The sequence below is a fragment of the Pristiophorus japonicus genome, chromosome 10, assembly GCF_044704955.1.
Source record: "Pristiophorus japonicus isolate sPriJap1 chromosome 10, sPriJap1.hap1, whole genome shotgun sequence".
NCBI lineage: Eukaryota > Metazoa > Chordata > Chondrichthyes > Pristiophoridae > Pristiophorus > Pristiophorus japonicus.
Window position 1 is genome coordinate 184,428,229 of NC_091986.1, and position 144,179 is coordinate 184,572,407.

The 144,179-nt window shown below is 45.2% G+C and overlaps 1 protein-coding gene across 1 annotated transcript; it reads left to right on the forward strand.

Annotated features, from left to right (window-relative positions):
• Positions 1-4,993: 4,993 nt before the first annotated feature.
• Positions 4,994-99,875, forward strand: LOC139274653 (copper-transporting ATPase 2-like). The gene is made up of 22 exons (XM_070891332.1): positions 4,994-5,196; positions 12,233-12,281; positions 16,880-18,116; positions 20,597-20,839; positions 26,033-26,196; positions 28,256-28,417; positions 31,085-31,161; positions 31,252-31,426; positions 34,200-34,433; positions 35,428-35,519; positions 46,156-46,283; positions 49,091-49,245; positions 52,180-52,314; positions 57,070-57,264; positions 58,565-58,747; positions 60,961-61,087; positions 61,632-61,778; positions 72,698-72,840; positions 77,132-77,335; positions 77,477-77,594; positions 92,035-92,137; positions 96,574-99,875. Exons 1-22 carry the CDS (start codon positions 4,994-4,996, stop codon positions 96,842-96,844), a joined length of 4,545 nt encoding a protein of 1,514 aa, XP_070747433.1. The 3' UTR covers positions 96,845-99,875.
• The last annotated feature ends 44,304 nt before the right edge of the window (positions 99,876-144,179 follow it).

The window sequence follows — 144,179 nt, forward strand, 5'->3', positions numbered from 1 at the left end:
GCCGAAAACGGCACCTCTAACAACACAGCACTCCCTCAGTACTGTACTGAAGTAGCAGTCTTTATTATGTGCTCATGTCTCTAAAGTGGGGCTTGAACCCAAGACTTTGTGACTGAGTCAAGAATGGTACAACTGAGCCAAACTGATATATGAATATACTGTGTTCAGGAAAAAAGTAACTTAAATTTCCTGTGCTCCATGAGTAATTGTTGCTGTTCTAACATGAAAGCACAATAGAAATTCATGTTAAAGAACTCACCTAGTGTTACTAACTTACACTTTCAGTTGGTTAATAATCAATTTTCTTTCACAGTGCCACTTAAGATTGCACTTAAGTGTCTGCTTTAGTGACAACAAAAACTTGTATTTATATAGAGCTATTAACATAGTAAAACGTCCAAAGGCGCTTCACAGGAGAATTATAAGACAAAAAATTTGACACTGAGACACATAAAGAGAAATTAGGGCAGGTGACCAAAAGCTTGGTCACCTGCTCTAATTTCTTCTTATGTGGCTCGTGTCAAATTTTAAGGAGAGTCTTAAAGGAGGAAGGAGAGGTAGCGAGGTTCAGGCAGGGAATTCCAGAGCTTAAGGCATAGGCCGTTCTCCCCTGCCATCATGCCTCTTTTCATCTCTCCTCTCTCGAATACTCTATCCTCCCAAATCCCTACTCCAATCCTTCATTACTCTTCGACCTTCCTACTTTCCTACTGCCATCCTAGGCTTGACTCCCTCCTAGATAACTCTACAACTTCCCTCTGTGCCTCTCTTGGCATCCTACGAAGGGCCCATCGAGGCACTCGTCACCACCTCCTTACGAGCAGCAAACCCAACTGTGCCATCCTACTCTCTCGCCGCCCAGCGCGCCCACTGGGGGCTAATCTTGCCAATCTCTTCCCCATCCAATTCACCGCCCCTCCCCCCCCCCCCCAGCTCTGACCCTGTGGATGCAGGCAGTGAGGCAGCCATCACCGACCCTCTCCGCATCTCCCTCCAGAACCTCCATTTGCTTGCGAACAAGGCCCTCCCGTCCATGAGTTTATTGTGGATGATGGCATCGACATCATCGCCCTGACGGAAACCTGGTTGAGGCACGATGACACCTTACCATTAAATGAAGCCTTCCCGCCTGGCTGTACCTTCCACTACTTGCCCTGCTCAGACCACCATGGTAGCGGTGTGGCTCGCATCAGCAAATCACACCTTGGTCTATCCCCCTACTCCTTTGGCAATTTCTCCTCCTTTGAATATCACACCCTATCCCACCCCTCTCACCTCTCATTTAAGACTCTCGTTCTCCACCGCCCACCCAAGTACCATAAAAATATTACCGATATTTCTTCACTACTTTCCTCCCTTTGTTTCTGCATCCTTTTCAACCTCCATCTCAATTCATCATACTCTCTCTCCTCTGAGTTCACTAGCCTCCTATCCTCCATTAATCTCTCCCTCCATGTAAACTCACCAACCCATATTCATAGCCGCTCCCTTAAGCTTGCCATTTCTCATGGCCTTGCTACTCCCATCGTGTCAATCACAGATAAGGCCATCTCTGACCACTTCCTCGTATCGCGCTCCACCCACATCCCCCTTCCACCCCCCTCCCCACCCCCTCGCCACAACCCTACCTCCTGTGTCCGCCCCTGGAAAAAGCTTTATCCCGACTCTCTTACAACTGCACTTATCAACTCCCAACTGTCCAGCCTTTGGCCCTCCATTCACCATGACATTTCTCAGCTACTGATCTGCTCAATCACACCCTCACCACCACCTTTAATGCACTAGTCCCTGTTAAAACAATTACTCTCTCTCACCCTGGAAGTTCCCCATGGTTCAGCCCTGATCCCTTAAGTCCAAGGGATGAAGGCTTGAACGGATATGGCGGTGAAGAACTTTTAAGGGTCTTTTAACCAGACATATCAATAGACAGCAGTCAGTATGGTTTGTGCAATAGATTAGATTTATTAAGCTTACAACAATAGTATACTTAACAAAAAGTGACAGTTGACGAAAGCTCGCAGGCCCAGGTCACTGGAAACTTCCATGCACAGATCGATGTTGTCCTAAATCTGTACGTTGCTGTTCCAGCCATTTCTGTGCAAAGGTATTCTTTGAGTATCGATGTTTAACCAATTTCTTACCAAAAGTTCATTTGGCCAATGTCCATATATGGTCTTTAACAAAATCATCTTGTTGAATTGGTTCTAATGGTCAAAATACCATTGTCACTCAACCAGGTTTCCGTCAGGGCCACTCCTGTCTCCAGTAATTTTCCATTAATGCCTGCTTGTCCATGTTATCTTGTTTACAGATTTCTTCATTTCGGAATTCACCTTATTTATGCTACTGTATTCTAACTGTTATGTTTGATTAGACCGACTCCAATTTCTACTTTGTTATTATAATGTGACCTTGGCTTGTAGCTCGTGTTAGCTTGTTATTTTTGACTGCCTTCACATACATTTGAGGAGCTTCTAACATTCCCATGCTCACGGAGAATCATGGGTAAGATTAGTTTGGTCAATGACTACAAATTGAATATATATATGAATCTCTAATACCAGTCTTTCTTACAGCAGACAATTGGTTTAGTCATTCACCGCCAGATATGGCTGGAACACATAAAGCACTATTGGGTCCTGCTCTCGTCTGCCAAAATCGCTCATTATTCCAGAATCATTCTGTCGCCAGAAAATCATTCTGGAATGTAAAGATAAACCCTGGCTTCTATTCTCCACTACAAACCACCATTGTAAACCCCTCTCCCCAGTCTCCACCCTCACCTCTGACAATATGTATGAGGAGCTTATGGACGTCTTTGTCTCTAAGATGGAGACCATCCGTTCGGCCGCCTCTGTCTCTTCCCTTCCTTCCCCTAGCTCACCGGGCCAAACTTATTCTAAGGATCCCCCCTGCCCTAGCCCTGATCTCACATCTTTCTCCAGCTTCCCTCCGATTTCCCCTCATGACCTTTCCAAGCTCATTGTGTCCATGAGACCCGCTTCCTGCTTCCTTGACCCTATTCCCACAAAACTGTTGACCACCCAACTTCCTTTTCTCGCTCCCATGTTAGCTGACGTTGTTAACGGGTTCTCTCTCCTCAGGTACTGTCCCCCTCTCCCTCAAATCTGCTGTCATCACCCCTCTCCTCAAAAAAACAATCCTCAACCCCTCCATCCTTGCAAACTAACACCTTATCCAACCTCCCTTGCCTCTCCAAAGTCGTTGAACGTGTTGTCACCTCTCAAATCTGTGCACATCTTTCCCTCAGTTCCATGTTTGAATCCTTCCAATCCAGATTCTGCACCTGCCACAGTATCAACACGACTCTCATCAAAGTCACAAATGACATCCTCTGTGACTGTGACAAAGGCAAACTACCCCTCCTCATCCTTCTTGACTTGTCTGTAGCCTTTGTCACAACTTGACCACTCTATCCTTCTCCAACACCTCTCCACCGTCATCCAGCTGAGTGGGACTGCACTTACCTGGTTCCATTCTTACCTATCTAACCGTGGCCAGAGAATCACCTGTAACAGCTTCTCTTTCCGCCCCCGCATCATTACTTCTGGTGTCCCCCAAAGATCTATCCTTCGTACCCTCCTATTTCTCGTCTACGTGTTGTCCCTTGGTGATATCATCCGCAAACACAGCATCAGTTTCCACATGTACGCTGATGACACCCAGCTCTACCTCAATACCACTTCTCTCAACCCCTCCACGGTCTCTAAATTGTCAGACTGCTTGTCCGACATACAGTTCTGGATTAGCAGAAATGTTCTCCAATTGAATGTTGGGAAGACCAAAGCCATTGTTTTTAGTCCCCGCCACAAACTCCGTTCCCTAGCCACTGACTCCATCCATTTCTGCAACTTCTGTCTGAGGCTGAACCAGGCTGTTCGCAACCTTGGTGTCACATTTAACCCTGGAATGAGCTTTTGACCCCATATCTGCAGCATAACTAAGACCGCCTATTCCACCTCCATAACATTGCCCCTCTACGCCTTGGCTCAGCTCATCTGCTGCTGAAACCCTCATCCATGCCTTTGTTACCTCTAGACTTGACTATTCCAATGCACTCCTTAACGGCAGTCTTAATTATCCTGCGGATATGTGGTCGGAAGGTCAATTCAGAGTCAAATATGACACCAAGGTTGCGAACAGTGTGGTTCAGCCTCAGCCAGTTGTTAGGGAGAGTGCTGGAATCAGTGGCTAGGGAACGAAGTTTGTGGCGGGAATTAAAAACAATGGCTTAGGTCTTCCCAATATTTAATGGGAGAACATTTCAGCGCATTCAGAACAGTGACAAACATTTCAAAGTGAGTGTCGCTTTATATAATGCAAGATAAATGAAAAGCAGTTTTCTGCTGTTTTATGATACAAAATCTGTTGGTTAATTCAGTTGATTTTAATTTAGTTTGATGTTAATGCTTAACAGCATGGGTTAAAATTGAGCTACAAGTTTTAATTTGTAAAACAATCTATTAAAAACCACCATATCAGTACTAACAAAGGCCTGAAATTACTTCACAAGTTCATTGCAGTGTTTACATATAGCAACATTATGCACATTGCATCAGATGATACACAAACTGAGGCAACTTTGCACAAGACTTTCCCCGCATTTCTCATTCAGTAATAGATACAATAAACTGCTTTCAATTTGGCATGTCGTGTGCAAAAATTAATAGTGCTGAAGGCGGTACATTGAACAGAGAAGAGAGCAAAGAAGAAATTGTTAGCCAATGTTTGAAGTGGGTGTAGCACTGTGTGCAGATTGCTGTATTTGTTTAACCACTGAGAACTCAACCATTGTACTCCTGTTTACCTGGGCTTCGCAGCAAGGTCCAATCTTGTCAAATACCATTGTAATACTGAACATTTAGTGTGTCAGGACATTTTTGTGTCCCTGGACTGTTTTAGTTTACTGCTATGAAGGAATTTAAAAGAGAAACCTCATGGAGTGAAGTTCAAGATAAAGTAGAGGCAGATAATGCAGATTCTGATCCGAGTGGCCATGGGTTCTTACCCCTGGTTTCTGGAAGTGAAGGTCACCGCTCACCTGCCAGTGTATGTGCCCCATGGACTGTCAGTGATCATATGGAACATGAAAGAAATAAAAACTTTCTTCAGTGTGAAAAAGGCAAAGTTACACAGCAGTGTAATCCTGGCAAGAGGGAGACAAATGCAGATCAGGTTAGTACAATACAAAATTTCAGTCAGAACGTCCATTTAATGTGGATTAACCCGTAACAAAGAGTTCAGAAATGCCTGGAGCCATGCTAGGGGGGTTTTATCAGTGCGTTCCGAACTCGAGATGTGTCTGAAAATGCACTTCAATCCGTGTTAACCTTTACACAGAAAGAATTTCTTTAATCAGAGTAGTTCCATTTCAAATGCACGACGAGCTTCTACGATGGTAACACAGTTCAGCCGATGGTGCTGCGCCAAGTAGCTTAATCCACAGAGGAGTTTTAATAGTACCTGTAACACTGGACCTCTGAATCTTATTGTAAAGAAGAATCAATATAATTACTGTCGTAACTGCAGTAGTAGTCTGTCCACTGGGCTGAATACTTGCCGGACTTTTAAAAATTGACTTTTTTTTCAAATATGTATCTACCTGCTGTGTTTAAAATGGTTTAAGGTCATCCACTTATTAAAGGAAAATATTCTGTGCTATATTTGCTGTTACTTATTAGCGTCATTGCTGCATGTCCAAGGGGATCAAAACCAGTGGTCAAAAGTTCACTGACACTGGCACTGGTTACTGAAGGACAGGACATAGGAGTAACAGCTCACCCTCATACTGTATGTTTCTGTCAATTCCTAATTTGGTCAGAAATATAATAAATATCCTCTCAAACTTTGAAGGATCAAATTATGCCAGGGCCCATCAGTAGCAATTGCTGCTTGAAGATGTCAAAACAGGTGCAAATGACTTGCAAAGAGCATTGTTTTTTTTTGTTGGAAGGATTAAAGAGTGAGCATGATCAAAAGGGAACCTTTTAAAAATGAAACTGTATGAAGAATTCTGTTCTCTTGGGGGTAGCTACAAACAAAATAAATGAAACATAATAGATGGAAAGAAAAGTAAGGCTAGCTGACTCCGAATGGGTGGTTGGCTTGGAACCAGATGAGGGGCTGAATTAAACTATAGAGTTTAACTCTTCGGCTGCCGGAAGCTTGAGTCTCCCAGCTCCCACGATTCTTTTTTTTTGGTTTCGCACTCACAGTCTGAGGTGTTTTGATTCAAATCAACCCAGAATATACTAAAGAGAAGGATATCGGAGAGGGGCTGAATCCTAAAATGGCTGAGAGCGAGATACTATGATCAATAAAAAGATAATTTTAGATAAGTTAGGTAAGCTAAAGGAAGAAAAAGCACCATGATCTGACGGGATTCATCCTAGGATCCCGAGAGAGAGGAGGCCCCAGAATGTCAGCGCTTTATTGAGTGTGGACTGGTGAGCGGCCAATGTAGTACCCATTTTAAAAAGGGTGATAGAGCTAATCTGGATTATTACAAATGATAATTAGCTCATCTGTGACAGGGGTAATTTTAGTACTAATTAAGGATCAAATAACTTTATATTTAGAAAATAATATGGTCTGTTAAAGATGATGCTGGAAGTAGGATATGCTGCAAGGACCCTGTACCAGTTTGATTTGAGAGCTTTTTCCTACAAGAAATATTCAATAATTGTTATATTTTCATGTAAAAATTTGCCTGGTAATGCTTCAGTAACTTTAGAAGAGAGAAACTCAGCCCTAAGTGGGTGATTTTTGGCGGGCATTCAGAAGGGACAGAGATTCTTGGGGGAGAAACTTGCATCGTTTGCACCTCATGTTAGCGCCCCTGGGGAGCGCAACGCTTTCTCGCCCGTGGAGGAGGATTGGGGCGCTGTCGTCTCCCATGAAATTGTGCAGGAGTTAGTGGAGGTGCAACCTGGCAGTGCCCCGTTCCCGCCGGTAGCACCACAGACTGCTGCGCTGGCGACGACGACCTGTTTTCGCCCCGCAGCGGATTGTTACGGGTTAATCGCGGGTCGCGAACTGGGCCACACTCCGCTCGCGGGGCGCAAAGTAAAGAGGAGGTGCGTGGCGCCATTTTTTTTCCCCAGCCAACTTACTGGTCCAGCCATGTCTATTTCACAGCAATGGTGCAACCCGGCACTCTGCTTCTGTGCCAGGCTGCACCCATGGCACCCCATATCGCTGGTAGCCCAGTGGAGGCCCCTCGCCCCATTGCAGAGCTCACAGCATGTCCTCCCCTTTAACGGAGAGGCTGCACGGTGTTGGAAAATTTGCGCCCTTACCGCATGCCCTGGGCACAAAAAGTCCCGCATCGCCTCGGTTACTGCCCCCAAATGGGGCGATACCAAATTTCGTCCCCCATTGTGTTTTTAAAATCTTCTGAAAAGTTTTAGTTAATTGTCACAAAAGTGAGTTAGTGCTAAGATGCAGGTGAGCTGTAAAGGCATTCATGGCAAGAAATTGTCTTCTGAAAAGTGATGGGGATGCGAGAAAGTGCTGACATACTGGTTTGCAATGGGAATAACTTTGGCCAGCATTTTCCCATTAAAAAGTGGGTGAGTTTGGAATGTGGGGGTCAGTTAAATTGTTAAAAATGTGAATCCCGACCTGATCCCGCCTCCAACCCACCCACTTCCGGTTTCCCCAAGAGCGGGGCAAGGGGTGGGCAGCTACCTGTTCCCAGGGGGCGTTACCATAAGTTCAATATTGTAATGAGGATGGAAGCCTCTATTTTCCCCCTCTATTTTGAATTTAACTGCCTGTGGACGGGTTTCACACAATTTTTGAAACCCGGCAGTTAAACTGAGGTATGGACCATTCCATCCAGGAGGTAAATGGCTTTATACCCACCACCTGGATCCAGGATCGCCACCTAACCCACCCTCCATGATCGGAGATCCCCCCCACGAGGCCTGTGATTCTATTCCCAGGCCATCCCCCCACCCCTCCACAATGATGATGGCAGGCCCTCCTGCCAGGATCCTCAATCCCCACCCCCCCCGCGATCCCTGATTTCCCCCCCTCCACGATCCCCACTTTCCTGCCGATAACCGACCTCCCCAATCCCCGACTACTCCCCATCGTCTGCCGATCTTCTGCCAATCCTGCAACCCCTGATCCGTCCTCCCGATCCTCTTTTCCCCCTCTTGATCCTCTCTCCCTCCCTCCCAATCGCTGACCCTTCTCCCGCCAAAGTGACGCCCCTCCCGCTGATCGATGAATCCCCCCTCCCACTGATTCATGACCTCCCTCCTGCGATCACTTCCCCGGACCGACCCCTCGCAACTCAGGCCTACCCATCCGCAGCTAACCAGCCTCTCAAGCTGGCTGGCAGCGGGCGGCAATCTGAAGCCTCACATCCAAATTAGGCCCTGGCAAGACCTGCAGGAAACCCGGCCTCTTCGGAAGCCCCTCTCCGATACCAGCCCGCCTCCCTGAAAATATTCCAGCCTTTGTTCAGAACTCCCTTTAGAAATGTTTGAGGGACTCAGCTATTTAAAAAATAGTTCAACCTCCTGCATGAAAAAAGTTTGTATATTCACAGAACTCTTCAACACTGCATTGATAATTTTCTAACAACCGCAAAGTATTTTATTTCTCTTGACACAAAAAATAGATTTCACCCATTTAAATGCTATTAACTCTAAATCCGAGTATTGCACCCTTTACAGCATACAATTCACTTTAAGATCTTGTGAAAGCAGCAATGCATATTGAATAACATACAATTAAAGTATTGAACAACACTGCATGTTTAGATTAAATAATAATAGTTTCAGGGTTCTCCACACGGCAAAATCTCAGGGCAATGACATCATCGACAGTCCACATTTTGAACTAACCAGCCGCTACTGATTGAGTTTTTTGATGAGGTACAGAGAGGGTTGATGAGGACAATACCATTGACGTGGTGTACATGGACTTCCAAAAGGCGTTTGATAAAGTGCCATGAAATAGGCTTGCCAGCAACGTTGAAGCCCATGGAATAAAAGGGACAGTGGCAGCATGGATACAAAATTGGCTAAGTGACAGGAAACAGAGTAGTGGTGATCGGTTGTTTTTCGGACTGGAGGAAGGTATACAGTGGTGTTCCGCAGGGCCGGTACGAGGATCACTGTGTTGTGTATCTGCAAAGCATGCACTCCCATGTTCCGCCACCAGGGAGCGCATCCCTTGAAGTCCCAAGGGATCTCAGCATCCCTTGGGAGCACTGTATATAAGCCGGCCCCTAAGGCCTGTTCCTCACTCTGGAGTGTCTTAATAAAGACTGAGGTCACTGTTACTTTAACCTCCCTGTGTGCGGTCTCATCTGTGTTAGGAACACAATACACTGCTTTTCTTGATATATATTAATGACTGAGATTTGGGAGTACAGAGCACAATTTCAAAATTTGCAGGTCGAAAAACTTGGAAGTATAGTGAGGAGGATAGTGATAGACTTCAAGGAGACATAGACAGGCTGGTGGAATGGGTGGTCACGTGGCAGATGAAATTTAATGCAGACAAGTGCGAAGTGATACATTTTGGTAGGAACAACGAGGAGAAGCAATATAAACTAAAGGATACAATTCTAAAGGGGGTTCAGGAACAGAGAGACCTGAGGGTATATGTTCACAAATCATTGAAGGTGGTAAGGCAGGTTGAGAAAGCGGTTTAAAACAATATGGGATCCTGGGCTTCATAAATCAAGGCAGAGTCTAAAAGCAAGGAAGTTATGATGAACCTTTATAAAACACTGGTTCAGCCTCAACTGGTGTGTCCAATTTTGGGCACTGCACTTTAGGAAGGATGTGAAGGCCGTTGAAAAGGTGCAGAAAAGATTTACAAGAATAGTTCCAGGGATGAGGGACTTCAGTGTTGTGGATATACTGGAGAAGCTGGGGTTGTTCTCCTTAGAGCTGAGAAGGTTGAGATGAGATCTGATAGAGGTGTTCATTTAAATGAAGAGAGATTACAAAATGCTGCAGTGCAAAGGGACGTGAGGGTCCTTGTGCATAAAACACAAAAAGTTAGTATGCAGGTACAGCAAGAAATCAAGAAGGCAAATGGAATGTTGGCCTTTATTGCAAGGGGGATGGAGTATAAAAGCAGGGAAGTCCTGCTACAACTGTACAGGGTATTGGTGAGACCACACCTAGAGAACTGCGTACAGTTTTCGTCTCCTTATTTAAGGAGGGATATACTTGCATTGGAGGCAGTTCAGAGAAGGTAGTGCATTGTATAGAACTGCTGTCAGCATCCAAACGAATTGTATGGAATTGCTGACCGCAAGGTACTGAACTATTTTCCAATGTATTGTGAAAATTTTATATGAATAAAGTATATTTTTGGAAAAAAAAAGTTCAGAGAATGTTCACTAGGTTGATTCCTGAGATGAAGGGGTTGACTTATGAAGAAAGGTTGAGCAGATTGGGCCTATATTCATTGGAGTTTAGAAAATGAGAGATGATCTTATTGAAACATATAAGATACCGAGGGGGCTCAACAAGGTAGATGCAGAGAGTATGTTTCCACTCATGGGGGAATCTAGAACTAGGGGGCATAGTTTAAGAATAAGGGGTCGCCCATTTAGAACTGAGATGAGGAGGAATTTCTTCTCTCAGAAGGTTGTAAATCTATGGAATTCTCTGCCTCAGTGAGCTGTGGAGGGTGGGTCATTCAATATATTTCAGGTGGAGATAGATTTTTGAACGATAAGGGAGTGAAGGGTTATGGGGAGCGGGCAGGGAAGTGGAGTAGAGCCCAAGATCAGATCAGCCATGATCTTATTAAATGGCGGAGCAGGCTCGAGGGGACAAATAGCCTACACCTGCTCCTATTTCCTGTGTTCAAGATCATGAGGGGTCTGGACAGAGTAGATAGAGAGAAACTATTTGCATTGGCAGAATGGTCGAGAACCAGAGGACACATATTTAAGGTGATTGGCAGAAGAACCAAAGGCGACATGAGGAAAAGATTTTTTACACAGCAAGTGGTTAGGATCTGGAATTCACTGCTTGAAAGGGTGGTGGAGGAAGATTCAATTATAGCTTTCAAAAGGAAATTGGATAAGTACCTGAAGGAAATTTTTTTTTGCAGGGGATGGGGAAAGGGCTGGGTTGTGGGACTAGCTGAAGTACTCTTGCAGAGAGCCGGCACAGGCTCACCGGGCCGAATGACCTCCCTCTGTGCTGTAACCATCCTATGATTCTATACTGCACACCCTTTCCTGTATTTTCTTAATGAAAATAATACGTATCTTTGTTGTTTGGTTTTTGCTTTTGACTTTGTGTCCCAGTGGAGTTTCTATCCTTTTTTCCTCCTGTTCTTACACTTCTCTGACTTGACTCTCGTTCTCCTCACTCTCTAGCAGCTCACAGCATGGGGAATTTTCTGTGTGTGCACTAGCACCGGGAACCTCATCCACAACCCATATCAGTAAATCATGGTCGTATTACACATAATTTTTCGATTTGCCCTGGAGCTAGGCAAGGCCTAAGGGTAATGCATATTTGAAAAATTTAGGCCTACATCTGACACACATTGCACCTGATCTGAGAGAGTTTGATGCTTGCTGTGGGAAATGTTTTCTGTTCCCCATGAATGTCAACCCTTGTTTTGACTTAAACATTTCCTCTCTTCTGTGGGATGGAGTGGGTGGGACGTCAAGGCTATGTAATGAGAAGTTCAGTAGAGTGTATGTCCTTTTCAGTGATCCAAGAATCACAATATTGACCAATATTTAAAGAAAGTGGTTGCTTCAAGTGCCAACATTCACAACAGCCACATTTTTTTATCACAGATTCACTAGTCAAAAGCTTTGGACATTGAAGTGCAATTATATCTAGCAATTACTACATTATTTAAAGTATGCGTGTATTCTGCTGGTGACATAAATGGTTTTGAGACAAAATTGTGGTATACAGTACATTGATTGTACTGGTGTAATTTGATGCTCAAATCATGAGTCACATTAAACCTGTTAGAGTTGTCAAGCACGAACCTGTTAGAGTTGTCAAGGTTTAGGAATTGGGGGGAAGCTTGTCTTGGGGGTTACACTGTATGCAATCTGTGTCTCTTGAAATGAAGGCTTGGAAATGACAGAAGGCTAGGCTCTAGTATTCTATCCGTCACCACCTGGCTACCCGACTTTTACACTGCGTGCCTCCATTTTAAAAGATTTTTACTGTTAACTAATGTCGGCTGGGGTTTCCAGGTCTCGAGAATCCTGGCAGATAAAAGGTGAAGAGGGCTGGATCCATCAGGTAAGTGCATTTACACCATTGCTTGTGGGCCCGAATGAGCAGGAGTGTTTCCTCCAGTCCCAACGAGCTTACCTCTGTACCCCCACAATCTCCGACGTCCCCTGCGCGATCTCCAACCCCCATCCCACCCCTCCTGCTATCTCCATCTCCATCCCAATCTCCGACCCCCACAATCTCCAACACACTCACCACAATCTCTGACCCTCACCCTGATCTCTGACCCTCAACCCCCCCCTACCCCGCCGCGTTTTCCAACACCCCCCACGATCTCCAACATGCTCCACTTACCTGCCATCTGCTCCACGGCTGCTGAAGTCAAGGGAAATAAAAATAGGAAGAGCCTCACTATAATACATTTTGTACGATCGCACAAAGTCAAGATCTACCCCATTGTATGTACCAAACTGTGCCCTACCACTCTGCACATAGTGAGTTAGTATACAACAATCTCGACTGTCAGGCCATCAAAGCATTTCTTCTTTACATGTGGTATGGAATGTAACACGCTTCCACTTTGAGTATCCAGAGTCAGGCAATCGAATTCTGTGAATTAACTCTAACCTCAGCAGAGCACACTTAGTAATATGGGCTCTTAATAAGATAAAGGTTAACAAACAATAGGAACTAAGGCATGTTCTATAGTGGTTTTTAAAGGATAACTTGTGTTTCTTTCACCACCATCAACAAGGCCACAGGTTTGTAGTTTTCACTGAAAAACGGAACTGTGGAATAACAGATAATAAAAACAGAACTGACTTTTTCAGTGGTCCTTATCACAATGCACAGAATCACGGAAAGCAATCTCTAACGCATACTGGAAATCCAGTAATGCCATATAATAACATTGAAATTTGACTTATTAAAGTCACCATAACCCAGTAGTCCTGATGTTCAGTAATGTCATTGTACACAAAGCTTGAAAAAAATACATTACAGCTTAATTGCTTTATGTAAACGAGAACAGGTGAATGTATATTGTTTTAGAAGCCCTTGGTAGATCTGAATGACAACTCACTAGGGAAATTATAGTTCAGCTTTTGTTTGTAAACCAAAGGCACAAACCCCAGGGGATCTGAGAAAGCAGTACATCCAAATTACCCTTATTACATGCACAACAAAATATAATGATGTTAAGAAATTACAATTCTGATTTCCTTATTGATCTAACTTAACCACTTGAGAATTGTTGCTTTCGTTAAAATAATTTAAAAGTTCGTCTTACAGATGAGGTGTTAAACTGAGGCCCCGTCTGCCCTCTCAGGTGGACGTAAAATATCTCATGGCACTATTTCGAAGAAGAGCATTGTCCAGTCAATATTTAGCCCTCAATCAACATAACAAACACAGATTATCTGGTCATTATCACATTGCTGTTTGTGGGAGCATGCTGTGCGCAAGTTGGCTGCCACATTTCCCATATTACAACAGTGACTACAGTCCAAAAGTACTTCAATGGCTGTAAAGCACGTCCAGTGGTCGTGAAAGGCGCTATATGAATGCAAGTCTTTCTTTCTTTCTATGTGAACGTTGCTGGCATTTATTACCCAACCCTAGTTGCCCTGAGAAGGGGATGATGGGTCTTCTTGAACTACTGCAATGTAACAGTTTAATACACCGGATTGGCTTGCAAGACCACTTGAGAGAGCAGTTAAAAGTTAACCACATCAGTGTGAGACTGGAGCCACATTGAATGGCGGTGCAGGCTAGAAGGGCCGAATGGCCTACTCCTGCACCTATTTTCTATGTTTCTATGTTTCTATATATAGGCCAGACTGGGTTAATACAGCAGGTTTCATTCCCTAAAGGATATTACTTAACCAACAATCTGGCGGATTCATTGTCACTTTTACTAATACAAGTTTTTTTTATTTCCAGATTTTTTTAAACTGAATTCACATTCTCAAACTGCCATGGTGAGATTTGAACTCACATTCTCTAGATATTAGTTCTGGCCTTAGGATTACTAGACCTGTAACATAACTAGTACACTAACATACCCTCTGTGGTTCCATGCATTTTATTAATTCTAGTTTATTATATTCACTTCACCAAATATGCATTTTGTAGAGATAGTGGAAGAAATTCAGGTCTCTCAAAGGTTTTAGAGGCCCATTCATTTAAATCATTATTTAGTGTTCTAGTGTGAATTGAATCAGGAGAAATGAGTGTGCACGTAAAGCAAGATCATTTATTTTCAAACATTTCTGTACTTCTAGATTGAACGTATACCCACTTTGTGCTGTTCCTCTTTTAACTTTTATATGCATCAAAACTGAGAAGGAACAAAGCTATCAACACTAAGGAAACATTATACTGGAATGCAAGTATACTGGTAATTAGGGAAACCAGAATGTACCTATTCATGTGCTGTTAGTGTTAGCTTTAAGTGCCAGTCTGGTGCACTGGCAGCACTGAGTCAGCAAGTCATAGGTTCAAGTCCCACTCCAGGACTTGAGACATAATCAAGGCTGACACTTCAGTGCAGTGCTGAGGCAGTGTTGCATTGTCAAAGATGCTGCCTTTCGGGTGAGACATTAAACAGAGGCCCTGTCTGCCTGTTCAGGTGAATGTAAAATATCCCATGGCACTATTCAAAGAGGAGTTGGAGAATTCTTCCAGTTTCCCGACCAACATTTATCCTTCAATCAACATCACCAAAACAGATGACCTGGTCGTTTATCAGTTTAATATTTGAGGGACCTTGCTGTGCACAAATTACCTGCCGCATTTACTTACGTCAAAAAAAGCACTTTGTTGGCTGTGAAGTACTTTGGATGTCCTGAGCAATGTTTCCTCCAAGGTGCACACGTGCGAAGCTGCGCAGTAATCTACAAGGTACCGCGCAGGCCACTCACAAGCTTTTCCATTGCAAATACCGTACAGGCACAGAAATTTAAAGAGACAACGCATTGAAATAAACAGGCTGCGCCCAACGACGTGCAGCTTGGAGGGAACATTGGTCCTGAGGTTATGAAAGGCACAATATAATGCAAGCTCTTCCTTTGCTAGCACAAAGGAAACCAAAGTCTCCTTGGTTACATACATGTTGTCAGTGATCAATCAGCCACAGAGTATAGAGGTAGCGGGGCCAAAATTGCCCTCCGCTCCTTTTGGGGCGGATAATAAAAATTGTTTGGTGAATTACTGCCCCAATCGATGGGGCGGGGAATAGAGGGAAATTGTCCTCTTTTTTTTGTGAAAAATCCTGGGGGCGGTCTTTGGGGCGGCAGAGAGCACAGGGTGGAAAGTGGGTGGTGTCATCAGTGCCGCGTTGCGCTGACGCTTAGCTATGGCCCTGCCCTTCACTCAAAGGGGAGGTATGCTGCGAGGTTTACTTGTCACCCACTGGGCCTCCAGGGAGGGCTTCGGCCTGGCCAGTGGCCCGGCCCCCAAGAGGGGATGCCAAGCTGCCTGTTGGCGGCCTGGCCGAACCTGTGGCTGCCATTGTCGGGCTGATCGCAGAATCAGTCGACAATTAAAATAAAATGGCGGCCATGGCGGTGCACCCTCCCCTTTAAAGGCTGACGCGCCGCCCAGCCATTGGCAGGATCCCGCCGCGCAAAGCTGTCGGGGGCACCGACAAGCGGTGAAACGATTTTTTGAGGGCAATGTTGACTCTGGGTGTGGACCAGGTGGTGCGCGCTTTTATGATGTCACTACCGCCATTCGCACAGATTTTGCGTCTCAAAAAATCAAGAGGGCAATGGCCCGATCATCGAAGGAGGAACCAAGCCACTCAATTCAAATACAAATGTGCTGTGTGATTTGTTCAAATATCTATCTGATAAGCTGCCTTTAATGGGTGGGTTACAACTTGTAAATGATCTGTAATTCTGGTGTAAATCTTGAAGGTATGGTACTGGTACAATTCTCATAACAGAATCATTTTTAAGTAAATTTTAATCAATCACAATTTTAAAGGGAATATTTTAACGACCCCGAGGGAACAATGTGCGTGGGGGCGCGGTTAAGGTGGCTTGTGGCGATTGTTCCGTGCTCCCAGCGTGTTCCCGCCTCCCTGCTATTTTAACCGGCCAGAAATCAGGCACGGGAAAGCTGTCCACCCCAGAGGAGCGGAGCAAAGTCCTGTCCCGATGATATTGGGACGTGCACACTACTTTAAATGTGAGCCTAACTGAAGGTTACATGATCGTAAACCTGCCAGCGAAAGCATGTGGCAGCCAGGATCCTGGCTACAGAATACTCCGGTAATTTAAAAGTTTTTTTTTTTAAAGGTCCCTTGTGGGCATGGAGGAACAGAAGTGCTGCCCCCTCCCTCTCCCATCACAGACTTTCCTGATTCCCCATTTCTTACTTACCTTATCGGGGACTATTTCTGTGAATCCCTGATGGCGACCTGAACTCCCACGAATTTTGACGCCTGCCCACCGGCGGTGACGTTATTCCCGCTGGCTCCGGGTGGGAGTCGGTGTCTGGAATTGCTAATGAGCATCGGTCGTTAAAATCTCCTGGGGTCTCATGCTCCGAGGCCAGACACCTTCGCTGTCTACTGCCTCATTTGAGTTAAAATTGGAGCTTAAGTGAATTATTTTTTTAAGATTCTTCAAATTAACTTGGAATCATTTTATTTTTTTCAGGTGCCTTTAGAGAAACACAATGCTTCTCTTGTCTACAGTTCTGCAGAACAAAACTCTGAGTCCTTGCGGTATGCCATTGATAATGTTGGATTTGAAGCCTGCCTGAGTGAACTATTCCCTCTACCAGTGGATATCAGCACTGTGTGTATCAATATTGTGGGCATGACTTGTCAATCATGTGTGCAGTCAATAGAGGGCCAGATTACTAAAAGGAAAGGCATTGTTGGCATTAAGGTATCTCTCGAACATAGTAATGCTATGGTAAAGTATCTACCTACAATAATCAGCCCTCAGCAGATATGTGAGGCGATTGATGACATGGGCTTTGAAGCATCACTCACTAATCAAAATGCACCTTTGTTTGAGAAGAAAGTTCCCTCACCTGTTGAAGCTATGGTGAAGATGAAGGTGGGAGGTATGACATGCCACTCATGCGTTAGCACAATTGAAGGCAAAATTAGCAAATTGCAAGGCGTACAGCGAATTAAGGTCTCCCTTAGCAACCAGGAAGCAAAAATTGTATACCAGCCTCGTATGATTAAACCAGAAGAGCTCCGAAACCAAATTAATGACGCAGGTTTTCAAGCCACGATCAAGAGCAGACCATCTTCTCTGAAACTGAGCGTGATCAAATCTATTGACTCACAGGATAGAAAAAGAAATAAAACCTTGACATCCAAGAACAAAATGCCAAGCGCTACCCACAACCTCGTTAAAGTGATTCTCCGCATAGAGGGAATGCATTGCAAGTCTTGCGTTGCTAATATTGAAGGAAATATCAGAGAGCTCCCAGGTGTGCAGAGCATCCTGGTGTCTTTGGAGAACAAGAATGCTGTTGCGATGTATGATCCTATCTTGACTAATCCAGCATCATTAAAATTAGTGATTGAGGCTCTCTCACCAGGGAAATTTAAAGTCTATCTTCCAAATGGGATGGAAATGAGAAAGGAAACTTCATTATCAATTCCATTTACACCTTTACTACATCAGTCAAACTGTAATACCGAAAAGCACTCACGAACCACAACCTGCTCCACAGTCATTAGTATTGGAGGAATGACATGTAATTCTTGTGTGCAGTCTATAGAGAGTATGATCTCCCAAAGGAAAGGTGTAAACTTGATCAAAGTATCACTAGCCAAAGAGAAGGGAATGATCCACTACAATCCAGCACTTACAAACTCAGAGGAATTGAGAGCTGCCATAGATGAGATGGGATTTACTGCCTCTGTATCTGGTAGGATAACTACACTTTATGTTTTCCTCCTCTACGTTTTGAATGATAATCTCATTGGGAGGTATTTAGTGAAACATGTAAAATGAACAAACTTAAAAATAAATTAGACGCATTTCTGGAAAGAGAAGGGATTTATGGTGAGATTGAGTGGGACGATTTTAAAATGGAGCAGGTTTCGGGTGGGTGGGGGCGAGGCGAATGTGAAATCCACTCACTATTTTAACTCCCAGGCAGGCGGTCCTTGGCCGGCCACCATATTCTAGGTAAATGGTGGGAGGGAGGTTTGGGAGGATCTCACGGGAAGGAAAGGGGGAAGTTTAGGACAGTGGTGGTCGTGATTTGCCTTGTGGGGCCCAGAGTAGCACTCCTGCATCTCGGCCCCACAAAGCTAAGTGTTTCATCTACCTGGAGGGCCGCTTCGTCCTTCCCACCGGTGGCTTTCCCGCTCAGGCAAGCCTCAGTTAAAATACCATAGGGGTCCTACTGACATCATAGGATCCTGATGAGCATTTATGGACAAGGCTCCCGCTTGAGTCTGACGGCACCCCTTCCACTACCAAAACCAGCGGTGTTAAAATCAGAGATCGGTGGGAACGGAGTGGAAAATTGTAGCGCTCCCTTTTAATTGCTCGACCGCTCTGTCCCAGAAGGCAGAAGTAAAACTCCGCTCAGGGTTAATCTGCCAAATTGCTGTGGCCTTTTCTTGTTCCTGAAAATTCTTATAAATTGTTTGTTGTCATAAAAGTCTTTTGAGGGAAAGAGAAGTAATGTCACTCTTTGATCTTGGATATTTATTTCCGGACATGTTAGCTCTGATTGGGTCCCCTTGATCACAAGACCTGATTAGTCCCCTTGGAGGATAAGGCACACCCAGCAGTTTCTCTGGAATGTATAATTAGAACTGCCCTGTCTTTGCAAAGTGTAATTCGAACCATTCTGACTGCTGACTTCAGACAGAAGAGCTCACTTGGAACAGTCAGGGCTTACTCTCACTCCCCCAAACAAGGTCCTACCCCCATCTCCAAATTTGTGACCTCCCCCCAGCCCAAGTTCCTGACCTGGTCACCCCCAGCCTAAGTTCCCGCCCCCACTCCCCCAAGTTCCTGACCTTCTTCCCCCACTGCCCCCCCCCCCACTCCTTGGGTTCCTGACCTTCTCCCCCTGCTCACTTTCCTCTCCCACGGATTCGTAACCTTCTCCCCTCAACAAGTTCCTGACCTCCCCCACCCCCGCCATAGATGGGGCATTATGTGTGGGTTACGGATTTTTAACAGGTTCATTGGATGTGAGGTGAATAATGACCCCAACGCGCCCCCTCCCCCCCAACCCGAGGCTGTTTCTTTTTTTCTCCTTGTCTCTAATGGCAGCTATTCATTATATCACCATTCACATCCTATCTTGACTAATGTTTTTCTAACTCCTGGCATTACCATTTGAATTTGGGCCATCATCTTTTTGTCTCTCTAATCTCTCGTGCCTTCCACCCTTTCACAGCTCTTCCCTTTTGTTCTATTTTCCCCTCCCCCTTTAAGTGCTTGTTCAGAATGTGTTCTTTCCGAACATCCTCCAGTTCTGACGAAGGGTCGTCGACTCGAAACATTAATTCTGCTTTCACTCCACAGATGCTGCCTGATTCGCTGAGATTTCCAGCATTTTGTTTTTATTCCAGGTTCCAGCATCCACAGTATTTTGCTTTTGTATTAGTGCCAGTGTCGTGACTTCTGGATTTCATTCAGTCTTACCATCTGGGTCCCGTTCTCGCTCTCAACCCCCCCTTTAGACCTGGATCACATTCTTCCTTATCCCCACTGTGCTCTCCCTACTCTTTACCCCTCCGCCGAGTTCCTGACCTTCTCTCTCCCTCCCTCTCCTTCTCATCCTTACTTCCCCTTTCCTTTTCATTCCCTCCACCTCCCTCTCCCCCTCCCCCCATCCCATCCTTCCCCCATCCCATCCCCTCGTTCCCCACTCCCCCACATCCCATCTCCCCCTTCTCCCTCCCATCTCCCCTTTCCCCCAATCTTCCCCTCCCCCACATCCCATCTCCACTTTCCCCCAATCTCCCCCTCCCCCACATCCCATCTCCCCTTCCCCCACATCCCATCCCCCCCCATCCCATCTCCCCCTCCCATCTCCCCCTCCCCCACATCCCATCTCCCCTTACTCCAATCTCCTCCTCCCCTACATCCCACATCCCCTTCCCCCCAATCTCCCCCTCCCCCACATCCCACATCCCCTTCCCCCCAATCTCCCCCTCTCCCCTTACAATCTACTCGCGGGCCGTGACCCACGGAGCTGAACAAAAAGTTAATCGAGCGCGCGAACGGGAAAGGGGCGGGGCTGAGTGCGCGGGGGCGAGCGTGCGAACGGGAAAGGGGGCGGGGCCGAGCGCGCGCGTGTGCAAAAGAGTACCAAAATGTTCGTGGAGATAATCAGTGCGTTTATTTGATCCTGGAATATGGATGTTGGGAACATGAAAGGCTCCCCTTCAGGAATGCCAACCAAGTCCTCGAGTCACTCCACGCCGACCAAAAAAGAACTGTCCGCTGAAAGGAAGCATTCTTCCAGTGATTATATCCTTGAGGTTCTACCATTCAAGTCCAGCTCAGATGACCAAAATAATGAAGTACACGCAGCAACAAAAAAATGTTTCCTGCAGGTTACTGGCATGAATTGTGCCTCTTGTGTTGACAGTATTGAAAGAAAACTTCAAAAAGTAGAAGGTGAGTAATGTTTTTATGCTGCACCTTTATTTAGTGATGCATACTAGTCAGCCTAAAGTAGTTATGGACACTTTTGTTTTTGTAGCTGAAGAAAAAAATAACATGCTAGATTTTTTTAAAATCTCAGAATTTATGTTGTACCTTTCGTATTGTACTTTTGCCATAGGGTGCGTTTGGCACAGTTGGTAGAAACATAGAAACATAGAAAATAGGTGCAGGAGTAGGTCATTCGGCCCTGTGAGCCTGCACCACTATTCAATAAGATCATGGCTGATCATGCAACTTCAGTACCCCTTGCCTGCTTTCTCTCCATACCCCTTGATCCCTTTAGCCGTAAGGGACACATCTAACTCCCTCTTGAATATATCTAACGAACTGGCCTCAACAACTTTCTGTGGTAGAGGTTCACAATTCTCTGAGTGAAGAAGTTTCTCCTCATCACGATCCTAAATGGCTTACATAGCACATTCACTTCTGAGTCAGAAGGTCGTGGGTCAAGCTCCACTCCAAAATGTAAGTGCATAATCTAGGGTGATACTTAGGTGCAGTGCAGAGGGAGTGCAACATTGTCAGGTATGCTATCTTTTGGAAGAGATGTTAAATTGAGGCCCTGCCTGCAAGTTCAGGTGGACATATAGGCCCAGAAATTCCTCTCGAGGACTTCCCGCAGGCAAAGCACTGTAGAATAGAAATAAAATGCGCACTTACCTTAAGCTGTTGCACCCACTTGAGATCCCGGTCTGGAGTCCTCTCATGATTGCGTGTGCAGTGCATTCATGTTGGGATGTCTGCAAGAGTCACGTGGACCTGGACACCCAATCACAGGTAAGTATTTTCTCATTCATAGTAATAGGAGATTTGTAAGTTACGAATCTCGTATTACTATGAATGCGAAAAACCCCAAAACGCACAAACACTACATAAAACATTTTTTTAAAACTGCTCGCCTAATACACTAATAGAAATGAAAGTTGTTAAATGTTTTTTTAAAGAAAAAAAAATTGCCGATTTAAAAAAAAAAAGTTAGGGTTAGGGTTTAAAATAACATTACCTGATTGGCCAGGGTTTTAACATATGTTTTTTAAAATTTTATTTTAATCGTGTTTTTGATATATTTTTAAACTCTTACGCCTGTAAAAGTAGGCTATGCGCCTGCTTCTATCAGGCGCAAGAGTTTTGAGGTCATTTGCCAGGCAAGATATGCGTAAATCTCGCAATCTTGCCCGTACAAATGTCCTCGCTCCTGTGGATGATCTGTCGACAGATCGGAAAAGCAGGTTTTCAGCGCATGCGCATTGTGCGCTGAAAACCGGCTTTTCTGATGCCTTCCCAGGTCCGTAGAAATTTCGTACGGGCCCAGGATGTCGAAATTTCCACGCCATCATATCCTATAACTCTATTCAGAGAAGAGCAGGGAAGTTCTTCCAGAGTCTTGATCAACATTTATCCCTCAATAAGTGTCACCAAAACAGATTATCTGGTCCTTTATTTGATTGATGTTTGTTGGATATTGTGCAAATTAGTGGTTGTACTACCTGCAAAACCACATTTTTGCGGTCAGAGGCGAAGGAATGGCACTCACCGTTCACCTCGCTGACAGCTGCCCACATAGTTTATGCGGTCTTTAGAGCGGAGACTTGTCTAATCCGGTGCCTGATCCAGCGTGTCGCTCTCTGCAATGTATCTATGGCATCTGTGAGCGGGTCAAGAAACAGCGAGGCTCTTCAACCAATCAGAATCCTCACTGAGACATGCAGAGTCTGAACTAAGATGTATAAATTAGATTTAAATCATGTAGAGAAAGCTGAATAAAGATTGGGAAAGACAGATGTGATTTCAGAGAGAGATAAAAGAGACAGACAGAAAAAGTAAAAAAAAATGTTTTATTTTGTTTTAAATCTCTGATACTAATTAACCTCCTGAGGGCATGAGACTCCACACTTTTAAAATTAAATTTTCAGGGCCAGAGAGGATTTTTGACAATAATTATCAATTATCATGCCATTAAAAATTTGCTTACTCCTAAATGCACCAGCCCTAACTTTTTATAACGTCTTTAGTGGGGAACGAGTGGGAAAGTACCCCAAGTTTTCACCATTGCATCTCCTTCAATGCCATGTCTATTGGCTTGGACTGTTATAGCGCAACCTGTGGAGGAGCGGGGTATCTGACAGCAACTTCCGATTTCCACGTTTAACTGTGCATGTATGGATGCCAGAAGTTGCTGTCCGATTTACTCCATAATAACAGTGAGCGCTATTAGACTCACCATTATTATTAATACAAAATCTGGTACAACGACTACACTGCAAAAGAAAAAGCTCTTTGTTGGCTCTTGAGCGTGAAAGGTGGTGACTGATGTTTTTGGCAAAAAAGGTTCTCTGAAACCAACTGGAAGGAGAGGAGGTTGGTACAAATGTCAGCTGTGGCTCAGTGGGTAGCACACTCGCCTCTGAATCAAAAGATTGTGGGTTCATGTCCCACTCCAGCGACTTGAGCACATAAATCTAGGTTGACACTCGTGTGCAATCCTTCTTTCCTTCTCTTCTCTTCTTCTTACCTACCTACTCTGGACCTTTACTGACTCCATATGGCTGCCTTGGAAGCTGCAGTAATTGGAGCAGAAAGAAGGAAAATTCATCAGATCCTGGGTCCCAACTCCACCCCCCCCCCCCCCCCCCAACTGCCATGTGCATGTGGTAGGTGAGAAAGAATTAGTCGTCCTGGCAGGTGGATGTAAATCTTGGTTGGGATGATGAGGCGGCAGTAAGCCTCATCACATACATTTCTTGATATTCTCCATTGTACCATTGCTCGATTTTAGGTGCGGTTGTGGAGAAGGATTTCCCATATTATGTACTTCAGATTTTCTTAAATGCCTATATCATTTCCTGCCCCAAGTTCCTCCTTCTCGTTTGGTGCAATTTGGGCCTAGGAATTCTGCACCCTCTCCCTCTGGCGGAATGCCAGAGGCCTGTTACAGTGGGAGAAAGAGCGCAAAGCCTGTTTTTTCCATTTGCTACACCAGTTATTCTTGTAGCCTCCTTCAATCTGTCAATTTAGTATTCATTTATGTTACAGGCCCCTTCTTGTTGTGGACCTACACCGCCCACCCATTGAAGTCAATGGAAATAAAAATCGGGATTGATATCAAACCAGTTGCCGATTTTACATCATCTGCTTTAAACTTTTTAGGGATACGGTAGCATAGTGCTTATGTTACTGGACGAGTAATCCAGAGGCTTGGACTAATGGCAGCTGGGGAATTTAAATTCTGCTACTTAATTAAATAAATCTGGAATAAAAAGCTGGTATCAGGAATGGTGACTACGGGCTGGAAATTCCGCAACCTTCCGCTGAGTTTTTTGGCGGTATTTCAACGTTTTGGTTGGAAAACGGTGCGGCGGGAAATTCGCTGAAGTCTTGCACCGGTGATTTTGAAATATTGCTGGGGAGCGGACTGCCGGCGTGCAAGACTGGAACAAGTGCTTTCGCCCGATATTTGCCTCAGCGGTCACCCGTAGATGGGACCAAAAAAAATGCCGAGGAAAAACCTGTCGATGCAGCCCTTGGAATGGCGATAGGTATGAAACCCTGCAAAAAAGGTAAGTTAAAGTTTAAAAAAAAAAAATTATTTTGCAGCGATTTGCTCGAAAAAGGTCTTGTGACTGTTTTGTGATTTTGTTTTTTGTTTTTTGGAAAAAAAAGTGTTTTCCCCCCTCCCTAGGCCCAACTTATATCGGTCTGGGAGAAAAGTTGCAGAAAATTCGTGGTTTGTGCCGCGAATCTTCATGCAACGCCGATTTTTTTCCGCCGGGTGCTATTTTTCCCCTTTTTTCCTGAATGTTCAGCCTTGAAATCATAGCGGAGTCAGAGCGGTATTTTTTGCAGAAAAAAAACACTATGACCCAAAACCGAATTTCTAGCCCCATCATGAAACTACCGGATTGTCATTTAAAAAGCATTTAGGGCTAGAAGTTCAGATTTTGCCCCTATCGGGATTTTTCCATTATTTTACGGCAAAGATACCACTAAAAACAGCCATTATTTAAGGGGGTAAAATTGGCAAAAAATTCTGTCCCAACGGTAAAAATCGGCATTGCACGAGGATTCAAGGTGGAAACCGCAGTCCTCGCTAACTTTAGCCCGAGGCCTATCACCGCCAAAAATACAGGCCCTGGGAGGGGAGAAAACACACAAAAAAACCCCAGCAAAAATCAAAAAATAATCAGAAAACTGAAAAAGAATTAAAAAAATAAAAACGTCAACTTTTTTTGTAGGTCTTCATACCTTTGTTGTTTCTGGGGCTTCAACGCAGGCTTTTCTTAGGCGTTTTTTTTCCACCCTGAGTACGGGTTCGCTGAACGGCCAATTTTAAGCGGTGCGTTTTTGGGGGCGTTGCATGTGGTCAATCGCTTTTCGGCGATATTTCAAAACTGCCATTTGTTACCTTTGGCCAATTTAGGCAAGTACTTTTTACCGGCAAAAAGGTGAACTCTCGCTGAAAATAACGTGCATAAGGCTGGCCAATTTCTCCCCCCTAATGTTCTTCAGGGAAGGAAATCTGGCGTGCTTACCCGGTCTGATCTATATGTGACTCCAGACCCACAGCAATGTGGTTGACTCTTAACTGCCCTCTGAAATGGCCTAGCAAGCCACTCAGTTGTATATTACCTTCTCTAGGGCAATTAGAACATAAAAAATAGGAGCAGGAAGGAGTAGGCCATTTGGCCCCTCGAGCCTGCTCCGCATTCAATAAGATCATGGTTGATCTGATCTTGGCCTCAATTCCACTTCCCTGCCCGCTCCCCATAACCCTTGACTCCCTTATTGTTCAGAAATATGTATAAGAGATAGGAGCAAGAACATAAGAAATAGGAACATTAGGGATGGTCAATAAATGCTGACCTAGACAGCGACGCCCACATCTCGTTAATGAATAAAATAAAACTAGTGCACAAAGTCAAAATCTACCCCATTCACTTAGAATCAGCTATGATCTTGAGCTGAATTGCAATCCAAGTCTGAACAACAAGGACCTTATTTCACACATTATGCAAGCTTTTTCTATTGTCATATATTGCTTTCATAAATATAAACAGCTTACCAGATTTTTTTTTGTTTTTGTTTATTTTACAACTGTGTTTCTACTAAATCTGAAATAATATTTCAAATGTAACTTGTATCTTTTAGGTATACATTCAGTTCTGGTAGCTCTAATGGCAGGAAAAGCAGAAGTCAAGTATAATCCAGACATCATCCAGCCTACTGACATTGCAGGATTCATCCAAGATCTGGGTTTTGGAGCTACGGTTATAGAAGACAATGTTAGTTCGGCTGAAAAGTTGGAACTTATTGTAAGTATGTTTCATGTTATGTAACATGATTAATGTTACTGAGTTCAGTCATTATGTCAAACCATTATGAGCAATGGTTATTTAAATCTCTTACGGGGTGAAATTGCCTCCTTGGCATAAAACTAGTGTTGCAATTACTGATCTTAGTGAATAGGCACAGGAATTTAATATCTTGTACCATTGACTGGAGTCAATCGCTTTATTACTGAAATATTTATAATGTTTAACAGTTAAGAATGGTGACCCTATTATGAAAGAAAATGTTTTAAAAATAAGTTGCTTATAATTCATAATACTGTACCTTCTTTGTAATTAGTTTAAATGGATCAGTTGAAGTCACTTACTCTATGCCTGAGCGTGGCAGTACAATCCTTTTGAGGGAGATATGAGAGTGCGCAAACAACAACAACTTGTATTTATATAGCGCCTTTAACGTTGTAAAATGTCCCAAGGCTCTTCACAGGAGTATTATGAGATTTAAAAAAAATTATACCAAGCCATAAAAGGAGAAATTAGGGCAGATGACCAAAAGCTTGGTCAAAAAAGTAGGTTTTAAGGAGCATCTTAAAGGAGGAAAGAGAGGTAGAGAGGCGGACAGGTTTAGGCAGGGAGTTCCAGAGCTTAGGGCCGAGGCAACTGAAGGCACTGCCACCAATGGTTGAGTGATTATAATCAGGAATGCTCAAGAGGGCAGAATTAGAGGAGCGCAGACATAATCTCGGGGATTTGTGGGGCTGGAGGAGATTAGAGATAGGGAGGGGCGACGCCAAGGAAGGATTTGAAAACAAGGAGGAGAATTTTGAAATCAAGGCGTTGCTCAACTGGGAGCCACTGTAGGTTAGCGAGCATAGGGGTGATGGGTGAACGGGACTTGGTGTGAGTTAACACACTGACAACCGAGTTTTGGATGACCTCAAGTTTATGTAGGTTAGAATGTGGGAAGCCAACTTGGAGTGCATTGGAATAGTCAAATCTAGAGGTAACAAAGGATGAGGGTTTTAGCAACGGATGAGCTGAGGCAAGGGCAGAGATGGACGATGTTACGGAGTTTATATAGGTTCATTCCTGTAGACAATCTACAAACATTAACATAAATGGGATTTGTTGGTCTGGGGATATCTCTGAATAAATTGCACGTGCTGTCTGAATGAGGTCACAATATTGGTGCTTTCATTCGTATATATTTATAAAAAACTTGCCAGATAGTTGGAGATTGTGCAGAGAATTCAATTTTCAGCATGATTTTGAGCTGTTTTTTTTGGTCTTATAACACTCCTGTGAAGCATCTTAGCACATTTTACTACGTTAAAGGCGCTATATAAATACAAGTTATTGTTATTGCAGCATGTGGCAGCCCGGCCCGGAAATCGGCGCAGTCCCGGCCTGCAAGACCATCAGCAGGCTGGGGCCATTGGAGGGAGCAGCGCGTGCTGCTGCAGGAGGGCGATGGCTGCGAAGCCAGGCCGCTGATTGCAGTGCGGACAGGCACAGCAGGAGGGACGAAGGAGCGGCAAGAGTTTGTAGATGGAAGTGACCATGGCCCAGGAGAGGCGTGAGTTTGGGGCTCAGAAGAGGCGAGGGCCAAGGGGCAGCACGGGCCAGCTCGCACTGTGATATATATGCGTGCTAGATCCGGGCAGCAGAGCTGGTCTCCAGTCATCTTGGGTAATCCTTACCACTGGACCAAGACCTAGCTCTGTCAAGCCCGTGTGGTGGCTGGTGTGCAACGGCCACCACACGTTAACAAAATCCACACACAGGCATCTTCCACCCTTCAAGATGCAGTTCCAGATCTGGAATATTAGTTCGGGATCTGGAACATTGTAACACGTGTGAACTCATCCCTTTTTGGCGTGGAAGCAAGTCATCCTCGCTTCGAGGGACTGCCTATGATGATAATGATTGTTATTGTTAGGCAAATTATCTTAATGATTTGATTCTCTTGCTTTTCCAATTGTATTTAGCCCTGAATAATCCTGAACATTTAATTAACAATATTAGTATTGTCTTTCTCATACAAGATATTCCTTTTTCTTATAACATAACTTGGTTTCTTTAGATTACCGGAATTAATTGTGCCTCTTGTGTTCACAATATTGAATCAACGTTGATAAAAGTTAAAGGCATTTTGTATGTATCGGTAGCCCTCGCCACCAGCAAAGCACACTTTAAACTGGATCCAGAATTACTGGGCCCGCGTGATGTCATCAGAATGGTTGAGGTATGTCCAATCCTGTATTATGTACCACTCTGAATGGTTGAAAGTAATCCTGTGATTATCCTTGATGATTATAGCCAGTACAATTGATTGCATTTTTGAATCTGTAAAACTCATTATATAGTATAAGTTTGTCTAACTCATAGTGATGTGAAAATGCATTGAACTGCAATGAAGTCATATTTAGAACAGCCTATGAACTCACCCCTACTCTTCTTTTCACAATGATGACAAGGTCCCACTTGCCCTTGCCGACCCCCCCCCCCCCCCCCCCCCCCCGCCAAACTCTGCATTTACTGTATAATCTTTTGCTTTTCCACTACCTACAACATGATCCCAATACCTACCACACCATCCCCTCTTCACTCTTCTACCAGCTCCACTTTCAGCTGTCCTGCTTCAGCACCTTCCTGTACAACTTTAGTATCAGCCACAGCTCAGTGGGTAGTACTCTTGCCTCCGAGTCAGAAGATTGTGGGTTCAAGTTCCACTCCAGTGACTTGAGCACAAAATCTAGGCTGACACTCCAGTGCAGTACTGAGGGAGTGCTGCATTGTCGGAGGTGTCCTCTTTTGAATGAGACATTAAACCAAGGACCATCTACCCTCTCGGGTGGATCCATGGCACTATTTTGAAGGCATACCAACATCCCCAGCATCGAGATATTGCTCACGCTCGGGTAGCTCCGATGGACGGGTCACGTTGTCCGCCTGCCTGATACAAGACTCCCGAAGCAAGCACTCTATTCCAAGCTCTCATGGCAAGCGAGTCCCAGGAGGGCAGAGAAAATGCTTCAAAGACACCCTCAAAGCTCATCCCCACCGACTCTTGGGAATCCCTGGCCCAAGACCGCTCAAGGTGGAGGAAAAGCATTCGAAAAGGCGCCGAACACTTTGAGTCTCTACTTCGGGAGCACGAGGAAGCCAAGTACAAACAGTGAAAGGAGCGTACGACAAATCAAGCACCCCACACACCCGTCCCTTCAACCACCACCTACCCACCTGTGACAGAGTCTGTAGATCCCGCATCGGACTCATTAGTCACCTTAGAGCTCATATTAGTGTGGAAGCAAGACATCCTCGACTCCGGGGAACTGTATAAGAAGATTTTGAAGAAGAACAGGGGACTTCTCCCCAGTTCAATAACTATCCGTCAGCCAACATTACTAAAACAGATTATCTGGTCATTAACACATTGCTGATTGTGGAATACGCGCAAGTTGCTTGCCACGTTTCTTGCATTATAACACATTGGCTGTAAAGCGCATTGGGACATTTTGAGGTCATGAAAGGCGTTCTACCCATAGCAGATGCAACACCTGTTCATTCACCTTCTCCCACATCATTGTCCAAGTTTTTTTATTTATTCGTTCCAGGGATGTGGACTTCACTGGCAAGGCCAGTATTTATTGCCCATCCCTAATTGCCCTTGAGAAGTTGGGGGTGAGCCGCCACCTTGAACCACTGCTGTGCGTATGGTAAAGGTACTCCCACAGTGCTGTTAGGGAGGGAGTTTCAGGACTTTGACCCAGTGACAATGAAGGAACGGCGATATATTTCCAAGTCAGGATGGTGTGTAGCTTGGAGGGGCTCTTGCAGGTGATGGTGTTCCCATGCGCCTGCTGCCCTTGTCCTTCTAAGTAGAAGTCGCGGGTTTGGGAGGTGCTGCCTAAGAAGCCGTGGCGAGTTGCTGCAGTGCCAAACATTCCTTCCTTGTGAGGCAGCTATTTATGTGTACTTCCCCCGATCTAGTACATTGTATTCATTGCTCATGCTGTGTTCTCTACACTGGAGAGAACAAAGGTATATTTGGTCATACTTTGCCAAACACGTCGGTTCTGACCACAAGTGCATCTCTGATCTCTCTGTATTTTAGGGGTGGAAATTCAATTGCGCCTCAGTTGGGATGGTGTCCCGGGCGGGGCAGTACATTTTGTGCCGGCAAATGGTTTGCGTCTGCTGCCGCAAAATTCATCAGCTGGGCCCGGAGTTGGAACGAGGCGCTAAGGGAGGCGTTGCACGCCTCTTTTAGGGCACTAGGCCGGCTGAGCAAGGGAAAATCCCGAGCTAATGAGTCAGCCTCAGAGCACGAAAACAGAGGCCAGGGGGTATAGAAAAACTTGGAAAAAAACCCACCAAAAACATTCCCAATACATAGCTCATGCCACGCCACCACAACATAAATCGCAAAAACAAGATGTTTTCAAACAATCACACTTACCTCGGGTCAGCATTACTTACCTGACTGCAGCCACTACAGCTTGGAATGCCTGCTTTTACAGGCGTTCCTCGCAGGATGCTCTATGGAGCGCTACGGGTTGGGCGTAATTCAAAAATCGAGCCGGTGTCGCAACCAGGGGCAGTGCACACCAGCTCGCCTCTCCCAGGCGGTAGTGCTCCGCCCCCTCCGTTGATACCGGCGCCGAATGTCTCAGCGGGGCGCTGGAAGCTGGCCGTCCGGGCGCAACTGCTTTCCACCGCTTCACCCCTTAGTGTTTTTACTGCCTCTCCCATTCATGCATTTTTCTTTCTTTGATTCTTTCCTGCTTTCTTTCTCCCCCATCTACCCCCCCCCCTCCCACCCCCACCCCCACCCTCGGCATTTTGTCTTCCTTTTGTGTAACTAACTTATTTAAAGTTTATTATTTACTGAACTTCATTTCCGTTATAGGGACTTGGTTTTGGTGCTTCTTTAGTCAAAAGAGAGACAGCAATACATAATTTGGAGCATAAAGAGGAAATAAAACAGTAAGCCCATCATTTATTTTCTTAAGAGAAATAGAGAACATTGGTTTACTATGAATGATAATTATATTTACATTTTTGTCTCCATTCTAGGTGGAAGAAGTCCTTCTTGTTCAGCCTTGTTTTTGGCATCCCTGTCCTTGGCCTAATAATATACATTATAGTGTTGGATAACATGCACAAAGGCTCCATGCCCCCTGAACAAAACATTATTCCAGGTTTATCAATTCTTAATCTGGCTTTCTTTGTTCTGTGTACTCCTGTGCAGGTGAGGCAACAACAGAAAGCTTTATTGACAATGCAAAAATAACATCCAGTAATCCTGGCGGACAGTATAGTTGAGTTGAATCTAAATTAACATGTAGTGTAGGCCAGGGACAAATCTTTTTAAAACAAAAAAAGGTTCGGTATTCACTAAGGAGGACACAAACAACCTTCCGGATAAAAAAGGGGTCAGAGGGTCTAGTAAGGAGGAGGAACTGAGGGAAATCCTTATTAGTCGGGAAATTGTGTTGGGGAAATTGATGGGATTGAAGGCCGATAAATCCCCAGGGCCTGATGGACTGCATCCCAGAGTACTTAAGGAGGTGGCCTTGGAAATAGCGGATGCATTGACAGTCATTTTCCAACATTCCATTGACTCTGGATCAGTTCCTATCGAGTGGAGGGTAGCCAATGTAACCCCACTTTTTAAAAAAGGAGGGAGAGAAAAAACAGGGAATTATAGACCGGTCAGCCTGACATCGGTAGTGGGTAAAATGATGGAATCAATTATTAAGGATGTCATAGCAGCGCATTTGGAAAGAAGTGACATGATAGGTCCATGTCAGCATGGATTTGTGAAAGGGAAATCATGCTTGACAAATCTTCTGGAATTTTTTGAGGATATTTCCAGTAGAGTGGACAAGGGAGAACCAGTTGATATGGTATATTTGGACTTTCAGAAGGCTTTCGACAAGGTCCCACACAAGAGATTAATGTGCAAAGTTAAAGCACATGGTATTGGGGGTAATGTACTGACGTGGATAGAGAACTGGTTGGCAGATAGGAAGCAGAGAGTCGGGATAAATGGGTCCTTTTCAGAATGGCAGGCAGTGACTAGTGGGGTACCGCAAGGTTCTGTGCTGGGGCCCCAGCTGTTTACACTGTACATTAATGATTTAGACGAGGGGATTAAATGTAGTATCTCCAAATTTGCGGATGACACTAAGTTGGGTGGCAGTGTGAGCTGCGAGGAGGATGCTATGAGGCTGCAGAGCGACTTGGATAGGTTAGGTGAGTGGGCAAATGCATGGCAGATGAAGTATAATGTGGATAAATGTGAGGTTATCCACTTTGGTGGTAAAAACAGAGAGACAGACTATTATCTGAATGGTGACAGATTAGGAAAAGGGGAGGTGCAACGAGACCTGGGTGTCATGGTACATCAGTCATTGAAGGTTGGCATGCAGGTACAGCAGGCGGTTAAGAAAGCAAATGGCATGTTGGCCTTCATAGCGAGGGGATTTGAGTACAGGGACAGGGAGGTGTTGCTACAGTTGCACAGGGCCTTGGTGAGGCCACACCTGGAGTATTGTGTACAGTTTTGGTCTTCTAACCTGAGGAAGGACATTCTTGCTATTGAGGGAGTGCAGCGAAGGTTCACCAGACTGATTCCCGGGATGGCGGGACTGACCTATCAAGAAAGACTGGATCAACTGGGCTTGTATTCACTGGAGTTCAGAACCAGGGATCACAGTCTAAGGATAAGGGGTAAGCCATTTAGGACCGAGATGAGGAGAAACTTCTTCACCCAGAGAGTGGTGAACTTGTGGAATTCTCTACCACAGAAAGTTGTTAAGGCCAATTCACTAAATATATTCAAAAAGGAGTTAGATGAAGTCCTTACTACTAGAGGGATCAAGGGGTATGGCGAGAAAGCAGGAATGGGGTACTGAAGTTGCATGTTCAGCCATGAACTCATTGAATGGCGGTGCAGGCTAGAAGGGCCGAATGGCGTACTCCTGCACCTATTTTCTATGTTTCTATGACACATGGGATTAAGGTGAATGGAGTCACATGGATAGGAAAATGGTAAGAGGGCAGAAATAAAAGGAAGTTTTTCAGACTGGAAAGGTGTGATGAACTGACTATCTACTTTATTCATAAATGATCTGGACTTAGGAATTGATGAACCAATGTTAAAATTTGTTAATGAGACCAAATTGCGGTGTATGGTAAATCATGACAAGGATTGTGCAGGAGGGCATAGAGACACTGACCGGTGACCGGTAAAGTTCAACTTAGAAAAATAATAGAGAAATGAAATAGACCTTGAATGGTCTTGTCAGATAACAGTGCTTCAGTATTTATATATGTCACTATTGTGTCTTTAAAAGTGAAATAATTTTTCCTGGACTTTGGGGGAAAAAAACAAGAAAATGATCTATTTTCTGTAGTTCTTATAAAACAAATCCTGCTATCCCACAGTATACTTCAGAACGGTGGGCATCAAGATTTGCACATTCCCAGTGATTAACAAATCAAAGTTTGTAAATCATCGTGACGAGTAAAATGTTTGATTTATTTAGTGATCACAGTAATTTATAGGGTAAATGTTATTCATGTGAGACTGAGCTTTACTCGATGGGTCACTAGGCCAGAGAATCTGGTGTGGAGGTCAGCAACCCCCCATTTGTTGTCGTCGCCATTTTCTGGTGATTAAAATTAATTACAATAATATTGGACCCTTTTACAATTTATTGAAACCTCCAATTAAATAGTGATTTAAAAAGATGTCATTCTAGCAAAGAAATCTACTTGCTTTAAAGAAATACTTCAAGTGCAAGCCCAACTGCGGCTTTATCCTTGAGTGCTTGTGTGCGAATTTTTTAATATATGGAGGAAGTAAATTGTGCAGCAGAAAATCCAATATTTTAGTGCGAATTGAATTTCTGACAAGTGATATGAGAATAAAATGTTCTAGTAAGTGGATTATTCACTTTGCTGTATGCACATATTTCATTGAAGTAGAGCGACTAATTAATCTATATATTTTTAAGTTTATCGGAGGTTGGTACTTTTACATTCAAGCCTACAAGTCTCTTAAGCACAAAACTGCTAATATGGATGTACTCGTTGTCCTGGCTACTACCACTGCGTATTTGTACTCCTGTGTAATACTGATTGTGGCCATCGTTGAAAAGGCAGAACAAAGTCCAATTACATTCTTCGATACTCCACCAATGCTGTTTGTCTTCATTGCCTTGGGGAGATGGCTGGAACATATAGCTAAGGTAATGATTCACTTGCATAGCTTATCAGATAAAGTCATTTTCCATCTGTGAAAATAATTTTTACTGAACATGTAAGACTTCGACCTGTTCAGTTCAGTTATTTTAGTTCCCAATTTTTCTCTCTCCCTCTCCTGAAAGTGTTAATACTTGCGAAAGATATAGTTCTATTGTTGCTGGTAGTTGGTCATTAGGCTGCCAAAATGGCCATTTTTAACTATGATCGAGACAGTAAGCATTAGGAAGGCATTGAACTGTGGAAGCCATCATCGCCAGAATGTTCTCATTCCCTGTTCACTGTCTACACATTCCAGCATGGGACATCAAATCGTAATAGGGATTAACTAATCTAATTCAAAAGTATGAGTCCAGTTATAGCACCCCTACTGCTGGCTAACTTAGATTAGTTAATTCATCACAGACAATGAGAGAACCTGGGACACACTGGTCTCTATGGCTACTGCAGGTGATGCCTTTATCCATATATGCCAACTATCAGTGTTTCATGCTGACAGTCAGCATTTTGGGAACCAAATCATCATGTCAGTGCTTGCTGGGGCAAATCAGTGCAATGGGGCCTCCCATAGGCCCTACAATCACCCCGCTTCTCTACTTTGTGTAATACCAGCAATATCGGGCTGTATTGCGGCCTCTGCACGCTGAAGTTAGGAACTCTCATGAGAACAGGAGTTTCATCTCCAGTGTAGAGAGGCGGTAATCTGGGCCAATGGCATTGGGAGCACACGGAGAGAAGAAGTGGGTACTGTCTAGTGCGTTAGCTGCCAGACTCCGGTAAGTCTAGGGAAGTGGACAGGTATATACCAAAGGGTGGGGGAATGCATATCAGGGAAGAAAGGAAGTCTGAGAGAATACAACAGGAAAGTAAAGGGGGAGAGAATGCAAGGAGAGGGGCAAGGGGGAAGACATTGCAAAGGGACAGAAATTTTTTTCATGGTAACATCACACTTTCTAATTGTTTGTGCACTTTTTGTTGTAGAGTAAGACATCAGAAGCACTGGCTAAGCTGTTATCCCTTCAGGCTACAGAGGCTATAGTGGTAACACTGGGACCAGACAACTCCATACTAGGGTAAATTGTCAAATTGAACTTGTGTAATGAGCTCCAATGAATATTTTGAATGCAATTAATTTAGGTAAATGCTACAACCTAGTAATATAACTACATAAGTTTTGTTTTATTTTTCACTTTTATTCCTCTGTGTGGCCCCTACCCATCACATAGAAACATAGAAAATAGGTGCAGGAGCAGGCCATTCGGCCCTTCGAGCCTGCACTGCAATTCAGTATGATCATGGCTGATCATGCAACCTCAGTACCCCACCCCTGCCTTCTCTCCATACCCCCTGATCCCTTTATCACGTACTATTTCCCTGTACAGATGATAGACTCCTTGCTCGTGGGCCTCTGCCCACCTCATTCTGTAAGCAGACTCTAGGAACACATTGCCCTGTGCTGCAATTGAATACAAGTTCCCCCACGCCCTCTTACAATGAGACAAGGAGAAGGCTTGCCTCCGTTTAGCACCTTCCCCAGCAATATGCTTGATTGATATTACAGAACCACCAATTCACGGTTTGCCAACGTACTGCACCATTGAACTCTTCCCTATACTTGTAACCCTTCAGGAATTTCTAATGTAAATACCTATTTTCCAAAATGAAAATTGATCTTAATTAAAATTCCTATACAGTAGAACATTTCAAACTACTAAATGTATTCTGTTGTATCTAATGTCTAAAAAGAAAGACTTGGATTTATATAGCGCCTTTCACAACCACCGAATGTCTCAAAGCACTTTACAGCCAATTAAGTGCTTTTAGAGTGTAGTCACTGTTGTAATATAGGAAAAGCGGCAGCCAATTTGCCCAGAAGCAGGCTCCCACAAACAGCAATGTGATGATGACCACATAATCAGTTTTTATTATGTTGATTGAGGGATAAACATTGGCCAGGACACTGGGGATAACTCCCCTGCTCTTTTTCGAAATAATGCCGTGGGATCTTTTACATCCACTTGAGAGAGCAGAGGGGGCCTCGGTTTAACGTCTCCTCTGAAAGACGGCACCTCCAACAGTTCAGCACTCCCTCAGCACTGCACTGGATTGTCAGCCTAGATTTCTGTGCTCAAGTCCCTGGAGTAGGACTTGAACCCACTACTTACTGACTCGTGCAAGAGTGCTACCCACTGAGCCACAGATGAACTTTGATTTTATCAATTCACTTTGTGTAAAGCAACTTTCTCACTCGATTTGTCACCATAAAGGCCTTTTTCGTGGATGATCTTAACAGAGTTTGTCATAGTAATAGATAAGGAGCCTCAAACATCCATGGATTAAAATTATGGGACCGTATTTGTATCTGACAGAACAGTGAAATCACTGTTTATTTCCTCCAACCAAAGTGTTGGCTCATTCTCCCAGAGAAGGTACCCACTGCAGAGAAATAAAATCAAATCTCTCATGCAACAGTGTCGTAGAAGGACACAAGGACATAAGTGAGAATTGATCTGACTGAAGTTGATCCAGAAGATTAAATAAAAGAGAAAAATTACTGGTATCTCTCAATCATCGCTTGTTTGTAAATTTCATCTTTGAAACTTCTTATCAGCCTGGGAACAGTGTGTAGAATTATTCTTGTCGTGGCCTCATGGGGCTATTTTTATTGGTGTTGGAGGACACTGGATTGTGGATAGAAATCCTGGGCTGTCATTAATCTTTTGGATAGGTTCAGCACCAGTGTGGAATTGCCATAATTTAGTTCAGTTTGTTTACTCTGCTTGAAAGAATAGCAGTTATGTGAACCGTTAAAGTTTTTAAGAGCCATATTAATCTCCTACTTGAAATTGGAACATCTGATGCAGTTGCAATTTTCAGTTGCAATTTTAACAGTTGATTTTGGATGGTATTTGATTTTGGATGGTATTTTGTGAAACATGGAAGTTGGTTTTCATATCGCCCGAGGAGCATAAAAATGTAGCCAAAGTGTTTTTTTAACTGAAATCAGCCATACAGAAACAGCTGCATGGATTTGGAAAAGAAGAATGGAATGGAACTAAAGAGACCACATCTTTAATCTACTGCCCAAGGCTATGTAGATTTAGCAAATAATTTCTGAATAAAATCTGCTCACAAATATAAAATGTATGAATGTTTTATGCACGACCTTTTATGTTGGCAAGTGCCGTTAAGGTGACAATAGCCATCAACTGTTACACTACCGGCTCCATTAAATAGACTAAATGGCAGGCAGTTCATAGTAACTTCCATGATATGTACAGTAAATGAAAAGAAAGAAAGACTTGCATTTATATAGCGCCTTTCACAACCACCGGACATCTCAAAGAGCTTTCCAGCCAATTGAGTACTTTTGGAGTGTAGTCACTGTTGTAATATGGAAAACACAGCAACCAATTTGCACAGCAAGCTCCCACAAACAGCAACGTGATAATGACCAAGTAATCAGTTTTTGTTTTTTGATTGAGGGATAAATATTGGCCAGGACATTGGGGATAACTCCTCTGCTCTTCTTCGAAATAGTGCCATGGGATCTCTTATTTCCACCTGAGAGGGCAGTTTAATGACTCATCCGAAAGATGGCTCCCTCAGCACTGCACTGGAGTGTCAGCCTAGATTTATGTGCTCAAGTCCCACTTGCGGGACTTGAGCACCTTCTGACTCAGAGGCGAGTGTGCTACCACTGAGCCACAGCTGAGACAGAGAGAAAGACCTTTTAATAAACAGATGCATCACATGTACCAAATTTCAAATGAAAGCAAAGAGGCTGCACACAACATAACACCTCCCTATTTAAAATGGAGATTTTCTAATATCTTAAAATATGATTGGAGACTGGAGATCTAAAAGAAAATGCATTTTTGAGCAATATTGAAAAAGGTGAATATTATTTTGAAACAACATTTAGGTAAATCATTTGATTGAATATTCCCTCTTCTCGCATCAGTCTTCTCCAATGTTCTTTTCCTCTCTGTTATGTATGCAACACCTTGTAACCAGCGTTTTACCGCCACCAGAGGGTGCATCTGTTGGAGTCCCAAGAGATCCCAGTATCCCTTGGGAGCACTGCATATAAGCAGGCCTCCCATGCTGTGCCAGCATTCTGGAGTCAGAATAAAGAGACTAAGGTCACACTTACTCAAGTCTACAGTACTCAGTCACATTGCTTTATTTGAGATATAACAACTGGTGACGAGTAATAGATAATGAACCATCACGCGAAAATGCAGAGAACTGTTGGTATCCTGGAGGAATTCTCAGAAGGTGAAGATTGGGATGCCTTCGTGGAGTGACTCGACCAATACTTTGTTGCCAACGAAGGGAATGAGAATGCTGCCAAACGAAGGGCAATCCCCCTCACCGTCTGCGGGGCAACAACCTATGGCGTCATGAAGAATCTTCTTGCTCAACCAAGAACTGTGAACGCTGGTCCGGGAGCACCTAAATCCGAAGGAGAGCGTTCTGATGGCAAGGTATCGATTTTACACATGTCAACGGTCTGAAGGCCAGGAAGTGGCGAGCTACGTCGCCGAACTAAGGCGCCTTGCAGGACATTGCGAATTCGATGGATTCCTGAAGCAATTGCTAAGAGACTTTTTTGTGCTTGGCATTGGCCATTAGTTACCCTTCGCAAATTATTGACTATTGAAACACCGAACCTGAGCAAAGTCATAACGATAGCCCAGGCATTTGTGTCCACCAGCGATAACACCAAACAAATTTCGCAGCATAAAGATGCATCGGCAAGTACTGTACACAAAGTAACGTCGTTTTCAGGCATGAATGCATATGGTAGAATGTATACGCCTGCAGCTGCACTACCTCAGATGACTCGGAGTCCGCCATCAGGTGTGAATGTGAGGCAATTAACATCTTGTTGGCGCTGCGGAGGTGATCATCGAGCCCATCAATTCTGCTTCAAACACTATGCGTGCAAAGGATATGGAACAATGAGACACCTCCAGCGAATGTGCAGACGAACTGCAAACCCTGCAAACCACTACATTGTAGAGGAAGGCAGATCAAACTGAACTAGAGACTCGAACCGAGGAGGCAGAAGTGTACGGGGTACACACCTTCACCACAAAATGTCCACCGATCATGTTAAAAGTTGAATTGAACGGAATTCCAGTATCCATGGAATTGGACACGGGTGCGAGTCAGTCTATCATGAGCAAAAAGGCCTTCGAGAGGCACAAAGACCCAAGCGGAGCCCTATTCATACCAAGCTGAGAACTTACACTAAAGAGCTGATCCCTGTAATTTACAGCAGTAAAAGTCTCCTATGATGGAGCGGTGCACGAACTACCACTATAGATTGTACCAGGAGATGGCCTCACACTGTTCGGCAGAAGCTGGCTGGGAAAAATCCGCTGGAACTGGCGGATTTCGTCCGTCGACGACTCCTCATGTGCCCAGGTTTTGAGCAAGTTCCCGTCGTTGTTTGAGCCAGGCATCAGAAATTTCTCTGGGGCAAAGGTGCAGATCCACTTGGTTCCCGGTACACGACCCATCCACCACAAGGCACGTGCGGTGCCATACATGACAGGCTGCAATGAGAGGGCATCATTGCGCCGGTTGAGTTCAACGAGTGGGCCAGTCCGATTGTTCCGGTTCTCAAGGGCGATGGCACGGTCAGAATTTGTGGGGACTATAAAGTAACGATTAACCGTTTTTCGCTGCAGAACCAGTACCCGCTACCCAAGGCAGATTACCTATTTGCGATGCTGGTAGGAGGGAAGACGTTTACCAAGTTGGACCTGACCTGGGCCTACATGACGCAGGAGCTGGCGGAATCTTCGAAAGGCCTCACCTGCATCAACACGCACAAAGGTCTGTTCATCTACAATAGATACCTGTTTGGGATTCGATCGGCCATGGCTATTTTTCAAAGGAACACTGAGAGTCTGCTAAAGTCGATTCCGCGCACCGTGGTTTTCCAGGACGACATCACCGGTCGGCACACCATCGAACATTTGCAGAACCTGGAAACGGTTCTAAGTCGGCCAGATCGTGTGGAACTTGGGTTGAAACGCTCGAAGTATGTTTTCCTGGCACCAGAGGTCGAGTTCTTAGGGAGAAGAATCGCGGCAGATGGCATCAGACCCACGGAGGCCACCAAGAAAGTGCCAAGACCACAGAACGTGACAGAGCTGCGGTCATTCTTGGGACTCTAATTATTTTTGGAATTTCCTACCTGGGTTAAGCACCTTGCCCGAACCTCTACATGTGTTGCTATGCAAGGGAGATGACTGGGTATGGGGGAAATCACAAGAGGCTGCTTTTGAGAAAGCCAGAAATCTGTTATGTTCCAACAAACTGCTTGTTCTGTATGACCCATGTAAACGTTTAGTGCTAGCTTGCGATGTGTCTTCGTACGGGGTCAGCTGTTACAACAAGCAAACGAATCGGGAACATTGCAACTGGTCGCCTATGCGTCCAGGAGTTTGTCCAAGGCCGAAAGGGCCTACAGCATGATTGAACAAAAAGCTCTGGCATGCGTTTATGGGGTGAAAAAAATGCACCAGTATCTGTTTGGGCTTAAGTTCGAGTTAGAAACTGACCATAAGCCGCTCATATCGCTATTTTCAGAGAGCAAAGGTATTAATACCAATGCCTACGCTCGCATCCAAAGATGGGCGCTCATGCTGTCTGCATATAACGATGTAATTCGCCACAGGCCAGGCACAGAGAACTGCGCTGATGCTCTCAGTAGACTACCATTGCCCACCACTGGGGTGGAAATGGCACAGCCTGCAGACTTGCTCTTGGTGATGGATGCATTTGAAAACGAAAAGTCACTTGTTACGGCCCGCCAGATCAGGACCTGGACCAGCCAGGATCCTTTACTGTTCCTTGTAAAAAAAACTGTGTCCTCCATGGGAGCTGGTCCAGCGTCCCAGCGGAGATGCATGAAGAGATCAAGCCGTTCCAGTGGCGCAAAGATGAAATGTCCATACAGGCGGACTTTCTTTTGTGCGGTAATCGCATAGTTTTGCCTAAGAAAGGCAGGAAAACGTTCATACGCGACCTATACAGTACCCACCCAGGCGTAGTAATGATGAAAGCTATAGCCAGATCCCATGTGTGGTGACCCGGCATCGACTCAGATTTGGAGACTTGCATGCACCAATGCAACACTTGCTCTCAACTGAGCAATACACCCAGGGATGCACTGCTAAGTTTGTGGTCATGGCCCTCCAAACCATGGTCTAGGATCCATGTTGACTTCGCTGGCCCATTTCTAGGCAAAATATTTTTGATTATTGTGGATGCTTATTCAAAATGGATTGAGTGTGTAATAATGTTTGTAAGCACGTCCATTGCCACCATCGAAAGCCTACAAGCCATGTTTGCCACGCACGACCAGCCTGATGTCCTTGTCAGAGACAATGGGCCGTGTTTCACCAGCGCTGAATTCAAGGAATTCATGACCCGCAATGGGATCAAGCACGTCACATCTTCCCCGTTCAAGCCTGCATCTAACGGCCAGCCAGAACGGGCAGTCCAAACCATCAAGCAAAGCTTGAAACGCGTGTCGGTAGGCTCCCTGCAGACCCGCCTGTCCCGAGTCCTGCTCAGCTACCGCACAAGATCCTACTTGCTCACTGGGGTTCCCCCTGCCGAACTGCTCATGAAAAGGGCACTCAAAACAAACCTCTCTCTAGTCCACCCTGATCTCAATGATCATGTCGAGGGCAGGCGGCATCAACAAAGCATGTAACATGATCGCACAAATTTGTCACGCGATATTGAAGTCAATGACCCTGTATTTGTACTCCACTATGGACATGGTCCCAAATGGCATGCTGGCATTGTCGTAGCCAAAGAAGGGGGTAGGGTGTTTGAGGTCAAACTCGCAAATGGACTAACTTGCAGAAAGCATTTAGTCCAAACCAAACTGCGATTCACAGACAGCCACGAGCAACCTGAGGAGGACACCACCAACTTCGACCCTCCGATACACACACAAGTGGCAACCGACATCATGGTTGACCACGAAGCTGAACTCATCATCCCCAGCAAGGCCAGCTGCGCAGCAGCCGAGTGAAGGCCCAACCAACTCACCTGCACCTGTGTTTGTACCGAGACGATCAACTAGGGAGCGGAAAGCCCCAGATTGTCTCACCCTGTAAATAAGTGTACTATTGACTTTGGGGGGATTGCTGTTATGTATACAACACCTTGTAACCAGCATTCCACCAGAGGGCACATCTGTTGGAGTCCCAAGGGATCCCAGCAACCCTTGGGAGCACTGCATATAAGCAGGCTTCCCATGCTGTGCCAGCACTCTGGAGTCAGAATAAAGAGTAAGGTCACACTCAAGTCAACAGTACTCAGTCACATTACTTTGTTTGAGACATAACACTCTCCATCCTAAAGGTATTGATTCCTTGCTGAGTACTGTTCCATGGACAATGCGAGCTATCTACTACCTCACTATTATTCATTTGTGAGCTCAGACTGTAAGCATTGGCAGGTTATTCGACTGTGGGGTGCATCACAATTGTAGCCCTCAGTTGATGTCCTGTGCCTACGTGATGCAGTTAATTTTGATTACAGAGAATTCAGGGTTTCACTAGAATCTGATGCATCAAAAACAATAACGCAACCAGCATGCATCTCTTGTTAATCTGAGTATTATTTGCAAAGCTAAACTAGCCCAACTGCACCAAGCAGTGACAGTCCAAGATGTCCTGTTGCATGGAACAAAGATCCATATGTTCCACTTCCTCCTCTCACACACCCAAAAGAGAAGAATGAAATGATACAAATCATGCTCAGAAGGGTCCTGACATTTTCAGGGCATCATTTTCAGGGCTAAATGTCTGCTTTTCCTTACAACAACTCCAAAAGTACTTCATTGGCTGTAAAGTCCTTTTGAGGTGGTCATGAAAAGCACTATATAAATGCAAGTCTTTCTTTCTTGTACACTTTTCACACACTGTTTATCTTTCAACATCATTAACTTTTCGTCCATTACAATAAAAGCTGTTCAGTGAGAACCAATTCTCCCAATTAACCAATCTTCCTCCCTAAAAGAAGCATAACTAACAGCTTTATTAGAACATAGGTTGACGAGGTAATGAAATGGAATGTTTTATCATAAATTAACTGTTTATATTTACAACATACAGCATGTTTGTCACAGGAACCTTGGTACGATCATTTTTTTAACAGAGCCAAAAGACTGGCTTACTGGAGTAATGAAACTGCTGAGTTGGGGAAGCAAACAAACAGGCTTTCTTTTTCCTATTGTAGGTTGGTCAAGTATGGTTACTCCTATGATCGATTCCATCCTCCATGTTTAGTGTATCGCTTCACTGTCTTGCCTTGGTCCTTGGTTTGTGGTAAAGGTGTTTTGAATAGAAGAACGGCAAATATTTCAAATGACAAATTTCAGAATATCGAGCTCTGAACAAAAGCAAAATACTGTGGATGCTGGAAATCTGAAATAAAAACAGAAAACGCTGGAAATATTCAGCAGGTCAGGCAGCATCTGTGAAGAGAGAAACAGAATTAACGTTTCAGGTCAATGACCCTTCGTCAGAACTGTTTTGATCTCTGTGGGTCCTGGCTTTTCTCAGGACTGGAAAAAAATTGATGGACTTTCATGTAATTTTCACCAGATTATTAAGGAATACAATGCATTGAGTGTGTAATGCAATATTTTTCTGCACATTCATATTCCTGACATTTCACTGCAGTAACTAGTAAGGTATATGGTCGTGAAATACTCTTTTTTGGGGATCGGGGTTCAAAAGTGGTGCAGTTTTAGTGTAGGAGCTGGAATTTGAAGTGTAATTCAGAAATGCCACAGTTACTTTCATTTTACAATACATGCTAAATTCCAGTGGAACCCTGGTGTTGGCAGAAGCTGTGCCTGTTTCAAAGTAGTGCATGCATAGAAATAACAGGGTAATGAGGCCAAAAGCTGCTGGCCCAGAAATCCCCCCATTTACACCAGAATAGCACCTGACTTCACTTAAGCCATCCAAGATACCTTCATGACTTGTCCAATGAGGAAAATGGTTGTGTTCATAGCCTTTGTCTGACATGTAAGCTTTGACAAGCAATTGGAAAAATATCTGTGCTGCTAAGAGAGGTTTCTGCAAACTACCTTTCAGTAGTTTCAGGCCGGGAAATGTCTTTCATTCTGCCCTTCAGCCATGGAGCCATTATGATGGAGGCCGAACAGGAGAAGGAGGAAGAGGAAATGACAGAGGCACGCAGGATAAGGCTACACCAAAGGAAAAGAAGACCAACGTACCCTTCCACATGCGTCTACAGATCATACCGCTCCCTCAAAATTATATCGAAGAGACTTGCTTAAGGAGGCAACGGTTCGTGAAGGAGACACAGAAGAAACTGCATGCCCTCTTTTTAAAAAAAAACTGGCTCCGATCATCCTCTTGAACACCAAAACAGAGAGCAGACATACCTTAGAACACTGGACTTCATATCACAAAGTGGTTTAACTGTGCATCTATATATTTACAGTAGATGTGCTTTTTACCAGTATCCCTTCTTCTGGTGCCTCTCTGCACTGTTCTAAAACCTATCCTGGTACTGAGAGCAGGGGCAAAGTGGTGCTTGCTGTGTTACATTATCTTCAGCCTCTTAGCACTGAGGTGGCCCTCAGCTCTGAGTCCCAAGATTGCCCTGAAGCAGGCTGCATAGCTATTGCAGGTGGATGGGCAGTCTGGCCCTGTATGCGTCCATTTACATGAGCAGGCACCTGAGGGGGGTCGGCTGGAAAAGTCACGAGCTATCATGAGGAAAGAGAATGGCACTATGAAAATGGATTCTGGGACCTAGATCTGAGTGCCCACCGATTGTTGGGAGGGTAGACATGATGGTATCAGTTAGATCCTGCAGACCTTGAAAAGTGCCATCACAAAGCTCTCAAGACAGTTTCCAATGTCCTCTCCAAACAGTCCCTCTAGGTCTGAAGGCCACTGATCAAAGTATCCACTTTGGATGCACTGACTGGTATCGAGGTGTCGGGCCAACAGATGCAGATATTCACTCAGGACAGTTACTACTACATTGTGTTGAACCAGCCATCTAGCACCCATTTGAGGCTTAACCCCAGTCATTTGGCCAGTTTTAGTTAGCCTGCATGCTTCCGTATATTCAAATTAGCTGACCCCACATTTATCGCAAGTTTAGTTCCATGAGCGTATGGCAGGCAGGTCCTGCCCTGCCTCACTTCCAGCAATGCAATGGCACCATCAGAATTCCAGGCTCTCTGTCTTTAAAATGACAGCCTTGCTGTAATTATCAATCTTAGTGCAGCCGATATTTTCTTATCTCCCACCCTGGTTCTTCTGCCTGCTGTGCCATGGGTGTGGTTACATTCAAGAAGGATAATTTACCTCTATTAGAACAAATTTGTATTCATATAGTGCCTTTCATCTCCTCATGCATTATATAAAAAAACTTTATGATTCAATAAATCTTACATGCCTCAGTTGTTGGAATCTAGGAAGACTTCTTAAACCAACAGGAGATTTTCTATGTAATGATGGGTTACATCATGCATCTGTTCTGTCTGTGCGAGTCCTTTACATTGCTAACATTTGTTGATGGATGTGGAGGATTACGATGTTTATAACAGAAAATGCAGCTTTCTGAATATTTTGCCATCTGAAATACACAAAATCTAATCTATGGTTTTGTTTTTTTCAGTGAGGAGCAGGTTGCTGTAGATCTTGTCCAAAGGGGTGACATTATAAAGGTGGTCCCTGGGGGCAAGTTCCCTGTGGATGGAAAAGTAGTAGAAGGCTGTTCCATGGCAGATGAATCTCTCATTACAGGTATGTTTTGATTTTCTTTGTTTAATGTGTACTAGACTTACCATGCTGCTTCCAAGGTGTTCCTTTTTAAAGATGCAAAATCATAATAGGGGTGATTTCCCCCAGATACTTTAGGTGCTGAAGAGCCTCCGAGGTGGCCAAGATGGGGTCTTGAGCTGCAACGCCAGTTTAGCCTGTCTGTAGCGCACGGCATTTTGGTGGCTGGTGCTTCAATTAATGATCCTCTCCGAAAAGCGACCAGCTGAACAGGAGTAAACAAGTCGTTCCTGAGGATTTTGAGCGCTACTTAAAGGCATGCTCACCTTTCACTGTTCACTTGCGGCTGGAGATTTGAAGAGGACTTTTGAAACACAGCGGGAGCATTTCTGGAACATTTTGTAAGGACTTCACCAACACTCTTTTATCAATATTTATTCCGAGGACTTCACTTGTGCTACTCTACTTTATTGGACACCTTGTCGTAGTCACCAGGAGAGAGTGCTTGGTCATGGGCATCTTGCTAGGGGTCCCCCTTGGTCTGGAGGCGGATGTGAGGCCAGCCAGAACAGCACCAGCTCCCTCCCTCCCCCCTCCCCTCCCAACCCCCGCTCCTGCCCCTCGCAGGTACAGGTCATCCCTCTTCCTCTGGACCTCCTCCACCAGGATCTCCAGTGCCCTGTCAGAACCTGTGCACCCTCTCCCTCGGTCCCTGAACCATCCTGAAATGTTCCATTGTGTCAGCCAATGCATTCCACACCTTCAGTGGAAGTGGGTGCGTGGAGGCTACATATACCGCTCCAGGAAAAATTTCTTCTAATTGGCACATGAGTGCTAAACCAGTAGGTGTGAGTTTTAGCACCTGTTTTCACTCATTCACCAAAATAACCCCCTTATAAAGAAATAAAATCATAAAACAAGAAAATTGATTAAATAAGGATTGCTCGGACAATATGAGCTTTCAAGACTCTGCCATTTTAATACAATTGCTTAATTAGAATTTTTAAATCATTCAAATTGTGGAGGGGACAAAAAATTACTTTCAATTATCAGGAGTCGACGATATATTCTTCATAGGAATATTGCATTTATTACATGATTAGCATTATATTATGAGCAGTATTTATCATTTTAGCATAATAAACATTTGAGAGTCTTAAGTTCCATTAATAGTGAGATTTAGTACTTGGAGCAGAGTACATTATCCAATGTACTCAACTATTTTGAACATTTTTAGAGTTGATATTTATTTTGGATACATAGCAATCTACAGATTTGTTCAGTAAACTGGCCTCCAGATATAGCTCACTATTTCAATAGCTTTGCTAGTAATAACTTCAAAATGTCAGGAAACTTTTAGTAAATGATCTATAATAATAGTTCCAAGTCCTTTTTTTTCACTTTCTTGCTATTGAAGACCACTTCATCATTTCCTATTCCATTGCACATTACCTCACATTTATCCCCATTAAAATTTAGCTGCCATTTTTTAACCCATCTTTTTAATGGGGAAGGGATTGTCAAACAGAGCAGGAGCATTACGGGATCTTGGGGGACTGGTAACCATAGGCCTCATTAAATGTGAGGTAATGTGCAATGGAATAGGAAATGATGAAGCGGTCTTCAATAGCAAGAAAATTACTAATGAAGGTAGTTTGATCCATCTTAATTCATCCATCCAGAGAAATCCTAATGTTCCCCCACCCATTGTAGCATCCAATTGTCTAAGATTGTATGGTTTTTGCCTCTACAACTTTATCTGGACATTAATTCCACGTATTGTGTGAAGAAGAATTTCTTGATATCTAGAATTTATTTTTTAGTTTGAACCTGTGTCCTCTTGTGCTACTTCTGCAGTTTAATTTAAGGTAATATTCGAGGTAAACATTTTTTATAGCCTTAACAATTTAATTTATTTTGGTAAGATCACCTCACAGATTCCTCTTTTCAAAGGTGGAAAGCCCAAGGGGTGGAAATTCGGTTGCGCCTTAGTTGGGGCGGTGTCCCGGGTGGAGCGGTACATTTTGCGTCCCAAATAGTTTGCGTCTTCCGCCGCAAAGTTCATCAGCTGGGCCCAGAGTTTAGAGTGGGGCGCTAAGGGAGACGTTGCATGTCTCTTTTAGGATGTTAGACTGGCTGAGCAAGGGAAAATCCCGAGCTAAAGAGCCAGCCTAGGAACGCCATAACAGAGGCCGGGGGTGGGGGGAACCTGAAAAAACCCCCACCATAAACACTCCCAATACATAGCTCATGTCACCACAACATAAATCGCGGGAAAAAAAATTCAAAAACAATCACGCTTACCTCAGGTTGGTATTACTTACTTACCTGACTGCGGCCACTACAGCTTGGAACATCTGCTTTCACAGACATTCCCACCAGGGCACTCTACAGAACGGGCGGCAACCAAAATCGAGCTGGTGTCGCAACCATAGGCATTGCACACCGCTCGCCTCTCCCAGGCGGTACTGCTCCACTTTTAGTCGACACTGGCACTGAATGTCCTGGCAGGGTGTTGAGAGCTGGCTGCCCGGGCACAACTGCTTTCCGCTGCCATTGCTGCCCTCTGGGGCACTAAGAAGGGCAGCAGAAGACCAAATTTCCACCCCCAAGTGTCTCCAGTGTTTCCTCATACCCATTGGGTCTTCTCTGAATGTCTTTTTTGTTTGTTGATGACCAGAACTGGAAAGGACTGACGATTGCCCAGCTTATTCTATATTATTATAACTTGATATTGCTCTTAAATATGTATAGTGTATGATTATGGAGTATGGAATTAAGATCACAGATTCATACTATACATACTTAACTTTCTGATTTTGTTTTTACAGGAGAGCCTATGCCAGTTGTAAAAAGAGAAGGAAGCACTGTGATTGCTGGTTCTATTAATGTACAGGGTTCCCTGCTTATTAAAGCTACCCATGTTGGTTCAGACACAACATTGTCACAAATTGTTAAGCTGGTAGAAGAAGCACAGACATCAAAGGTAGACCTGCCATCCGTGCATTGTGCAATTAAAGAATACTTATATTTCTGCATACATCAACAATAGTTTTTGGAATGTCATTAATTTGTAATGAAACTGTAGGATGCAGATATTCATTGTGCCATCACTTAGGGCAAGGTACCTTTCATAAGTAGTTTTCTGGTTGCTGTTGATAATATCATTTTCATAAAATGGAGGCAAATGGTGACCAAACTTGATAAAATCATTGGAGATCATTTTCACCACCTCTGCTTGGAAGCGGATTGCCCACCCATTATGGAACCTGCCTGATTTTCATTTCCAATGAAGAATCAAATCAGGCAGGTTCTAAAACAGGTGGGTAATCTGCCCCGCTGGTTTACCATTTCAATTGCTTCTCCTCTCCCCTGGACTCTCCATAGGCCAGCTAGTTAATCTTGCTAACCTGCCAAGACAAGGCAAGTTGCCTCTAGAGCTGTGACTGGAACCCGCAGCTCGCTCGTGCTACACTAATGAGGCCAGCGGACCAATTTGCACTGGTCCTACTGTCAGTCTTATTAGGCACGTTTGTGCCCCAATTTGGGCATGATCCAAATTTTAGGCTCGTGTGTATATAATCCATTTTTTTTCTTTAAATTAAAGATTTTCAGTTTTGTTTGTTCACAGAATATTCAATTAATGTGAAAGGATCAGTCACTTTATCTTGAGATAACAATGGTGCAGATGTTATTTCTATCACAAAAACCCGCAGCTCTATTACTAGAACTGATTTTATGTGTTTTAAATAGTAGGTCGTCATCCATCCTAATTTTCAACTCTTATTAAGTAGTATAGGAGTATCATAACAACAACAACTTGTATTTATATAGCACCTTTTAACGTGGTAAGGCGTCCCAAGGTGCTTCACGGGAGTATTACAAGACAGAAATATTTGACATCAAGCCACATGGAGAAATTAGGGCAGGTTGGTCAAAGAGGTAGGTTTTAAGGAGGAAAGAGAGGTAGAGAGGTTTAGGCAGGGAATTCCAGAGCTTAAGGCCTAGGCAACAGAAGGAACGGCCACCAATGGTTGAGTGATTACAATCAGGGTTGCTCAGGAGGGCAGAATTAGAGGAGCATAGAAATCTCAAGGGTTTGTGGGGCTGGAGAAGATTAGAGATAGGGAGGGGCAAGGCCATGGAGGGATTTGATAACAAGAATGAGAATTTTGAAAGCGAGGCAATTGTAGGGAGCCAATGTAGCTCACCGAGGACAGGGATGATGATGAACGGGACTTGGTGCGAGTTGGGATAGATCCTTGGAGGACACCAGAAGTAACGATGTGGGAGCAGGAAGAGAAGCCGTTGCAGGTGATTCTCTGGCTACGATTAGATAGATAAGAATGGAACCAGGCAAGTGCAGTCCCACCCAGCTGGATGACTGTGGAGAGGCGTAGGAGGATAGGATGGTCAACCGTGTCAAAGGCTGCAGACAAGTCAAGAAGGATGATGAGGGATAGTTTGCCATTGTCACAGTCACAAAGGATGTAATTTGTAACTTTGATGAGAGCCATTTTGGTACTGTGGCAGGGGCGGAAACCTGATTGGAGGGATTCAAACAAGGAGTTGCGGGAAAGATGAGCACGGATTTCAGAGGCGACAAGATGTTAAAGGACTTTGGAGAGAAAAGGGAGATTGAAGATGGCAGTAGTTTGCAAGGACGAAGGAGTCAAGGGTTTTTTTTTTTAAGGAGAGGGGTGATGATGGGAGATTTGAGGGAGAAGGGAACGGTACCTGAGGAGAGAAAACCGTTAGCAATGCTAGCTAACAAGGGAGCCACAAAAAGAAGTTGGGTGGTCAGCAGTTTGGTGGGAATAGCATTGAGGCCAGGAAGCAGGAAGTGGGTCTCCTAGAGAGGTCATGAAGGGAAATCGGAGAGAAACTGGAGAAAGATGTGAGTTCAGAGTTAAGGCAGGGGGGAACCTTAGAGGAAGTTTGGCGCAGTGGGCTAGGGGAAGGAAGGGAAGTAGCAGAGGCAGCTGAGACAAAAAAGTCCATGTTCCTCATACTTGATGTCGGGAGAGAGGGGTTTAAGAAGATGGTTAGCAGTGGAGAATAGAAGCCGGGGTTTATCTTTGCATTCCAGAATGATTCTGGAACAGTGAGCAATTTTGGGAGATGAGAGCAGGACCCATAATGCTTTATGTGGTCCAACCAGATCTGTAGGTGAATGGCTAAACCAGTTGTCCGTTCAAGTCTGCATCCCTTGGACTTAAGGGACTGAAGATTGGGGCTGTACTAGGGGGAACGGCCATGGTGAGAGAGAGTAATTGTTTTACTAGGGACTAGAGCATCATAGGTGGTGGCGAGGGTGTGGTTAGGCAGATACCAGCTGCAGAAATGTCATGGTGAATGGAGGGCCAAAGGCTGGACAGTTGGGATTTCATAAGTGCAGTTGTATGAGAATTTTTTGCAGGGGCAGACACAGAAGGAAGTAGGGCTGGGAGAGCGATATGAGGAAGTGGTCAGAGATGGCCTTATTTGCGATTGACATGAGACATTTCTAAAAAAAAATTTAAAAGGCCACTTTCTGCCAGTGTGGGTCACTGGAAAACAAAATGCTGCATGAAAATGGCACAGAGACTGCTAGCTTTTTTAACTAAGTAATTTGTTTAAAATAATGGCACAGGATATGGGCAGTTTAGGCAAATTGGGGTAATGCTACAGGTTGCAGTAAAAAAAAAAATCCAATTATTTTGATGTTTCCAATACTGCATTTATTGTTCAAAACACTTATCTTAGTGCACTATAAATTGCTGGCCCATTACTAATTTGGAGGGGAGGGTGAAGAGAGCAATGAAAGGTAAAACAAAGGGAAAAAAAATGCTTTCCATAGAAATCTGTGATACAGGTAATATAATTTTAAATTTGCTTTTCATTTTATGAATCTAAGTGAAGTATGTTTTGACTTTTACAGGCCCCAATTCAACAGTTTGCAGACAAACTGAGTGGATATTTTGTTCCGTTTATTGTTGGTATCTCTGTGATTACACTGGTTGTCTGGATCATCATTGGTTTTTCAAACTTTGACATAATGGAAAAGTACTTGTTAGTAAGTAGCAGTGAAATGCCTATAGTATCGATCAGTGCGGAGTATTAAGCTCTGAGACGCTTTGGAACTTGTAATGCAAGAGCAAAGCAAATGTTACCTTGCATATCTTCCAGACAATGCCTGTTTTAATGTTGTTTTTTGCAAATCCAACATTACATAGAAACATAGAAATCTACAGTGTAGAAGGCGGCTATTTTGACCCATTGAGTCCGCGACGGCCGACAAAGAGCCACAAGGCCCTCGGTCAGCAGCCCTGATGGTTACATATAAACGTATGAGCAATGGCGGAAAGATAAAGAGCACCCAGCCCAACCAGTTCGCCCCACACAACTGCCACACCCCTTGCACCGAAACATTCTACACTCCACCCCAACCGGAACCATGTGATCTCCTGGGAGAGGCAAAAACCAGATAAAAACCCAGGCTAATCGGGGAAAAAAAGTTCTGGGAAAATTCCTCTCCAACCCATCCAGGAGATCACAATTGAAACCAATAAGGAAATTAGCTTCAGGTTGATGTGGGACAGGAAACTTTTTTTTTTAAAAAACAGTTTCTGTTGAGTAAGACTGTTCAATAATTTATTTTAAAAATATAGGTATTTACCACCTATCTAACATCGAAAGTAAGAGGAGGGAGAGCGAATTGCTTTCTTTTAAATTGCACCGCACAGTTTAGCACTTCACTGGGAAGAGGGCTGGAAGGCTTTTCAGTTGGCCATTTGCTATCCAGAAAGTAAAGTCAGCAGACTTGCAGTCCACTTTTACCTCCTCCCTATGGGGAAGCTTTTTGTCTTCACCCGCACCTCTGAGGTTGGCAGTTGGGTGAAACTATCTGAGTGATACAGTGAATGTCCACTTCACTTCACAGCATGTCATTTCACCCTGGGACTGCTGGCAGATCCAAGGAAACTCCTGTCTCATAGAAACATAGAAAATAGGTGCAGGAGAAGGCCATTCGGCCCTTCTAGCCTGCACCTCCATTCAATGAGTTCATGGCTGAACATGCAACTTCAGTACCCCATTCCTGCTTTCTCGCCATACCCCTTGATCCCCCTAGTAGTAAGGACTTCATCTAACTCCTTTTTGAATATATTTAGTGAATTGGCCTCAACAACTTTCTGTGGTAGAGAATTCCACAGGTTCACCACTCTCTGGGTGAAGAAGTTTCTCCTCATCTCGGTCCTAAATGGCTTACCCCTTATCCTTAGACTGTGACCCCTGGTTCTGGACTTCCCCAACATTGGGAACATTCTTCCTCCATCTAACCTGTCGAACCCCGTCAGAATTTTAAACATTTCTATGAGGTCCCCTCTCATTATTCTGAACTCCAGTGAATACAAGCCCAGTTGATCCAGTCTTTCTTGATAGGTCAGTCCCGCCATCCCGGGAATCAGTCTGGTGAACCTTCGCTGCACTCCCTCAATAGCAAGAATGTCCTTCCTCAAGTTAGGAGACCAGAACTGTACACAATACTCCAGGTGTGGCCTCACCAAGGCCCTGTACAACTGTAGCAACACCTCCCTGCCCCTGTACTCAAATCGCTATGAAGGCCAACATGCCATTTGCTTTCTTAACTGCCTGCTGTACCTGCATGCCAACCTTCAATGACTGCTGTACCATGACACCCAGGTCTCGTTGCACCTTCCCTTTTCCTAATCTGTCACCATTCAGATAATAGTCTGTCTCCCTGTTTTTACCACCAAAGTGGATAACCTCACATTTATCCACATTATACTTCATCTGTCATGCATTTGCCCACTCACCTAACCTATCCAAGTCACTCTGCAGCCTCATAGCATCCTCCTCGCAGCTCACACTGCCACCCAACTTGGTGTCATCCGCAAATTTGGAGATACTACATTTAATCCCCTCGTCTAAATCATTAATGTACAGTGTAAACAGCTGGGGCCCCAGCACAGAACCCTGCGGTACCCCACTAGTCACTGCCTGCCATTCTGAAAAGTACCCATTTACTCCTACTCTTTGCTTCCTGTCTGACAACCAGTTCTCAATCCATGTCAGCACACTACCCCCAATCCCATGTGCTTTAACTTTGCACATTAATCTCTTGTGTGGGACCTTGTCGAAAGCCTTCTGAAAGTCCAAATATACCACATCAACTGGTTCTCCCTTGTCCACTCTACTGGAAACATCCTCAAAAAATTCCAGAAGATTTGTCAAGCATGATTTCCCTTTCACAAATCCATGCTGACTTGGACCTATCATGTCACCTCTTTCCAAATGCGCTGCTATGACATCCTTAATAATTGATTCCATCATTTTACTCACTACCGATGTCAGGCTGACCGGTCTATAATTCCCTGTTTTCTTTCTCTCCCTCCTTTTTTAAAAAGTGGGGTTACATTGGCTACCCTCCACTCGATAGGAACTGATCCAGAGTCAATGGAATGTTGGAAAATGACTGTCAATGCATCCGCTATTTCCAGGGCCACCTCCTTAAGTACTCTGGGATGCAGTCCATCAGGCCCTGAGGATTTATCGGCCTTCAATCCCATCAATTTCACCAACACAATTTCCCGACTAATAAGGATTTCCCTCAGTTTCTCCTCCTTACTAGACCCTCTGACCCCTTTTATATACGGAAGGTTATTTGTGAATACCGAACCAAAGTACTTGTTCAATTGGTCTGCCATTTCTTTGTTCCCAGTTATGACTTCCCCTGACTCTGACTGCAGGGGAGCTACATTTGTCTTTACTAACCTTTTTCTCTTTACATATCTATAGAAACTTTTGCAATCCGTCTTAATGTTCCCTGCAAGCTTCTTCTCATACTCCATTTTCCCTGCCTTAATCAAACCCTTTGTCCTGCTCTGCTGAGTTCTAAATTTCTCCCAGTCCCCTGGTTCGCTGCTATTTCTGGCCAATTTGTATGCCACTTCCTTGGCTTTAAACTATCCCTGATTTCCCTTGATAGCCACGGTTGAGCCACCTTCCCTTTTTTATTTTTACGCCAGACAGGAATGTACAATTGTTGTAGTTCATCCATGCGGTCTCTAAATGTCTGCCATTGCCCATCCACAGTCAACTCCTAAAGTAACATTTGCCAATCTCTCCTAGCCAATTCACGCCTCATACCTTCAAAGTTACCCTTCATTAAGTTCTGCACCATGGTCTCTGAATTAACTGTTTCATTCTCCATCCTAATGCAGAATTCCACCATATTATGTTCACTCTTCCCCAAGGGGCCTCGCACAACGAGATTGCTAATTAATCCTCTCTCATTACACAACACCCAGTCTAAGATGGCCTCCCCCCTAGTTGGTTCCTCGACATATTGGTCTAGAAAACCATCCCTTATGAGTCTCCTTGGACTCACTGGTTTTATACGTTTTAATTCAAACCCTGCAATACTGAAATAAATTCTGATCATATAGTAATAAAGGTACTTGGATATCAGGGGTAAGTTTAATACTACAATATTAAACAAGTAAATGGAGCACTTGTACAATATAAGATTTTGTTTAGCTTTTTTTTTAACTTGATATAACCCAACCTATGCTTTCTATGCCTTATTATTTTTTTCTGAAAGATATGTTTTACCTGCCCCACTCCAAATTTCACTACATACTCCAGGCTTACAGTTAAGTGCAGTACTGAGGAAGTGCTGCATTGTCAGAGGTGCCGTCTTTCGGATGAGACGTTCAATCGAGCCCCTATCTGCCCACTCAGGTGGATGTAAAAGATCCCACAGCACTATTCGAAGAAGAGCAGGGCTATTCTTCCCGATGTCCTGGCCAATATTTATCCCGCTACCAAAACCTAAAACAAATGGTCTGGTCCTTTAATTCATTGCTGTTTGTGTACCTTGCTGTGCACAAATTGGTTGCTGCGTTACCTACATTACAACAGTGATTGTAGATCAAAATTACTTCACTGGCTAGTAAGCTCTTTGAGATGTCCTGAGGTAGTGAAAAGCGCAATATAAATGCAAGTTTCCTTTTCCTTTTCCTTTTCCTTTTCCTTTTCCTTTTCCTTTTCCTTTTCCTTTTCCTTTTCCTTTTCCTTTTCCTTTTCCTTTTCCTTTTCCTTTTCCCTTCCTTCAAAAGGCTAGTATGTTTTGATATGATTTCTTCAGTCTCTCTTTTACACATGTAAAAAAAAATGCGTCAAACACAAAATAATCTCTGCCAAATGATTATGCTTCTATACAACTGCCAGAGCCTAACAGTAGTCAATTGAGTAAACGCAGCCGCAGTACAATTTACGCACACACAGCCAAAGCAATTTACATTCTTCATAAATTTGTACTGAAATGTCCCAAGGCACATCACAGGAGTATTATGAAAAACAAAATTTGACACCGAGCCGCATAAGTAAAAATTAACACAGTGACCAAAAACTTGGTGAAAGAGGTAGGTTTTAAGGAGTGTCTTGAAGGAAGAAAAAGAGGTGGAGAGGCTTAGGCAGAGAATTCCAGTGCTTGGGCCTAGACAACAGAAGGCACGGCCATCATAGGTTGACCGATTATAAGGTATGCTCAAGTTGGCAGAATTAGAGGAGCACAGTCATTTGTGGGGCTGGAGGAGATTACAGAGATAGGGAGGGGCGAGGGATTTGAAAATAAGGATGCAAATTTTGAAATAGAGTACTATAATATTACTCGCTTAATAGTATAATTTCCCAGTAATATTGATCGCCTGGGGCACTCTGATACACCGTGCTATCAAAAAATGTTCACATTTGGTTGGTTTATCATGTTGACTCATGAATTCACAATCTTGACTTCTCTTCTTAGGGCTACAGCAAACATATTTCTAAAGATAGGATGATTATCAGATTCGCATTTCAGACCTCCATTACAGTGTTGTCTATTGCATGTCCCTGTTCCCTGGGGCTAGCTACACCTACAGCTGTGATGGTGGGTACAGGTGTTGGTGCTCAAAATGGCATTCTCATCAAGGGTGGAGAACCACTAGAGATGGCACACAAGGTTAGTGGTGATACCGCAATTCAGTAAGAAAAAGCCACCACAGCCAGTAATGTATTTTTCACCAGCAGGATCAGATCAGATGGGTTACACAGGACTATAATTTTGATGGCCAGCCAATTATGAAATGTATCAGTATCACTTGAAGGAGGAAAATTTGCAAGGCTCGGGCACGAGCAAGGGAACTAATTGGTTAGCTCTTTCAAAGAGCTGGCACAGACATGATGGGCCGAATCGCTTCCTTCTGTGCTGTATCATTCTATAATTATCTTTTTTTTAAAGTTTTCTTTCTCTAGAAAGAGAAAAAAATCCATGGTATTTTTCCAATGAGTAATCATGAGTGGGGTCAGCTCTCACCTAAGAGTCTATTCATCATGTGTGAATCTGGGCAGTGTGAGTCCGTGGGCTATTTGGCTAAAGGAGACATCAAAGCCAATCCAACTTTATTTTCCTCTTATGCTGCTCATGCTTACTTTGAAGCAGGTTTCAATGCAACATGATCATGAGTGGAAACTGTGACTGATATTTTTCTGTCTCCCTACCCTGCCGATACTGAGACATTTCCTAGAACTGCCATTACCTTTTTTAAAATGTATGGATTCATGTGGGCGTCGCTGGCAAGGCCAGCATTTATTGCCCATCCCTAATTGCCCTTGTACTTGCTAGACCATTTCAGAGGGCAGTTAAGAACCAGCCACATTGCTGTGGGAGTGGAGCCATATATAGGCTAGACCAGGTAAGGATAGCAGATTTCCTTCCCTAAAGAACATTAGTAAACCAAATGGGTTTTTACGACAATCCGGTAGTTTCACGCTCACTATTACTGATACATGTGCTCGCTTTTTTATTCCAGATTTATTCAATTAGCCGAATTTAAATTCCCCTGCTGCCATGGTGGGATTTGAACTCGTGTCTCCAGATTAATAGGCCTTCTGGATTACTAGTCCAGTAACATAACCACTATGTTACCTGACCAGTTTAGATCAGCTAAATCAACAGAACTTTATTTCAGTAATTAATTAGAAGATTAATTTGTGGAACTCCTGCACGATTAAAAAAAATATATAGTTTGGTTGTGTTTTGAGCAACCATCGGAGCAGTGCATTCAGCATTTGGTTGTGGTTGTTCAGTGGGCTATTTGTGCTTACAAAATGGAATTGCATATTTCATCATCAAATGTGCTTTGAGGTCTCAACTTTTCCACACTTTGGCAACTGATGGGAAATTACATTTAAAAATGTTAAACCTGCAGTTGGCAGCTTTGATTATTTCACTGTACTGAAAAGAGCTTTTGTGTCTCTAGATAAAAGTGGCGATGTTTGACAAGACTGGAACAATTACACATGGTGTTCCTAAGGTAATGAGGGTTCTAATATTGGTAGACATAGCTGTACTGCCACTGAAGAAACTGCTTGCAATTGTCGGTACTGCAGAAGCTAGTAGTGAACATCCTCTTGGAAATGCCGTGGCTAAATATTGCAAAGAAGTAAGTCACAGACATTCTTCCACTATTTCTCTCAGTTTCTCAGTTCAGCCTGAGGGCTGGATTTTCCTTTTAAATCACCCCGCCCGATCCTTAGCGGTGTTAGAAACATAGAAAATAGGTGCAGGAGTAGGCCATTCGGCCCTTCTAACCTGCACCGCCATTCAATGAGTTCATGGCTGAACATGCAACTTCAGTACCCCATTCCTATAGAATGTTGCGCCTTTTTCAACCGCCAGAATGCCGCTGGTGCGCTCCCGCGGTTTTCGGATGCTCTATGTCGGCGGTGGCGCGACAGTGCGGGAGCGGGTGGTGTGCGGCAGAGGAGGCCTATCGACTCGGGAATCTTTGGCTCCCAAGTTATGCGCACGTACGCGCGGCTGTCAAGCTCTGCCCGCCCCCCAAAGGGACCGACGAGAGGCCAGAGACTGCCGGCCTGAGATTGCTGTTTGGGGGGGGGCGGAGGGGGGTGAGGGGAAGAGAGAGAGTGAAATCGCTGTCTGGGGGCAGTGGGAGAGATCACTGTGGGGGTGAGGGAGAGAGATTGGGGTGGGGGTGCGAGAGACTGGGAGAGGTGCAAGACACTGGGGGATGAGTGAGACTAATGTGAGTGAGAGACTAAAGGAGTAAAGAAGGCTTTATTAGACCATTTATATTATTGCCTAACACTAGAAAATACTACAATTCATTTAAAAATACATCATACTGGAGAACTGTAAAGATCTCTGTAATATCAAACAAACCTGTCAGATGTGTCCATACCGCCCACTTAAGATCCACTTAAGATCCAGTAAGACCTGCTTTTTCAGGACGGTATTAAGGTCCAGTGGTAAACGGATCTTAATGATGAAACTTCCATTTTGGGCGGTAATATATGGGGGACAGTATCGCATACCGCCCGGCAGTAATGAGTGTGGAATTTACCGCTGGGCGGTAAATGTTTTTTTTTACGAAACTTGTATTTCTGGGCGGTAAATGGGCGATTTAAGAGGAAAGTCTAGCCCTATATATCATACAAAAATCCCATGTATTATGTCATGATATACCTATTATATTCAAATATATTTAATATTTTCTTTTATCTTAGCAATAAAATACAATTTTTACGACTTATGCTAAAATCCTCGTTTTTAAAATTCTAATAGATTTACCACTGAATAATAATTTTACCAATTCTACCATTGAGTAATATTTTTTAAAGTATTTTTGTGCTTTTGTAAGAACTCTGTTGTGAAATAAGTGTTACAATTTTGAGTGTTGTGTAATTTAACAGACCAGATACCTGTACTTTTTGAACCGTTGTCTTCCAATTTAACACACTAAGGTGAGGACAATCCCAGAATCTTCTTTCGATAAACAATTGCCTCCTTTCATTCTCCTCCCCAGTTCCCCACTTCATCTTCATCCCCAATGTGAAGTGTGAGAAACTTCAATTTTTCAAGCCTTTTTTCATAACTTTAATCGCTTATTCCTGATGTAATTCTAATGAATCATTGCTGAACGCTTTAAATGAAACTAATATCTTCCCATTGTGAGTTGCCCAGAATTGCATGGAATACTTCAACTGTGGCTGAAATAATATCCTATACAAATTCAGCATCATTTCCTTGTTCTTGTATTTAATGTCCATATGTATTAAATCCAGAATCCCATTTACATGGATATAGCCTATTCCACCTGCAGTCATCTTTAAGATCTATGGATCTGTACATCTATATCCCTCTGTTCATTCACTTTGTTAAGGTTCTTGCCATTCAGGGCAGATTTTCACTTTTCATTTCTCTCAGTTTACTGCTAAAAAACCTCTTTCTTCAACTATACCTTTTGGTCATCTTCCCTGAATCATTTGCTATTCCTTGGTATCTGTTCCTCCTCTGTAAAGCATCATTGGGATGTTTTTTTACCTTAAATGTGCAATGTAAATGTTATTGGTAGTAGCATAATAGCTCAGGAAAGATAAGTAGTTTGTATTATGTTGATAATTATCTTAAGGTGAATTCTCTGCCCCGGAGGGCTGTGGATGCTGAATCATTAACTATATTCAAGGCTGAGACAGATAGATTTTTGGACTCTCGGGGAATCAAGGGAGATCTGATGAAAGTGGAGTTGAGGTCGATCTTATTGAATGGCAGAGCAGGCCCGAGGGGCCATATGACCTACTCCTTCCTGCTCCTAATTATTGTGTTCTTAAGGTGAAACTTTTCTCTCTGTTTCAGGAGCTCGACACAGAATCTCTTGGATACTGCACCGATTTTCAGTCTGTGCCAGGCTGTGGCATCAGCTGCAAAGTGACTAACATTGAAACAATGCTGATGAAAAGTGAACCACGTCTCATCATACAAGGTGAACAGAACACACATTTGTTGCAGATTAGTGACTCACATGACATGAATACAGTGCCCTCACTGACCATTGAACCAGAAGCTAAATATTTTGCTTATAAATTTTTATTGCTGTCTATAAAGTCAGATTTGTGACACCAATAAACAATTGGATAATATCTCCAATTAAATGTATTTGATTATGGTGAGGATTTGGTTCAAATTTTTTTTGAACTTCAATAATTTTTAACAATGAAAGCACTTGGATAAATACATAGATCTTTGCCATTGTTTATCTCGCAAAAACACAACAAATGGTGTGATATATGAAATGACCCACAGTTTGGTACTAAAGTGCACAAAGTTACTGAGTTCTCTCTCAAGAAGTCTATAAGGATAGGTATAGTGAGAAATAGAAGTGCAATATTCCAAGTCTTCTGAATTTGTTGGTCTTTGAACTATTAGTATCAGCTTCTTGACCCCCTTTTGAGCTAAATGGCTTTTGAATAATTATGAGTAAGTTATTTTGTGACAAATTAATTTACTGGACTTTTTGTCAATTTTAGGTGCAGTGGCTTCTCAGGCCTACTCTGTGTTAATTGGAAACCGGGAGTGGATGACACGCAACGGTTTACATGTTGGAAATGATGTCGATGAAGCCATGGCTAATCATGAAATGAAGGGACAAACAGCAGTGTTGGTCGCCATTGATGGTAAAGTTTATGCAGTTAAAATCATTGCACTGAATTGTGATAATGTAATTAGATGTTATTCCAGATCAGTGCTTCATTACAAGTACTCCAGTCCTTATACATGGCCTTTTTCGATCTTACAAAGGCCTTTGACACTGTCAACCATGAGGGCTTATGGAGCGTCCTCCTCTGTTTTGGATGCTCTCAAAAGTTTGTCAACATCCTTCACCTGTTCCACGATGACATGCAGGCCGTGATCCTTACCAGCAGATCCATTACAGACCCAATCCACGTCCGGACCGGGGTCAAACAGGGCTGCGTCATCGCTCCAACCCTCTTCTCAATCTTCCTTGCTGCCATGCTCCACCTCACAGTAAACAAGCTCCCCGCTGGAGTGGAACTAAACTACAGAACTAATGGGAAGCTGGTTAACCTATGCCACCTCCAGGCCAGGTCCAAGATCATCCCAACCTCTGTCGTCGAGCTACAATACGCGGACGACGTCTGCGCACATTCAGAGGCTGAACTCCAGGATATAGTTGATGTATTCACCGAGGCATATGAAAGCATGGGCATCCGTAAGACAAAGATCCTCCACCAGCCTGCCCTCGTCACACAGCACTATCCTCCAGTCATCAAGATTCACGGCGCGACCATCGACAACGTGGACCACTTCCCATACCTTGGGAGCCTCTTATCAACAAAGGCAGACATTGATGCAGAGATTCAACATCGTCTCCAGTGTGCCAGTGCAGCCTTCGGCTGTCTGAGGAAATCTACCACCAAGCTCATGGTCTACAGGGCTGTAGTAATACCCGCCCTCCTGTATGGATCAGAGGTATGGACAATGTACAGAAGACACTTCAAGTCACTGGAGATATCTCCGCAAGATCCTGCAAATCCCTTGGGAGGACAGACGCACCAACATCAGTGTCCTCGCCCAGGCTAACATCCCCAGCATTGAAACACTGACCACACTTGACCAGCTTCGCTGGGTAGGCCACATAATTTGCATGCCAGACACGAGACTCCCTAAGCAATTGCTCTATGTGGAGCACCTTTACAGAAAACGAGCCAAAGATGGCAGCGGAAATGTTACAAGGACACCCTCAAAGCCTCCCTGGTAAAGTGCGACATCACCACTGACGCCTGGGAGTCCCTGGCCGATGACCGCCCTAGGTGGAGTAAGTGCATCCGGGAAGGCGTTGAGCTCTTCGACGAGCATGAAGAGGTCAGGCGCAGGCAGCAGAAGGAGCGTGTGGTAAATCAGTCCCACTCCCCCTTTCCCCCAACGAATGTCTATCCCACCTGTGACAGGGTCTATGGCTCTTGTATTGGACTGTTCAGCCACCAAAGGATTCATTTTAGGAGTGGAAGCAAGTCTTCCTCGATTCCGAGGGACTGCCTATGATGATGATGATGGTCGTAATCAAAGGTAAATGGCAACAAACCCAACTCTCCAGTGGAGAACTCGGAAGAGCCTACTTGCACGTCATCTTGTATAATTTCATTTAATTATTTTATATTATTTACTTTTTTCTGTTGAATTCCACAAGATTTACCTGAAATGTGCAGAATGTAAACAGATCACCATTTCTGCTTACCTATGAGTAAAATAAACTTTTAGTTTGTGGTACTGACTATAACCCATGTAGTGCAAATAAAATGCACGTGAAGGGTCAGTCACAATATGTTGGCAGAGGTGTCAACCTTTAAGTATTAACATCAGTGAGATAACGGGTCAAGTTGCTGTCCGGCAGCTGTATCAGCATAAAAAGTACTTTGAAGAGCTGGACAGAGATCGCTGAAGGATATGCAACGATCATCTCATTATAGGATGTGAAAATAGCAAAGTTAGACCATGAAATTCCATGGGAAAGGGGGTGATTTTAACCCTAGTCGCTCAGCAGAAACCTGGTGATGGGCAGTTAAAATCGCCCTGGCTCTCACCTGTCCAAAAGCCGCCATGATTGCAACATCTGCAATTTTAATCTGTCCTCCTGAGCAGGCAGCAAGGAAACATGGAAACATAGAAACATAGAAAATAGGTGCAGGAGTAGGCCATTCGGCCCTTCGAGCCTGCACCGCCATTCAATGAGTTCATGGCTGAACATGCAACTTCAGTAGCCCATTCCTGCTTTCTCGCTATACCCCTTGATCCCCCTAGTAGTAAGGACTACATCTAACTTTTTGAATATATTTAGTGAATTGGCCTCAACAACTTCCTGTGGTAGAGAATTCCACAGGTTCACCACTCTCTGGGTGAAGAAGTTTCTCCTCATCTCGGTCCTAAATGGCTTACCCCTTATCCTTAGACAGTGACCCCTGGTTCTGGACTTCCCCAACATTGGGAACATTCTTCCTGCATCTAACCTGTCGAAACCCTTCAGAATTTTAAACGTTTCTATGAGATCCCCTCTCATTCTTCTGAACTCCAGTGAATACAAGCCCAGTTGATCCAGTCTTTCTTGATATGTCAGTCCCGCCATCCCGGGAATCAGTCTGGTGAACCTTCGCTGCACTCCCTCAATGGCAAGAATGTCCTTCCTCAAGTTAGGAGACCAAAGCTGTACACAATACTCCAGGTGTGGCCTCACCAAGGCCCTGTACAACTGTAGTACACCTCCCTGCCCCTGTACTCAAATCCCCTCGCTATGAAGGCCAACATGCCATTTGCTTTCTTAACCGCATGCCAATCTTCAATGACTGACGTACCATGACATCCAGATCTAATTGCACCTCCCCTTTTCCGAATCTGTCACCATTCAGATAATAGTCTGTCTCTCTGTTTTTACCACCAAAGTGGATAACCTCACATTTATCCACATTATACTTCATCTGCCATGCATTTGCCCACTCGCCTAACCTATCCAAGTCACTCTGCAGCCTCATAGCATCCTCCTCGCAGCTCACACTGCCACCCAACTTAGTGTCATCCGCAAATTTGGAGATACTACATTTAATCCCCTCGTCTAAATCATTAATGTACAATGTAAACAGCTGGGGCCCCAGCACAGAACCTTGTGGTACCCCACTAGTCACTGCCTGCCATTCTGAAAAATACCCATTTACTCCTACTCTTTGCTTCCTGTCTGCCAACCAGTTCTCAATCCACGTCAGCACACTACCCCCAATCCCATGTGCTTTAACTTTGCACATTAATCTCTTGTGTGGGACCTTGTCGAAAGCCTTCTGAAATTCCAAATACACCACATCAACTGGTTCTCCCTTGTCCACTCTTCTGGAAACATCCTCAAAAAATTCCAGAAGATTTGTCGAGCATGATTTCCCTTTCACAAATCCATGCTGACTTGGACCTATCATGTCACTTCTTTCCAAATGCGCTGCTATGACATCCTTAATAATTGATTCCATCATTTTACCCACTACCGATGTCAGGCTGACCGGTCTATAATTTCCTATTTTCTCTCTCCCTCCTTTTTTTAAAAAGTGGGGTTACATTGGCTACCCTCCACTCCATAGGAACTGATCCAGAGTCTGTGGAATGTTGGAAAATGACTGTCAATGCATCCGCTATTTCCAAGGCCACCTCCTTAAATACTCTGGGATGCAGTCCATCAGACCCTGGGGATTTATCGGCCTTCAATCCCATCAATTTCTCCAACACAATTTCCCGACTAATAAGGATTTCCCTCAGTTCCTCCTTCTTACTAGACCCTCTGTCCCCTTTTATATCCGGAAGGTTGTTTGTGTCCTCCTTAGTGAATACTGAATCAAAGTACTTGTTCAATTGGTCTGCCATTTCTTTGTTCACTGTTATGATTTCCCCTGATTTTGACTGCAGGGGACCTACATTTGTCTTTACTAACCTTTTTCTCTTTACATATCTATCGAAGCTTTTGCAGTCCGCCTTAATGTTCCCTGCAAGCTTCCTCTCGTACTCTATATTTTCCCTGCCCAAATCAAACCTTTTGTCCTCCTCTGCTGATTTCTGAATTTCTCCCAGTCCCCGGGTTCGCTGCTATTTCTGGCTAATTTGTATGCCACTTCCTTGGCTTTAATACATCCCTGATTTCCCTTGATAGCCACGGTTGAGCCACCTTCCCTTTTTTATTTTTATGCCAGAGAGGGATGTACAATTGTTGTACTTCATCCATGCGGTCTCTAAATGTCTGCCATTGCCCATCCACAGTCAACCCCTTAAGTATCATTTGCCAATCTATCCTAGCCAATTCACGCCTCATACCTTCAAAGTTACCCTTCTTTAAGTTCTGAACCATGGGCTCTGAATTAACTCTTTCATTCTCCATTCTAATGTAGAATTCCACCATATTATGGTCACTCTTTCCCAAGGGGCCTCTCACAACGAGATTGCTAATTAATCCTCTCTCATTACACAACATCCATTCTAAGATGGCCTGCCCCCTAGTTGGTTCCTCGACATATTGGTCTAGAAAACCATCCCTTATGCACTCCGGGAAATTCTCCTCCATCGTATTGCTTCCAGTTTGGTTAGCCCAATCTATATACATATTAAAGTCACCCATGATAACTGCTGCACCTTTATTGCATGCACCCCTAATTTCTTGTTTGATGCCCTCCCCAACATCACTACTACTGTTTGGAGGTCTGTACACAATTCCCACGAACGTTTTTTGCCCTTTGGTGTTCTGCAGCTCTACCCATATAGATTCCACATCATCCAAGCTAATGTCCTTTCTAACTATTGCATTAATCTCCTCTTTAACCAGCAATGCTACCCCACCTCCTTTTCCTTTTATTCTATCCTTCCTGAATGTTGAATACCCTTGGATGTTGAGTTCCCAGCCCTGATCATCCTGGAGCCACGTCTCTGTAATCCCAATCACATCATATCTGTTACCATCTATTTGCACAGTTAATTCATCCACCTTATTATGGATACTCCTTGCATTAAGACACAAAGCCTTCAGGCTTGTTTTTTTAACACCCTTTGTCCTTTTAGAATTATGATGTAGTGTGGCCCTTTTTGTTTCTTGCCTTTGTTTACTCGGCCTTCCACTATTGCTTTTTACCTTTCTACCATCTGTTTCTGACTCCATATTACTTCGCCCTGTCTCGCTGCGTAGGTTCCCATCCCCCTGCCATATTAGTTTAAACACTCCCGAACTGCATTAGCAAATGTTACCTCCAGGACATCAGTTCCAGTCCTGCCCAAGTGCAAACCGTCCCTTTTGTACAGGTCCCACTTCCCCCAGAACTGGTTCCAATGTCCCAGGAATTTGAATCCCTCCCTCTTGCACCACTGCTCAAGCCACGTATTTATTCTAACTATCCTGCTCCCTCTACTCTGATTAGCACGTGGCACTGGTTGTAATCCAGAGATTACTACCTTTGAGGTCTTACTTTTTAATTTAACTCCTAGCTCCCTAAATTCAGCTTGTAGGACCTCTTCCCGCTTCTTACCTATGTCGTTGGTACCTACATGTACCACAACAACTGGCTGTTCACCCTCGCTCTCAAGAATGCTCTGCAGCTGCTCCGAGACATCCTTGACCCTTGCACCAGGGAGGCAACATACCATCCTGGAGTCTCGGTTGCGGCTGCAGAAACTCCTATCTATTCCCCTTACCATAGAGTCCCCTATCACTATAGCTCTCCCACTCTTTTTCCCGCCCTTCTGTGCAGCAGAACCACCCATGGTGCCATGAACCTGGCTGCTGGTGCCTTCCCCTGGTAAGTCATCTCCCCCAACAGTATCCAAAACGGTATATCTGTTTTGGAGGGAGATGACCGCAGGGGACCCCTGCACTACCTTCCTGCTCTTGCCTTGTCTCTTGGTCATCCATTCACTATCTGTCCTAACCCTTACCTGCGGTGTGATCAACTCACTAAATGTGCTATCCACAACATTCTCAGCATCGCGCATGCTCCAGAGTGAGTCCATCCGCAGCTCCAGTGCCGTCATGCGGTCTGTCAGGAGCTGCAGCTGGACACACCTCCCGCACACATAGTAGTCAGTGTCCCTGATTTCCCACATAGCACAGGAGGAGCATGACACTGGTCCGAGCTCTCCTGCCATGACTTAACCCTTAAATTAATTTACTTACTAAAATTTACTTAAACACCAAACAGCTACTTAGTAGTTCGCTGCCAATTAAACCAATCTAAACGCGCCCAGAGCCAACAGGGTCCTTCCTTATATACGCATGTTGCGATCCAATGACATCATTGAGACCGACTGTAATTTAGCTCAGGCCTGAGCGGGTAATCCACCTGTAGTTAAAATCGTGACCAAAAAAGCTAGAAAATGGGAGAAAAATGTTGAAATACTGGAAATTTGAAATGAACAGAACATGCTTGAACTTTATAGGGACGTTGGAGGGGTGGTGTACTATGATAGTACAGGTTGGGCCTCTCTGGTCCAAGACACACTGGTCTGGAAACATCCGTGGTTCGGCATTAGCTGGGCCTGAGAGAGAGGAGAGTTTTTTTTTAAAGTTTCGTTTGGCTGGAGCGGCTGTCAGTGAGTGAGTGTGTTCGGCGGTTGGCTGGAGCGACAGTCAGTGGGTGTGTGCGCGGGTGCTGAGGGAGCCGCCCACAGGCTGCCAGCACACACGCATCCACACACAGGAGCTCGTGCGCTGTCGACCGATACCGGTAAGCGTGATCTCCTGTAGTTTGGAAAATTTGCTGTTCGGGCACCGGTCAGGTCCTGAGGGTACCGGACCAGAGAGGTCCAACCTGTACACAATCGATAGTTGATAATGCTCTGTTCTAAATAGTAACTCGTACTGTAATAAATTGAAACGCTCTACTCCAAAATTAACATAAGTAAACATATAGACAATGATGATTAATGTTGGCCCTGAAATTCCGGTTGGCGGCTTCTTTCGGACGAACGCCTCCGACCACAGAATTTTTCTGAAAAGTACCTGGTGGTCCCGGAGGAGCGTAGAATTCCAGTGGGGAGGCCACCTCTTCCCGCGCTGCAAAGCGTGGTCCCATCCTCGAGGTTCCCATGCAGAAGATGCAGTCATGTATGACTGCTCAACCAATCGGGTAAAGTATTCTCAATGAACAGCAATGGGAACTCTATATCTACGAATGCTCATTGCTATTAATTGAGAAATAAAAACCCAAACATAGTAACATCAGATAAAAAATAAAAAACCACACCTCACATAATTAAAATAAATTTAACGTACTGGGCAGGGTTTTTAAGAATAAAATGTTTTTTAGTTTTATTTTTTAGGTTTTAAGTGTGTTTTAAAATTCTTACGTCAGTAAAAGTAGGCTATACCTCCAAAGGTAGTAATCTCAGGATTGCTACCAGTGCCACGTGCTAGTCAGAGTAGAAATAGCAGGATAGCTAAGATGAATACGTGGCTTGAAGAGTGGTGCAGCAGGGAGGGATTCAAATTCCTGGGACATTGGAACCGGTTCTGGGGGAGGTGGGACCAGTACAAACCGGGACGGTCTGCACCTGGGCAGGACCGGAACCAATGTCCTAGAGGGAGTGTTTGCTTGTGTTGTTGGGGAGGGGTTAAACTAATATGGCAGGGGGGTGGGAACCTATGCAGGGAGACAGAGCGAAGTAAAATGGAGGCAGAAGCAAAAGATAGAAAGAAGAAAAGTAAAAGTGGAGGGCAGAGAAACTCGAGGCAAAAATCAAAAAGGGCCACATTACAGCAAAATTCTAAAGGGACAAAGTGTGTTTAAAAAGTCAAGCCTGAAGGCTCTCTGCCTCAATGCGAGGAGTATTTGTAATAACATAGAAACATAGAAAATAGGTGCAGGAGTAGGCCATTCGGCCCTTCTAGCCTGCACCGCCATTCACTGAGTTCATGGCTGACCATAAGGTGGACGAATTAGCTGTGCAGGCAGCTATTAACGAATATGATATAATTGGGATTACAGAGACATGGCTCCAGGGTGACCAAGGCTGGGAACTCAACATCCAGGGGTACTCAACATTCAGGAAGGATAGACAGAAAGGAAAAGGAGGTGAGGTAGCATTGCTGGTTAAAGAGAAAATGAACGCAATAGAAAGGAAGGACATCAGCTTGGATGATGTGGAATCTGTATGGGTAGAGCTGCGGAATACCAAAGGGCCGAAAACGCTAGTGAGAGTTGTGTACAGACCACCAAACCGTAGTAGTGAGCTTGGGGACAGCATCAAACAAGAAATTAGGGATGCGTGCAATAAAGGTACAGCAGTTATCATGGGCGACTTTAATCTACATATAGATTGGGCTAACCAAACTGGTAGCAATACGGTGGAGGAGGATTTCCTGGAGTGTATTAGGGATGGTTTTCTAGACCAATATGTCGAGGAACCAACTAGAGGGCTGGCCATCCTAGGTTGGGTGATGTGTAATGAGAAAGGACTAATTAGCAATCTTGTTGTGCGAGGCCCCTTGGGGAAGAGTGACCATAATATGGTAGAATTCTTTTATTAACATGGAGAATGACACAGTTAATTCAGAGACGAGGGTCCTGAACATAAGGAAAGATAACTTCGATGGTATGAGACGTGAATTGGCTAGAATAGACTGGCTAATGATACTTAAAGGGTTGACAGTGGATAGGCAATGGCAAACATTTAAAGATCACACGGATGAACTTCAACAATTGTACATCCTTATCTGAAGTAAAAATAAAATGGGGAAGGTGGCTCAACCGCGGCTAACAAGGGAAATTAGGGATAGTGTTAAATCCAAGGAAGAGGCAGAAAAAGCAGCAAACCTGAGGACTGGGAGAAATTTAGAATTCAGCAGTGGAGAACAAAGGGTTTAATTAGGAGGGGGAAAATAGAGTATGAGAGGAAGTTTGCTGGGAACATAAAAACTGACTGCAAAAGCTTCTATAGATATGTGAAGAGAAAAAGATTAGTGAAGACAAACGTAGGTCCCTTACAGTCGGAATCAAGTGAATTTATAATGGGGAACAAAGAAATGGCAGACCAATTGAACAAATACTTTGGTTCTGTCTTCACGAAGGAAGACACAAATAACGTTCCGGAAATACTCGGGGACAGAGGGTCTAGCGAGAAGGAGAAACTGAAGGAAATCCTTATTAGTCAGGAAATTATGTTGGGGAAATTGATGGGATTGAAGGCCGATAAATCCCCAAGGCCTGATAGTCTGCATCCCAGAGTACTTGAGGAAGTGGCCCTAGAAATAGTGCATGCATTGGTGATCATTTTCCAACAGTCTATCAACTCTGGATCAGTTCCTATGGACTGGAGGGTAGCTAATGTAACACCTTTTTTAAAAAAAGGAGGGAGAGAGCAAACGGGGAATTATAGACCAGTTAGCCTGACATCAGTAGTGGGGAAAATGTTGGAATCAATTATTAAAGCTGAAATAGCAGCGCATTTGGAAAGCAGTGACAGGATCAGTCCAAGTCAGCATTGATTTATGAAAGGGAAACCATGCTTGACAAATCTTCTAGAATTTATTGAGGATGTAACTAGTAGAGTAGACAAGAGAGAACCAGTGGATGTGGTGTATTTGGACTTTCAAAAGACTTTTGACAAGGTCCCACACAAGAGATTGGCGTGCAAAATTAAAGCACATGGTATTGGGGTAATGTACTGGCAAGGATAGAAAAATGGTTGGCAGACAGGAAGCAGAGAGTTGGGATAAACGGGTCCTTTTTGGAATGGGAGGCAGTGACTAATAGAGTGCCGCAAGGTTCAGTGCTGGGACCCCAGCTGTTTACAATATCGATCAATGATTTAGATGAAGGAATTGAGTGTAATATCGCCAAGTTTGCAGATGACATTAAGCTGGGTGGCAGCGTGAGCTGTGAGGAGAATGCTAAGAGGCTGCAGGGTGACTTGGACAGGTTAGGTGAGTGGGCAAATGCATGGCAGATGCAGTATAATGTGGATCCACTTTGAGGGCCAAAACACGAAGGCAGAATATTATCTGAATGGCGGCAGATTAGGAAAAAGGGAGGTGCAACGAGACCTGGGTGTCATGGTACATCAGTCATTGAAAGTTGGCATGCAAGTACAACAGGTGGTGAAGAAGGCAAATGGTATGTTGGCCTTCATAGCTAGGAGAATTGAGTATCGGAACAGGGAGGTCTTACTGCAGTTGTACAGGGCCTTGGTGAGGCCTCACCTGGAATATTGTGTTCAGTTTTGGTCTCCTAATCTGAGGAAGGATGTTCTTGTTATTGAGGGAGTGCAGCGAAGGTTCACCAGACTGATTCCTGGGATGGCAGGACTGACATATGACGAGAGACTGGATCGACTGGGCCTGTATTCACTGGAGTTTAGAAGAATGAGAGGGGATCTCATCGAAACATATAAAATTCTGACGGGACTGGACAGGTTAGATGCAGGAAGAATGTTTCCGATGTTGGGGAAGCCCAGAACCAGGGGTCACAGTCTAAGGATAAGGGATAAGCCATTTAGGACCGAGATGAGGAGAAACGTCGCCACTGTTAACCTTTGGAATTCTCTACCGCAGAGAGTTGTTGATGCCAGTTCATTGGATATATTCAAGAGGGAGTTAGATATGGCCCTTATGGCTAAGGGAATCAAGGAGTATGGAGAGAAAGCAGGAAAGGAGTACTGAGGTGAATGATCAGCCATGATCTTATTGAATGGTGGTGCAGGCTCGAAGGGCCGAATGGCCTACTCCTGCACCTATTTTCTATGTTTCTATGTTTTGAGGACATTTGCTGGGCAAGATATGGGTAAATACCGCAAATGTCCTCGCTCCCGAGATGTGGATGATCTGTCAAGCTTGGAGCTTGACAGATCGGAAAAGCTGGTTTTCAGCACATGCGCATTGTGCGCTCAAAACCGGCTTTTGCGAAGCCTTCCCGGGTGTGTACACACTTCATACGGTCCCGGGAAGGCCGGATTTTCTGGGCCAATGTGCGCGAAAACACAGCTGATATCGTGTGTACCCATTTCTGTCATATGGGATTCTGTTGTATTTTCTAATATTCTGCAAAATGATATGTTTTGCTCTGCAAAGGTATGCTGTATGGAATGATAGCGATTGCAGATACAGTCAAGCCCGAAGCTGCACTGGCCGTGTGCACTCTGAACAACATGGGAGTGGATGTGGTGCTTATAACCGGTGACAACCGCAAAACTGCAGCAGCAATTGCTAGCCAGGTACATTTTAATAAAATTTGATTGAGCCCCACGTACAGTACTTAATGAATTTGATTGATTTTATTTGAATCCTTCTATCTCTACGACACATTATTTGGATTGGATAGGCTGGGTTTGTTCTCCTTGGAACAGAGGAGGCTGAGGGGAGACCTCATTGAGCTGTATAAAGTTTTGAGGGGCCTGGATATAGTGGATAGCAAGGGCCTATTTTCCTTGGTGGAGGGTCAATTACGAGGGGGCATAGGTTTAAGGTGGTTGGTGGAAGGTTTAGAGGTGATTTGAGGGGAAGCTTCTTCATGCAGAGGGTTGTGGGGGTCTGGAACTCACTGCCTGGAAGGGTTGTGAAGGCAGAAACCCTCACCACATTGAAAAGGTGCATGGATGGGCACTTGAAGTGCCGTAACCTGCAGGGTTATGGACCTAGAGCTGGTAAGTGGGATTAGACTGGATAACCTCTTGTTGGCTGGCGCAGACATGATGGTAAGTACATCATGGTATCTAATACAGCCAGAGTGATGATCTGGACTAGTTTTGGTCGCCTGGATTGATCAGAGAAGAATTTTCCCAGATTTTTTTCCCCAGTTGGCCTGGGTTTTATCTGTTTTTTGCCTCTCCCAGGAGATCGTATGGCTCTGGGTGGGGTGGAGTGTAAAATGTTGCGATACATGGGGTATCGCAGTTGTGTGGAGCGGACTGGTTGGGCTGGATGCTCTTTGCCTGTCTGCCATTGTTCATTGTTCATGGGTTTATATATAACCCTCAGGGCTGCTGACTGAGGGCCGTGTGGCTTTTTGTTGGCCAGCGTGGACACGATGGGCCAAAATGGCCTCCTTCTGCGCTGTAAATTTCTATGGTTCTGAGAAAGGCAGGCAGCCAGCTTGTTTCTTGACCTCTGTCAGTACCACCCTTAGTACTTGTTTAGTTCTGATTCTGGGAGCCAGCCAGCTGCCGTATTTACTGTACTGAATCCAACTCATTTATCTTGTTGGTAGAATTATAGGCCCAGTTTTACGTGAGTCTATAATTCTGATACTGAAATAGATTTTGTAATGTTATACACAAGCATTGATCATCCAGAATTTGAATGAATTGAATGTGACTTACAGCTTGCTATAAGAAGTGCACAAGACCAGCTCAAGTTAACTAGCCATTTGATTTCAGTTATTTTCAAAAATGCACAACTCTTTGGGCCTCACTATTTCCCTCTTCCTTCCCGTTTCAACCCCCCCCCCCCCCCCCCACCTTTGGCTCACTCTTCCTTACCCCTTCCTCACCCCTTCCTCGATCTCTCCCTTTACTCTTTCCCTCTTTCTTGCTCCTTTCCCTCTGCCAACCCCACAACCTTGCCCCTTCTGGCCTTTTACATAGAAACATAGAAAATAGGTGCAGGAGTAGGCCATTCGGCCCTTCGAGCCTGCACCACCATTCAATAAGATCATGGCTGATCATTCACCTCCGTACCCCTTTCCCGCTTTCCCTCCATACCCCTTGATCCCTTTAGCCGTATGGGCCATATCTAACTCCCTCTTGAATATATGCAATGAACTGGCATCAACAATTCTCTGCGGTAGGGAATTCCACGGGTTAACAACTCTCTGAGTGAAGAAGTTTCTCCTCATCTCAGTCCTAAATGGCTTACCCCTTACCCTTAGATTATGTTTCCTGATTCTGGACTTCCCCCAACATCGGGAACATTCTTCCTGCATCTAACCTGTCCAATCCCGTCAGAATTTTATATGTTTCGATGACATCCCCCCTCATCTTTCTAAACTCCAGTGAATACAGGCCCAGTTGATCCAGTCTCTCCTCATATGTCAGTCCTGCCATCCCAGGAATCAGTCTGGTGAACCTTCGCTGCACTCCCTCAATAGCAAGAACATCCTTCCTCAGGTTAGGAGACCAAAACTGAACACAATATTCCAGGTGAGGCCTCACCAAGGCCCTGTACAACTGCAGTAAGACCTCCCTGTTCCTATACTCAAATCTCCTAGCTATGAAGGCCAACATTGCTTTCTTCACTGCCTGCTGTACCTGCATGCCAACTTTCAATGACTGATGTACCATGACACCCAGGTCTCGTTGCACCTCCCCTTTTCCTAATCTGCCGCCATTCAGATAATATTCTGCCTTCGTGTTTTTGCCACCACGCGTTCGCCCACTCACCTAACCTGTCCAAGTCACCCTGCAGCCTTTTAGCGTCCTCCACACAGCTCACACCGCCACCCAGCTTAGTGTCATATGCAAACTTGGAGATATTACACTCTATTCCTTCATCCGAATCATTAATGTATATTGTAAAAAGCTGGTGTCCCAGCACTGAACCCTGCGGCTCCCCACTAGTCACTGCCTGCCATTCTGAAAAGGACCCGTTTTATCCCGACTCTCTGCTTCCTGTCTGCCAACCAGTTCTCTATCTACGTCAGTACACTACCCCCGATACCATGTGCTTTAATTTTGCACACCAATCTCTTGTGCGGGACCTTGTCAAAAGCATTTTGAAAGTCCAAATACACCACATCCGCTGATTCTCCCTTGTCCACTCTACTAGTTACATCCTCAGTTATGTCCTTGTATTAATGAAGTTGTTAACTGCTCTTCACAATTGAGAAAACTGTTGTTCACTTCTTAAAGATCTCACAGCGCTTATAAATGCTGAATAATTTTAATTCAGCAGACATGTATTATAAGTATTAAAAGTGCTTTTAAAAATGCCCAACAGACTTCCCGGCTACAACGAGCAGCCAGTGAACTCACTGAATGGCAGAACAGGCTCGAGCTGCTGAATGGCCTACTCCTGTTCGTATGTTCCTATGAACCCGGGGAGTGGCAATGATTAAACACGAGTGGTGTTGGTACTACAGGTGCTTTGAAGCCGTGAAGTGGTAAACCTACAAAGATAAACTGGAGGGGCGCCAGTGAGTGAAATAAGGGTTCATAGTTCTGGAGAGAATGGGAAAGAAAGAAAGAATGAACTTGCATTTAAAGAGCACCTTTTCATATCCTCAGGGCATCCCAAAGTGCTTTACAGCCAATGGAACTACCTTAGTATTCAAGACTAAACAGCCCACTGTTCTAAGGGGTTCAAGAATAATAGGATTCATTGACTCAACTCTTTTTCTTTAATTCAGGACACCGGAAATCCATGAGCGGGCGCAATCCACTGTAAATGCTGAGACTCAGGATTTCTTCTGCTGACTCTGCCAATGGGCATGGGGTTGGAGGAGGTCCCACTTTTGTGAGGCGATAATAGGCACTGAGGCCAGTGGAGATGCATCTAAGGTCCTCCCTCTCCCCCCGCAATGTTAATGAGATTGGAAAGTCCAACTGAAGGGCGGCCTGCCAGGGAGAAAAGAAAGATGTGCATTTATATAGCACCTTTCATGACCTCAGCACGTCCCAAAAAGCTTTACAGCCAATGAAGTGCTTTTGAAGTGTAGTCACTGTTGCAATGTAGGAAACGCGGCAGCCAATTTACATACAGCAAGCTCCCACAAGCAGCAATGTGATAATGACCAGACAATCTATTTTAGTGATGTTGATTGAGGGATAAATATTGTCCAGGACACCGCAGTAACTCTCCTGCTGTTCTCCAAAATAGTGCCATAGGATCTTTTACGTCCACCTGAGAGAGCAGACGCCTCATCCAAAAAACGGCACCTCCGACACTGCAACACTTCCTCAGTACTGCACTGGAGTGTCAGCCTAGATTTTTGTGCTAAAGAGGAACTTGAACCCTCTTCCTTCTGACTCAGAGGCGAGAGTACTATCCACTGAGCCACGAGGTCAGGGTTGTCCAATACCCTCAAAAGATCTGGAAACTGCTTAAAATGGTTTCTTTTGATTTTTTTTTAAAATAAGCACGCTTACAATCATCTTTGGGGGTCCAGGGCACAATCCCAGTCCTTCTGGTAGATTTCCACTGAAATTATGGCACGTGTATCCTTTTTTTTCAGGGCATATCTATGTATATCAATCTCCTTGCTGCATTGCAGTAGACATGATTATTAAGTATATATATTCGTTGGAACACCTTATGCACTGGCATCTCCTCGGAAATGAGGGTATCAGAGTTCATGTTTTAAATTTCTCCTCTTTCAAAAGTAATATTTTTAAAGGACCATTTCTAGACTGACTAGAAAAATACATACAGTATATGAATTAGCAAGATAGCTGTCCCATTTACTGCTCTTAAATGCAGGCGTCACAAATTTTAAAAAGTAAGTCATTTTACTATTGGTACAAATATATACAAGGAATTCTCTATTTTATGTATGTGTTTCCATTTTTTAAGGTTGGCATCAAGAAGGTGTTTGCAGAAGTTCTCCCCTCGCATAAAGTAGCCAAAGTGCAGGAGCTTCAGGATCAGGGGAAAATTGTAGCAATGGTTGGAGATGGTGTGAATGATTCCCCAGCCCTCGCAAAAGCTGATGTGGGAATTGCCATTGGAAGCGGCACAGATGTGGCTATTGAAGCAGCAGATGTTGTGCTTATTAGAGTGAGTCAATGTTAATAAAGCAACATTCATATCATTTTTAATTAACTTTTACTTTTATTCTCAGATTATCTTCTTAGCATTTAAGCATACCTTCTAGGTTTTCCATTTTGTGGTGTCATGCATTCTCTGTTTTGCCCCCAGAATGATCTGCTGGATGTCGTGGCTAGCATCGATTTGTCAAAAAAGACCGTTTGTCGAATTCGAATAAATTACATCTTTGCTTTAATTTATAACCTGATTGCAATTCCTATTGCTGCTGGTGAGTGGAAGCTTTTTACATTTTCTCTGCTTTATTTACACCATCAGGTTACATGGCAGTATTTAATTTTATTATTGCGCTGCATGCTCTTTATCCCTCTACTCTGCAATAAAGGCATTCTTGCATTGCGTGAGATGCATGCTGTTGAATCTCCCAAGCTTGGGTCGCATGCAACTGGTTGCAAGTCAAAAGTAAAACTTTCAGCAGTCGTTCACACCTGCATCTGTGAAGATGTATTTTGTGTGTCCTCTGGGAAAGGGGTCTTATCGAATCCCAGCAGTGTTGATTGGCTCCGTGAAACCCACTTGGGGACCAAGTGGCACTAGTGCATATAAAAGCTGCTAGAAATTGCTTCACTAATGCTTTGCAATTCCAGTGTGTGGGAGGAAGTCTTCTGGGAGGTAGTTTCAACAGGGAGGCAAATATAAAATTATAGGAAAAAGGATTAAAAACACATCTAGACATTAGTCATTTTATTCACAAACTGTGTTAATCCAATGAATAGATGTTGTCATACCCCATTAATGTCGTAAAATATCTTTATCACTCCATTAAAATGCTGCATGACATTATTTACCAAGCGCATTGTGTAAAAACTTGACATTTAGGCATTTGCAGTGTGAAGTGTTAAAGCAAGACCTTCCTGAAAACCCTGCACAGATTGTAAATTTGAGTAACATTAGGAAATACGCAAATAATATATTGCTAATATCGTACAGCCCATTCAAATAATTCTGTAACAAAGTAAAAATTGTAACAAAATTGTAGTTTTCATTTTCTTGTGAAAACAATGAGTAATGATCTTCACTTCTACGGTTTCCTATACAATACAATTTTTGAAACTCTAGAATGGTTTCCTTTTTTGTGTTTTGAATCAGTTTTGTTAATCTAAACATATGTGTTTTTTTAGATGCATGTATATATTTGGCTGAAGAATTTCAGATACTGGATGGCTATTAATTCCAGAAATAGAAGTTTCTAGCAATCTTTAAGGCTTGATCCAAAATATTACATTTCCAATTACCTTTTCTGGTCTTTAGAGTTGTAGAATGATGTAGCACAGAGTCGGTCATTTGACCCATTAAGTCTGCCAGTGTTTTTCTCCAGATGAACCACCCAGTCTAAACCCACTCTTCTGCTCGTTCTCCATGCCATGTAACTCTTTCTAGTCCTGTACATTCAATGTTCCTAGTTTTTGTATCGTATATCATCTTTAATGACCTGTGTATCTACATCAGGGGTGTCAAACTCAATCGGATAGCGGGCCGGTTTGGATTCAAATGCGACGAGAGATAGGGAGGGGTGTAGGGGCTGGAGGAGGTTACAGAGATAGGGAGGATTGGAGTGCTGGAGAAAGTTACAGAGATAGGGAGAGGTGTAGGGCCTGGAGGAGGTTAGAGATAGGGAGGGTTGGAGTGCTGGAGAAGGTTACAGAGATAGGGAGGGGTGTAGAGCTGGAGGAGGTTAGAGATAGGGCCCAAATTTGGCCCTCCAATTTTTTCGGCGCACCTCTGAGCCCCCCGCCGACATTTTATATCAGAAGCAGCGCCCCCAAAAAATCCGTGCAATCATGGCCGCTCCAATCATGGAGCTGGCGTGGCGCAGAAGAAAGAGAGGGGGCAGAGCTAGGTCCTGGCGCTGAGAACAGTGCCGGGACCTCTGTACATGCGCGCTATTGTCTACGCGCATGTGCAGTAGCTCCTGGCAGGCCGTTTCGGCAAATGCGCGCTGCAGGCTGTGTGGGACGGGCCGAAGCACGCTGTCCCTAGCCCTGGCCGAATGGGCTCCCCCATCGGCGGCCCGCTGCGTTCCCTAAGGTAGGACTTCTATTTTTTATTTGTTATTTACTGATTGATTTTGGTGCTTTAGGTGCAGGGTTCCTTCTATTTTTTTTATTTATTATTTATTTATTGCTTATTACTTTGGTCTTGGTGCTTTAGGGGGAGGGTTCCTTCTATTTTATTTGTTCATTAATTGCTTATTACTTTTTGTGCTTTCTTTGGTGCTTGGTGGTGCTTTAAATGTTGTTACTTGCGCCGATTCCTTAACTGTTCAGCCATGAACTCATTGAATGGCGGTGCAGGCTAGAAGGGCTGAATGGCCTGCTCCTGCACCTATTTTCTATGTTTCTATGTTTCTATGTAAGTAAGGTCTTTCTGTGCGGACAAAAGTGGACACATACGCTGCCCTAAGTTAGTTTAGTACAACTTTTTTCTGGCCAAATTGACATAAATGGTGTAAGTGGCTGGGAATGCCCCCTTTTGGGGAAGATAAAAACTGACCCAACAAAAAACCTAATTAACTCACTTACACAGGCGAAAATTAAATGGCCATATTTGCAACTAAAAAGACACACCAGAAAAATCAAGTTTCACTAAAAAAAAACGGTGCAACTCATGGGGAAATTTGGGCCCATAGGGAGGGGTGTAGGGCTGGAGGTTACAGAGATAGGGAGGGGCGGGGCCATCGAGGGATTTGAACACGAGGCTGAGAATTTTAAAAGCAACGCCTCGCTGGGGGTGGGGGGGGGACGGACAAGTACAGGAACACAACCGCCACACTACCTATCCTGCACTAACCGCCATCATCTGTTAAATCACCTGGAATTCCAGCAACATTCCTCCCCCTCTCTCTTGGTATTTACCTACTCACTACCACACTCGGGAGGCTCGGTCGTCGCTGGTAGACCGGTCGTTGTCGCCGATGGGTGGTGTGGTGGGAAGCCTGAGGTAGGCCCAAACTTGTGGGATTGGGTTGGGTTTAAGTTAAGGATTAAGTGAATGCACCTCCTATTAGGGTCTATTGGGGCTGGGGAGAGTTTAGACAGTGGGAGGACGGAGGTTGAGGGTGGAAAGTTGCCGGATGGCAGAAGATTTTGTGTTTGGCAGGGGAGCTTCTTAGGGAGCTGCCACCCCGGCAGCCATCTTACCATCCTGGACCTCTTTTTTTCCCCCCACCTCTTCGGCGACCTCCTCCTCAACGTCGACTCACCTACCTCACATCTAATCCTTGATCCCCGATGACGCCAGGTGAGCCCCCGACCGGGCGATCTAGCCTCCACCTTTCCAGCGGCAATCAGGCCTCCACCCTTCCAGCGGCGACCGGGCCCCCTCCACAAGGCCCAGGTAGATGGGCCTCTCCTCCACAACGGCGTCTGGGCCTCCTCGCCGATGGCTGGACCTCCTTCCTCACAGGTGACCTCCTCCTCAATGGCGACCAGGTCGCCTCTTCTACGACAGTGGTTGGCCTCCCCTCCTCCTTCAGTGACGACTGGACCTCTCCTTCCCCACTGGTGACCTGGCTGCTTCTCCTCCTCCAGCACGTGGTAAGTACCATGGCTGTGATCACCTTGACCCCCCACACTGAACTCCAGCGAACCGTTGACCCCCTCAATGCCTGCTCCCAACCAAACCTCGGACCACCTACCATCAAGAGTGCTACTCAGCGCCGAGCTTGCGGCCAACATCTCACCGTAGACAACTAGGCCATGCAGCAGGGTCTGGTCTCCAGTTGTCTTGGATCCCCTTGCCACTGGACCAAGACCTTACTCAGCTAAGCCCGTGTGGTAGTCGGTGTGCAACGACCACCCCACGTTAAAAGAACTCACGCATAGGCATCTTCCACTCCTTTAACATGAAGTTCAGGACCTCGACCATCAGAACCCTCATGAACAACTCCAACAGCGACAGGCCGGAACACCGCACCGCCATTAGTTGTCCGGGAATTTAGATGCTTTGATATCGACATCGCTGCCCTAAGCGAGACCCGGCAGGCAGGCAGAAGGCCAGCTCAAGGAACAAGGTGGAGGTTACACCTTCTTTTGGAAAGGGAAAGCAGAGGAAGGCCGCCGCCTCCACGGAGTCGGTTTCACGATCAAAAACGAGTTGGTCGACCACCTCAAAGACTCCCTCTGCGGGGCTAGCGAACATCTCATGACTCCCCGACTCGCCGTATCCCGGAATCAACGTGCCACAGTCATCAGTGCGTACACCCCAACACTCAACGACAGATGAGACCAAAGAGGGTTTTTACTCCAACCTCTCAAAATCCCTACGGACGACAAACTGATCCTCCTCAGTGACTTCAACGGCAGGGTCAGCAAGGACGCAGCCCTCTGGGGAGACATGATTGGCAGAGAGGAGGTAGGGAAAGCCAACTCCGGCGGTACCCTACTCCTAACAAAATGTCTAGAACATGAACTTGTTATAACCAACACCTTGTTCCACCAGAGGGACAAATACAAAGCATCGTGGCAACACCCTCACTCCAAACACTGGCACCTGCTCGACTATGTCATCGTCCAAGCCAGGGATTACATGGATGTGCGCATCACCCATGCCATGACAGGAGCTGATGACTGCTGGATGGACCACTGCCTAATCTGATCCATCATTGATATCAACATAGCCCCAAAACGGAGGGGGCAGCAGAAGCAGTGCCGCAAAAAAGTCAATGCCGGGGCACTTAAAGACCCAGCTAAGAGAGCCTTATACAGTCAGCGCCTCACAGCTAACCTAGCATGCCTTGATGACCCCAAGACGCAGAATGACCACAGCGCTTGGTCTGCCCTCCAGGCCTCCATAACCAGTGCCTGCAATGATACGCTCGGTCACTCAACCAGGAAATACCAGGACTGGTTTGATGAGAATGACCAGGAGATCCAAGAGTTAATAGATCGCAAGCGAAGAGCACTTCTGAGCCTTAAACAACAACCCAACTCAGGAACAGCAAGGCAGCATTACAGATGGCTTAAGGCTGAGGTCCAACAAAAAACCTGGGACCTAAAGAACAGGTGGTGGATGGAGAAAGCACAGGAGATACAACAGCTGGCCAACAGCCATGATGTGCAAGGATTATTTATCGCAGTCAAGGCCACCTACGGTCCAAACTTCCAAGGCCCCACCCCACTGTTGGCCAAGAACGGGGAAACACTCATCAAGGACACCGACGCAGTCAGGGCCCACTGGAAGGAGCATTTCGAAGATCTCCTCGATCGAGACTCCGCCTTTGACGCGAGTGTTCTTGACTATCCCGCAGCATGCTACCCACCACCACCTCCTCAGTAAAAACCCCAGCACTGCACGAGGTAGAAAAAACCATAAGACAGCTTAAGAACAACAGGGCTACGGGAGCGGATGGACCGCTGAGGCATTGAAGTATGGCGGAGAGGCACTGTTGGCGCGAATACATAACCTCACCTCTTTCATCTGGAGGGAGGAGAGCATGCCGGAAGAGCTCAGAGATGCAGTGATCGTGACCATCTTTTAAAAAGAGGACAAGTCCGACTGCGGCAACTACAGAGGAATCTCCCTGCTATCAGCCACTGGGAAAGTCGTCGTTAGTCCTCCTGAACCGTCTTCTCCCTGTGGCTGAGGAGCTCCTCCCAGAGTCACAGTGCGGATTTCGTCCCCTACGGGGCACGATGGACATGATTTTTACAGGAAAAATGCAGGAAACTGCAGGAAACAGCACCAGCCCTTATACATGCCCTTCTTCGACCTTATAAAGGCTTTTGACACTGCCAACAGCAAGGGTTTATGGAGCGTCCTCCTCCATTTCGGATGCCCCCAAAAGTTCGTAACCATCCTCCACCTGCTCCACGACGACCTGCAGACAGTGATCTTTACCAATGGATCCATTACAGACCCAATCCACGTCCGGACCGGGGCCAAACAGGGCTGTGTCATCGCCCCAACCCTCTTCTCAATCTTCCTCGTTGCCATGCTCCACCTCAGTCAACAAGCTCCCCGCCGGAGTGGAACTACACTACAGAACCAGTGGGAACCTGTTCAACCTTCATCGACTCCAGGCCAGGTCCAAGACCACCCCAACGTCTGTCATCGAGTTACAATACACGGACGACTCCTGCATCTGCGCACATACAGAGGCTGAACTCCCAAGTCATAGTCAACGTATTTACTGAGGCGTACAAAAGCATGGGCCTTACGCTAAACATCCGTAGAACAAAGGTCCTCCACCAGCCTGTCCTCGCTGCACAGCACTAACCCCCCCCCCTCCAGTCATCACGGCCAACATGGACCATTTCGCATGCCTCGGGAGCCTCTTATCAACAAGAGCAGACATTGACAACGAGATTTAACACGGCCTCCAGTGCACCAGTGCAGCCTTCGGCCGCCTGAGCAAAAGAGAGTGTTTGAAGATTAGGCCCTCAAATCTGCCACCAAGCTCATGGTCTACAGGGTTGTAGTAATACCCGCCTTCCTGTACGGCTCAAAGACATGGACCAAATACAGTACACACTTCAAGTCACTGAAGAAATATCACCAACAATGTTTCTGCAAAATCCTACAAATCCCCTGGGAGGACAGACACACCAACATTAGCACCCTCGACCAGGCCAACATACCCAGCATTGAAGCACTGACCACACTTGGATCAGCTCCGCTGGGCAGGCCACATCGTTCGCATGCCAGACACGAGGCTCCCAAAGCAAGCGCTCTACTCGGAACTCCTGCACGGCAAATGAGCCAAAGGTGGACAAAGGAAACGTTACAAGGACGCCCTCAAAGCCTCCCTGATAAAGTGTAACATCCCCACCGACACCTGTCAGTCCCTGACCAAAGACCGCCCTAAGTGGAGGAAGTGCGTCCGGAAGGGCACTGAGCACCTCGAGTCTCATCACCGACCGCATGCAGAAATCAAGTGCAGGCAGCGTAAAAAGCGTGCAGCAAACCAGTCTCACCCACCCTTTCCCTCAACGACTATCTGTCCCACCTGTGACAAGGACTGTGGTTCTCGTATTGGACTGTTCAACCACCTATGGACTCATTTTTCGAGTGGAAGCAAGTCTTCCTCGATTCCGAGGGACTGCCTATGATGAAGATGATGCCTCACTCAGCTTATCTCCCATTGACACTTCGTGAGTATGGGCCTCGTTGTCCCAGAATTGCTCCCCATGGACACCGACTGACTTTCCCCGTGCCTCCGTCACCCTCCTCCTGTTCTGTGACGGCTGACAAATTCAGGTTGTGTTTGAGTCAGCAAGCAAAAGAACAGGGAGAGGGGGGCGTAAAAATTAAAACACGTGGCGGGCCGGAGGAAGGGGCTGGAGGGCCGTGTCTGGCCCCGCGGGCCGTATGCTTGGCTCCTCTACTCCATTTAAGTTCTTAACATTTAAGGTATATTGTATTTTGTACTTCCAGAGGGTATTATTTCATATTTTTCTACATTATTCTTACTTCCAAAATGTATTACTTCATCATTTTCTACATTAAACTCTATTGCCCAGGTATGTCCTGTCTACAAAAAGCAGGACAAATCCATTCCAGCCAATTACCACCCCATCAGTCGACTCTCCAAGTCATAGTCAACATTTTCACTGAGGCGTACGAAAGCATGGGCCTTACACTAAACATCCATAAGACAAAGGTCCTCCACCAACCTGACCCCACCACACAGCACCCCCCCACCCTGAAGTCATCAAGATCCACAGCGCGGCCCTGGACATCGTGGACCACTTTCCATACCTCGGATGCCTATCAGCAGCAAGGGCAGACATTGATGACGAGATTCAATACCATCTCCAGTGTGCCAGCACAGCCTTCGGCCACCTGAGGAAAAGAGAGTGTTTGAAGATCAGGCCCTCAAATCTGCCACCAAGCTCATGGAATACAGGGCTGTAGTGATACCTGCCCTCCTGTAGGCTCAGAGACATGGACCATGTACAGTACACACCTCAAATCGCTGGACAACTACCACCAACGATTCCTCCGCAAGATCCTGCAAATCTCCTGGGAGGACAGATGCAACAACGTTAGCGTCCTCTATCAGGCCAACATCCCCAGCATTGAAGCACTGACCACACTTGATCAGCTCCGCTGGGCAGGCCACATCGTTCGCATGCCAGACACGAGGCTTCCAAAGCAAGCGCTCTACTCGACACCCTCAAAGCCTCCTTGATAAAGTGCAACATCCCCACCGACACCTGGGAGTCCCTGGCCAAAGACCTCCCTAAGTGGAGGAAGCGTATCTGGGAGGGCGCTGAGCACCTCGTGTCTCGTCGCCGAGAGCATGCAGAAAACAAGCGCAGACAGCGGAAGGAGCGTGCGGCAAACCAGTCCCACTCACCCTTTCCTTCAACGACTGTCTGTCCCACCTGTGACATGGACTGTTGTTCTCGTATTGGACTGTTCAGCCACCTAAGGATTCATTTTTAGAGTGGAAGCAAGTCTTCCTCGATTCCGAGGGACTGCCTATGATGATGATGACCTTTCAATTCTATACCTTTGGAAAGAAACCCTAGTGTTTGGTTTGCTTTTTTTAATGTCATTGTTAACCCATGTCGCAACTTTTAATGATTTGTGTATTTGTACTCCAAGATCCCTTTGTTCCTCTACCTCACCTAGACTTGCACCCTTCAAGTAAGAAGTGATCTCCATATCCTTGTTACCAAAATGTAGTATGTTAGGTGTTAGCTGTGGCTCACTGGGTAGCACTCTCGCCTCTGAGTCAGAAGGTTGTGGGTTCAAGTCCCACTTGAGCATAAAAATCTAGGCTGACACTCCAGTGCAATGCTGAGGGAGCGCTGCACTGTTGGAGGTGCCGTCTTTCGGATGAGACGTTAAACCGAGGTCCTGTCTGCGCTCTCAGGTGGACGTAAAAGATCCTAAGACACTATTTCACAGAAGAGCAGGGGAGTTATCCCCGGTGTCCTGGTCAATATTTAACCCTCAATTAACGTAACAAAAACAGATTATCCGGTCATTATCACATTGCTGTTTTTGGGAGCTTGTACGCAAATTGGCTGCCCGCATTTCCCACATTACAACAGTGACTACACTGCAAAAGTACTTCATTGGCTGTAAAGTGCTTTGAGACATCTAGTGGCCATGAAAGGCACTATATAAATCCAAGTCTTTTCTCACATTTATCGGTGTTGAACTTCATTTGCCAATTATATGCCCATTCTGCAAGTTTATTAATGTCCTCCTGTAATTTGTTGCAGTCCTCCTCAGTATTGACTATCTGGTGTCATCCGCAAATTTAGAAATTGGGTTTTTGATTCCAAAGTCGAAATCGTTAATATAAATTGTGAACAACAGTGGCCCCAGCACTGATCCTTGTGGAACATCACTACCCACTATCTGCCACCGTAAATAGCTATTTCTTTTACTCCTATTCTCTGCTTTCTGTCTTGAAGCAAGCTAGCTATCCATTCTGCTACTTGTTCTCTGACTCCGCATTCTCTGACCTTGTTCATCAGTTTATTATGGGTTACCTTATTGAAGGCCTTTTGGAAAATGTAGATAAATTACACCTTACTACATTATCATTGTCTACTCTGTTACCTCTTCAAAAAATTCATTGAGGTTGGTCAAGCAAGACTTTCCCTTTTGAAATCCATGCTGACTATTCATTCTTATATTTTTGGTTTCTTGGGCCCCAAGTTTCCACACGCTACAAAACTGGCGCCCCTCCGAGCTGGGTGCCCGTTTTTTGCGCCGAAAACGGCGCCGGAAAAAAACCGCGCGATTCTGGAGCGCCCTGCAGTTCCATGTCTGCTTGGCGCGGCGCCCAGGGGGCAGAGCCTACCACTCGCGCCGATTTTGTAAGTGGGAGGGGGCGGGTACCATTTAAATTAGTTTTTTTCCTGCCGGCAACCGTGCGCGTTGGAGCGTTCGCACACGCGCAGTGTGAAGGAAACATTGGCACTCGGCCATTTTTGTAGTTCTTTATAGCTGTTTAATTGTTGAACATTTTTAAATAAAAGCACATTGCCATCAGCACTGAGGCTTCTTGCAGCAGTGAGAAGGCTGCAGGAAGCCTCAAAGTTGAGGCACCCTTTCCCGACGGCCTCCCCCCCCCCGCCCCCCTCTGCCGTCGGGAATGGCTGCTGAACTTGTGAGGCTTCCTGCAGCCTTCTCACTGTCTCCTTCCCCCCCCCCCCACTGCCCGCCGTCTGGAACGGCTTCCTCCCCCCCCTGCTGCGTTCGGTCGGTCAGGCCCGCACTCCCTCCCCCCCCCCCCCGGTCCGCCGTCGGGAACGGCTTCCTCCTCCCCCCCCCCCCCCTGCCATCGGGAACGAACGGCTGCCTCCTCCCTCAACTTGTGAGGCTTCCTGCAGAATTCTCCCTGGCAGAAGCACTTTCACACAGGTAGGAAGATGGTTTATTTAATCTTTTCTTTGCTTATAAATGTTTATTCAGGTTGGATTTATTTGTAGAAGTATAAATAAGGATTTATTATAGAATTTAATGACTTCCCTTCCCCCCCCACCTCGTTCTGGACGCCTAATTTGTAACCTGCGCCTGATTTTTTAATGTGTAGAACAGGTTTTTTCAGTTCTACAAAAATCTTCACTTGCTCCATTCTAAGTTAGTTTGGAGTACGTTTTCACTGTGGAAACTTTGAAATCAGCCGTCAGTGGCCGGACACGCCCCCTTTTGAAGAAAAAATTCTGTTCCAAAGTGAAACTGTTCTAACTGACAAGAACTGGAGAAAAAAAAATGTGGAGAATTGCGATTTCTAAGATAGTCCGTTCTCCACCAGTTGCTCCTAAAAATCAGGCGCAAATCATGTTGAAACTTGGGGTTTATATGTTCTTCTATTTTCCTCTTTAGTAGAGATTCCATTATTTTTCCTACCACCGATGTTAAGCTGACTGGTCAATAATTCCCTGGATATGTTCTATTCCCCCTTCGTAAATATAGGTATTACATTGGCTGTCCACCAGTTCTCTGGTACTACACCTTTTTGGGAGGTAGGAGGGAGAGTTTCGAGCTTTATAGCAAATTGTGTGAAAAAATTTAGCTGTTACCAGCCAGATATTTTCACGAATTTGGTGCCTATAATGGTGGGAGTGGAGGAGGCGACACAGCACGCTGTGGAGACTGAGGCTGGCGAGAGCAGTGAGTTGGGAGAGGAACAAATGGAAGGACAAAAGAGAGCGAGGAGGTTCTTGGACAATGCAAATGCCTCCCTCATGCAGGAGGTCGAGTCACGTTGGGGTGTTTTGACCCAAGGAGGGCATGGGAAGCCCAACCCAAAGGCCTACCAGAAGATATGGGCCGAGATAGCGGAGGTAGTGACCAACGAGGTGCATGAGGGCAACCAATGCTGCAAGTGATGGAACGCGACCTTGTGGGATTCGCAAGAGTAAGTATTACATTTATTTACAAGTACTTATATATTTAAATAATTTGATTTGCCAGAGTCATGCGTGACTATAATCAAATGTGAGGTCTTTCACTTTTACTGGGAATATTGTACTCAAAGCTTGTGGTCACGGTGTACGTCTTTAGGTAAAGAATGATATTATCATCATAATCATGATTACATCTGTTGGTTATATGTTGTATCAGTCTCTGTGACAGTACCTAACAATCTATCATGCAATGATCACATGCCATGCCAGAAGAAGCTTTCAAGGAATAGGGCAGAACAGAGGCAAATGGGGAGACGGGGGGCGGGGGGGGGGGAGGGAGGGAAACAGACAGGACACGGGCGGGGGGGGAACGGGATGACGGGACAGGATGGGGGCGGGGGGGGGACGAGACGGGGGGGGTGGACGGGATGGGCGGGGGATGGGGGGACCAGCCACCAGCGATCTCACTGACATTGAGGAGCGGGTGCTCTCACTCGTGGGGACCCACTCCCAGGTGGCCACGCAGGCAGCTTCAGAACCTGAAATGATGCCACGTGAGTAAAGTGTACACCGTTGCGTGAGGTGAAGTCAATAGATGCCACACCCACTCATATCCAAACAATAATCTAAGATAGATGATTGCTAAAAGTGTCCTCTAGATAATGATGGCCTCATGAGAATCATTGCAATGCAGAATGTGTTGATGGTCATGAAATTTGATGTCTGTGATGATTTTGATAGCGGTGGTGCTTTTGTCGTGCATATGCTGTGCATAGCGCTGTAATCACCTTGTGACCTTAGCACCCCCTTCTCCTCTAATAACCTCATTTGTGTTTTGCAGCACAGCCAGCGGTGTGTCCCAAGACAAGACTACTGAGCCAGAAGGTGTGGGCGCGGGGCTGGACTCGCTGGACGATCCTTCATCTGGTGCTGAGGAGCTCCGATTCTCGCCTGTCAAACTGCTGGGTCCATTCTCAACGGATGACAGTGCGGACTTTGAGGAGCCTGCTTCGCCAGGCTCCAGAAGACATTCGACCCCAAGGCCATCTAGTGCTCCTTCGGCCATTCCCAGCTCCACTCTGGAGGTACCAGGCCGAAGCACCTCGCCACAGGGCACCCCAGGTGTCCCCAGGACGGTGCCGACCCCACGGAGGTTTTGTAGATGCGGCAGGTCTGCTCCACGAGTGCCAGATGGTAGAGTTGTCCAGGAGGACTGTTGACATAGGTCACCAGATCCTACTTGCATTGGGGGAAATATCCTGACAGCTGGCCAGCACCTCCGGCACCATGATGGAGTACGTTCCGCAGATGGTGGAGGCCCTGGAGGCGATAGCCAGGAACACTGGTGGCACAGGCCTCCCAGCGGTCCCGGAGCGCGGCACTCTACTCCTAGGTTCTGCACCCCCAGTGCCAATGACACATGAGAGGCAGGAGCAAGATCCTTCAACTTTTCCACAGCAGTTTTTTCGGCAAGCGAGATTGTGAGCGATATGTGTGCGAGGTGCTGAAAGTGACACTGGGCGATATACTAGGCGTTAGTTTCGGCAAATGTGATCTTTACGACAAAAAAAAGTGGACGGTCGGTATTATTGAATCGCGGAGTTACATATATGCCGAAAGTAACGCTATTGCCTAGATGATCCCCTACTTTTACTTCTCTATCTGTTCTGGTTCATTCCACTACGAGATCCAATAGTGAATCCTCCCTTCTTGGGCTTTTTACATATTGGATTAGGAAGGAGTCCTGCACATATTGTACAAACTCCATTCCCTTATCCCCTGTACCTACCTCTTCTGTCCAATTAGTATCTGGGTAGTTGAAATCCTTCATGATTATTATTCTTTGTTTCTTTACTCATTTCCCTAATTTCTTCCTCTACTTCCCTTCCATTTTTAGGTGGTCTGTAGACTACACCCATTAGTATGATTGATCCTTTATTATCTTTTATCTGTATCCATATAGATTCTATTTTTGTCTTGCTGATAGCTGCGTCACTTTTTTCTGCTACCATTATGCTATCCCTAATAAGTACAGCTACTCCACCTCTACTTTTCTATATACGTTATACCCTGCAATGTTTAATTCCCAGTCCTGATTTTTCTGTAGCCATGTCTCAGTAATCCCTACTATGTCTGGTTCTTTGCAAAGAATGATTGCCTCCAGCTCCCCTGTTTTAATACGGACACTGAATGCATAGCTGTTCAGACAGTTTAACTCATTTTTAATAGGATTTCCTCTCACTTTACATTAAACACCTTTTTAGACTCCTGTTCTATAACTCTATTTCTATAGATTCTAGTAGTTCACCAATAACTGAAGTAACACTAACTGGCCTGTAACTTCTTGGCTTATCTATGACTTCTTTGTTTGAACAGTGGTCTGACATTTATCATCATCCATTCCTCTGGCAATATTTTCCATTCCAAAAAATTTTGGAAAATTGTATTCAAAGTCTCTGCTATTTCTTCTGCACTTTCCTTCAGGATTCTTGGATGTAAGCTATCCTGTTCAGGTGATTGTTTTATCCTAAGTTGTAGTAACTTCTGTCTGAGACTGAACCAGACTGTTCGTAACCTTGATGTCATATTTGACCCTGAAATGAGCTTTCGACCACATATCTGCAGCGTAACTAAGACTGCCTATTTCCACCTCTGTAACCCTGCCCTTGCCTCAGCTCATCTGCTGCTGAAGCCCTCTTCCATGCCTTTGTTACCTCTAGTCTTGATTATTCCAACACACACCTGTAGTAGTCACTGGCCTCCCACATTCTACCCTACGTAAACTAGAGGTGATCCAAAACTCAGCTGCCTGTGTCCTAACTCGCACCAAGTCCCGCTCACCCATCACCCCTGTGCTCACTGACCTACATTGGCTTCCGGTTAAGCAACGCCTCGATTTCAAAATTCTCATCCTTATTTTCAAATCCCTCCATGGCCTTGCCCCTCCCTATCTCTGTAATCTCCTCCAGCCCCACAAACCCCAGAGATGGTCTTCCCTCCTGAGCATTGTTGATTATAATCGCTCAACCATTGATGGCTGTGACTTCTGTTGCCTAGGCCCCAAGCTCTGGAACTCCCTGCCTAAACCTCTCTGCCTCTGAACCCCTCTTTCCTCCTTCAAGACACTTTTTTAAAAAAAAACCTCTTTGACCAAGCTTTTGGTTACCTGCGCTAATTTCTACTTATGTGGCTCGGTGTCAAATTGTTATCTCATAATACTCCAGTGAAGCGCCTTGGGACGTTTCACTACGTTAAAGGTGCTATATAAATACAAGTTGTTGTTGTTGTCCTTGACTTTTCATGTTCTAAATATGATATGTGCTTCTAATTTTCTAGGGGTGTTTCTGCCATTTGGCCTAGTTTTACAGCCATGGATGGGTTCTGCAGCAATGGCTGCTTCTTCTGTTTCTGTAGTGCTTTCATCACTATTGTTGAAACTGTAAGTAACTGAACATAACATTTTCTCCATGTTGAATCTATGAATAATAGGAACTAATGTTTGGTATTTCAAAAACAGGTTGACCATTCAAATTGACCAATTTGAAATACCAATATGTATTCTATTTTTACTTTTTGAAAGAAAAAGTAGTGGACAACAATGTTGATACACAGCAGAACAGGTGAAGCTGTTTCAAATAACTCCTTCGATAAGTAGTTAATAATGGGATTGGAGGCTACAGTACTGAAATGTCCCTAATCAAAGCTACATGTGACATGTGACCTCTGTGACCATGGTGTACTCTCTCTCCTCGTCCTTTCGACCTCTCTGCAGTCTTTGGCATAATTGACCACACCATCCTTCTCCGTTGTTCAGCTGAATGGGACTGCTTGGTTCCATTATTACCCAGCTAGAGCATCTCTAACAATGTGTTTCCTTCCTGCTCCTGCACTGTTACCTCTGGAGTCCCCCCAAGGATCTCTTCTTGGCCCCCTCCTCTTCCTCATCTACATGCTGCTCCTTGGCAACATCTTCCAAAAATATGGAGTCAGGTTCCACATGTATGTTGAGGACACCCAGTTCTTTTCCTCCAGTACATCACCAACCCTTCCACTGCCTCTATGTTGTTAGACTGCTTGCCCAACATCCAGCCCTGGATGAGCTACAATTTCCTCCAGTTAAACATTGGGAAGACCAAAACCATCGTTTTCGGCCCCCGTTACAATCTCTGTTCCCTTGACACCTAATCCAGCCCTCTTCCTGGCCGATGTCTCTAGTTGAACCAGACTGTTCACAACATCAGCATCCTCTCAGACTCTGCGTTATACTCCCAGCTCCATATCCTCTCCAGTAAAATGACCACCTACTTTCACCTCTAACATTGCCCATTCCCACCCCTGCCTCAGCCCATCTGTTGCCGAAACTCTTATCTATGCCTTTGTGCCTGCCAGAGGCGACTATTCCAATGTTCGTCTGCCTGGCCTTCCAAACTCCACCCTCCATAAACTCCAGCTCATCCAAGACTTGCTGCCCATATCCTATCTATCACTAAGTCCCACTCACTCATCGCCCATCTGTTCGATGACCAACATTGGCTCTTGTTCCCCCAATTCCTCAAATTTAAAATTCTCATCTTGTGTTTTACTCCCATTATGACCTCGGCCTTCCCTATCTCTGTAACCTTATACAGCTCTATAACCCTCCAAGAACTCTGCTTTTCTCCAACTCTGGCCCTGTGCATCCCCACTCCCTTTGCCTCACCACTGGTGGTCATGCCTTCCGCTATCTAGTCTTAAACTTTGGAATTTCCTACTAAATCTCTCCACCTCCCTCTTGTCCTATAAGATCTTGCTTAAACCCACCTTTTTGACCAAACTAAGCCATGCCTCCTGATATCTCTTTCTTTGTCTCATTGTCAATTTTTGTTTGATTGCGCTTGTATTGAGACATTTTTCTATGTTAAAGGTACTATTGTTATTATAGGGAGGCAAACTGAGATGATAAAATACCTTACAGGACATGCTGGTTGTTGTTATAGAGGGCAAGAGGTTGTTTGTGGAGAACATAGGCTGCAGTTAATTAGCGGAGATGTGGGGATGAAGGAATAGTTTATGTAGACCATTCCCTGCCCTGCGAAAGGACTGAGTTTGGTGAAACTCATTCCATGTTTTGTGTTATCAATAGAGGCAGAGATGGGCAATGTTACAGAGGTGGAAGTTGCACCTTTTAGTCATTCATTGTAAAATGTGGATGTATTTAATGCTATCGGTAAGAACCCACAATGCTATAGGGATTTGATATCCCATTAACCAGGTTCTTGGTGCATTGAAAAGAGTAATGTTTTCCCCTTTCTTTACTGTTATCCTGGCCTGCCCCCCTCACATCTCCAGTTCTTGCACTCATTCCACTAGTTTTGAACTAGGAAGGGTGCAGCTATACCTTTGATATAATGGTCCGACATTCACTGTTATTACCCCTTTGTAATTGACCGCAACTTCAGGACGTAGCGCATTCGCATCCAAACGCGGAAATCCTGAAGTTCCGATCAGTCATTCACCTCCGACATTGGCTGCACTGTGACCCCCCCCACCCCCACCCCCACCACAACAGCCGGTGATCAGTAAAATTAGGGAAACTGACAAAAACTTGGGCTTTTCCACGATAATATCACTGTTAAATACCCCATTCGGATTAGGTGTAACTGGGGTTTTAGCAGTGTATTGACTGCCGAACAAACGTTATGGCCCTAAGAAAACTCATTAGAATTTGGTGGAATGTCTCCTTTGCCAATTTTAATAAAAAAATAACATTTATAAGAAACTTTAAAAATAAATTATTTTAAAAAAAATTGTTCATCTTTATTTCAGGTTTATCTTTTCCCCCATGCGAGAGCCCCAATCTTTGTTTTGCGTTTTGCAGCTCCTTGTCTGTTTGGCGCGGCGCCCAGGGGGGCGGAGCCTACACTCGCGGGAGGGGGCGGGTACTATTTAAATTAGTTTTTTTCCTGCCGGCAACGCTGCGCGTGCGCGTTGGAGCATTCGCGCATGCTCAGTGTGAAAAAAAACATTGGCACTCGGCCATTTTTGTAGTTCTTTGTAGCTGTTTAATTTTTGAACATTTTTTAATAAAAGCACATTGCCATCAGCACTGAGGCTACCCTTCTCACTGTCTCCTTCCCCTCCCTCCCCTCCACGGCAACAACCCGCTGTCTCCTTCCCCTCCCTCCTCCTCCGCGGCAACAAACGGCTGTCTCCTTCCCCTCCCTCCCCTCCGCGGCAACAAACCGCTGTCTCCTTCCCCTCCCTCCCCTCCGCGGCAACAAACCGCTTTCTCCTCCCCCCTCCCGCTCAGCGGCACGAACGGCTGCAGAATTCTCCCTGGCTGAAGCACTTTCACACAGGTAGGAAGATGGTTTATTTAATCTTTTCTTTGCTTATAAATGTTTATTCAGGTTGGATTTATTTGTATAATATTTGTAGAAGTATAAATAAGGATTTATTGTAGAATTTAATGACTTCCCTTCCCCCCCCTCCCCCCCCCACCTCGTTCTGGACGCCTAATTTGTAATCTGCGCCTGATTTTTTTTAATGTGTAGAACAGGTTTTTTCAGTTCTACAAAAATCTTCACTTGCTCCATTCTACTTTAGTTTGGAGTACGTTTTCACTGTGGAAACTTTGAAATCAGGCGTCAGTGGCCGGACACGCCCCCTTTTGAAGAAAAAATTCTGTTCCAAAGTAGAACTGTTCTAACTGACTAGAACTGCAGAAAACTTAAATGTGGAGAATTGCGATTTCTAAGATAGTCCGTTCTCCACCAGTTGCTCCTAAAAATCAGGCGCAAATCATGTGGAAACTTGGGCCCGGGATTCCCACTAAACTACGCTGATTACAATTGCACGTCGGAAAAGCTGAACTTCTCGCCACAGAGATCACGAGATCTTTGTCGGAAGCTTGCTTCGGGGTCTTGCTTCCTCGCTGACTGCAAATTATGGGCCTATATGATTGAAAACAAAACCAACGTGTTATGCTGCACCTACCACTATTCATTTGATTCAGACAATTTATGAGCTATGGGAGAGAAATCCCATTTGGGGCGCTAACTTTTAAAAGTTGAAAAAAGTAGCACCAGCCGCGAATGTTTCTCAACTTTAAAAAAATTCGGGATTTGCGCTCCAGGAAGGAAGTAGAGCGCTAAAACCTGGAGCACAACAGGCAGCAGGCATGGCGGTAGGTATGCAGTGCTGTACACTGGGCCATGCAGCTCTGCCGCATAGGAAGGCTCCTTCTCTCCCTTAAAGGGAAGGGCCATCGCTGCATGCTCTGCAAGGCAAAAACTTACCTGGTCCCCGATGGCAGCTGCGATCCGGCCCGACTGCAGCAGAGTCCCGTGTTGATCGATCGGCTGCGAAGGCAAAGAGGTGGGGGGGGGGGGGGGGGGGGAAAAGAGAGCATTTAAATAAAAAAATTTCACCAACCATGGCCACCTCACCTTTAAGCATGCCCCCGAAGCGCCCGGTCTCCCGATTAAACACTTCGTGCAGCTGCCGGTGTTTTCGCCCAGCGATGCTGCAGGGGACGGAACCGAAGTTCGGGTCCGGGGCGCTACCGCGGTGATGCATACGGTGATCGGGGCGCAACATGCTACCGCCGCCGCCGCGCTAAATTTAACAGGAGTCGATCTTCTCGCCGTGCCTGATTGGTAAGTGCTTAACGTCCCATTATCGCTCCCCTCCCACCCCAGATAACGGGAGGCGCTAAGGAGGCCAATTTCTAGGCCTATGGCTTTAGAATCAGAGAACGATCTCTGTATTTAATTGACTGATTTTGCCCATTTGAAATAATCACACTTACTTAGTGATTAAAATGGTATGTTTGCCTATCTGGAATTCTGAGTATAATTTACATACATTCTGTCTTCTTGCCGTTCTCCATTTCAGCTACAAGAAACCAGATATAGAAAAGCTTGAATCTCAAGCACAGGGCCACATGAAGCACTTTACACCGTCGCAAATTAGCATCCGTATTGGAATGGATGACAGGCAACCAGATCCTTCAAGGCTCAGTGCCTGGGACCGACTAAGACATATCGGTCAATTATCTCTTAATTCACCGACTTCTGACAAGCGATTGAATCAGAGTATATCGCTACATGAGGAACATAATAAATGGTCTCTGCTGGTTGGTGAGAAAATTGAAGAGCAAATCTAAGGTACTGATGAGGATTATGAATTGAAAAAATACATTTTTAAACATTGTGTCCAAATAGTGTCCATCTAACTTGAAGCTCATTAAATGGCCAACTGCAACAAAACTAGACTCTGTCAAAGGCAGATGTATTCTTATTTGATGTACTCAGTGTACTGGTGAAGATTAATCTGCTTCATTAATATTCACTTGTTTTGAACCAAAAGTACACCTTTCTCAACCAGCAGTTTCTGAGATTTAGGTTTGTGAAAAGGCTTGAAAATATCATTTTGTACTGAAGTAATGCTAGCAGCTTTACTCTTTTGAAGTGAGTGGTTGGCATTGTGCACAAAACCTCAATAAAACCAAATAATTTTGATATTTTACTCAGACTTTGAGAATAAGAGAACAAACAATGGTTCTGTACATTTCTCTAATCCTGTTGTGCAATAATCAGTGACGGATTATGAACAGAGTGAATTCCTGTAAATGTTACTTGATGGCAACTTTAAATCTTGTAGGCTTAATTTCTATTTCACTTCTTAAATCAACAAATTCTTAATATCAATGTTTATATCTTTCTATCATACCATCTCTTTTGAAGTTGCCAGATAGAAAAAGATTGTCCTGTTTGTAAAAAATCAGCCAAACTAGGCAATTCTTCCTTAATAGTTAACAATTAAAACTGCTGTGTCATGTTCAGATCTGAGTGAAGCTCATAAATAAAGATGGAAAAAAATTGACTCACTGTCTGCTTTTTACCGATGTGCCGCATACTGGTTAGTACTAGAGCTGAAGGTCAGGAATGGCGATAGCCATTTCCTCTACTTTTGTCAGCTTTCCTGATTTTAAACAATAGCGCCAAATAAATCACTGAAGGGTAATGTACTTCTGAATGTGACATTGGAGATATTTTTTGCATCAGTCTGAAACTGGCCGATAAAATGCTGATATCACTTACAACAGCCAGTGGTTAACAGTACAGTTACAGCACATCATTTGTTTTGTCACATACAGAATTCCTCAAAACTAGTCAAATTTGAGCTTCAGGATAGATGACATTCCAAAATCATACTGAGCAGCAAGCTGACAGAGTAGCAACTTTACCACAAGATGGCCGGAATCCTACCAGCCCTGCGAATGCGGGTTTGGAGGCGGGCTCGCTGTCAAAATGGCTGTGATTGACAGTGAGTCGGAGGTCCGCTCTGAACCCGTCTCCTTGTAAGTTTCCAAAGTGTTGAGTCCTGCTGCGGATTGCAGACCCGGCACTAAGCGGCAGGTCAGGCAATTGTGATAGTGAACAAGCTGCTTAAACCTATTTAAGCAGCATTTTACCAGATCCAAAGGATTTAATGAAGTTTCTAACAAGCTTCATGTCCCTCGGGGAACATATCAGGCAAGTGTGTTGGGTTCTCAACAGCTCCCCATTGCTTTGACTAGTTGACAGTTGCTGAAGTGGTATAAAAGTTGCCATTTCACAGCTGTTCACTTTCCAATCTCAGAAGCTGAAGCCTTCAGGATTCGGAAGAGAATTTTTAACTTCATGCAGTTTGGAAGTGTTTGCAGTGAACTCTCTATCCACTGTCACCTCCTTGGAGCAACCCCTCGCACCATTGACGGATCGCTTCTGTCATTTCAACTTCACTTGCCATCTATTCCATCAGCATTCCTTGAAAAATTCTCATCTTGGTCCTCAGAATCCCACCACGATCAGCCCCAACACCAACATCACTAAACACACCAACATCACCACCAAAAACACCAAACTTTCCCGTAATCACCTGACGCTGCACAGGACACAGGGGAACAGCACCCAACCACATTGCTGCCTAATGCTGGCCTTGTCACAGCCACATTTACTTCACTTGATGCTGTACACCCTGGCTGCCACATGATGCGCCAGGTTGGTACTACCCCACACCAGCACCATTAAGCATCCCTACAATGCCCAAGCTATTCCTTTCGCACTCATCACCATGGCGGGGGGTACCCTTACGTCTCACCATTCACTACAACTCACTAAGCCGCTTCCAAAGGATCTCACACATCTGTCCAAGAACGCAAAGTATTCAAAATAAAGATTTCAATGTTTGACAGCACATTAGCAGAAACTCTACATGAACATTGGCTAAAAAACCCAAGTGCCTACCCTTGTGTGTTGTTAGTTGGTATGATTGAACAAGCATGAGGGTGAGTGTGAGGTGTGGCTAGTGAGATGAGGATGTGATAATGTAGATAGGGATGGGGGGAGGTGTAAGGTTAGTTGGTTTGAGTAAGGATGTGCAGGAGTAGAGTAGGGAAGGCAGAGTGATGGGGATGTGATGAATGGCACAGCAGGATGAAGTTGATTTGTGGGTTTGCAGTAATGCTTTGTGATCTACTGAGATCATTGAAAGGTTTGCGCCACTGCAACCAGGTCCTCCTGACAACATCCCTGTTTGTGTCCTCCTGTGCAATGTGCAACCAGGCTGTGTTGGTGTCCTGGGGAGGTCTCTTCTGTCCATTGGAAGAAAAGAGAACCTGCATGCTCTAACTCCCTCCATAAGCATCTGGAGGAAGTCATGGGAGACTCTTTGTGCAGTGCTCGTCAGCAGCACAACTGTCAAAATGAATTTGCGCATGGTCCCTTTATGGAAACCGGCTGATGACGCGTCATCAAATGACATAATCAGACCTGCTTCCTTCAGTTAGCCGGGAACCTCACAGGGCGGGCTTAACAAGCCCCATCAATGGAAGATTATTCACACACAGCGCAATGGAGCGGGGTCGCCATGGACCCGCCCGCTTGGCGAGATCACGGCCAATGTGAGCATTCAAGTGCACATTATGGTAATGGTGACATGCTCTATTGTCTTGTGCTCATGATATCTTTTTCTTTCCAGCGTGCATTATTATAGTCACGCTTGCCATTCAAGGTAATTCAATTCTACACTGCATATAAACTAAGGAACAAATGCATGAATGAATAAGCCTTGAAGTAATATTGTATATAAAATATATCCGTAGCAAATATAGATTTTCTAAGTGTAAGCTAATTAAAGGTATGGAGCATAAATTGATTTGATGCAAAAAATCCAATTTTAAACATACTGTATTTTTGCTATGCAATTTGACATTTTTGTAATCACTAAATATTCTTTTTAAGAACCAATGGATGTTTGAGTTTTTTAAAAATGCATGAAGAACAATGTAAGCAGTTTATCTCCAAAGATCATTGTTATTGTTTAGCTTATGATGCAGATTTTTATTTTAAAGAAAGCATATTCTTTAGGATTGATATGATATATTGATATTGTATAAAATTTGCGTGAGACTGGTCCACCCTTTCTCCAGTGGAGGATGAAATTTTGAGGTTTTTTTGTTACTCTATATTAATGTTGAAAGCTGACTTCATGAATTAGGTACAAGAATCTTCGGATGGGGAAAAAAAATAAAGCTTCTGAAATGTTATGTTACAACAACTTTTGAAAATTTGCCTGGTAGAGAAAATTAACTGTTACAATTTTAGTTTTTTAAAAAAAAGGCCATAATGGTGTACACATATACATTGTATAGAAGGCATGCTATGTAACTGAAAGTGAATTTTGCAGTAAGTAGAAAAGCAATTTGTTATCATTGTCCCTGTTACAAGACAAGCTCCTTTCTTAAACTCAAAATATTGTCAGCTTTTATGTTACGCATGGAATGAAATTTATTCTGATCAAACATTGTCTGTTGAATGCTTCATTTTATCTAATTGTATGTACCAGATGTTGCAATGAAATATAACTAGTGGAATCAAATAAAGCATAAATGCCTTTTGTTTTATTCTGGAGTACTTTATTTTAATATTGAAGATAGCTAATCACCCACTTACAGCAGTGTGACAAAGTGAGTCATTTTTGTTAGCCGCCAAGGCATTTTAGTATATGTTCACTGATGTTCTGCGGTTTGTGCTTATTGCCCACTGTTTGTCTCTCAGAATTGTCAATACAGTTTGAACCTCCCTTATCCGGCACCCTCGAGACCTGGCCAGTGCCGGATCAGGGATTTCGCCGGACAACGGGAGGTCACGCAGACCCCTCCCCTCCCTTCACCACCCGCCCCCCCCCATCCCACCCCAGACTTACCAGGTACTGCTGACCTGGGGCACCAACAACACCCATGCTGTGTCCTCGGGCCGACCTCCTCTCTCACCACTGTCCGCCGACCTCTTCTGGGCCCCGACACTGCCGCTGGGCTCGACCTCACAACAAGAGACCTGGCTGCTTCAACCCAGATCGGGTCTGCCGACACCGTGATGGGGAGAATCGCTCTTCTCCTCTTAACAAGCCCCGATTCAGCAGACTGGATAAGTTTCAACGATCTTTTAGTCCAGCACGTGCCGGGGATGCATCTCACTTCTCAGCCACCTGAAAGGATCTCCAACGAGCTGTTCAAATTACAGCTTAATTATACAGGTTTTGGCATGAGTATTCTCGTGGACGGACCTTAACAGTGACGTGATTGGTTGTACCAACGCATGATCTAATACCCATTTGTTCCCTTCTTCCAGGTGTCACTCGCCTTATATTTTCTTTATTGCTCCCTTGAGCCCGAGGTCAATGAGTGGTCATCTCGTGGCTCTATTGTGTTTTATGCATCTGTGGTTTTAAGCATACCTCTTTAGTCAGCTCAGTGCCTTAATAATAGCCAGATAACATCTTTGATAATCAATCTTGCCCTTACAATCCCCGCTTTTGGTCCTTGGCTTATACCCCAAAATAGGTCAATGTGCGGTCCCCTCATTATTTCATCCAAAAGGGAAGTGATATTGTCAGCTTAATCTGTCCGTCTGAGTGGCCAAGCCCTTACTTTTGGATGGCTTCTCTTTACCTTTATACACCATTTACCCGTTTTACAAATTTTTCCTTAGAATCTAAAGGTTTAGTTTCTTCTAAGGCATTTATGGTGGCCTGAGCTATGGCTGTCATCGCCCGTCGTTTACATTTCCAACATAATTCAATCAACAATACCATTAAAACCACACATTGTGCAGTCACCAATACTTGGGATATTATTCTTATCCAGGGGTGCACCTGCACGTTTAGTCCAAAGTTCCAAACCCTTGTATACCAGGGTTGGTTTGCCAACATTTCTTTAGTGTCCTTCTGGAGTTTGTCGATCTTCTTCATCAGGATGATGTACTTCTGGCGTTGTTCATGGATGTCCTGTTCCAACTTAGTTTGTTCTTCCTTGAAACCTTTATACCCTGCTTTGATAGTATCCACCGCTGTCCCATTGACGGTCTCTCCTTTCAATTCCCTGAATATTGACGACTTCTTTTGATGCAAAACAGAAGTCGGTGGTCGAGATAGGGCAGTAAGTAACTCCCGCCACCATCAGGTTGACCACCGTGGTGCTCACACACCATCCTCCCTTTCCTTGTGAGGCTGCGTTCGTTTCGGAGTCCAGTACCAACAGTGTGACACTCAACACACATCCTTCTGTTCGGCCATATCCACAGTCGTTATCGAGGACTGGGTGCTCTCGGCATAAAACAACTTGATTATTCTTATAGCAATCTTTAATATAGACACCTTTGGTATTGTTTCCCTTTTAATTATGTACTGGTGCAATTTGTGATACCGCACATGGGTCTGATTCCTTATTTCTCCTATATTGCTTACTTGGTACAATGTGTTTCCCTTTGTCATGTCGTATTGTGGTATTGATAACACAAACCCTATTATATTCTGATGTCCGATTACACACTTGTTTTTCGGGACCCAGGCATGGCTATTCCTCTGAACCTCACAGGCTTGGGTGTCATTCTTGCCCAATGTCCATTCAGCAAATACATCATTGGTTATCTAATCCGGCAGCTCCCAATTCTGGAGTTCTAGGTTATGTTCTACCATATTGAGCATCCAAGCCCCATATCCTGCACAAACTCTCGGCCTCTATTCTTTTACTCATAGTTTGTCTAGCCTGGTTTACCAAATTTATTATTTTTGCATGGTCCAGCAATGTATGGGCAACCTATAGCAGTTCCCGTTCCGCCCTGTCCCCTAGTGGGCCTGCATTTTCTCGTTATGATCTTGCATGCCCAGCGGGGAACTGCACACACAGAGCATGGATTAAATGGTACCTTTCGAAATATATTTGGGAGAAAGTTAGAGTCAGAAATGAACACTTCTTTTCCATTGATCATTTTTTAAATAAATAGTTTTATTTGAACACTTTGAACAGTAACTACACTTCAAAAGTGCTTCTTTGGCTGTAAAGTGTTTTGGCCCATCCTGAGGTCATCATAGTTGCTGTCTGAGACAGAAAAAGGAGGCTTATGGTAAATGTAAGGTTCATAATACAGTAGAAAACCAAGCTGAATGCAGACAGTACACAGGAGATCTAACCCGGGGAATAAGAAGAGCAAACTTGTCAGATAATGAAGCAATTCATGCCCACATGTAACAAGATCTGAACAGCATTCAGGCTTGAGCTGAGAAATCGTAAGTAGCATTCGTGCCACACAAGTGCCAGGCAATGGCCATCTCCAACAAGAGAGAGTCTAACCATCTCCCCTTGACATTCAACAGCATTACCATTGCTGAATCACCCACAATCAACATCCTGGGGGTCATCATTGACCAAAAACGTAACTGGACCAGCCACATAAATACTGTGGCTACTGGAGCAGGCCAGAGACTGGGTATTCTGTGGGGAGTGATTCACCTCCTGACTCCCCAAAGCCTTTCTACCATCTACAAAGCACAAGTCAGGAGTGTGAAGGAATACTCCCCACTTGACTGGATGAGTGCAGCTCCAATAATACTCAAGAAGCTTGACACTAACCAGGACAAAGCAGCTGCTTGTTTGGCATCCTATCCACCAACGATCCACTATAGCAACTCGCCAAGGCTTTTTCGACTGTGCCTAGCAGATAACTCTCCCAAAGAGCTGGTGCAGGCATGATGGGCCAAATGGCCTCTTTCTGCCCTGTATCATTTGATGATTCGTGCAAGCAAGTTCTTTTCCTTTTCTTCCATCTTTCCTTCCGCTCCCTCCCTTCCCCTCCCTCAGTCCTTTGGTTAAGAGTATGACGGAGCTCTATAGTGAGCTACCTAGATTGATGTTAATTGTTGAAATGCATTAAATTTTAAGGCAGTTCCCACGATACAGTCATTGGCACTCACTGCAAACAACATCTATTTTTATATCTGTATCTATCTGTTATGTGCAGAACATGTACTCCTTTGAAAGTATGAGATTATGAGGGAGCTTGATAAGGTGGATGCAATGAGGACGTTTCCACTGATCGGGGAGACTAGAACTAGAGGGCCTGATCTTAGAATAAGGGGCCGCCCATTTAAAATTGAGATGAGAATTTTTTTTTCTCAGAGGGTTGTAAATCTGTGGAGTTTGCTGCCTCAGAGGAAGCTGGGACATTGAATAATTTTAAAGACTGAAATAGACAGTTTCTTAAACAATAAAGGGATAAGGGTTTATGGGGAGCGGGCAAGGAGGTGGAGCTGAGTTCATGATCAGATCAGCCATGATCTTATTGAATGGCGGAGCAGGCTCGAGGGGCCATATGGCCTACTCCTGCTCCTGTTTCTTATGTTCTTATGAAACCCAGCACTAGTAATGCCAGATCCTGGGCTTCCTTCCCAGTGCTTCTATTTCCTAGGGCTAAAGTCAGTCTCCCTCATAATAGTACTTGGTATAGCACTCCTATTCTTACAAAATCTCTGGCTCACCATAAGCAATGACACGGGTGACCTTTTTTAAATCATTCTCAGGATGTTGGCAAGGCTGGCATTTATTACCCATCCCTAATTGCCCTGAGTAGCTTGTAGTGAGCCAACTTTTTGAACTGCTGCAGTCCATATGGTAAGATATTCATTGTAGTGGTTTGATCCAACTGATTGGTTTGCTAGGCCATTTCAGGGCAGTTAAGAGTCAATCACATCGATGTGTGACAGAAGTCACATATAGGCCAGACTCGGTAAGGATGGCAGGTTTCTTTGCCTAAAGACCAGTAATAAAATAAACCAGTTGAGTCTTTACAACAATCCGATAGCTTCATGATCACTTTTTTTTAAACAGATGTTTTTAAACAGAATTCAAATATAGATTCAGGTCGAGTTCAGCTACCTGTCTGCCTTAACCACCAGACCTGCCTACCATCCTGGCTCATCACTCATGTGTAGGGTTTAATTTGAGCTTTTACAAATAAAACAGAGCCTTAAAAAAAATAACATGTCATACAGCTTTTTTTAAACTCCCATTTTTAATTTTCAACAAATTAATATGGTCAAATAAGAAAACTCAGTTAAGGCACAAACACACCATGTGGGAGGACAGCGACAGTGGAGACAGGTAATTTTCTGCCTCTCTCACCCTCTCCTGTTGCTAGATACAGAAACAAATTAGAATTTGCAGTGCCCTGGCATAATGTGGATGTTAGCATATTTGGGGTGTTATTTTTTTAAATATTCGTTCCTGGTATGTAGGCGTCGCTGGCAAATCCAGAATTTATTGCTCATCCCTAATTGCCCTTGAGAAAGTGGTGGTGAGCCGCCGCCTTCAACTGTTGCAGACCATATGGTGAAGCTACTCCCACAGTGCTATTTCAGCAGTGGAGAACTGATTATCATAGAAATTTACAGCACAGAAAGAGGCCATTCAGCCCATCGTCTCCGTGCCAGCTGACAAAGAGCTATCAAGCCTAATCCCACTTTCCAGCTCTTGGTCTTTAACCTTGTAGGTTACGGCACTTCAAGTACATATCCAAGTACTTTTTAAATACTCTGAGGGTTTCTGCCTCCACCGCCCTTTCAGGCAGTGAATTCCAGACCCCCACCACCAACTTCTACCAATTACTTTAAATCTATGCCCCCTGGTTATTGACTCCTCTGGTAAGGTGAATAAGTCCTTCCTATCCACTCTATCTCGACCCCTCATAATTTTATATACCTCAATTAGGTCTCCCTTCAGCCTCCAATGTTCCAAAGAAAATAACCCCAGCCTATCCAATCTTTCCTCATAGCTAAAGTTCTTCAGTCCAGGCAACATCCTCGTACATCTCCTCTGTACCCTCTCTAGTGCAATCACATCCTTCCTGTAATGTGGTGACCAGAACTGCACGCAGTACTCCAGCTGTGGCCTAACTAATATTTTATATAGTTCAAGCTGAACCTTCTTGTATTCTATGCCTCGGCTAATAAAGGCAAGTACCCTGTATGCCTTCTTAACCATCTGTCCTGCTACCTTCACGGATCTGTGGATATGCACTCGAAGGTCCCTCTGTTCCTCTACACTTCTCAGTGTCCTGCCGTTTATTGTGTACTCCGTTGCCGTGTTAGCCCTCCCGAAATGCATTACCTCACACTTCTCCGAATTGAATTCCATTTGCACTGTTCTACCCACCTGACCAATCCATTGATATCTTCCTGCAGACTACAGCTTTCTTCTTCATTATCAACCACACAGACAATTTCTGTATCAACTGCAAACTTCTTAATAATACCCTCTACATTCAAGTCCAAAACATTTATAAACATCACAAAAACCAAGGGACCTAGGACTAGAACCTCCACTTTTGTGGTTATCGCCCAAAAATGGGCAATACTTCCGTTACGGTCCGGGAAGACTTCATCACTCCACAGGCTGCTGCTGCCCGGGGTGCTGCCGTGCCCCGGGTCCCCAGAGAGCAGCGCCGACCGAGCTGGAGCTGCTGCCGCCGCCCGACACTAACAGCTCCTCGGCGGGGCTCTTCCGAACCGCCGGCCATCCTGGATCCCTCACACCCCGCTGGCTCACTCCCCCCCCCCCCACTAGGCCCCTCTGTGCAGGGCTGCTTGCCTGTGAGGGCTGAGGCTGCGGGATCTGTGTGTGAGGTCCGGGGCTGGGGCTTGCCTGTGGGGGCTGGGGATGCAGGATCTCGGTGTGGGTCCGGGGCTGGGGCTTGCCTGTGGGGGCTGGGGCTGCAGGATCTCGGTGTGGGTCCGGGGCTGGGGCTTGCCTGTGGGGGCTGGGGCTGCAGGATCTCGGTGTGAGGTCCAGGCCTGGGACTTGCCTGTGGGGGCTGGGGCTGCAGGATCTCGGTGTGAGGTCCAGGCCTGGGACTTGCCTGTGGGGGCTGGGGATGCAGGATCTCGGTGTGGGTCCGGGGCTGGGGCTTGCCTGTGGGGGCTGGGGCTGCAGGATCTCGGTGTGGGTCCAGGCCTGGGACTTGCCTGTGGGGGCTGGGGCTGCAGGATCTCGGTGTGAGGTCCAGGCCTGGGACTTGCCTGTGGGGGCTGGGGATGCAGGATCTCGGTGTGGGTCCGGGGCTGGGGCTTGCCTGTGGGGGCTGGGGATGCAGGATCTCGGTGTGAGGTCCAGGCCTGGGACTTGCCTGTGGGGGCTGGGGATGCAGGATCTCGGTGTGAGGTCCAGGCCTGGGACTTGCCTGTGGGGGGATTGAGGCAGCAGCTCCAGCTCGGTCGGCGCTGCTCTCTGGGGACCTGGGGCACGGCAGCACCCCGGGGAGCAGCAGCCTGTAGAGTGATGAAGTCTTCCCAGCTCCCACGGACCTTCCCCATCCACCTCCGGCCGAGGAGTGTCGGCCCATCGCCTGCAACGACCCACAAAGGTAAACCGTGCGTCTCGTCCCCGTGGGATACCTGCACCATTGCTCTGCCAAGAACAGGTATTAGTTCCCTGGTGTGGATATGCAGCTTCGCCGTGACCGGGACCAGCTTGGGTCGTGCAGCTGGGTTAATCCACAGTTTATCAAAAGTTCTCCGACTCATCAACGATGGACCCGAGCCCGTGTCCACTTCCATACTCACAGGGACTCCGTTGATTTTTACTTCTCTTATCATTGGGGGCGAATCGTCGGTACATGTGTGCAGTCCAAACACCTCATCATCTTCTGCCTGCTCCTCGCTGAACAGTGGATCATCCCCCATCTCCTCAGCCACACGGTGAGTCTGATTTCTTTTACACATACGCTGAAGGTGGCCTTTAACGTGGCAAGTATTGCACATGTACTCCGCAAACCTGCACCGGTGAGCCCCATGGCTTCCTCCACAACGCCAGCATGGTGCTGCTTGATTGGCCCCCCTCAGCGGACTCTGAGTTCCAGGATCCCGAGGTCCATGCTCTCTGCCCCGGGCAGAGCCACGTTCTGCAGTTTTGTCCGTGGTGGGCGCTATCCTGTGGACAGTGCCTGCCGGGTTCGAGATTGTGTGGATTATTTGCTTGGTGCTCCAAGTCGAGGTCATATATGCCCGGCTGATGGTGATGGCCTTTGTCAGAGTGACTGTGGGTTCCGTGGCTAGCAACTTGTGAAGGAGGCCCTCGTGGCCAATCCCCATAACGAAAATGTCCCGCAACGCCTCGTCAAGGTGTGCGCCAAGATCACACGGCGCCTCGAGTCTCCTGAGGTCCTCAGCATATTTGGTGACATCCTGGCCCTCGGGTCTGCAGTGATGGTAAAATTTGTATCTGGCTGTGAGGATGCTCTCCTTCGGTTTCAACTGGTCACGAATGAGTTCAGTCAGCTCCTCGTATGACTTGTCCCTGGCGCTCCCTGGTGCCAGCAAATCCCTGACGAGACAGTAAACCTCATCTCCACAACCGGAGAGCAATATCGCCTTACGCTTCTCTCTCATTGCGTATGTGTCCTCCGTCAGGTCGTTTGCTGAGAAGTAGTACTCGAGCCTTTCCGTAAAGGCCTCCCAATCATTGCCCACGGTAAAATCCTTTAGCGAGCCCAGAGTAGCCATGGTTGTGTGGAGTTCGTCCGCTTCCTCGTCGCCAATGTGGTGTATGTAGCACACAAATCACTGACTCCACACGGTCTGGTGTAAGTCTAACTGCTGTGACCTTCGTCCTTTATTGTTCAGCTCCAGAGTGCCTCTCAGGTGTGGTGGTCAGCCTTATATAGCCCTTGTTGCAGGTACTACCAGGTTTCCCACCATAGCGCCCTCTGTGGTGTGGCATACTGCTTACATTACATTTACGGTACTGGGACGATACACACATCATTACATAACAGATATCTTCCTGCAGACTACAGCTTTCTTCTTCATTATCAACCACACAGACAATTTCTGTATCAACTGCAAACTTCTTAATCATACCCTCTACATTCAAGTCCAAAACATTTATAAACACCACAAAAAGCAAGGGACCTAGGACTAGAACCTCCACTTTTGTGGTTATCGCCCAAAAATGGGCAATACTTCCGGTGTGGGCGGTAAAAAAGGGTTTTCAGATCGCCAGCTTCTCGCCCATTCTCAAAACACCTAGTTTTCATTTTTGAAAATGGGCGTTACCACGAGCGATATAAAATGGACGATAGCGTTAAATTTTTTTGACCTTCGAGATGTAAGATGTGGCCGTCCTTAGCAACAGCTCGATTCCCATGATTCTGGAGGTCAAGGGTCACCATGACATGCGCAGAAGAGGAGATGGAGAGGGAGTTCAGATGGATTGAAGTCGTGGCTGGATGTGGTGTGGCTGCTTTGGGAGGAAGGAGGGAGACTTTAGAGCTTCACAGCAAGTAGGCAAATAAAAAGTAGGTGTTAACAGCCACATATTTGACCGAATTCGGCCTATAATGGAGAGAGATTAGGCGGCATCACAGCATGCTTTGGAGACTGACGCTGGAGAGAGCAGTGAGCTGGGAGAGGGCGCAAAAGAGCCAGGAGGTTCTCGGACGAGACAAATGCCTCCCTCCTGCAGGAGGTCAAGTCACGCTGGGGTGATTTGACACAGGGAGGGCGTGGGAAGCCTGCCCCAAAAGCAGACCAGAAGATACGGACCGAGATAGCAGAGGTGGTCTCGTTGCCGACCAACGAGGTGCGTGAGGACAACCAATGCCGCAAACGATGGAATGACCTTGTGGGATCTGCAAGAGTAAGTATTACATTGATTTACATGTACTTATGTATTTATATAATTTGATTTGTAACAGTCATGAGTGACTATCAGCAGGTGTGAGGTCTTGCACTTTTACCAGGAATGTTTTACTCAAAGCCTGCGGTCACGGTGTACGTCTTTAGGTAAAGAACGATAATTATCATAAGCGACAGATGTACTCATGCTTATTATGTGTTTTATCAGTCTCTGTGACAGTACCTAGCAATGATATCATGCAATGATCTCATGCCATGTCGTCCTGCCACCTTTTGCAGAAGAAGCTATCGACGATGCGGTCCGTGCAGAGGCAAACGGGTGGGGGGGGCCACCAGTCCCCAGCGACATCACTGAGATGGAGGAGCGGGTGCTCGCACTCATGGAAAAGCACCCCCGGACAGCCATGGACGCATCTGCAGATCCTGAAGTGATGCCACGTGAGTAAAGCTTACACCATTGCATCATGTAAAGTCTATAGATGCCACACCCACTCATATCCGAACAATCATATATGATAGATGATTTCTAAAATTGTCATAGAAATAATGCTGCCCAAATGAAAATCATTGCAATGCACAATGTGTTGATAGTCATGAAATGTGATGTCTGCGATGATTTTGATTGTGGTAGTGCTTTTGTCATGCATATGCTGTGTGTAGCGCTTGACTCACCTTGTCACCCTAACATCCCCTTCTCCTCAAATAACCTCATCTGTGTTTTTCAGTTCAGCCAGCAGCGCGGCCCCAGGCAAGGCCACCGAGGCCAGAAGGTGGGAGCGTGGGGCAGGAGTCGGCGGACGATCTGACTACATCTGGTGCTGAGGAGCTCCGATTCTCGCCTGTCAATCCGCTGGGTCTGTTCTCCACAGATGAGAGCTCCAGAAGCCATTCCACCCCAAGGCCATCTAGTGGTCGTCCGGTCATTCCCGCCTCCACTTTGGAGGTATCGGCCCCAAGCACCTCGCCAGAGGACACCCCATTTGTCTCCAGAGCAGCGCCGACCCCACGGAGGCCTCGTGGACGTGGCAGGTCTGTTCCACGAGCGCGACATGAGAGCGGAAAGATGGTACAGTTGTCCAGGAGGACTGTAGACATTGGTGACAGGCTCATCGAAGCATTGGGAAGCATATCCCGATACCTGGCCACCATGACTGAGTACATTCCGCACATGGCGGAGGCCCTGGATGCGATAGCCAGGAACAGTGCTACCACAGGCCTCCTAGTGGTCCCCGAGAGCGGCACTCCACCCCTAGGTTCCTCACCACTGCGAATGACAGATGAGAGCAAGGACCAAGATCCTGCTTCTGCATCAGAGAATGTTGTCTCCTTGGCACCCCCCGCTCCCGTACCCGTGCATCCACCGCATCTGCCTTCATCCCCCCCCCCAATGAGGCACCGCCTGAGGAGCTCCTCGGCCAGGCGCTGTGGAGCAAGGAGGGGAAGGGGTAGAGGTGGGGAGAAGAAGGGGGGGGGAAGGAAAGTGAGGTGCATGTGGGCAGGTGATGGCTGTGTTATATCTCCATCTGGGTGTATGCAATTTGTTGCAATGTATGGGGGCTGGGGACCACGCTCCTGCTTCGCCTTTGTATTCTGTGTTGCTGGACATGTTGAACATGTGTGATTTATGTCAATGGTGTAATAAGTGGGCTGTGGGCGGGGGTTGGTTGTTATTGGCTGTGATATTTATGATTTCAGACCAATGTTGGTATTAAAATTTTGTTATTGAACATAACCTTGTTGCGCATTGTCTCAGATAGCTGGACCGTTACACACTGGTGATTCCTTACCATGAAAGGGTTAAATACAACTTAACATCAATCAACATTAACTTTAACTGGCACCAAGGTTATGGGCACCATTGATGTCTGAACTGCACACACACAGCAGTGTGTCAGCGTTGTCACTCACATCAATGCTCTTTCAGGCAAATCGTTCAGATATCAGCTTCTCATGTAAGAGTGGGATTTTAAAAATGCCAGCCACACCACTGGCATTCGTTCCAGTTAGTCCCACTTTTTGTGGGCGGTTTTTTGGGCGAGTGATATTGTGGGCGATATGTGTGCGAGGTGGTGAAATTGATGCTGGGCGATCTCATGGCCGCTAGTTTGGGTAAGTATGCCCTTTATGACAAAAAACAGTGGGTGGGCGTTAATATTGAATCCCAGCGTTAATTCCGTGCGGAAAGTAACGCTGGCCGATATTATGGGCGTTGAGTTCCCCCATTCTGCTGATTCTGCCCCAAAAAAGTTGGCAGGTGGTAATATTTTTTCCCGGCGTTAAGCACATGGGGAAAGTAACGCTTGCCGATAAGTTTCCTAAAAATGCCTGTCAGTTTCCATTTTGTGCCAAAAGGATATATGGACGTTATACGTCATTTCAGTGGTAAAGTGGACGTTAAGTGGGCAAGTGGGCATTAAGCATGCAAAAAAAGTGGAGGTTCTAGCCCCTAGTACTGAGCCCTGCGAAACACCACTGGAAACAGCATTCCAATCACAAAAACACCCATCGACCATTACCCTTTGCTTCCCACCTCTGAGCCAATTTTGGATCCAACTTGCCACTTTTCCTTGGATCCCATGGACGGTTAGTTTCGTGACTAGGCAACCATTTGGGACCTTATCAAAAGTCTTGCTAAAATCCATATGCACTACCCTCATCGGCCTTCCTTATTACCACCTCAGAAAATTCAATCAAGTTAGTCAGACACAACCTTTCCTTAACAAATCAATGCTGACTGTTCTTGATTAATCCGTGTCTTTCTAAATGAATTTTTTCCAATATTTTCCCACCACTGAGGTTAGTCTGACTGGCCTGTAATTACTCAGTTTATTCCTTTCTGCCTTTTTAAGCAATGGTACAACGTTAGCAGTCCTCCGGCACCACACCTGTAGTCAGAGAGGATTGGAAAATGATGGTCAGAGCCTCTGCTATTTCCTCTCTTACTTCTCTTAACAGCCTGGGATACATTTCATCTGGGCCTGGGGATTTATGCACTTTCAAAGATGCTAAATCCCTTAATACCTCCTCTCACTATGTTTATTTCATCTACTATTGCTGATTGTACAGAGCTCTGCTTGGACCTCCTCTGGAGCACTGGCTTAATTTCTGGGCAGCGTACCTCAGATTAATAGTGACCCTAGAGGAGGTGCTAGGCATTGTATGTATTGATATTGACCCTGGGATTGAGAATAGAGTAGGATGGGAGTTCGAGCAGCGCGAGTCCGGGGTGCGTGGAGAGGCCTATAAAGGCCCAACGTTGGAGGAGGAGCGGCAGTTCGAGCAGCGCGAGTCTGGAGTGCGTGGAGAGGCCTACCAAAGGCCCAACGTTGGAGGAGGAGCAGCAGTTCGAGCAGCGCGAGTCCGGGGTGCGGGGTGAGGCCTATAAAGGGCCAACTTGAACAGCTCCAGCCGGGAGAAAACGCAAAAAAGAAGTAGAAAGGAATCAAAAGGTAACGTCACAGCCAAAGGGGTAAGTGATTGGCTGGTGATTGGTGAGTAGCTTTTCTTTTCTTTTTTATATCAGTAAGTAACCTGTCAACATTGTTGTCGCCAATTTAAGTGTATCTAAGGGTTAAGTCTTGGCAGGAGAGCTCAGACACGTGTTATGCTCCTCCTGTACAATGTGGGAACTCAGGGACACTTCCGGTGTCCCTGACGTCTACGTGTGCGGGAAGTGTATCCGCCTCCAGCTCCTGACGGACTGCATTGCGGATTTGGAGCTGAGGGTGGATTCACTCTGGAGCATCCATGATGCTGAGAATGACGTGAGTAGCACGTGTAGTGAGTTGGTCTTACCGCAGGTGAAGGGTCCACAGCCAGCTACGGAATGGAAGACCAGCAAGAAGAGCAGTGCAAGGAAGGTACTGCAGGGGTCCCCTGCAGTCATCCCCCCGCAAAACAGATACACTGCTTTGAGTACTGTTGAGGGGGATGACTCATCAGGGGAGGGCAGCAGCAGCCAAGTTCATGGCACCGTGGCTGGCTCTGTTGCACAGGAGGGCAGGAAAAAGATTGGGAGAGCGATAGTGACAGGGGATTCAATTGTAAGGGGAATAGATAGGCGTTTCTGCAGCCGCAACCGAGACTCCAGGATGGTATGTTGCCTCCCTGGTGCAAGGGTCAAGGATGTCTCGGAGTGGGTGCAGGACATTCTGAAAAGGGAGGGAGAACAGCCAGTTGTCGTGGTGCACATTGGTACCAACGACATAGGTAAAAAAAAAGGGATGAGGTCCTACGAGATGAATTTAAAGAGCTAGGAGCTAAATTAAAAAGTAGGACCTCAAAAGTAGTAATCTCGGGATTGCTACCAGTGCCACGTGCTAGTCAGAGTAGGAATCGCAGGATAGCGCAGATGAATACGTGGCTTGAGCAGTGGTGCAGCAGGGAGGGATTCAAATTCCTGGGGCATTGGAACCGGTTCTGGGGGAGGTGGGACCAATACAAACCGGACGGTCTGCACCTGGGCAGGACCGGAACCAATATCCTCGGGGGAGTGTTTGCTAGTGCTGTAGGGGAGGAGTTAAACGAATATGGCAGCGGGATGGGAACCAATGCAGGGAGACAGAGGGAAACAAAATGGAGACAGAAGCAAAAGACAGAAAGGAGATGAGTAAAAATGGAGGGCAGAGAAACCCAAGGCAAAAAACAAAAAGGGCCAATGTGCAGAAAAATTCTAAAGGGTCGAAGTGTAATAAAAAGGCAAGCCTGAAAGCTCGGTGCCTCACTGCGAGGAGTATTCGGAACCCAGGAGAGGGCTCTGAGCTAGTTAGAGTGGGTGAGAGCGCAGATGAACAGGACTCCAAAAAAGAATGCAAAAGGCAGGAGGCAACAGAGCAGAGTAGCACTGGGGTAAGTGTAAACCACAAGGTAATAGGAAGGGACAATATGTATGAATATAAAGGGGCTGCAGGAGGGGTCAAAACTAAAAATCATGGTTTAAAAATTAGTATTAAAACACTCTACCTAAATGCATGCAGCATTCAAAATAAAGTAAATGAGTTGACGGCACAAATCATTACAAATGGGTATGATTTGGTGGCCATTACAGAAACGTGGTTGCAGGGGGGCCAAGACTTGGAATTAAACATTCAGGGGTATCTGACAATTCGGAAGGATAGACAAGAAGGGAAAGGAGGTGGGGTAGCTCTGTTAATAAAGGATGATATCAGGGCAGTTGTGAGAGATGATATTCGCTCTAATGAACAAAATGTTGAATCATTGTGGGTGGAGATTATAGAGATAGTAAGGGGAAAAAGTCACTGGTGGGCGTAGTTTATAGGCCCCCAAATAATAACTTCACGGTGGGGCAGGCAATAATCAAGGGAATAATGGAGGCATGTGAAAAAGGAACAGCAGTAATCATGGGGGATTTTAACCTACATATCGATTGATCAAATCAAATCGCACGGGGTAGCCTGGAGGAGGAATTCATACAATGCATACGGGATTGTTTCTTAGAACAGTATGTTACAGAACTTACAAGGGAGCAAGCTATCTTAGATCTGGTCCTGTGTAATGAGACAGGAATAATAAACGATCTCCTAGTAAAAGATCCTCTCGGAATGAGTGATCACAGTATGGTTGAATTTGTAATACAGATTGAGGGTGAGGAAGTAGTGTCTCAAACGAGTGTACTATGCTTAAACAAAGAGGACTACAGTGGGATGAGGGCAGAGTTAGCTAAAGTAGATTGGGAACACAGACTAAACGGTGGCACAATTGAGGAACAGTGGAGGACTTTTAAGGAGCTCTTTCATAGTGCTCAACAAAAATATATTCCAGTGAAAAAGAAGGGCGGTAAGAGAAGGGATAACCAGCCGTGGATAACCAAGGAAATAAAGGAGAGTATCAAATTAAAAACCAATGCGTATAAGATGGCCAAGGTTAGTGGGAAACTAGAAGATTGGGAAAATTTTAAACGACAGCAAAGAATGACTAAGAAAGCAATAAAGAAAGGAAAGATAGATTACGAAAGTAAACTTGCGCAAAACATAAAAACAGATAGCAAAAGCTTTTACTGATATATAAAACGGAAGAGAGTGACTAAAGTAAATGTTGGTCCCTTAGAAGATGAGAAGGGGGATTTAATAATGGGAAATGTGGAAATGTCTGAAACCTTAAACAATTATTTTGCTTCGGTCTTCACAGTGGAAGACACAAAAACCATGCCAAAAATTGCTGGTCACGGGAATGTGGGAAGAGAGGACCTTGAGACAATCACTATCACTAGGGAGGTAGTGCTGGACAGGCTAATGGGACTCAAGGTAGACAAGTCCCCTGGTCCCGATGAAATGTATCCCAGGGTATTAAAAGAGATGGCGGAAGTTATAGCAGATGCATTCGTTATAATCTACCAAAATTCTCTGGACTCTGGGGAGGTACCAGCAGATTGGAAAGCAGCTAATGTAACGCCCCTGTTTAAAAAAGGGGGCAGACAAAAGGCAGGTAACTATAGGCCGGTTAGTTTAACATCTGTAGTGGGGAAAATGCTTGAAGCTATCATTAAGGAAGAAATAGTGGGACATCTAGATAGGAATAGTGCAATCAAGCAGACGCAACATGGATTCATGAAGGGGAAATCATGTTTAACAAATTTACTGGAATTCTTTGAGGATATAACGAGCATGGTGGATAGAGGTGTACCGATGGATGTGGTGTATTTAGATTTCCAAAAGGCATTCGATAAGGTGCCACACAAAAGGTTACTGTAGAAGATAAAGGTACGCGGAGTCAGAGGAAATGTATTAGCATGGATCGAGAATTGGCTGGCTAACAGAAAGCAGAGAGTCGGGATAAATGGGTCCTTTTCGGGTTGGAAATCGGTAGTTAGTGGTGTACCACAGGGATCGGTGCTGGGACCACAACTGTTTACAATATACGTAGATGACCTGGAAGAGGGGACAGAGTGTAGTGTAACAAAATTTGCAGATGACACAAAGATTAGTGGGAAAACGGGTTGTGTAGAGGACACAGAGAGGCTGCAAAGAGATTTAGATAGGTTAAGCGAATGGGCTAAGGTTTGGCAGATGGAATACAATGTTGGAAAATGTGAGGTCATCCACCTTGGAAAAAAAACAGTAAAAAGGAATATTATTTGAATGGGGAGAAATTACAACATGCTGCGGTGCAGAGGGACCTGGGGGTGTGCATGAATCCCAAACAGTTAGTTTGCAGGTGCAGCAGGTAATCAGGAAGGCGAATGGAATGTTGGCCTTCATTGCGAGAGGGCTGGAGTACAAAAGCAGGGAGGTCCTGCTGCAACTGTACAGGGTATTGGTGAGGCCACACCTGGAGTACTGCATGCAGTTTTGGTCACCTTACTTAAGGAAGGATATACTAGCCTTGGAGGGGGTACAGAGACGATTCACTAGTCTGATTCCGGAGATGAGGGGGTTACCTTATGATGATAGATTGAGTAGACTGGGTCTTTACTCGTTGGAGTTCAGAAGGATGCGGGGTGATCTTATAGAAACATTTAAAATAATGAAAGGGATAGACAAGATAGAGGCAGAGAGGTTGTTTCCACTGGTCGGGGAGACTAGAACTAGGGGGCACAGCCTCAAAATACGGGGGAGCCAATTTAAAACCGAGTTGAGAAGGAATTTCTTCTCACAGAGGGTTGTGAATCTGTGGAATTCTCTGCCCAAGGAAGCAGTTGAGGCTAGCGCATTGAATGTATTCAAATCACAGATAGATAGATTTTTAACCAATAAGGGAATTAAGGGTTATGGGGAGCGGGCGGGTAAGTGGAGCTGAGTCCACGGCCAGATCAGCCATGATCCTTTTGAATGGCAGAGCAGGCTCGAGGGGCTAGATGGCCTACTCATGTTCCTAATTCTTATGTTCTTATGTTCTAATATTTCACACTCCTCCTCCCCGATTGCGATATCCCTCTCTTTTGTTAAAACAGAAGCAAAGTATTCATTAAGAACCATACCCACATCTTCCGCCTCCACACACAGGTTACCTTTATAGTCCCTAATAGGCCCTACTCTTTCTTTAGCTATCCTGTTGCTCTTAATATATTTATAAAACATCTTTGGGTTTTCCTTGATTTTACTTGCCAATACTTTTTCATGCCCTCTCTTTGCTTTCTTAATTTCCATTTTAATTTCACCCTGGACTTTCTATACTCTACACTTCTACACTTTCTGCAGTATTGAACCCTCGGTATCCATCATAAGCGTCTCTTTTTTTCTTTATCCTACCCTTTATGCCCTTTGACATCCAGGGGTGCTTTAGATTTGTTAGTCTTGCAAGACCATCAGCAGGCCGGGGCCATTGGAGGGAGCTGCGTACGGTGGCCCGGCCTGCAAAACCATCAGCAGGCCGGGGCCATTGGAGGGAGCAGCGTGCGGCGGCATACCACTGCAGGGAGCAGCGTGTACTGCTGCAGGAGGGTGATGGCTACGAAGCCAGGTCGCTGATTGCAGTGCAGGCAGGCACAGCAGAAGGGGCGAAGGAGCAGTAAGAGTCCGTAGAGGGAAGTGACCGGGGCCCAAGAGAGGCTTGAATCTGGGGCCCAGATGAGGCGAGGGCCCAGGGGCAGCACGGGCCAGCCCACACTGCAATATGTGTGCGCACTCGGTCTGTGCAGCAGAGCTGGTCTCCAGTTAGCCTTGGGTCATCCTTGCCACTGGACCAAGACCTAACTCTGTCAAGCCCATGTGGTGGCTGGTGTGCAACAGCGACCACATGTTAAAAAGATCCAAGCAGAGGCATCTTCCACCCTTCACTATGTAGTTCTGGATCTGGAATATTAGGTCCTCCATTGAATCACCTGTGAACTCATCCCTTTTTTTGGCGTGCAAGCAAGTCATCCTCGGTTCGAGGGACTGCCTATAATGATGATGATGATGAGATTTGTTCGTTGCACCCTTTTTCTTTAAGGGAACATACTTACTCTGAACCCTCACTTGAATGCCTCCCACTGCTCTGACACTGATTTACCTTCAAGTAGCTGGTTCCAGTCTACTTTGGCTAAATCATATCTCAGTTTAGTAAAATTAGCTTTTCCCCAATTTAGAGCTTTTATTCCTGGTCTATCTCTGTCCTTTTCCATAACCATCCTAAATCTATCTGAATTATGATCACTACCACCAAAATGCTTTCCCACTGATACCCCTTCCACCTGCCCAGCTTCATTCCCTAAAACTAAGTGCAGCCCCACTCTTGTTGGGCTTGCTACGTACTGGGTAAAAAGGTTCTCCTGAATGCATTTTAAGAATTCTGGGGTAGTTGAAATCCCCTACTATTACTACCCTATTGTTTTTGCACTTCTCAGAAATTTGCTCTTCTATCTCCCTCTGATTATTTAACAGTCTATCGTACACTCCCAGCAGTCTGATTGCCCCTTTTTTGTTCTTCAGTTGAACCCATATGGCCTCATTTGATAATTCTTCTAACATATCATCCCTCCTCTCAGCTGTAATTGTTTCTTTAATCAATATTGCGACCCCACCCTCCTGTCTTATCCCCCTCTTTATCTTGTCTAAAAAACGTGTAACAAGGAATGTTGAGCTGCCATTCCTGCTCTTCTTTCAGCCATGTTTTAGTAATAGCTATAATATCATATTCCCACATGTCTATCTGTGCCCTCAGCTCACCTGCCTTATTCCCCAGACTCCTTGCATTGAAGTATATACCATTTATCACTGTCAAACTTCCTTGTTGTCTATTTTCTAGCTTTTGTTTCCTCTGCCTTCCAAACTCCATTATTACTTTTCTGCTTTGCGTTTACAGCTTTTCTTCTCTCCCTTCTAAAGGTACTCTCAGGTTTTCATCCCCCTGCCAAACTGGTTTAAACCCTCCCTAACAGCACTAGCAACCCCCCCCCCCTCCCCCACCCCTGCTGCGAGGCTATTGGTCTTGGCCCTGATCCCTGGCTTGTACAGGTCCCACCTCCCCCAGAAATGGTCCCAATGCCTCAGGAATCTAAAGCCCTCCCTCCTGCAGCATCTCTCCAGCCACACATTCATCTGCTGTATCCTCCTATTTCTGTACTCACTAGCATGTGGTACCAGGAGTAATCCGGAGATTACTACCTTTGAGATCCTGCTTTTTAATCTCCTAGCTCCTTAAAATCTGCCTGCAGGATCTCATCCCTCTTTTTACCTATGTCATTGGTGCCGATATGGACCACGACCTCGGCCTGTTCACTCTCTGCCCGCTCCCCCCTCCCTCAGAATGTCCTGCAGCCACTCAGTGACATCCTTGACCCTGGCACCAGCGAGGCAACATACCATCCTGGAGTCACGTCTGCTCCCCTACCACTATTGTTCTTCCACTCTTCTTCCTCTTTCCCCTCCCCCCCCACCTCCAGTGGATCTGAGCCACCCATGGTTCTGTGGACTTGGCTCTGGTTGCACTCCCCAGAGGAACCAACACTCTCACCAGTATCCGAATTGAAAACCGGTCAGCGAGTGAGATGCACTCAGGGAGCTCCTTCCCTACCTGCCTAGTCCTCCTTGTCTGTCTGGCGGTCACCCATTCCCTCTCTGCCTGCACACTCTTAAGCTGCGGGGTGACGACCTCTTGAAACGTGCTATCCACAGCCTTGCGGATGCATTGTAATGATGCCAGCCACCGCTCAAGCTCCGAAATATGGAACTCGAGCTGCTCTAGCTGGCCACACTTCCCGCACACGTGGTCGTCCAGGCCACAAAAAGCATCCAGGACTTCCCACATAGCACAGGATGTACATTCCACAGGATCGAGCTGCCCTGCCATGCCTCTAATAGATTATTAACTAAATATTTTAGTATACCCCTCTGTCCTAACTTAGAGCGGAGAAATGACAACAGTGATACTCACCAACCAATCGCCTACCTGTTGTCCTGTGATGTCCTTCCTTGATTTTTTTTCTTGTTTTTTTGCTCTCTCTCGCTGCTCTCGGGCCTCCTTATAACCCCGCTGCTTTTGCAATCAGCCCCTTTCCTGGTTGTAAAGTGACTTTATTCCTTTTATCCCCGCCGCTGGTCCCACTCTCTATATTCTTGACAAGCCTAAATGTTGTGTGCAATCATGCAAGTTGACCTATTACTGTTCTTTATAGACTAAATAGAAGTTTCCGGTTGAGGACCAGCAGAGGACATCTAGAGAAAGACCAGTGATAAGAGTACAGAAGCTGGAAACCTAGCACAAAAGTAGCACAAACTAATGAAAGCTAAATGTTAAAGATTTATTGTTAATTTAGTACTGGTGCTGGTATTGATCAGTAAATCCAATAAAGGAAAGCATACATAGAACACATCACAATATGTGGTCTATGCCTAAAGAGAAACATGTTTGGAATTTAAAATACAATTTGGGTGAATTTCCTGTCTACCTGCTGTTTGGTGGAAGAGCCATAGAAACTCTGGATAGAAATCACAAACATCTAAATTACAGCTAACGATCAGAAGAACTCCCGTAGCAATTCATCCAGTTGTGTTTAGAAAAGCACAAAGTTCACTGGCACATGTAAGCAAAATAAAAGCACAGGAAAAGAATTGCTGAAAATTAGCCAAAGTCAATATGAATCTCTTGCTGGTCAGACCATCTTACTTATTCTTCTTTCTGTGTCTTTCAAATATTTAGTTATATTTGAAACACTATGCAGTCTTCAAAGTGGTATGATCTGTGATGTAGATTAGAAACCTGCACACGGCTTAATAATGCTCCAATGGTATTGCTCATGCTTGAAGTAATTTGGTCTTTGGTTTGCCAGTGCCATTTTGAAAACAGTGGATGTGCTACATCGATGCTTGTGGAGGGAACTAAACTACATTGTTTGGAAGCAGGTCACTTCATAAAATTAATACTGTGGATGCCAATTAGTGTTGGGAATAACATTTAGATCAAAATCACCATTTCAGATACATAATGGAAGATTTATGTTTTTCAGTTTACGAGGTATGCACAGCTTTAGAAGATAATGCCCAAAGTCATAGCACAATGCATGATCCTGATGAAGTAGTAAGAATCATAGAATGGTCACAGCACAAGAAGGAGGCCACTCGGCGTGTCGAGCCCATGCTGGCTCTCTGTCAGCTAGTTTCAGTACCCCTGCCCTTTCCCCGGAGTCTTGCAAATTTGTTTCCAACTTATCCAATTCCCTTTTGAAAGCCACGATTGAGTCTGCCTCCACCACCCTCTCAGGCAGTGCATTCCAGATCCTAACCACTTGCTGCGTAAAAAGATTTTCCTCATTTCACCTTTTGTTCGTCTGCCAATCATCTTAAATCTGTGTCCTCTGGTTTTTGACCCTTCTGCCAATGGGAACAGTTTCTCTCCATCTATTCCGTCTAGATCCCTAGGGAGCTAGACAGAGTCTAAGGGCCAATTTAGCAGCTGTTTAGGGTTTTTAAAGTAAATAGAGGTGAAATAGTTCTTTGCCAATAATGCAAAACTGACTCATAGCAAATCAGCAGCCCATTTTACACCGTGCCCGATTTTCTTCTCCACTGAAGTCTGTCTTATTTTGGAAAGATCAGCACAAGTTGATATGATGCCATTGTGTACAGTATGTTCATTCATTCCCCATATCCTGTGTATATTTTTGTTTATGTCAATAAATGAATGTTGTGGTGAATATATGAACATATGAACAATGACGGACAGGTAAAGATCGAGTCTGTCCCACACAATTGTGTATCACAACATCATGGGCTAGAAATCGGTCTTTTAGTTATAGCGGTATTTTTTTGGCATTTTTCGCCAAAATCACTCCGACATTTTTTAAAGGCCTAAAATTGGCAAAAAAAAATGCACCCAGCGGTAAAAATCGGCGTTGCACGAGGATTCGCGGCGGAGACCGCAGTTCTCGCCAATTTTAGATCGAGGCCGATTACCGCTAAAAGACAGGCCTTGGGAGGGAGGAAAACACAAAAAAATATTTGTAAAAAATCACAAAACATCACAATACACTTATCTAGCGAATCACTGAAAAGGAATTAAAAAATAAAAACTTTAACTTACCTTTTTTGCAGGTCTTCATACGTACCGCTGTTTCTGGGGCTGCAACATAGGCTTTTCTCGGGCGTTTTTTTTCACCCACAATGTGATGCACCGAACAGCTAATTTAAAGCAATAGGGCTTTTTTTCGTCTTGCACGATGGCGGTTCGCTTTTCAGCGGTATTTTCAAAACTGCCGGTGCAAGACTTTGGCCAATTTACCTGATCACATTTTTCCACCAAAAATGGCTAAATATCGCTGAAAAAACGAGCGCAAGGCTGGCCAATTGCCAGCCCATACACTCCTCCCCACCCGGAGCCATGAGATCTCCTGGGAGAGGCAGAAAAATAGGCAAAAAAACCCAGGCCAATTTGGGGGGAAATAATCTGGGAAATTCCTCTCTGACCCATCTTGGTGATTGAAACTAGTCCAGGAGATCACTCCAGCATGGAATTCCCTGCAGTACCTGTAAGAGGTGATCTCTGCCGCAGCCAGAAACAAATCCAGCTTTCGCTTGAAGGAATTCAGCGAGTCTGCATCCACCACATGAAACGCAGCTTGTTCCATAGGTCCATTATTCTCTGGGAAAAGAACCACCTCCTAACGTCTAACCTAGATCTAGCCCTATACAACTTAAATTTGTGACCCCTGGTCCTGCCTAAACTATTTAATTGAAATAAACTGTCAGCCGGAACACCGTCTATTCCCTTCATTATATTATAAACCTCAATCATATCCTCCCTAAGTATACGCTGCTCTAAGGTATAGAGTCCCAACTCCTTTAACCTAACTTGATAACTAAGATGCCTTAGACTTGGAATTAGTCTAGTGGCTCTCTTCTGCACCCTTTCCAGAGCCTCAATATCACCCACCATGTGAGGAGACCAAAACTGGACACTGTATTCTAAGTGTGGCCTGACTAAGGTCTTGTACAAGTGCAAAACAGTACGCCTCATCTTACACTCAATTGTCCTATTGATACAACCCAACAGCCTATTTGCTCTAGCTGTCGCTGCACGGCATTGCTCGTGTACCTTTAAGGATGTATGCACTAGAATGTCCAATTCTCTTTCTATCTCCATCATCTTTCATGCCCTTCGCTGGAGGGTGTATGATTGTTGAGCATTTGCCCTGCTCACATGCATAACACTGCACTTATCTAAGGTATACATTTTCTAGTCTTGTTTCCTCTAATAAAAACAAGTTCACTTTTGTTCATATGTTGTCACAACTTAGAGTCTTAGGTCCTAGAATCATTCTTGTCATTCTTCTCCAAAGCCAATACTGCACAAAATATTCCAAAACAATCTCATCAATAATCAATTCGAGGTTAGAATAGCTTTTCCAATTTACAGTCAAATGCCCTTGAGATGCATTGTATTATTATTTAGCCTTACCTGTACCAACTCCTCAATGACTAGATACCTTCAATAAATGGTCAGTAATCACTTCTATGGCTGCTGCTACAAGTCATTCTCTGCTATGCCATGTCTGACACATCTTGGAGCGCACTGGCTTTACATTGGGGTTAATAGTGATGAGTGGTTCAGCCCAATCAAATCCCAGATAAGCCCATCAAATCATCATCTGGTCTGTGCCTAATAAAAGTTGTAATTCCCTCCTCCACTGTCAATAATGGTCCTAAATGTGATCTGTTGAGGTACATAAGGGCTGTGACAGCCTTGGTGCCTCAGTGATGCTTGAGCCTCTGTTGGAAGTCACATATGATTTTGGTGTGCAATTTGAGGTTTGAATATCTGGGGCGGAAAACCCACTCCTCTCCCAAGAAGTCCCCTCTTAGTCACCCTGAGTATGAGAAAGGAGCTATCACACTGAAAGACAATTGGGGTGGAAATACCTTTAGGCCAATTTTTGGCCTGAAATTGGGCTCGTTAATATTATTTTGCTGAGCTGCCGACATCTGTCACATCTCCAAGGGCAGCTTGCCTGTTTAACAAAAATTATTATCAGGCCATTTTTCTCACATAGCAAACCACACAGGAAAGGACTGGATGTAGACTGTTTTATACAAAGTATAATCAGCATCTACTGTTAAATTGATGAAACTGTATTACAAAATAATGGTTTGTTTTGAAGACTTACCCCATAGCACCAAAATCTAAATGTAAAGAAAAATGGTGTGTATCTATTTGTAAAAAATCTGAATTTAATCATTTAAATTATTGCTGGGAAGCTACAGTTATAGCCTCATAGCAGTATTATATAATTTGAAAATCACATTATTTCTTCATGAAAGAAAAGACAGAATTATTGAAGTCCAAAGTTGTTTTTCTCGAATATCTTTCTCTGCTTCTTATTCAGTGTGATAACTAGTTTTCCAAATTAAACAAAATAATGGATTATGGTAACATTGTACCTTAAATAATCGTGATGGATTGTTGATAGTGAGTTACAAAGCTGCAATTCTGATGATGTTATTATAAGCTATAAGCTTGAAGTTCAAATAGTTTCTGTGATTGAACAAGGACCTTAATTTCACTGTCAATTATTATAATTGTACTAGAAATAAAGACTATTGCACGCTGCAATCATCAATGTGTGAAAACATAGTTTGGGGAGCAGGAATAGGGAGCTGAATTCTGTACTCTCTGGTAGGCCTGATTAATTGCTTCCAGTCAGTTAAAATAGCATACTGTTTCCACGCAAAACTCTGAAATTTGTAGGTTCTGGCATCCTAGAACAAGTTCTGTATAATCTCAAGTACTGTGCACAGTTCTGATCACCGAATTAGGGAAAGGATTTTACTGTTCTTGAGAGGGTCCAGATGTGGGAAAGGCAGGTGATTCCAAGTATCAGAAATCTATACTATGAGGAATTGGTTCAGAAGCTGGGCTCATTGTATGAGAAAAGATGTGAATTTGCGATGACCTAATTGCAGATTGTGAAAGGAATTGGCAATATTAATTTTACTATGATGAAAGGTTCAAATATCAGAGGGTGCAAGTTAAAACATAGGATGTTAGTAGATTTATGGAATAAAATACCAGGAAATGCCACTAAAATGAATAGTGTAAATGGATTCAAGGTGCACACTGATGTTCTAGAGAGAGAAGACGTTAAAATATATAGTGACAAGGTTGATAATTGGTGTTGAAACTAAATAAAAAGGTGGTAGTCTTATTTGTGCTAACTGGTCTTTCTCTGTAACAATCCTTCAGTGCGTATAATGAGGCACCATCTTCTTGAAAAAAAGTGTCTAACAAATCACTTTGATTAATCTGCAAACACATTCTGTGATGGTGTAAAATATGTTACTGTGTATCATCACATCATATAATAATATTAGTGCAATGAAAATGACACATGGCTCTTCTGACACTTTTCCCCTCTTAAAGAAAGCACTTTTTCATGAAGGTGATAAACTATCCAGTGTATATTGATGCTTTTATTATGCATTATATTTGCTACTTAGTGTAAGTGAGAATCTGCACTTGCCATTGTTAGCTATAATGATTCATGGCCTGTAACTCTATCATGAAAGAGATTAGGGATGGTGACAAACTGACCTTTCTCCAGGAGACATTTACTTAACTATATGCTGTCATGTTATTCAAAAGGATGCATGAATAGATTTGAATTACTATAATCACACATCATGCACAGCAAGTAATTTCACTGACAGAAGTGATCTTTCTGTTGTCCATGTGTCCTCTTGAAGTAGGCACGGATATGACTGTCTTGCAATTGAAAACAGGATTATCACTATCAAGATTGACATAGAAACATAGAAACATAGAAAATAGGCACAGGAGTAGGCCATTTGGCCCTTCGAGCCTGCACCACCATTCAATAAGATCATGGCTGATCATTCACCTCAGTACCCCTTTCCTGCTTTCTCTCCATACCCCTTGATCCATTTAGCCGTAAGAGCCATATCTAACTCCTTCTTGAATATTTCCAATGAACTGGCATCAACAACTCTCTGCGGTAGGTAATTCCACAGGTTAACAACTCTCTGAGTCTCCTCATCTCAGTCCTAAATGGCTTACCCCTTATCCTTAGACTGTGTCCTCTGGTTCTGGACTTCCCCAACATTGGGAACATTCTTCCTGCATCTAACCTGTCCAGTCCCGTCAAAATTTTATATGATTCTATGAGATCCCCTCTCATCCTTCTAAACTCCAGTGAATACAGGCCCAGTCAATCCAGTCTCTCCTCATATGTCAGTCCAGCCATCCCGGGAATCAGTCTGGTGAACCTTTGCTGCACTCCCTCAATAGCAAGAACGTCCTTCCTCAGATTAGGAGACCAAAACTGAACACAATATTCCAGGTAAGGCCTCACTAAGGCCCTGTACAACTGCAGTAAGACCTCCCTGCTCCTATACTCAAATCCCCTAACTATGAAGAGCAACATGCCATTTGCCTTCTTCACCGCCTGCTGTACATGCATGCCAACTTTCAATGACTGATGTACCATCACACCCAGGTCTCATTGCACCTCCCCTTTTCCTAATCTGCCGCCATTCAGATAATATTCTGCCTTAATGTTTTTGCCTCCAAAGTGGATCCACATTATACTGCATCTGCCATGCATTTGTCCACTCACCTAACCTGTCCAAGTCACCCTGCAGCCTCTTAACATCCTCCTCACAGCTCACACTGCCACCCAGCTTAGTGTCATCTGCAAACTTGGAGATATTACACTCAATTCCTTCATCTAAATCATTGATGTATATTATAAATAGCTGGTGTCCCAGCACTGAACCTTGCGGCACCCCACTAGTCACTGCCTGCCATTCTGAAAAGGACCTGTTTATCCCAACTCTCTGCTTCCTGTCTGCCAACCAGTTCTCTATCCACGTCAGTACATTACCCCCAATACCATGAGCTTTAATTTTGCACACCAATCTCCTACGTGGGACCTTGTCAAAAGCCTTTTGAAAGTCCAAATGCACCACATCCACTGGTTCTCCCTTGTCCACTCTACTAGTTACATCCTCAAAAAATTCCAGAAGATTTGTCAAGCATGATTTCCCTTTCATAAATCCATGCTGACTTGGACCGATCCTGTCACTGCTTTCCAAATGCGCTGCTATTTCATCTTTAATAATTGATTCCAACATTTTCCCCATTACTGATGTCAGGCTAACTGGTCTATAGTAACCCGTTTTCTCTCTCCCTCCCTTTTTAAAAAGTGGTGTTACATTAGCTACCCTCCAGTCCATAGTAACTGATCCAGAGTCGATAGATTGTTGGAAAATGATCACCAATGCATCCACTATTTCTAGGGCCACTTCCTTAAGTACTCTGGGATGCAGACTATCAGGCCCCGGGGATTTATCGGCCTTCAATCCCATCAATTTTCCTGACACAATTTCCCGTCTAATAAGGATTTCCTTCAGTTCCTTCTTCTCACTAGACCCTCGGTCCCCGAGTATTTCCAGAAGGTTATTTGTGTCTTCCTTCGTGAAGACAGAACCAAAGTATTTGTTCAACTGGTCTGCCATTTCTTTGTTCCCCATTATAAATTCACCTGAATCTGACTGCAAGGGACCTACGTTTGTCTTCACTAATCTTTTTCTCTTCCCATATCTATAGAAGCTTTTGCAGTCAGTTTTTATGTTCCCGGCAAGCTTCCGCTCATACTGTATTTTCCCCCTCCTAATTAAACCCTTTGTCCTCCTCTGCTGAATTCTACATTTCTCCCAGTCCTCAGGTTTGCTGCTTTTTCTGGCCAATTTATATGCCTCTTCCTTGCATTTAACACTATCCTTAATTTCCCTTGTTAGCCACGGTTGAGCTACCCTCCCCGTTTTATTTTTACTCCAGACAGGGATGTACAATTGTTGACGTTCATCCATGTGATCTTTAAATGTTTGCCATTGCCTATCCATCACCAACCCTTTAAGTATCATTTGCCAGTCTATTCTAGCCAATTCACGTCTCAAACCATCGAAGTTACCTTTCCTTTACTTTAGGACCCCAGTCTCTGAATTAACTGTGTCACTCTCCATCTTAATAAAAAATTCTACCATATTATGGTCACTCTTCCCCAAGGGGCCTCGCACAACAAGATTGCTAATTAGTCCTTTCTCATTACACATCACCCAGTCTAGAATGGCCAGCCCTCTAGTTGGTTCCTCGACATATTGGTCTAGAAAACCATCCCTAATACACTCCAGAAAATCCTCCTCCACCGTATTGCTACCAGTTTGGTTAGCCCAATCTATATGTAGATTAAAGTCGCCCATGATAACTGCTGTACCTTTATTGCACGCATCCCTAATTTCTTATTTGATGCTGACCCAACCTCACTACTGCTGTTTGGTGGTCTGTACACAACTCCCACCAGCGTTTTCTGCCCCTTGCTATTCCGCAGCTCCACCCATACAGATTCCACATCATCCAAGCTAATGTCCTTCCTTACTATTGCATTAATTACCTCTTTAACCAGCAACGCTATCCCACCTCCTTTTCCTTTCTGTCAATCCTTCCTGAATGTTGAATACCCCTGGACGATGAGTTCCCAGCCTTGGTCACCCTCCGTGATGTCTCCATGATGCCAATTATATCATATTCATTAATTGCTGCCTGTGCAGTTATTTCGTCCATCTTATTACGAATACTCCTCGCATTGAGGCACATACATTTTAATATATTATAAAAGTGACCCTTAATTTGTGTCCTTACCCATATTAATTGTCAAGAACCAGAAATAATGAAGCCAGAATGTCTTTGCAGTAAAGAATTATAATAAAGTGAGGTGATTCTAATTTAAATGTTGAATTCCCCTGCAAGATTGTTTAAGAAAGCAAACTAACAAAGGCTGGGAATTTCCTCAGAGATGTTCTGCTCTGCTGTCGAAACTGCCAGGTAAAGTCACAGCAGCGGAACAGGAGCAACTTTGAGGAAATACTAGGCCGTAATGGTTGATCAGGGCTGGGAACTCAACATCCAGGGGTATTCAACATTCAGGAAGGATAGAATAAAAGGAAAAGGAGGTGGGGTAGCATTGCTGGTTAAGGAGGAGATTAAGGCAATAGTTAGGAAGGACATTAGCTTGGATGATGTGGAATCTATATGGGTAGAGCTGCAGAACACCAAAGGGCAAAAAATGTTAGTGGGAGTTGTGTACAGACCTCCAAACAATAGTAGTGATGTTGGGGAGGGCATCAAACAGGAAATTAGGGGTGCGTGCAATAAAGGTGCAGCAGTTATAATGGGTGACTTTAATATGCACATAGATTGGGCTAACCAAACTGGAAGCAATACGGTGGAGGAGGATTTTCTGGAGTGCATAAGGGATGGTTTTTTAGACCAATATGTCGAGGAACCAACTAGGGGGGAGGCCATCTTAGACTGGGTGTTATGTAATGAGAGAGGATTAATTAACAATCTCGTTGTGCGAGGCCCCTTGGGGAAGAGTGACCATAATATGGTGGAATTCTGTATTGGGATGGAGAATGAAACAGTTAATTCAGAGACCATGGTCCAGAACTTAAAGAAGGCTAACTTTGAAGGTATGAGGCGTGAATTGGCTGGGATGGATTGGCAAATGATACTTAAGGGGTTGACTGTGGATGGGCAAAGGCAGACATTTAGAGACCGCATGGATGAACTACAACAATTGTACATCCCTGTCTGGCATAAAAATAAAAAAGGGAAGGTGGCTCAACCGTGGCTATCAAGGGAAATCAGGATAGTATTAAAGCCAAGGAAGTGGCATACAAATTGGCCAGAAATAGCAGCGAACCTGGGGACTGGGAGAAATTTAGAACTCAGCAGAGGAGGACAAAGGGTTTGATTAGGGCAGGGAAAATGGAGTATGAGAAGAAGCTTGCAGGGAACATTAAGACGGATTGCAAAAGTTTCTATAGATATGTAAAGAGAAAAAGGTTAGTAAAGACAAACGTAGGTCCCCTGCAGTCAGAATCAGGGGAAGTCATAACGGGGAACAAAGAAATGGCGGACCAATTGAACAAGTACTTTGGTTCGGTATTCACGAAGGAGGACACGAACAACCTTCCGGTTATAAAAGGGGTCGGGGGGTCTAGTAAGGAGGAGGAACTGAGGGAAATCCTTATTAGCCGGGAAATTGTGTTGGGGAAATTGATGGGATTGAAGGCCGATAAATCCCCAGGGCCTGATGGACTGCATCCCAGAGTACTTAAGGAAGTGGCCTTGGAAATAGTGGATGCGTTGACAGTCATTTTCCAACATTCCATTGACTCTGGATCAGTTCCTATGGAGTGGAGGGTAGCCAATGTAACCCCACTTTTTAAAAAAGGAGGGAGAGAGAAAACAGGGAATTATAGACCGGTCAGCCTGACATCGGTAGTGGGTAAAATGATGGAATCAATTATTAAGGATGTCATAGCAGTGCATTTGGAAAGAGGTGACATGATAGGTCCAAGTCAGCATGGATTTGTGAAAGGGAAATCATGCTTGACAAATCTTCTGGAATTTTTTGAGGATGTTTCCAGTAGAGTGGATAAGGGAGAACCAGTTGATGTGGTATATTTGGACTTTCAGAAGGCGTTCGACAAGGTCCCACACAAGAGATTGATGTGCAAAGTTAGAGCACATGGGATTGGGGGTAGTGTACTGACATGGATTGAGAACTGGTTGTCATACAGGAAGCAAAGAGTAGGAGTAAATGGGTACTTTTCAGAATGGCAGGCAGTGACTAGTGGGGTACCGCAAGGTTCTGTGCTGGGGCCCCAGCTGTTTACACTGTACATTAATGATTTAGATGAGGGGATTAAATGTAGTATCTCCAAATTTGCGGATGACACTAAGTTGGGTGGCAGTGTGAGCTGCGAGGAGGATGCTGTGAGGCTGCAGAGCGACTTGGATAGGTTAGGTGAGTGGGCAAATGCATGGCAGATGAAGTATAATGTGGATAAATGTGAGGTTATCCACTTTGGTGGTAAAAACAGAGAGACAGACTATTATCTGAATGGTGACAGATTAGGAAAAGGGGAGGTGCAAAGAGACCTGGGTGTCATGGTACATCAGTCATTGAAGGTTGGCATGCAGGTGCAGCAGGCGGTTAAGAAAGCAAATGGCATGTTGGCCTTCATAGCAAGGGGATTTGAGTACAGGGGCAGGGAGGTGTTGCTACAGTTGTACAGGGCATTGGTGAGGCCACACCTGGAGTATTGTGTACAGTTTTGGTCTCCTAACCTGAGGAAGGACATTCTTGCTATTGAGGGAGTGCAGCGAAGGTTCACCAGACTGATTCCCGGGATGGCGGGACTGACCTATCAAGAAAGACTGGATCAACTGGGCTTGTATTCACTGGAGTTCAGAAGAATGAGAGGGGACTTCATAGAAACGTTTAAAATTCTGACGGGGTTAGACAGGTTAGATGCAGGAAGAATGTTCCCAATGTTGGGGAAGTCCAGAACCAGAGGTCACAGTCTAAGGATAAGGGGTAAGCCATTTAGGACCGAGATGCGGAGGAACTTCTTCACCCAGAGAGTGGTGAACCTGTGGAATTCTCTACCACAGAAAGTTGTTGAGGCCAATTCACTAAATATATTCAAAAAGGAGTTAGATGAGGTCCTTACTACTAGGGGGATCAAGGGGTATGGCGAGAAAGCAGGAATGGGGTACTGAAGTTGAATGTTCAGCTATGAACTCATTGAATGGCGGTGCAGGCTAGAAGGACCGAATGGCCTACTCCTGCACCTATTTTCTATGTTTCTATGTTTCTATGTAGACAGGTTGCATAAACTTGGCTTGTATTCCCCTGAGTTTAGAAGGCTGAGGATTGATCTAATCCAAGTATTTCAAACGATTAAGGGATTCAATAGAGTAGGTACAGAGAAATTATTTGTACTGGTGGGGGAATCCAGAACGAGGATATTGGGCTAGATTTTCCACTTTTTTTGCCTGCTTAATGCCCACTTAACGTCCATTTTACCGCTGAAATTACGTATAATGCCCAGATATCGCCCATTTAGCCACAAAATGGAAACTGACGCGCATTTTTCAGACACTTATCACCGAGCGTTACTTTCCCCATTTGCGTAACGCCAGGAAAAAATAATATTGCCCGCCCACTTTTTTTGGGCGTAATCATCAGAATGGGCGAAATCAACGCCCATAATATTGCCCAGCGTTAGTTTCCGCATGGAATTAGCGCCGAGATTCAATAATACCCACTTTCTTTTGTCGTAAAGATCACATTTGCCAAAACTAACGCCCAGGAGATCACCCAGCGTTACTTTCACCACCTCGCACACATATCGCCCACAATATCGCTCGCCCAAAATACCGCTCAGAAAAAGTGGAACTGTTTTGAACGAATCACAGCAGTGTGGGTGCCATTTTTAAAATAGCAGGTCGCTTCATTCAAAAGGCTGCTTCCACTTCGGGGGAGTTTGGATTGACTCTGGAGTTCTTCTCAGGTAAAGTGACCATCTCAACAGACATATTTTCAGATTCTGGACTATTGGGGGTTTATTGTAGGTGTATTTTAGTGAGGAAATTATTGCTTCTGATCAATCGCTGTTATACTTTCATTGCAATGGGGCCAGCCTTTTCTCAGCCTGCATCGATTATTATGCTGCTGAGTGCAAATGGCTCAGTGTGTGATGCACATCATTATGTGCCCAATTTAAGACATGCAAGAATGAGGAGGAGGTCCAGACCATACACACCCCACACGTACAGGGAAAAGAGGTCTTAACTCGACGTGTCCGTGCACACCTGCCTTGGGAGACTGCACTTCCACAAGGTGGTGATCAATGAAATATGTGAGCTCATCAGGCCACATATGCAACCTGCCATCAGGACATCAGTGTCGGTCAAGGTCAAGGTCACCGCGGCACTGTCTACGCGTCCGGATCCTTTCAGGCCTCGGCAGTTGAGATTTCCCCTGTCTCACCATACAACCCATCATTGCATTAGACAGATGATGGAGGCCCTGTACGCGCACAGGATGGACTTTACCGGTTCCCCATGACCACGGGGGCTCAGACTGACAGGGCTGGAGCATTGCTACGTTCCCCAGGGTGCAGGGAGCAATACAGTGCACTCACATCGTCATGCGGGCACCTTCTCAGGATCCAGAGCTTTTTCGTAACAGAAAATAATTTCACTCCCTGAAGGTGCAACTAGTTGTCGATCACAACCAGATCATAATGGCAGTGAATGCCAAATATCCGGGCAGCTTCGATGAGGCTCATCCTGCATGAGAGCGCTGTTTCTGACATGTTTAAGGGTCAGCCACAAGGACAATGCTGGATGCTTGGTGATAACCGATATGGCCTAGCCGCCTGGCTGATGACCCCCTTGCGTGACACCCACACCGAGGTCGAGAAGCGATACAACCGGAGCCACAGAGACACATGCAATGTGGTCCAGAGAACAATAACTGTGCTTAAGCAGCGCTTCAAATGCCTGGACCACTCAGGAGGGGAGCTACAATACAAGCCTGAGCAAGTAGCTCAATTCGTGGTCGTGTGCTCCATGCTGCTCAACCTGGCTATCAGGAGGGGACATTGGGGGGGTGGGGGGGAGGATGAAGGCGGAGGCGGTGGTTGCAAGGGTACAGGAGCGGGGGGTGCTGAGGGGGGAACATTCTCTGATCCAGAATAAGGATCTTGGTCCTGCCTCTCGTCTGTCGTTCGCAGTGGTGGTGCGGAACCTAGGGGAGGAGTGACACGCTCCGGGACCACTGGGAGGCCAGTGGCAGCAGTGTTTCTGGCTATCGCCTCCAGGGCCTTCGCCATCCGCGGAACGTACTCAGTCATGGTGGCCAGCTGTCGGGACATGCCCCCCAATGCTTCGAGGAGCTGGTCACCAATGTCTGCAGTCCTCCTGGTAACTGTACCATCTCTCTGCTCTCATGTCTCGCTCGTGGACCAGACCTACCGCGTCCATGAAACCGCCACGGGGTCGGCGCCGTCCTGGGGACAAGTGGAGTGCCCTGTGGCGAGGTGCTTGGGGCCGGTACCTCCAGAGTGGAGGTGGGAATGACTAGGACAATTAAAAAAATCATCTGTCATATATGATTGTTTGGATATGAGTGGGTGTGGCATCTACTGACCTTACATCATACAATGGTGTAAACTTTACTCATGTCGTTTCACTTCAGGGTCTGCAGATGTCCGTGACTGTCCGGGTGTGCTTCCCCATGAGTGTAAGCACCCGCTCCTCCATCTCAATGATGTCACTGGGGACTGGTGGCCCCCCACCTGTTCGCCTCTGCACAGACCTCATCGTCGATAGCTTCTTCTGTAAGAGCTGACAGGAGGACATGGCATGAGATCATTGCGTGATATCATTGCTAGGTGCTATCACAGAGACTAATAACACATAACCAACAGAAGTAATCATGATTATTATGATAATTATCATTCTTTACCTAAAGATATGCACCATGACCAAAGGCTTTGACTACAACATTCCCAGTAAAAGTGAAAGACCTCACATCTGCTGATAGTCACTCATGACTGTTACAAATCAAATTATATAAATACATAAGTACATGTAAATAAATGTAATACTTACTCTTGCGGATCCCACAAGGTCATTCCATCGTTTGCAGCATTGGTTGCCAACGAGACCACCTCTGCTATCTCGGCCCATATCTTTTGGTAGGCCTCCCTGGGTCATATTACCCCAGCATAACTTGACCTCCTGCAGAAGGGAAGCATTTGCCTCGTCCGAGAACCTCCTCGCTCTTTTGCGCCCTCCAAAGTGCTCCTCTCCCAGCTCACTGCTCTCGCCAGCGTCAGTCTCCACAGCGTGCTGTGACGCCTCCTCCTCTCCCTCCATTATAGGCTAAATTCAGACAAATTTGTGGCTGGTAACAGCTAATTTTTGTTTCCCTATTTGCTCTAAAGCTCTAAACTTTCCTTTCCTCCTCCCAAAGCAGCCACGCCACACCCACACAAGTCTTCAGTCCCTCTCAGCTCCCTCTCTCTCTGTCTCCTCTTCTACGCATGTCATGATGACCCTTGACCTCCTGAATCACAGGAATCGAGCATTGCCATGCCGTTGCTAAGGACTTTATCATGAAGGAAGAAATAGCGGGACATCTAGATAGGAATAGTGCAATCAAGCAGGCGCAACATGGATTCATGAAGGGTGTTAGATCTCTTAATTACCAATGAAATACGAACTCCGGTTGTAGTTTTAATGTAACTTTATTCTGGCAGCAGCAAAAAGCTCTGGCTTTAAGCCAGGCCTTTGTCCTTCTGAGACCACATCGCCAAAATGGCGATTTTTATACCTGGTTCAATTTACAGAAAAGAACTTGCCTTCTTTGACCTTATTGGCTCAATTGATAGTCCTTTAACCTTTAATTGGCTCGCTACCCAAGGTCCTAAAATGTCAAGTTGATTGATGACTTAATGCAATGTGGTCTGTGTTTTTTCAAAACTGCAGCCGGGCTGCAGAGCTTGAATTCTCTATCAATGGGGAAATAATGTTTAACTAATTTACTGGAATTCTTTGAGGATATAACGAGCATGGTGGATAGGGGTGTACCGATGGATGTGGTGTGTTTAGATTTCCAAAAGGGATTCGATAAGGTGCCACACAAAAGGTTACTGCAGAAGATAAAGGTACGCGGAGTCAGAGGAAATGTATTTGTATGGATCGAGAATTGGCTGGCTAACAGAAAGCAGAGAGTCGGGATAAATGGGTCCTTTTCAGGTTGGAAATCGGTGGTTAGTGGTGTGCCACAGGGATCGGTGCTGGGACCACAACTGTTTACAATATACATAGATGACCTGGAAAAGGGGACAGAGTGTAGTGTAACAAAATTTGCAGATGACACAAAGATTAGTGGGAAAGCGGGTTATGTAGAGGACACAGAGAGGCTGCAAAGAGATTTAGATAGGTTAAGCGAATGGGCGAAGGTTTGGCAGATGGAATACAATGTCGGAAAATGTGAGGTCATCCACCTTGGAAAAAAAAACAGTAAAAGGGAATATTATTTGAATGGGGAGGAATTACAACATGCTGCAGTGCAGAGGGACCGGGGGTCCTTGTGCATGAAACTCTTTTGAGTTCACCTGAAAATAAACATAAACATTAAAACCATGCCACCCGCCTGGGTGACACAGCAGACATTTTCAAGGCCCCTTTTTTTTTTTCTTTTTCTTTTTTTGGTTTTTTTTTGGGGCGCTAAAATCAAATTTTTCCAGTGCCCCCTATAAAAGGGGAGGGGGACACTAAAAGCACCGGCAATGAAAACAAATTAAACTTTAAAACGTAAAATCAAATTAAAATTTGGTTGCCGGGCGTGATGATGCACTCCAGTCCCTCCGGTGCCCACCTCTCGCGGAAGGCCGCGAGCGTACCGGTGGACACCGCGTGCTCCATCTCCAAGGACACCCTGGACCAGATGTAAGAGCGGAAGAGAGGCAGGCAGTTAGGTTGAACGACCCCCTCGACCGCCCGCTGCCTGGACCGGCTGATGGCACCCTTGGCCGTGCCCAGGAGCAGTCCTACGAGGAGGCCTTCGGACCTACCCGCTCCCCTCCGCACAGGGTGCCCAAAGATCAGGAGAGTGGGACTGAAGTGCAGCCAGAATTTCAGGAGCAGCCCCTTCAAATAATGGAACAGGGGCTGCAACCTCGTGCACTCAATAAAAACATGGAACACGGACTCCTCCAGACCGCAGAAATTGCAGGCGGCCTGGGAGTCCATGAACCGGCTTAAAAATTTATTGCACGGCACTGCTCCGTGCACCACCCTCCAGGCCAAGTCCCCGATGAATAGTGGGAGGACCCCTGCGTAGAGTGCCCTCCATCGGGGACCCCCGCCTCCTCCGGACGGCAAGATGGTATGCCATGGCATGTCCGGACGGCCGGCGAGGATGGCAAAGTTGAGAGTGTGCAGGAGCAGCCCGTACAGGAAACCCCTCCGCGCGGAACTGAAAGGCACGGAGGGGATTTCCCCGAGGCGGCTCAAGTTGTGAGGCGCCGGCCCCCGAGGGAGGTTCCGGGGTTTGGCGCCGATGAGGAATTCCGTCCGGACAGGGGTCAGTTCGGACGGGATCTCCCCACGTGCTTGAGCCTCCTCGATGCACCTAACGGAGTCAGGGCCCAGAGCTGTTTCCTTGTGCATGAAACTCTTTTTGGAGTTCACCTGCAAAACATAAAACATTAAACGGTGCCACCCGACCTGGGTGACACTCCAGACATTTACAAGGCCCTTTTTTTTTTTCCCCCCTTTTTTTTGTTTTTTTTTGTGTTTTTCTTTTTTTGGTTTTTTTTTTTGGCCACTAAAATCACAATTTTCCCCAGTGCCCCCTATAAAAGGGAAGGGGGACACTAAAAGCACCGGCAATTAAAACAAATGAAACTTAAAAACGTAAAATCAAATTAAAATTTGGTTGCCGGGCGTGATGATGCACTCCAGTCCCTCCGGTGCCCACCTCTCGCAGAAGGCCGCGAGCGTACCGGTGGACACCGCGTGCTCCATCTCCAAGGACACCCTGGACCGGATGTAAGAGCGGAAGAGAGGCAGGCAGTCAGGTTGAACGACCCCCTCGACCGCCCGCTGCCTGGACCGGCTGATGGCACCCTTGGCCGTGCCCAGGAGCAGTCCTACGAGGAGGCCTTCGGATCTACCCGCTCCCCTCCGCACAGGGTGCCCAAAGATCAGGAGAGTGGGACTGAAGTGCAGCCAGAATTTCAGGAGCAGCCCCTTCAAATAATGGAACAGGGGCTGCAACCTCGTGCACTCAATAAAAACATGGAACACGGACTCCTCCAGACCGCAGAAATTGTAGGCGGTTCCTTGTGCATGAAACTCTTTTGAGTTTATCTGTGAAAACATAAAACATTAAACGGTGCCACCCGACCTGGGTGACACTCCAGACATTTACAAGGCCCATTTTTTTCCCCCCTTTTTTGTGTTTTTTTTTTTTTTTTTTTTTTCCCCTCTTTTTTTTTTTGTTTTTTTTTGGGCACTAAAATCACAATTTTTCCCCAGTGCCCCCTATAAAAGGGAAGGGGACACTAAAAGCACCGGCAATTAAAACAAATTAACTTTAAAACGTAAAATCAAATTAAAATTTGGTTGCCAGGCGTGATGATGCACTCCAGTCCCTCCGGTGCCCACCTCTCGCGAAAGGCCGCGAGCGTACCGGTGGACACCGCGTGCTCCATCTCCAAGGACACCCTGGACCGGATGTAAGAGCGGAAGAGAGGCAGGCAGTCAGGTTGAACGACCCCCTCGACCGCCCGCTGCCTGGACCGGCTGATGGCACCCTTGGCCGTGCCCAGGAGCAGTCCTACGAGGAGGCCTTCGGATCTACCCGCTCCCCTCCGCACAGGGTGCCCAAAGATCAGGAGAGTGGGACTGAAGTGCAGCCAGAATTTCAGGAGCAGCCCCTTCAAATAATGGAACAGGGGCTGCAACCTCGTGCACTCAATAAAAACATGGAACACGGACTCCTCCAGACCGCAGAAATTGTAGGCGGTTCCTTGTGCATGAATCCCAAAAAGTTAGTTTGCAGGTGCAGCAGGTAATCAGGAAGGCGAATGGAATGTTGGCCTTCATTGCGAGAGGGATGGAGCACAAAAGCAGGGAGGTCCTGCTGCAATTGTACAGTGTATTGGTGAGGCTGCACCTGGAGTACTGCATGCAGTTTTGGTTACCTTACTTAAGGAAGGATATACTAGCTTTGGAGGGGGTGCAGAGACGATTCACTAGGCTGATTCTGGAGATGAGGGGGTTAACTTATGATGATAGATTGAGTAGACTAGGTCTTTACTCGTTGGAGTTCAGAAGGATGAGGGGTGATCTTACAGAAACATTTAAAAGAATGAAAGGGATAGGCAAGATAGAGGCAGAGAGGTTGTTTCCACTGGTCGGGGAGACTAGAACTAGGGGGCACAGCCTCAAAATACAGGGGAGCCAATTTAAAACCGAGTTGAGAAGGAATTTCTTCTCCCAGAGGGTTGTGAATCTGTGAAATTCTCTGCCCAAGGAAGCAGTTGAGGCTAGCTCATTGAATGTATTCAAGTCACAGATAGATAGATTTTTAACCAATAAGGGAATTAAGGGTTATGGGGAGCGGGCGGGTAAGTGGAGCTGAGTCCACGGCCAGATCAGCCATGATCTTGTTGAATGGCGGAGCAGGCTCGAGGGGCTAGATGGCCTACTCCTGTTCCTAATTCTTATGTTCTTATGTTCTTATGTTAAGGTCAGAGAGATTTAACGCTATTGCCTATTTAATATCGCTCGCGGTAACGCCCAATTTCAAAAATGGAGACTAGGTGCTTTGAGAATGGGCGACAAGCCGGCGATCTGAAAACCCATTTTTACCGCCCACGCCGGCAATAATGCCCATTTTGGGCGATCTGCACAAAAGTGTAAAATGTAGCCCATAATCTTAAAATTAGAGCTATGCCATTTCGGAATGAAATCAGGAAGCACTTTTATACACAAAGATTAGTGGAACTCAGGAACTCGCTCTGCCAAAGGTTATGGATGGTGGGTCAATTGAAATTTTCAAGATTGAGATCGATAGATTTCTGTTGGGTAACGGTATCAGGTGATAAGGATCAAAGGCTTGTATTATTAACTGACTGATTAGTAATGCACAAACAAATCCCCTTCCAAGTTTGTTATTGTATATGATTACTTCGAGTAACCAGCTTTAATTTCTGAAGTTTACTCACTGCAGATTAATCAGTCCATTGTTGCACCTTCCCTCAGTAGGGTACTTCATTGAAGATTTAAATACATTGTCATTTGGCTGTAATGATTAGGTAGTTATTCAGCTGTACAGATCAAATCTTACTTTCAAATCCAGTTTTGATGCTTCACAGGCATAAAAGAATTGAACCGTATTACATGCTACACAGCTGTGAGCAATGAATTGAACAGCTTATGAGAATGTCCATTAGAGTCAATTAGAACTGGATTGACCTGATTTGCCATTTGTGCAGTAGTGTCCAACAGCTTTTTCCACATGATCAAAACTCCAGGAATAGGTCTAACTAGAGTTAACAACCCCAGATACATTTGTAACCACCATATGCAATAATCAATCAGAGGGCGTCACAAAGCAATCATCATAACTGAATTCCACTGTAAGTGCTAATTAAGCTGATGCTATGTGGACAGATAATTGTGTTTACAGCTTTTAAAATGTTATTTCAACCTTTTTATACCATTGTTAGTACTTCACTGGGGAGTTCTTGAGATCCTGGCCCCACTGCAGAGCTAGGAAAGACATTGCTGTGATGTGGCCACTGAGGAAAGTTTGTGCTGCAGCAGGTGTTCCAACAACTTGCACAGCACCTAAGGTGAAGCAATTTTATGATTGTTTTCATATGTTTAGTCATTAATTTCCAGAACCAAATGGTGATACAATAATGGCAGGTGTGAGTGTTGGCAGTCTGTTTGAATGAAATTTCAGCTTCTAGGGGAGACTTACAAGGGAGGATAAAGAAAAAAAGGGAAGCTTTTGTTGTGTATCTGCAAAGCATGCACTCCCATGTTCCGCCATCAGGGAGCGCATCCCCTGAAGTCCCAAGGGATCCCAGCATCCCTTGGGAGCACTGTATATAAGCCGGCCCCTAAGACCTGATCCCACTCTGGAGTGTCTTAATAAAGACTGAGGTCACTGTTACTTTAACCTCCCTATGTGCTGTCTCATCTGTGTTGGGAACACAATAACTGGCGACGAGTATACGAATCCAATGTAAAGATGCAGCAAATTGTGGGCATCCTGGAGAAGTTCTCGGAGGGTGAGGATTGGGAAGCCTATGTCGAATGGCTAGACCAGTACTTTGTAGCCAACGAGCTGGACAGAGAAGGAAGCGCTGCAAAAAGGAGAGCGGTCTTCCTCACGGTCTGCGGAGCACCGACCTACAGCCTCATGAAGAATCTTCTGGCTCCAGTGAAACCCACAGATAAGTCATATGAGGAGCTGTGTACACCGGTTCAGGAGCATCTTAACCCGAGGGAGAGTGTGCTGATGGCGAGGTATCGGTTCTACACGTGCTAGCGATCTGAAGGTCAGGAAGTGGCGAGCTATATCACCGAGCTAAGGCAACTTGCAGGACAATGTGAGTTTGATGGCTACCTAGAGCAGATGCTCAGAGACTTTTTTGGACTGGGCATTGGCCACGAAAACTTTTGATTATAGAGACTCCAACCCTCAGTAAGGCCATTGCGATAGCACAGGCGATTATGTCCCCCAGTGATAACACCAAACAAATCTCTCAGCACACAAGTGTTCATAAATTAACTGGAACTGTGTTTGCGAGCAGAAATGTACAGGGCACAAACCACAAGCTTGCAACTGCCAGCAGGCCTCAGGTGACCCAGATGACTCAGAGTCCGCAACAAAGGATGAATGCAAGGCAATTCACACCTTGTTGGCGTTGTGGAGGCTTCCATTCATGCCGCTTCAAAGGATATGTTTGCAAGAGCTGTGGAACAATGCGGCACCTCCAACAAGCTGGCAGACGAGCTGCAAGTTCTGCAAAGCCTGCTAACCACCACGTGGCAGAGGAATGGTGGATCAAAGCAATTTCGAGCCTCAGAGAGAGGAGGCAGATGCTGAAGTACACGGGGTGCACACATTTTCGACGAAATGTCCACCTATAATGATAAATGTAAAATTGAATGGCTTACCCGTAGCCATGGAACTGGACACTGGCGCTAGCCAATCCATCATGAGTAAAAAGATGTTTGAGAGACTGTGGTGCAACAAGGCACTCAGACCAGCCCTGAGCCCCATCCACACGAAACTGAGAACGTACACCAAAGAACTCATCACTGTCCTGGCAGCGCTATGGTCAAGGTCACCTACGAGGGCACGGTGCACGAACTGCCACTCTGGATTGTCCCAGGCAATGGCCCCACACTGCTTGGAAGGAGCTGGCTGGGCAAAATTCGCTGGAACTGGGATGACATCCGAGCGCTATCACATGTCGATGAGGCCTCATGTACCCAGGATCTGAACAAATTTCCTTCCATTTTTGAGACAGGCATTGGAAACTTTTCCGGGGTGAAGGTGCAAATCCACTTGGTCCCAGAGGCACGACCCATTCACCACAAGGCGCAAGCAGTACCTCACATGATGAGGGAGAGAGTGAAAATCGAGCTGGACAGGCTGCAACTGTAAGGATCGAAATTCCACGGCCGCATTTTATTGGAACACCCTAAGGACAAGAAAACTAAGATGGGATCGTCCTATACATTTTAAATTAACATTTTTGGCCAAGTAAAATCCTCAGACCAGGCAGGCTGGGAAACGTGTGGGCGGATACAGACATTGTGGAGTCTGGCTCACAAGCGAGACAGAGGCATTGGCCAATGGGGGAAAAGTGCATTCTGGCAGGCCAATCAGGGGTCGAGTTGGGCCTGAAGCGGGGAAATCCTCAACCAATGGGGACTACCCGGCCCAGTTCGAAAATATGACTCACTCCTAATCAAATTATGAATGTGGACCATCATCTACCTAATTAATATGGACAGTGGACAATAGTCCTGAGATCACTGCGGTGATGGCCCATCAAAGGGAGGGCCCAAACCGGTTGACTCCCAGGTCTGTTACAATGGACCAGCAGACTTTGAGGTACCAATGTGCACTGAAACAATACCCCTGTCCTCACACCTACCTGTACCTGTGACATCTTCTGATTAAATATTCAAAGCTATCTCTCCCCCCAAACTTACACAATGGACCACCAACTGAGTTTGGGCGCGAAAAGGCCAGAACTAAATTGGATACAAATATAGGACCTACGGAACCACCGAAAGGGAAGAAGCAGCTAGAAAAGTAGGAGAAGGAGTCGAGGAGCAGTAGCAGTCACAGACAGACAGAAACCAAGAGAGAACGGAGACGGACTGTTACCGGCTGGGAAACCTACCATCGTACGGGCCCTGGACTCGACTTGTGTGCAGAATATACAACCCAACTACTGAGAGACCCAACATCGTCTCAAGAAGCCGAGCCGCACACCGAACAATGCTCCGAGGCCAACCAGCTAAAGAACCGGAGACCGAAGTAACTGGGAGAGGCAACATTCACTCCAGCTACCCCGTAAACCAACCATCCTGAGGCTAAAAAAATAACTGTCAAAAGGGATCGTAAGTATTATCCTGGGGTTTCTTTTCCCAACTGTCAGTCTAGGTCAGTCAGGTAAAAAAGGAGGTGGGGGTGGTCTTGGAAATGTCTTTTAAAGATAAAATTGTGTAAGATTTTCGTTGTGTCCGTTTCTTCCCATAGATTTTCATAGTTTATAAGTGTGTGTCAGATATGTGTTTTGATGAAGTTTCACCTTATTGGAAACTTACCATGGTTAATAAATTGGACTTACCCATTTTTTTTCGTTCCAAGGACCACTTGTCTCTGAGTGTTTTGTTTTCCCTTGTGGAAGCTCATAATCCACCAAAATTCTGAGGTTAGAACCAGATAGGGGTGCTAGGGTGCTTCGAAACTGCCAGTTTAGTGGTCAGCGAGCCATAAGCTGCTGGACCGTCCCCTAGAAGGAGTAGAGAGACCCAATACACCAACAGTCACCAAAGACCCCCGCAATTGGGCAGAGCAAAAACCCCCTACACTCATGGCGAGCCAGGTAGGAGCTCAGTGGGAGAATGAG

Bases quoted from the DNA above. Each gene is read 5' to 3' on its own strand.
- LOC139274653 (XM_070891332.1), top strand. From the start codon at position 4,994: ATGCAGATTCTGATCCGAGTGGCCATGGGTTCTTACCCCTGGTTTCTG. The intron at 12,282-16,879 runs GTAAGTGCATTT...TATTTTTTTCAG, and splicing joins AAGAGGGCTGGATCCATCAG to GTGCCTTTAGAGAAACACAA. The intron at 61,088-61,631 runs GTGAACAGAACA...TGTCAATTTTAG, and splicing joins ACCACGTCTCATCATACAAG to GTGCAGTGGCTTCTCAGGCC.